This window comes from Schistocerca serialis, chromosome 2, assembly GCF_023864345.2.
Source record: "Schistocerca serialis cubense isolate TAMUIC-IGC-003099 chromosome 2, iqSchSeri2.2, whole genome shotgun sequence".
NCBI lineage: Eukaryota > Metazoa > Arthropoda > Insecta > Orthoptera > Acrididae > Schistocerca > Schistocerca serialis.
The window spans coordinates 453,509,060-453,632,385 of NC_064639.1; the positions used below are offsets into that span (position 1 = coordinate 453,509,060).

At 41.4% G+C, this 123,326-nt stretch overlaps 1 protein-coding gene and 1 long non-coding RNA gene across 3 annotated transcripts; one reads left to right on the forward strand and one right to left on the reverse strand.

The window, feature by feature from the left end:
- The first annotated feature begins 25,026 nt into the window (after positions 1–25,026).
- On the forward strand, positions 25,027–80,941 carry LOC126457336 (U6 snRNA-associated Sm-like protein LSm4). The gene is made up of 5 exons (XM_050093551.1): positions 25,027–25,139; positions 55,505–55,546; positions 55,647–55,745; positions 62,279–62,459; positions 80,522–80,941. Exons 1-5 carry the CDS (start codon positions 25,137–25,139, stop codon positions 80,596–80,598), a joined length of 402 nt encoding a protein of 133 aa, XP_049949508.1. The 5' UTR covers positions 25,027–25,136; the 3' UTR covers positions 80,599–80,941.
- On the reverse strand, positions 67,106–114,077 carry LOC126457337 (uncharacterized). Of its 2 annotated transcripts, none has more exons than XR_007585458.1 (4): positions 113,962–114,077; positions 113,262–113,439; positions 83,110–83,233; positions 67,106–67,234 (listed from the first exon to the last, which is right to left on the reverse strand). It is a non-coding gene; the product is annotated as an uncharacterized LOC126457337 (long non-coding RNA). The 2 variants fall into 2 exon arrangements; XR_007585459.1 differs by lacking the exon at positions 113,962–114,077 and adding an exon at positions 113,699–113,783.
- Positions 114,078–123,326: the final 9,249 nt, after the last annotated feature.

Consider the following 123,326-nt stretch of genomic DNA (forward strand, 5'->3'; position numbering starts at 1 on the left):
GTCGCATATGCCTTCAACCAGACAATCGTTGGAGATGTGTTTACAGGTAACCCGGTCAGGCTGAACGTCTTAGACACACTGTTCAGTGAGTGCAGCAAGGCGGAGGTTCCCTGCTAGTTTGGGGTGGCATTATGTGGGGCCAACGCAGGCCGCTGGTGGCCATGAAAGAAGCAGTAACGACTGTACGATACGCGAATGCCATCCTCCGAAAGATATTGCAACCACATTGGCAGCATATTGGCGAGGCATTCGTCTTCATGGACGACAATTCGCGCCTCCATCATGCACATCTTGTGAATGATTTCTTTCAGGATAACGACATTGCTCGACTAGAGTGGCCAGTCAGCATGTTCTCCAGACTTGAACCGTACCGAATATGCCTGGGATAGATTGAAAAGGGCTGTTTATTGTCGACGTGACCTACCAACCACTCTGAGCGATCTACGCCGAATCGCCGGTGAGGAGTGGGACAATCTGGACCAACAGTGCCTTGATGAACTTGTGGATAGTATGCCTCAACGAATACAGGCATGCATCAATGCAAGAGGACGTGCTACTGGGTATTAGAGGCACCGGTGTGTACAGTAATCTGGACCACCACCTCTGAAGGTCTCTCTGTGTGGTGGTACCACATACAATGTGTGGTTTTCATGAGAAATGAAAAGTGCAGAAATGATGTTTATGTTGATCTCTATTCCAATTTTCTGTACAGGTTCCGGAACTCTCGGAACAGAGGTGATGCAAATCTTTTTTTGATGTGTGTATGATGCACAAGAGTAGGTAGGCCTTCCACCAGTCCTGATAAGGTACATCCGAAGAATTGCTCATACTGTTACTGGCAAGAATGCCATCAATGAAATATGGACCAATGACGTGTTGTCCTTCAATACCACACCATAAGTTGACATTCAAAAGCGTTGATGTTCTACATGAGGAAGAAATGCGGGTTTTCCGGTGACCAGCGGTGCATATTGTGTAAACTGACATTTCCATGGTTTCTAAACATGCCTTCATCAGTGAACAGTACCATTACACGTGAAGTCATAGCCTTGCCACAGTACCCACTGACAACATTCAAGGCGAATTTCGAAAGTCACTGCTATGAAGCCCTTAGTGTAGTGAAACGTGTCTGGTAGTATTTGCACCTTTTAAGACTGCTCAGAACACTTGTTCGGGACCGATGACTATGTAGTTTGGTCCCTTTATACATCAAACCAACCAGCCAACCAACACTTCTTCGAGGGATTCCCACCAGTCTCTCCGTTTCACTAGTATTGGTATGAGGGTTTATTGCAGCTGCCGCCAGAGCAGCTACTTCGGTTGCTTCACTTCTCACCCTTTTGCTTCAGATCAACGTACATAGAGGCATGCGTCCAGTCATGCAAAACCATCTACCAATATTCGTGAAGGTGTGGGGGTGGGGGTCAGATGATATCTATTAGGGTAGCACTGGTCATGCAGTTGTGCCACTCATGTGGTATTTTAGTGAGATTCCCCATTAAGTAATAACAAATGGTTCAAATGGCTCTGAACACTATGGGACTTAACATCTGAGGTCAGTCCCCTAGATCTTAGAAGTACTTAAACCTAACTAACCTAAGGACATCACACACATCCATGCCCGAGGCAGGATACGAACCTGCGACCGTAAAAGTAATAACACGTCAGCCATTTTTTCATTTGTGAAAACCATATCAAATGCGAGGTAAATTAATATCACGTTTACAACATTGATACCAATTACAGTGTACAGTACAACAGTGCCATTTACCTGTACATACCTCAACACAGATCAACCTGCTTTGTAGCGAGCTGATCCCACACACAGCCGATTGCGGTCCGTCCCAGTACACAACAGCAGAGCCGAGAGGTTGTATTGGGTAGTGTAAGAATGAGTCAGCGTAAATGATCAGTATTATTCTGAAATGTGCATGTAGATAAATAAACCACGCAAGGGAGAAACCATTACGTACATATCAATGTTTGCGGCAGGAAATCCTGTAATTACTTTCGGCCCTCCTGATAACAGTGAAAATAAGGTTACGCACGCCAATCACATCGCAATTACGAGCAACGTGGGGTTCACGCTTGTATCTACGGATGTGCAATAGTGGCCGATATGGTTTATGTCAAGCATCAACTTCGCCTTGCAGTTTTCAGGGTGTAACTAACATATTGCGATGCAACTAACGCCATTCTTTTTTGTGAGTTTTCGTGTTATTGACTGTGTAAGAAATAACGTCAAGTGTCCATTTAAAAAAATTTTTGTTGAAACTAATATTTGCTTCCGTTTCAGAATGTTTACTTTCATGAGCCCCTGCCTTAACATTCATACCTGTGAAAGTCGCTCTTCAATGTTTATAGTTGTTCCAGAGATATGTAAGCTGAAATCTTTAAATGGACCATCCTGTACATATCTTGAGGGGCTAAAAAGACGACGTTAAAAAAATTACCTCTCCTTGTGCGGGAGTCACAAAGTGATAGCATAGACAATATGAACAACAGGGTTTCGATTGGTCTAGCGGGCGTGTATGGATAGCCAAAGTATTTAAGGTGAGTGGAAATCAAAGTTTGCATCCTAGTCTGGCACAAAATAATTGCTAATGTACCCAGATGGAGCTCATTTTGAACATATACATATTTTTTCAACACGTTATTCCAGCCCAAGTACTAGCTATTTCACTAGGTACTGTCAGGTACTGATGGTGTACCATACAAAATATTCACTGGAAGCAGCGATATTCCACTACGAGAAAGAGTAAAGCTGAATACTGTGTTTATTTTTGATGGTGTTGCAGAGCAAATCTGCATCAAATATGAAAATACTTCTGTTTCAGATGCCATAGGAGGATAGATTTTTTTTTTTTAGTCAGACTTGTTGTATGATTCAGGAACAGTTGGTAAGTGAAAACACAAACATTATTATCGCTTTTAAACAAGATGATATGATTTTATGAAACCTTTCAGAAGCGCATGTAGGAACTGATGTGACATTTAGTGACGTGGGCGTTTTTAAAAAGATGATGGACATATTTACACAAGTATTACATATATGTGAAAAGAGCTTAACATGAACAGCACATATACACATGCACACATATTGCCACAAGGCATAGTCCATACAGCGTAGTGCACTGGACAGCATCACTGACAGGCATGCTGCGGCTGCCAGTTAAAATCCAGACACCAGAAATTATTTCTTATTTAGTATTTATCATTACTGTGAGATTCTTGAAAGATCTGGTGTTTATAACCTTTGTATTTTCTGCAATGTTCGATGTCTGTATAAATAGTTGCACTCTCTGTTCATGAGATTAGTTCTTTTCTGGATGAATGTTGGTGTCAGTAATAAACACACTTTCAATACGATGGTTGAACCACTGACAATCCTGATTTCGGATTTAGTCTTGATTGTGGTTTAGATGTGATATTGCTTGATAGAGACAAACACGAACTTCGAAGCATTTTCATCACCATAGCTCTAATTAGGCAACACAAAGCTATCACTTGATTGTTGAGAAAAGTTTTCTTCACTTCAGCCTCTAATTTGTCCCACGTATTGAACTTCTTTTCATTGCTCTCGAACCACTAGACAAGAAACGGACTACAAGCAGTACATCATTTCTAAGATCTTTCCATACACGTATTAGGTGTATTCCAAAACAGCAGTAAGTCTGCTACACATCAGGCATCCATTGGTGTTTCCGGAGATGCTGGTCAGGTTCCAATGAAATGGCTGAGATCATTAGACCAAGTCGCCAAATATAACATGTGGAATGACACGATGTGTTTGGGGAATGTGACCTTCCATTTGGACAACACAGCCCACCAGTGGTTCGAGAACAATGAAAAGAAGTTCAATACTTGGGCCAAATTAGAGGCTGAAGTGAAGAAATCTTTTCTCGACAATCAAAAGTAAGTCTGCACAGTGGAAGAACGACTGAAGAACAGGGTCCAAAGTCATAGGGAAATTATGTAGTTGTACATACAGAATGTTTTGACCAAACACCATATCATACATAGGAATATGCGAGAAACTGACAAAATCTCACACTTGATGAAGGGAGTCACAAAAGAAATTTACAATGCTCTTCTGATAAAGGATGTCACACGACAGGGGAATTCACAAATTGGCGCCATCGGATTGAGGATATGCAACAGAAAACAGTTTGAAGAAAGAAGTACGACAAACTACTGAATGAGGTCCCTATGACAATTATGGAAGACCACCATGAGCTCCCTTCTCTCATATGCCAGATAGTAAGAAAAGAGATACAACAATGTATGGCAGCCAGAAATGTAAGTCCGAGTAGACAAGAGTTAGCAGCCTTTAATAACAACCTGATAAATCAGGAGGTATTAGAAAATATTGAAGAAGAGTACTAGTCTCCACCACCAGTCGACCGTGCCTTGCAGAATGGATTCAGCCAACTCGGACTCACGTCACCACTGCCGCCGTCAAACTACAACTCAGCATACAACCTACACAGATACAACCTACTCCTCCACCAAGTAGGAAGCTCTGCAGAAGAGCAGATATTTGGAGGAAGGAGGACAAATACCAGTCCGTTTTCACTGTGGGCGCCCTAGACACATTGTGCGTCCTGCAGACAGAGAAAACTGATTATTCGACGACTATGATCCCACTACACATTAACCACCACAACAGTCCTATTGGTGCCAGTCAGTTGCAGATGATTACAATCAACATGAATCACATCATGGTTCCCTCGTCGAGGTCACTTCCTAACATGCTGTAGCTATTCTCTATCACCATCAAAGGTGGTGGTGGAGGTAAGTCCCTATGGGCCCAAACTGCTGAGGTCATCATTCCCTAGGCTTATACACTTCTTAATCCTAAACTAACTTATGCTAAGGACAATACACACACCCCCATGCCCGAGGGAGGACTCGATCTTCCAAAATGGGTCGCCGTATGAATCTGTGGCAAGACACCTCAGACTATGCGGCTACCCTGCATGGCACCGTCAAAGGTACCAGCTAATCTTGCAGCTGCTGAAATCAGGAAAACTGTGTGCTGGCCGCAGTGGCCGTGCTGTTCTAGGCGCTGCAGTCCAGAACCGCGGGACTGCTACGGTCACAGGTTCGAATCCTGCCTCGGGCATGGATGTGTGTGATGTCCTTAGGTTAGTTAGGTTTAAGTAGTTCTAAGTTCTAGGGGACTGATGACCTTAGAAGTTAAGTTCCATAGTGCTCAGAGCCATTTGAACCATTTGAAAACTGTGTGAGGCGACCATCTATGTAGATGTAGCCTCCACAGATGAAAAGCCTTCATGGATGACAGTCACCAAGGTGATAGGAAATCTCATCAATGTCATCATCGATGGCCAACCAGTCTGCTGCCTACTCGACTCAGGGGCTTTTTTCTCTGCATTGTTGGATACTTATGGCTGCCAGGTGAAGAAAGGTATGTTTGGTGTTATGAAATGAATTGTGCTGGAGGTGACAAATGTGTAATACCTCCAGCTGACAGGAACATGTAATGCAACAATAACTGTCACTCACAGAAAACAGCCCTTCAAATTTGTCGTTGGGACTTCTTGCTGGTATCAGAAGTAATCGTGGATTATGGAAGATCAGAACTTCAGACTGATGGAGGTATTCCAACAAGAAGACATAACAAAGATTGCTCCGGACGTATGTCTGCCGTTGAAGACGTTGTTATCCAGCCATCATCAATGAAACGAGTTCCAGTCATCATTCGAACTGCTCGGTAAAACTGTGAGGCTCTTTTTTATCAAAAAAAGCTACACACAGTCACAAAATAAATTTACATACCTGCAACGATCAAAGCATTGTAGGTGGTCCAGGATTTCTCAAGAGCAGCCACAACTCATTCTTAAAGGTATGTGAATAGGGATGGCTGAACCAACTCAGAAAGGACAGCTTAATGTCTTCTACTAAGAATTGTGCTCCACAATCACTGTATGTAACACAGGCAATGGGAGGAATCAATTGTTGAACTGTCAATAGAATCTGAATTGACTGAGGAACAGTGTCAATGAGTAATAGCCATCCTGTATCAGTTTTCAGGTACTTTCAAATCTTGAGTGGAAGAAAACTGACCGAGCAACCCTTTATAAAACACTGTACCAACACCGAATATCATCCACTAATTGGTAAATATAGAGTGTCGCTGGCTGAACGACAGATAATCCAGGAGAAAATGGAGAAGATGTTGCAAGAAAACAGCCCAGAGAGGCCTTAGTTCTCTCCAGTGGTCTTGTCAGGAAGAAGTCCAGCACATGGCGTTTCTGTGTCGACTACAGGCGACTGAATGAAATCACGAAGAAACATATCTATCCATTTCCAAACACTGATGATACCTTTGACTGCTTGAAGAGAGCAAACTATTTCTCTCGCAAGCCAGTATAGGCCATGCAAAACAAATTTAGTCTTTTCTATTTTCGACTTTAATACATGTCTTCCTCCTTGTCGGCTGTATCCCTAGGAAGTTAGATGTAGCTCCACACCCCTTTGTTGGATCAAAGACATTTGAGTGGATGTCAAGATGGAGTCCATCCAGAACCCCTTTACTGCATTTCAGAAAATTTGTTCTGTATGACACTCAAGGTTAATGTCTGAAACCACTCAGCAATAAGAGCCCACTGTATCATATCATTATCCAGCCTATGAACAGTGATCATCTCTTCATCACCAGAGTTCTGTCTTGGAGGGTGCATAAGCTCACAGGATAATACTGCACTACGCTTAATGGTGGGACATCGCTCATCGCTAACGATTTTGGAAAGTTTTCTTTCCAAAACAGGTAATCACACGTCAGTCAAACGTTCAGGACATAGACAGTATTTCGGTACCATCCCAAATTATTGTCAATCCTACTGTACAAAATCCTGTTTCCAAATGCACTTCGAACTACAGAGTAATTTAAAGGTGACCTGTGGCTGACCTGATGAGCATCTACATTATCACTAGTAGGACGGGACAGGGAACTGATGTTAGTCAAAGATGAAGTGCTATCGTTGCTAGATGACAACGAAGATTGAGACCATCACCTCCACAGTGAACTGACCTTGCATGGCTGTCATCTTGGTCGGAGATGTGGAGCAACTGCATCTGTAACCCCCTGTTCAAATGCATCAGGCCAGAAGGAGCATCCAGGCTGCAAAAATTCGTCATGTGTGAGGTGACAAGGCGTGTCGGCCACAGCATCAGGTGCAACTCTGGAAACTACCAGCCTTGACGCAGTTGTCGGCGTCCTAATGACTGGGCATAGTGAACCAGGGGCGGAAGCCCACAGGCCATTTATCACCCACGTTTGCTAGTGCGATGGCGAAGGTGAGGCAGTGGTGGTGGATGTGGCGGGGACAACGGCGGACGTGGTGCAAGTGGCTGCCTATGCAGGACGAAGCCTTGCGGGCGAAACGTGCCTGATAAGGCCACATTTTGATGACGCCTTCATCGGTCGCGACACCCACGCTACTGCTTACTGTGGGGATGGTGGTGGTGGAGTAGGTGGGTATGTTGTGCCACTAGATCTCTTACAGATACTGTTGTCTCACTGACTGTAGAGAGACAGAAAGAATAAAGAAAATAAGTACTCCATTCCAGAAACAGACATATAAACTTGCCCACTGCAGAGAAAGAATAAGTAGGATCAGTATACAAACTACCTGAAGTAGGATCATTGATACCATAGTGCATCTACGATGACACTACGTACACAGGCTACTGGCAAATCAAAGCTGACAAGGTATAATGGGAAAAGACTACTTTTGTAACTCCTGATGTCCTCTATGAGTTCAGAGTTATGGCATATGATCTATGTAATGCTGTGGCCACCTTCGAATGTATGAAGGACAATCTGATTCCACACCTTTAATCGAAGACATGTCTTTCGTATCTGGATGACACTGTCGTTTTGTTCTAAGGCATTTGAAAAACATCTAAGCTGATTGACAACCGTCCTAAAGTGGGTTCAGATTGTGGTGTAGACATGAATCCGAAAAGGTGGCTCTTCATTGCCTAGGTAATAAAATTATTGGGATTCCATGTGCGCCCACTCCGCTGCAGAGTGAAAATCTCATTCTGTTAACATCCCCCAGGCTGTGGCTAAGCCATGTCTCCGCAATATCCTTTCTTTCAGGAGTACTAGTTCTCCAAGGTTCGCAGGAGAGTTTCTGTAAAGTTTGGAAAGTAGGAGACGAGGTACTGGCAGAAGTAAAGCCGTGAGGACGGGGCGTGAGTCGTGCTTGGGTAGCTCAGTTGGTAGAACACTTGCCCGCGAAAGGCAAAGGTCCCGAGTTCGAGTCTCGGTCGGGCACACCGTTTTAATCTGTCAGGAAGTTTCATATCAGCGCACACTCCGCTGCAGAGTGAAAATCTCATTCAAGCAGAGATACGTTATCTCCAACGGTGTCTCAGCTTAGGAATCGAGTTGGTTGAATGAAATCAAGTGCTCTCTAGCATTCAAGCAGTCACCCTGGGTGAAGGAGTATATTGATTTCAACACTGAAAAGAGGAGTTCCACGGTGAGTGATTTTGAAAAATATTTTTGTAAGTTAATGAATAATGCAATTTTTGGTAAGACAGTGGAAAATTTGAGAACACCACGAAATTCTTATTAGAACATAAAGCGATGGGAGATGAGTCGTAAGGAAATGTATCGCCAGACCAAATTTTAATGGATCACTGTCTTCAGTAAGTTTGTTTCTGTGGAGATGGTGAAGGTTGTAATAGAGTTCACAAAACCCGTCTATGTGGGGACGTGCGTATAGCTGTAAGACATGTCCGGACTCCACATATATCCATTTCATTATGAGTTTGCAAAAACTCATTTCGCAGATCCCAAGCTACTTTATATGGATACAGATAGTGATATCACAGTGAGAGCCATTAAGTAGTAAACCGCTACTGTTGATTAGCACACAGAAGGGCTGGGTTGCTCGAAAGTATTCGAATCATAGGATAGTGGCTGTTATTGGGTGGGGTACGGTGTATAAAATACTGTTGTCTATAGCAACGAACTGGGCTTCAATTATCGGTACAACCAGATCGCTGCAGAGGGGGGTCGCTTTCTCAGTGAGAAACAACGCGACTTCGCATGCTTTTTTATGGGTGCAAAGGATAGGTGCTGAAGACATGTCGTACTTCCCATGTTGGCAGCTTTGCAAGGCGCGCTCGGATAGGACAGAATGAGTTCAGCATTTCTTACTGATAACAAGGATTTCGCGGGTTTTCCACATAACGTGAACTTGTACAGTGGGGCAGTATACTGGAAAAACGTGGATGCGGTAGCTTTCAAATTCACTGTTAGCACAAGTGACTGGTAGATCAATCTTACTTTCCAAATAATCGCGGTCTCGAGTCATCTGGACACGGGCTGAACTGCAGTACAATGCAAGAGACAATGCAAGAGTTCCAGAATACTGGCAGAAGTAAAGCTGTAAGTACCGGGCGTGAGTCGTGCTTCGGTAGCTCAGATGGTAGAGCACTTGCCCGCGAAAGGCAAAGGTCCCGAGTTCGAGTCTCGGTCGGGCACACAGTTTTAATCTGCCAGGAAGTTTCATATCAGCGCACACTCCGCTGCAGAGTGAAAATCTCATTCTGGAAACATCCCCCAGGCTGTGGCTAAGCCATGTCTCCGCTATATCCTTTCTTTCAGGGGTGCTAGTTCTGCAAGGTTGGCAGGAGAGCTTCTGTAAAGTTTGGAAGGTAGGAGACGAGATACTGGCAGAAGTAAAGCTGTAAGCACCGGACGTGAGTCGTGCTTCGGTAGCTCAGATGGTAGAGCACTTGCCCGCGAAAGGCAAAGGTCCCGAGTTCGAGTCTCGGTCGGGCACACAGTTTTAATCTGCCAGGAAGTTTCAATGCAAGAGTTGCCTCTCGTATGGGATATACCATCTGTAGAGGGGCCGTTAGACAGGGTGAAATGTTGGTTAAGATTTGCAGAAAAAGTTCAGCTGGTAGTAGATGGGGACTTAGCTGATGTCCTAAACCGTTCAGAATGAAGTTATGTAGAGAGCTAACATGTACTCGGGTAGCCTGTGCATTATATAAAAGTATCTGCAAGGTCTTCATCACCTTGAGCATGGTGATTACGTTATTAAGTTCCTGATGGACCAAGGTGAGATCATGCTGAATCGAATTACGCATTTCCTCATATTGGTGGACTAACTTAGTAGCAGTTTCGCGTACTTGGCGGGTGGTTGCCAATATTTTAGCTTCTATATGGATGAGGCGAACTTCCTGACGTATTATGGCCTCGTGGTTGTTCTCTGCCTTATGTATGGCATCATTCCAACGTTTCGCATCTGACTGATCAGGAGCAACGAAAATTGTTTTCAAAATTGTACCACCACCATTAAACCACGCTCGCTTAGTGTGGCGCAAGGGTACGGCGTCGGATATGCTACGGAGGTGTCCCTGGCTGTGCATAATTACTCGTCTTAAATCGCGCAACGTGCGAAGAGTTTCTCCCTGGTCGGCACGTGTTAATAAGCTCTCACAGGTTAACAATCTGTTCACCACGTCTTGCAACGCAGCTTCTTCTTCCTTAAGCGCACCCGTGCGGTTCTAGGCACTTCAGTCCGGGACCGCGTGACTGCTATGGTCGCAGGTTCGAATCCTGCCTCGGGCATGGATGTGTGTGATGTCCTTAGGTTAGTTAGGTTTAAGTAGTTCTAAGTTCTAGGGGACTGATGACCTCAGATGTTGAGTCCCATAGTACTCAGTGCCATTTGAAACTTAAGTGCAGATAAATCCAAGTTGGAAGAAATTACTACCTGGTGCGGAGTATACAACAGGTTATTCAACAATTCGAACATAACTCCTAAGTTGGACAGGTGATTCCGAACTGGTGGAAGGCCGACAACAATAGCAACAAGAGCGAGCACCAAATAATATGTCATTGCGTTAACACACAGAGGAAGACGTTAAAACACTGATAGTGGGCGTCGTGTTGACAGGTGGTAGAACAGAGTGCACGTGTTCAGGCTTGAGTACCTATAAGCACGAATTAATCTTGTTAGCTCCAGCTGGTGGTTATGTTACAAAAGGGAAGTGTTCCAGTGGATGAAAAAGTAGTAAGTAATTAGCTGAGGTTGTAGTGGGGGTGAAAAGTCGCTGGTTAACTAAAATGTCAAATGTGTACTACGTCACTGAGCAATCTAAACTGGCAATTTCAAAGTATGGCAGTAGCAATGGGGTAGTGGGGGAAGGAGGGGGGGTATGGTCGTGCTGAAAAGAGGCTTACTCGTCATCTTGATCAGCATGAGTGCAAGAATGTGGGGTTGCAGTAATCAACACCTGCAATCGATGCATAGGTGGAATTCGCAGTATTTAGTGGTTCCGTAAGTGATTTGTTGAATCGGAAGCTTTAGTAATGGATGTTGTGGCTTAGGAGGAAAAGGGATTTGACTAATGGGAAAATCGTGTTGCGTTTAATGCAGAGTTTTTTCTGGGTATTGTTGTGGACAGCCGTCTGCGATCGCAACGTCGGGGCAGCCCAACATATTGGCCATTTATGCGGAGCAGCCCACCCACAGCAAACTGGAAGGGTGTTCATTTTGAAGAATAAGGAATGGGGTATAATCGGGATTAAGTTCAGGTAAAGGGTTGCAGAATAAGATTGATTCAGCGGTAATATATCCGCTAGTTGCAGGGTACAGAGATATGAGGTCAGACACGCATGGCTACTGGGTGATTGGATACTTGCTCGAGTAACTACCCAAAACACAGATTTTCCCCAACAGTAATACCTCAGAAAGCAGCTAATGGACCAGTGTAATCAATGGAGGAGCAATACCCCTATAAATAGCTGGAAAAGCTTGTCTAACATACAGTATTATATTAGCTCTTGTGGTACTGCCAGAAGGCATAGCTAAGCTACCCTTTCCTGACAGAAGAAAGGAAAAGACAGAATAGAGACGTTGACCCGGCAGCAGGGTAAGAGAAAAGAGGAGAATCTGCCACCTACCACCTACCACTGGCCTAGCAGGAGAGTAAGGAACCGAGTCAACGAAAATTGGCCTCTACTAAACTGAGTTTACCATGGGTCAAAACACGTCTGGTCTTAGTTATTCGGCAGTGAATCGACTATGTAGCACCTAGGGGGTGTGCAATGTCCTTAAAGAACAAGATAAATGGAAAGTCTCTGGGGCACAAGTGTGAGTCAGTTGTGACACAACCATCGTGTAGCAAATTCGCACATGAGAGCAGGTAATTACTAATACAATAAGAAGATGGGTGGTGGAATTTCGAGAAAACGTCTTGGGCAGCTTGGGGACCATACAGTAAGATCAGCCACAAACCATGTACTAGCTGGTTTGGAGGTGGGGCATCTCATTTCCTGGGACTATGAAAGTCACATAGCCTCGACAGTAGGAAGTGTTTGTGAAGGAGGACAGTGTCAAATATACGGAGCTAATAGTGTGTGAATGTATGTTTGTGTTGTCGGTTGCAAAACAGCTCTGCTTAACCCTCATGCCAGGGAAAAAGGAGAGGGAAGCAGTGTTGCTGCAGTTGTATCATCACTGAACAAGTCCGTAACAAATTTCCATACAAGGGCCTGGGCAAAAATGGGCGGATAGTTTAAGGGCATGCGGCTAGAGGAGCCCCGAAGGTCTGTAGGCTGGTGATTGGGGCAGACGACAACAGAGAATTTCTTGGCAGTGTGGGTGGACGTCATATCCTTCCCCCTCCCTCTGGGGGGAGGCGATATGTCCGAGTAGCATGGGCTACCAACCAGGGTGCAAACGAAGGCGAGCCTCGTCGTGAAGTGTCAATGAAGTATAGATGAAAGAGATAGGTCGGCGATCAGTTTATGAAGGCGAAAACTGAAAGAATAAACCTATCAGCTGGGCAATCTGCGGGCGCTAACCGCACCGTGTAAGGCACACAGCCCTGGAGGAGGGAGGTACAAAGTAATGGTTGAGGTTGGAACGAATAGACGAGCGACTCAGAGCAAGGGTAGTAACCTAGAGCAATGCATGGGCGAGGGAGGAACTGTGCTCTGTCTCCATAGGGTTGATTACGTCTCATGGGGGTTAACTACTACAAAATTCCCAGAATCCCTGAAGTAACAGGGTGAGTAGTTTTCGTGGGGGCGCGAACTACTGCGACAGTGTACAATAAAACTTTTATTCATTTGGGTGGAAGTCTCTTGCTAACTACATTTCCAACAAGATAATGCATAACTGCGCTTGGGAGATGACGTCACGTCATGGGTGCTAATCATCAACAATCTAGTCCTTATTTCAGTGGGTGCCTCAATTTATTACGTCATGGGTGTGATTGAATAAACAAATGGGTATCTCTAACTTCCTAAACATACGGCGGAGCACTGTATGCAAATACTAGCAGTGCCGATTTCCGTGCTCGCTCGTAACATCTTCACTTCATCATTAAATTACTTTGTAAGATGTAGCGTGAACAATAATGAAACTTGTGTTCGTCTGGGTGAACTCTTAAATGTGCAAAACGCACATGGGGTGCGAACTACAATTCTTCACTTACTTGAGTGAAAATTCTTTTGTTTTATCCGATCACAAAATCTATTTCGCTTACCACTCTACAGCGAAAGGGTAGCGCACTTCTTCTCAACTTCAGGAGCGCATTCGACTCTTCTCTATTGAGTAACTTATATAACTCAGGTGCTTCACTTTCTTCTAAACATACCAGTCCGGTTCTGGACACGAACATGGCACATACTGGGATTCCGGAATCGCTGACTCACAAAATCGTGTATCACGACTGAAGGGAAATCTTGCGTAATGGGAGTGTTGCTATAGAGCAACATATCTAGAATCCAGGACTGTGGTGGGCCTTTACATACTGCGGTCAGAAAGAAAATACAAGTACGTATTGTACAAAACAAATGGCATAAATTAAAAAAAAAATACATGCATGGTATAACATATAGGGTATAACAAGGGCTTTGCTGCGCAGAAAAATGATTGGGAAATGCTTAAACGTAATACAAAATCATAAGGGGAGAAAAATACAAGTTATTTGGCAATAATTATTAAACAGCTAGCACTGGCAACGCATAGTGAGTCGCACATCGCTCAACACCTCTAATCACACAAAATACGCGTAATACTGAGCCTTCCGGTATATCTCTGGGTAGGAAAAAGAGGTTTACTGGCGGGGTGTACTTGTTTTAGTGTTCTGGTGGTGTATCATGTTGTAGTTACTGGACAGACTTACCTGTAATTATTTTTTTCTGTCAGCTGTGGTCGAGGCTCGAAGCCTTGTTCTCTTAGGTCGTGTGCTCTCTCCTAATATCTCTAAAGCTATCAAGAGTGTAAAGGGGAGAATTCGATAGTCGATGTTCTTAAATCTTACGTTCGAGGTGCGGGGTATAGTGAATAGGTACATAATATTTAATACTTAAATTTGTCTGTTAGGGGGTTCTCTTATTGGTGGAGATGCACGTATGTTAAGAGTTTTTAGGGTGCCGCAAAAACTGGGTGGTAAGACAATTTATCAAACTCGTTAGATGGTGTAGCAAGTACCGTTATGAAAGTGGCGAGAGACACCGGCAGACCCGCTACGACGGATGCAGGTGTCACGTTAGTGCTGAGATAGTGGAGCAGCGGCGTAGCGCGTTAGCGCTGAAATAGAGCGGCAGCGGCGAGCGGCGCGACTCGTGTACTGAGTGAGCAACTCCTTCGGGCGTTTCAATTAACCATTTATAAAATGCATTTCACGTAAATTAATAATATTAGAGTGGGATTAGTGACTGTTGCGAGTAGTATCCTCAATCCTTTCTTGAACGAATTGTTTGTTGGGTAAAATTACTGTATCTCATGTATAAAGAAATTTTTTTAAATTTGTTTTTTCTTTTTTTCTCTCTCATGGTGGCAAAAGTGAATAGGCCGTGATGGGCATGTAATGGTGAAACCATTTAAGAATTTGGAAGAGGAGCAGGTAGTCGGTTCTTAAGATGTGTCAGACTAGGCACAAGGTGGTATGGTGGTGCTATACTTCGGAGGAGGTTCGAAAATGGAAAGTGCCACCAAACTAAATGGCGGTGCTCGGGAAGACACCCCATAACGGCCGACTTCGTTACTGTAATGCGTTTCCACTTCGCATTCCATCTGCTGAAGTTCGCTTGCTTCGGAACTCCACTCGGAATTATAGTCTGCTCAGCAGGCGTGTTAGGGGTGTAGGTGTGTAAGTAAATTTACGGGTGGGTTTTCAAGTTGTTGAAGTTACCCAGGTATTGAGACGGAAGGATGGAAGAAATCACGTTTGAAATAGGTACTACGTAAGAAGATGGTACCTTTCTCTATTAACTTGCTATTCATTGGTTGATAGCGAAGACAGTACATTCTAATATGTGTAAGGTCCCTTTAATAGTAGTCGTCAGGTGCATGGATGGCACTTTGAGAGAGGGGAAGGGGAGGGGAATCAGGCGGCGGCAGCCGCCGAGGCTGGACGGCGAGGGTTGGGGAGGAACGGGGAGGTAGCAGCAGTGTCAGGTGTTGGAAGTGACTTCGCCCTTCACATTATGGCCGCCGCACATGCGACTCCTTGTTGACGGGTCCACCTGATTCTGACAGGCAGAGCGCACGTTTATAACTTCACAGTACCGCCGAGAAGCTAAACTTACCTTCTGAGTTAACCTGAAAAAGAACAGGCGTCCGTGAGGGACAGTAGGGGAAATTTAGAGTGTCACTGTTGTGTGTAGGCCACACGGCCATGGTACAGGAATAATCACTGAGTTACGTAACATTTCTTTTGGTGTCAAAGCGACAGGTTATGTATCTTCATTAGGAGCAAGTTTCTCATTTAGTACTGTGTGTTATTAATTATCACTCTGGGTGTTCAAATGGGAAAATTACTTAATGAAACAAGGTGCCATTTCAGGGAGAAAGTCTTTGGAATAAAAAGGTAGAGACTTAATGCAGTCATTACTTAATACAATATCCTAATACTGATCCATAACTTCTCCATATGATACTCTTATTTAGAATTAAATGTATTAGTATTGGAAATAGAACTGTTGTCCGACCACTAGACATGTCATAACACATAAATAACATAATAAAAAGAGCATAATAAAAATTCTGGTTAAAATTAGGGATTACATTACTAGGCCAGCATTGCAGAACAGGCTGGGTGGGTAAAGATCTGATAACCTCTTTCAGAGAGGAAGGCTAGGGTGATATCTTCATTTGCAAAGGAAAGTAATAAGGTGGTTGCTTTAGCCTTGTTACTTTTCTTTGTTGGGTTGACATAACTGGGAATCCCCTAAGTAAGAATAAGTACCTTGGTGTTTAGTCCCTGGATTTAAGGGCATATGGGTGTTTAGATCTCTGAGTAAGTCTGGGGTGAGCTGGGAGGGGAGTGGGATGGAACTTTCCTTTTCCTCCACTTCACAGGGGGGCAGAAACTGCTGAAGGTCCGGCGCTTGTTTCAGAAGGCAGTGGGAGAGGCATAGTTCCTGAATATGGTTTTAGTCTATCAAAATGGACGACATCCTTGAGGTCAGGCAGCTGTAATGCTGCATTAACAGGGGAAGTGAGCTGAATGATTGAATATGGTCTATCACACAGAGGGGTAAGTTTCTTCACTCTTCCTTTCTTTAAACTAGGTTTTTTTTAGCAAAACCAAATCACCAGCTTTATAGGGGGGGGGGGGGAGGAGGATGGCATTTTTATTACTTCTTTCCATCTGTTTCCTGGTTGCTTTGCGGTTGTTCCCTTGTACCTTTTGCCAAATGGCTTTAAGGCAGCGGGCTAGCCCCTTAACAGCTGTGTGATCAATTCCTGGAGCTAGTTTGTCTATCTCAAAGAGAGATTCCATAGGGCGGCCAAACACTATCTCATAAGGGGTATGTTCAGTGGCTTCATGGAAATGGCTATTGTATGCACTTGCCCTGTACGGAATTTATCTTTGTCAGCCACTGTGGGTGAGTTGATGTAATAGGAAAGCATTTGTTTCACAGTGCAGTGGACACACTCAATTCGGCCATTTGCCTGGGGTGAAAAGGGGTGGTACTCCATTTCCTAATTCTCATCAATTTGTAAACTTGGACAAATAAGGCGGATATAAAATTGGTTCCTTGATTTGTTATAATGGCCTCAGGACTTCTGAAAGGAAGGACAAGATGATCCACAAAAGCTCGTGCTACTGTTTCAGCTGACATGTCCGCGATGGGTACCAAAATGAAGTATCGGGAAATGTGATCAATAATGAATAGAACATATTTACTTCCTTGTGTATTTATGGGAAGTGGCCCGACTACATTCAAAGCCACAAAATAAAAGGGTTTTGATGCCTCAGGAAGAGATTGTAAGGAAATTTTGATTCGCGGGGGTGGTGCTCTTTGGGCACATGGTAGGCAGTTTTTTATATACTTAGCATCATCTCGCCATCTTTTGTCACACTAGCACTTCATGAAAATGCGGGCGTTTGTGGCTCTTCGTTCACTATGGCACGCTTGAATGCTGCCATGACACTGGGCAATAATTCTGGATTGTAGGTTTTTAGATATTACTGCAGGTTTACCCTGGGGGGGGGGGGGGTCTTGCAGTATAGAATTCCACCTTCTGTAACAAAATCCAGATGGGAGCGATTTTAATTCGTCAATTGACATATCGTCTGTTTGAGCTACTCTCAGTTTTCTACTAAGGGCGTCAGCATTCTGGTGCAGTTTTCCAGCTTTGTGTTGCACTTGGTAATCATAACCACTCAACTTCAGGGCCCAGCGGGTGAGACGGCTGCTGGGGTCTTTTAAACTTAATAGCCACTGAAGTGCTGCATGATGTGTTACTAGTGTAAACTTTCTCCTATAAAGATAGCATCTAAAATAGTTGACACCAAACATTAATGCCAGCAATTCTTTCTCTGTAGTACTGTTATTAATTTCCGCCTGGTTCAGCTGACGGGATGCGTAACCATTTGGTCTTTCCTCACCGTCAATAATTTGACTCATAATAGCCCCCACTGCAAATTCGGACGCGTCACAAGAGAGAATGAATGGTTTTTCGAAATCAGGATAGATCAATAAGGAGGAACTAGTCAGAACATCTCTGACATGTTGCACAGCAGCTTCACACTCGGGGGTCCATTGATATCGTACATCTTTTTTCAACAGGTGGGAAGGGGTTTGGTTACTGTGGCATAGTCCTCTACAAAGCACCTGTAATAATTGCTATGTTCCAGAAAGCTTTGCAATTCTTTTACATCAATCCCGCGTCCGGCCATCCTGATTTAGGTTTTCTGTGATTTCCCTAAATCGCTCCAGGCAAATGCCAGGATGGTTCCTTTCAAAGGGCACGGCCGACATCCTGTCCCGTCCTTCCCTAATCCGATGACCTCGCTGTCTGGTCTCCTTCCCCAGAACAACCAACCAACCAACCAATTCTTTTACATTTTTAGGGGAAAGGAATGTTCTAACTGCTTCAGTTAGGTGGGGATCTGGCTTTACACCATCAGCACTAATAATATGCCCTAGATACTGTACTTGACTCTGAGCAAAGGAACATTTTTCTATTTTCAAACTTAAATTGGCACTTCTTAGTCTAGACAAAACATTTCTTAACCTGGTAACATGCTCATCTATGGTTCTGGAAAAGACAAAGATATCATCTGCATAAACTTGGCACATTGTAGATTTCAGCCCTCTTAACAGTAAGTCAGCGAAGTGCTGGAAAGTGGCTGGCACGTTGCGCAGCCCGAATGACATTCTCAAAAATTCATATAGACCAGAGGGGACTACAAACGCTGTTTTCGACCTGTCCTGTGGTGCAATCGGTGTTTGATGGTACCCACTCTTCATATCAAGGGTAGTGAAGTATTTGCAATTTCCTAACCTGTCCAGTGTTTCGTTGATGTGTGAGAGAGGGTAGGTATCAGGAGTGGTTACCTTATTTACTGCTCTCATATCGACGCAAAGAGGGTACGTCTTCTCTCCATTGATTGATTTCTTTGGGACGACTATGACTGGGAACGACCAGGGGCTGGTGGAGGGTTGTATTATCCCTGCCTATAGCCAATGTTGGATAGTTTCCTCCACAACAGGCTGGAGGTGATACGGAATTCTATATAGTTTCTGCGCAATGGGCCTTGAATCTCCGGTGTGAATTTCATGGTAAACAAGGTCAGTAGTCAGCAAATAATGCCTTTCCTCGAATAACCAGAAGTGTTCTTCCAAGATGGAGTACAATTTGTTTTGGTCAGCTGCAGGCAGATGAGCTAACTTATCTTTAAATTTGTCTCTGAGCACAGGAGCAATATGACATATGCTGCGTCCTGGAAGCTGATGTTTCCGGTTAGATGTTGGCTTCTCTTGCACAGGGTGGTTTTCTTCAATCTCGTGGACGCTAGCTATAATGGTGCCTCTAGGAATTACTACCTCTTTTGAAATACATGGAGAAGAAATAAAAATTTGAGGTTCGCCAATGTCATTGTAATTCTGTCAGAGACAGAAAAGGACTTGGAAGAGCAGTTGAACGGAATGGACAGTGTCTTGAAAGGAGGGTATAAGATGAACATCAACAAAAGCAAAACGAGGATAATGGAATGTAGTCAAATTAAGTCGGGTGATGCTGAGGGAATTAGATTAGGAAATGAGACACTTAAAGTAGTAAAGGAGTTTTGCTATTTGGGGAGCAAAATAACTGATGATGGTCGAAATAGAGAGGATATAAAATGTAGACTGGCAATGGCAAGGAAATCGTTTCTAAAGAAGAGAAATTTGTTAACATCGAGTATTTATTTAAGTGTCAGGAAGAGGTTTCTCAAAGTATTTATATGGAGTGTAGCCATGTATGGAAGTGAAACATGGACGATAAATAGTTTAGACAAGAAGAGAATAGTAGCTTTTGAAATGTGGTGCTACAGAAGAATGCTGAAGATTAGATGGGTAGATCACATAACTAATGAGGAAGTATTGAATAGGATTGGGGAGAAGAGAAGTTTGTGGCCCAACTTGACTAGAAGAAGGGATCGGTTGGTAGGACGTGTTCTGAGGCATCAAGGGATCACCAATTTAGTATTGGAGAGCAGCGTGGAGCGTAAAAATCGTAGAGGGAGACCAAGAGATGAATAAACTAAACAGATTCAGAGCTGCATCAAACCAGTCTCAGGTTCAAATGGTTCAAATGGCTCTGAGCACTATGGGACTTAACATCTGTGGTCATCAGTCCCCTAGAACTTAGAACTAATTAAACCTAACTAACCTAAGGACATCACACACATCCATGCCCGAGGCAGGATTCGAACCTGCGACCGTAGCAGTAGCGCGGTTCCGGACTGAGCGCCTAGAACCGCTAGACCACCGCGGCCGGCGCCCAGTCTCAGGACTGAAGGCCACAACAACAACACAACCTCTTTTGTTCCGAAATTGTCCAAACAGACGGGAACATAAAATTTCTTTCCCTGCACTTCCGCTATCGTTAAGCCACGTTTAACATGTATCTGTAATCTGTCGGGACATCGTTTCGATGGAGAGGGTCCTCATACGGCTGTTCTCGGCAATTCGCGGGATTTGACCCCAAGCCAGAGAATGCGTTCCGTGCCACCGCTGATTCTAACAGAGGTAGTTGTACGCAACGCCCACGTTTGCGCAGAAGGAACCTGTGGAAGCGGCCGCGTTTCACAAATAGTTTGCGGCGGAACGACGTGGGGGCCGCCGAAACGGTGGGTTTCCTCACCAAGACGGACAGTTTTCGTTCTGTAATCTACTACACTCTGATAGTGGTGGAGGAAATCATTTCCCGAGATCACGTCAAAATCTCGCCTTCGTTTTCGAATTACATCCATGTCAAATGGGTAGTGGCTGGCTCCGACTTTCAATTTAACTTGGCAGTACCCAGCGGGTATGATTATTTCGTCGCTCAGATCGTTAATGTGGTGACAGTGTGGTTTTAACACTCCTCTGTCCCCATGTCCCACGAATAATTCGCTGTTTTGTGCTCCCGTGTTGATAAGCACTCTTACATTTTTTCCTCGAACTTTGCGTTTGAGGAGGATTCTCGCCGTCTCATTTAAGACACGTGGAGAACTGGGCGCATGAATTTTACAGGGGGGCTCGGTCTGGTAGCGTGACTTGCCTCCCAACTATTTCTCGGCTGATGTTGGGGTCGTGGTGAAATATTAGCGACTTATTTCCTCTGCTGGTTGCGTGAGGGGCCCCCGTTTCCTGGGTTCTACAGGCAGTTTATACTCATGTGCCCTATGGTTCCATACCAAGAACAATAAGGTGCACGGCACTGCGTAGCATTGCACTGCGATGCATTGTCGGGTTCACTAGTTCGATGTTACGTGTATATTCCAAGCGAAATTTTAGGGTTATTCACATAGGAAACACAACAGCTGATAATAATCAATGTTCTTTCCTTGTGTATAATCCCATGTGAACCAACACATTTGCGGCGCAGCAGGGGGTTTTTCTGACGCACTTAGATCGGCAGACTAGGTTTGAGCCAATTTTTGGCAGTCTTCTATCAATTCTATCTTTCTCAACATTAACTTATCGATTTCTGCCTGAAGGGCAGCTACTGGGTCTGATTTTTCCGTAGGTGGGGAGTTCCCTTCGCCAGTGGCGGTACTACGGGTTTGAGGCATGGTTACAATATTAGGACACCTACTGCTCGCTGAAAAATTTACTATTACAGCATAAAAGGAGAAGGGCCTACAATTGACAAGATGATGGCGTAGCTGGCAGCAAGGAGGCGGCGGCGAGGAGAAATTGAGCGATGAACTTACATAAACTGCAGTTGCGGCGGTGGTGAGTCGTCGACGGCTGCATCCCATTGGGCGACAGCGGCAGGAAACAGCGGCGAAGATGATGTCGGCGGTGTCAATGGCTGTGCGACGTGCCTCAGCTAGCCGGCCGCAACATGTGCGTTTCCTGGATGTCGGCGCGCTGCCAGAACATGTCACCGTGCTACATCGGAGCGGTGTGGAGGATGGCTATCCATGGCGTGGCGTACCACCGGACTGCCTGGGAGTGGCAGCGGCGGCAGCTGGCTGTGTGGCGCGGCAAAGCACCAAGACCTGGTGTTCACTGCGGCAGCTGTTATGAGAGAACGCCGAAATGGCGGAAGACTGCGTGGTGAACCACGAAAGTGTGCGCTTGTTACTGCGCATCGCATCTGGTACGTCAAGCGCGAAATACTTCTGGCAGCTTCATAGGGTACAGAATGTTGTTCTTCAGTTGGGTCAATAAGATGGACCTAATGGTGAGCAATCCCACTTCTGACACTAGATGTTAAAATGTCAGGATTGGTAAGGAAGGGAAAGTAGTGGGTACCCGTTGAGGTGAAGAAGTTAAACATTTTATAAGGGCACGGTGATTTAATGCAGTAAAAAAGGCAGGCCTAGAGAAGCCGCTAAAACTGAATGGGCTGCCGCCCAAGAGAGCAGGACAGGAGGGCGTCTAGTCAGGTCGGAAGCTGCCAGCAGAAGAGAACAGACGGTGTGTCTGCTCCCGAAGGCTGGCCACGGCTCCACCCCTGCGTGACCACCTCCAACCCTCCCTGTGGGACAGCCAAATTGTAGACGTGGAGTTCAGTAGCGTTACATCGCCAGCAACACGAGTTTAGCTGCTGATGGTTCAACACTTGAGTTTCTAAGTGGTTCTGTCTGGTTTCATGCAACGTGACTTACACACTGAAAGTAGCTGCCAGGCAGAAGGCACTTTAATTCGACTACATTCCGTTATCCTCGTTTTGCTTTTGTTGATGTTCATCTTATATCCTCCTTTCAAGACACTATCCATTCCGTTCAACTGCTCTTCCAAGTCCTTTGCCGTCTCTGACAGAATTACAATGTCATCGTTGAACCTCAAACTTTTAATTTCTTCTCCATGGATTTTAATACCTACTCCGAATTTTTCTTTTGTTTCCTTTACTGCTTGCTCAATATACAGATTGAATAACATCGGGGATAGGCTACAACCCTGTCTCACTCCCTTCCCAACCACTGCATCCCTTTCATGCCCCTCGATTCTTATAACTGCCATCTGGTTTCTGTACAAATTGTAAATAGCCTTTCGCTCCCTGTATTTTACCCCTGCCACCTTCAGAATTTGAAGGAGAGTATTCCAGTCAACATTGTCAAAAGCTTTCTCTAAGTCTACAAATGCTAGAAACGTAGGTTTGCCTTTCCTTAATCTAGCTTCTAAGATAAGTCGTAGGGTCAGTATTGCCTCACGTGCTCCGATATTTCTACGGAATCCAAACTGATCTTCCCCGAGGTCGGCTTCTACTAGTTTTCCCATTCTTCTGTGAAGAATTCGCGTTAGTATTTTGCAGCTGTGACTTATTAAACTGATAGTTCGGTAATTTTCACATCTGTCAACACCTGCTTTCTTTGAGATTGGAATTATTATATTCTTCTTGAATCTGAGGGTATTTCGCCTGTTTCATACATCTTGCTCACCAGATGGTATAGTTTTGTCAGGACTGGCTCTCCCAAGGCTGTCAGTAGTTCCAATGGAATGTTATCTACTCCAGGGGCCTTGTTTCGACTCAGGTCTTTCAGTGCTCTGTCAAACTCTTCACGCAGTATCGTATCTCCCATTAGATCTTCATCTACATCCTCTTCCATTTTCATAATATTGTCCTCAAGTACATCGCCCTTGTATAGACCTTCTATACACTCCTTCCACCTTTCTGCTTTCTCTTCTTTGCTTAGAACTGGGTTTCCATTTGAGCTCTTGATGTTCATGTTATCTTATCTCCAAAGGTCTCTTTAATCTTCCTGTAGGCAGTATCTATCTTACCCCTAGTGAGATAAGCCTCTACATCCTTACATTTGTCCTCTAGCCATCCCTACTTAGCCATTTTGCATTTCCTGTCGATATCATTTTTGAGACGTTTGTATTCCTATTTGCCTGCTTCACTTACTGCATTTTTATATTTTCTCCTTTCATCAATTAAATTCAATATTTCTCCTGTTACCCAAGGATTTCTACTAGCCCTCGTCTTTTTACCTACTTGATCCTCTGCTGCCTTCACTACTTCATCCCTCAAAGCTACCCATTCTTCTTCTACTGTATTTCTTTCCCCCATTCCTGTCAATTGTTCGCGTATGCTCTCTCTGAAACTCTGTACAACCTCTGGTTCTTTCAGTTCATCCAGGTCCCATCTCCTTAAATTCCCACCTTTTTGCAGTAAACAATGACAATATGCTGTGGCGACGCGCGGCTTTAGATTTACGCTTTATTGTTCATCATTTTCTTTGTAAATAATTAAAATTTCGGCATTCTGGCGATAAGAGCAGACGCGCGGAGTGCCAAGGATATCAACTGAATGAAAATCCTAAAAATCGACACTTCGTCAGTTACGTGGTATTGTTCCTTCACTAACGATGTGGGAAATTATGTTCGATGTTTATATGTGGTTGTTCATGTAGCCAACAAATTTGCTGCCCGTTCTTTAAAGAGAGGTGGCATGAGAGGGTTGACAGATAGAAGTGGAAGGCGGAGATTAGGAGTACATCCAATTCCCATACATATGTAGGAACTGCGATGCATTGTCGGGTTCACTAGTTCGATGTTACGTGTATATTCCAAGCGAAATTTTAGGGTTATTCACATAGGAAACACAACAGCTGATAATAATCAATGTTCTTTCCTTGTGTATAATCCCATGTGAACCAACACTACAGGTCGGCCTTAACCACTATCATTTGGTACATTTGCGCCCGATTAATTGACGATTCTGCTACTGGCGCCATCAAAGGTCAAGCAAGCTGCAGTGCACACGACGGCGAAAAAAGTGTATTATCTTGCTGATAATTAGGTGGCGACAGAGTCTTAAATTATGTGTCGTATTCTTAAACATTGAATTTTCTTAATATTGTTGCCTTAACTTTCTTTTGTGTAAAAGGTCTCCACCAGTCGATGTTGCTTGTTCAACCTGTCACTCCGTAATGGAATATTGCAAACATTACTTTTGGTTGTCCTTTTGTCATAACTATTACTCGGAGGATTTACCTGTCCTTTCACTCCAAGCAGGGCCGCCTGTATTAGTCGGCCGTGCTCCAGGTGTTCTGTTAATTAGTAAGAAGTGTTTCGTTTTTCAGTTGTTCTTTGCTTGAGCAAGTAGTACGGTTTGCGATTGTGGCGCCAACAGTTGTTTGTTTGTTTGTTGATGGACGTTTAAAGGGAATTGAGTTTTTGCGCTGATTGTAAAATGGTGAGTTTTCGATTTACATTTGTATGGGGAGGGTTCGTTCGTTTGTTAAAAGGGCGTTATGTGGTAAAGCGCGTTACTCTTTGACCAAAAAATAATTGAGTTGTGGTAGGTCTCGTAAGTTATTGAGCAGATGACCATCTTTTGCGATTAATAACCGCATATTTCATAGTATAGCTATATTTTTCTAGTAGAATGTGGGAGTAAGTTAAACTGCGGAGAAGAATGATAAAGAGTGTGCAAATTGTCTTTCAAAGCCGCGAGTAATTGACTGATAAACATTTTTGCAGCTCCTTTAAAGTACGTGCTAAGGCATTATTTGTCAGGTGTGGACGTATTTCGGCGCTTACGAATGTATCTTTGTGAGGCAAAAGATGAAAACTGCGGAATGTATCTTCTGTCAGTTTACACGTTAATTTTTCGTTAACATTGTAATGTGTAGGCCTAAAGGTAAAGGCAGCGTTAGATATTTATTAAATGCTAGCACTGGGCGTCCATTCAGTTTTTCTCCCAGTGCAGTGTGATTGGAACTTTATTTTTCACTTTCTGTTAGCACTTTGATGCATGTTATGTATATACATCACACACAAACTGTTAATAATTTATGGGAAGATCAACGATTTAACATTAATGCAAAGCACTGTTTCAAACCCCCCCTCCCCCTCACCTCTTTTATTTAGAGGTCTTATTTCACACCGGAAGTGCAAGATTTTTGTGTGTGAGCTTCTTCAAAAGCTGTTCTCTGCAAGTAATTTGGACATTCTGAAGTTGTACCAGGCAAATAATGAGGATAATCTTAAGACCCCCAATTGAAAATTTTGTTGTAGGAGAAAATGGTTCATAAACAACATAAAAATTTACATTCATTCCACATAGCCTCATTTCTAAGCCACTAGTCCACAGCTTTTGTGCTAACATGTTCATTTTAGTGGCATTTGTATTGTTCAACTTCCTACTTTTTAACATTGGAATTCGTCTCAAATCCCCATTGAGTTTTCTGGATAACTCAAAAGTATCTTGTCAGAGGGGCAATAGACATGATAAGAGTATAGTGCTCTGTGTGCAAATGTCACACGAGTTCTGAAGTCCTAGTTGCAAACATGAACAGCCTCGTTGTCAGTGTGTCAAGTGGGCCAACATTACAGGTTGTAGTGTAGTTTCCAGTTACAAGCTGCTGCAACTTCTCCCTAGTGCATGTAAAGTATTGTCTATAAATTATGAAATATTCAAGGACATTATTTAAGACTAGCTTACTATAAGCAGATTAAAATTACTTTATGAATGACATTTGTATGATTCTCTAAAACTGTCAAAGATAAGTACTAAGCAGTTTTTTTGAAAAGGAATTTCATCCCTCTTCCTTCCTCAAGCTGAGTTATGCTTTGCTTGTAATAACATGCTCACATTGCTTTCCTTTCATTTAATTACCACTACTGGAAAACTTGTCAATGTTTGTAAGTACCTATTTCACACTTCAACCATGTTTGTTGAAGTAATAAACTTTCACTACCTGCCCCACCTTTCTCACTATTATAAGCAACCACAGGTATGATAACATCACACATTGTTGATTTCATTCTACCTATGTTACTTCTTTCTCGTAAGAGAAATTCGAGTAGGCCACGCATTACACATATTTACATACAGCTTTGTGTGTGTGTGTGACATAGTTCTGCCATTTGTTAATATATTACTTTCCAGTGTCGATTTTACATTGTACTCTTCTCATTGTTGTTTTCTTTTTTACACCAACCCAATGTGGCATTACTTGCGGCATTGCAATATCTTGAGTTTCTCGTATTTTTGGCACATAGCTGCCATGCACTATTCTCTCTGAATTTGTCTTGCCATTTTAGATATTTACAAATGTTGTTTTATATAGCAGGCAAAACTCCAATGTGTGTTTTGATGCATGTTGTGTACGTGTACTATGGTTGCACCGCAAACTTCTGGTTGTCAGAGGGGCAAGAGATATGCTAAGAGGATAGTGCTCAGTGCACAAATGTCACACAAGTTGTGAAGTCCTAGTTGCAAACATGAACAGGCTCATTGTCAGCATGGCAAGTGGGTCAGCGTTAGACAGGCTGTAGTGTAGTAGCCTGTTAAAAGTTGCTGCAGCTTCTCCCGGTGCATGTATAGTATGGTCTGTCAACTATGAAAAATTGTGTGACATTATCTAAGACTAACTTACTACACTCAGATTAAAATTACTTTGTGAATGACATTTCAGCAAATCAAGTGTTAGGTGTCTGCTGCTGTCCAATCATAAAGGGCACTCTATGTACACCATGTTGTCAATTTTTTTAGGAGCATGCAGTGCGTTATGAAGCTCTTTCACTCAGTCCAAAAAGTGACTGTCTATAACTTGCTGAAAATTATGTAATTACTACAGAATAGTTTGATATGAATTGAAAATGTTACTTGTAGAGACCAGTTTGCTACTTGTTTCCATTGTCTGTCACTGTAGTATAGTGTTTCCTTGCCACTTAAATTATCATTTTCTTTTTACTTATTTGTTCGATATCAACTGTTCCTCCATTCTGCTGTCATTTCTACACTTGTCAGGTACCTTTCAGTGTAGGTTAGGGGAGTGACTCATTGGTAGATTTCCTTGTAGGTGTAATGTAGTCTCCAAATATCCAAATCAGTTTGGAACTGAGACTTGGTTTATTATCAGCTAAATGGGGTGTGTTGAAGATTGACATGTTTTTGAGGTTCTTGTGACAAACTGGGCTATTCATTTGCATGTTGCTGAGGGCAGCATATATAAATTATGGGTCATTCCATGTCAAGTGGCAGAAGGGTCCCCACTGGACCCTCTCCAGTATTGATGAAATTTTTACAGGATGTACATAAAAAACTTACATGAAGCACTTCCAAATTACAGCTCCATAAGTATTGTGCTTGAGCCACTAGCCACCTTTTCATAGAGGCTAGTTTATTGACATCGTGAGGAATGAATCATCAACTTTGTTTCATCATTGCTGAGGATCTAAAAGTCCTGTTGTGCTGAAACTTTGTGATTCTGTTTAACGGCAATACCATTGCAGTCTTTTTGTGTTCTACCTCCGTAAGGCATAGGACACCACTTGGTACCATAAACTTTTACTTACCCCTGAATGGAGCTTTTGAAGCTCCCTACTTATTTTTATTTGTCAGTTTTTAACCCACCAGTTGTTTTGCATTAGAGCTGATCACACACTCGGCCTCTCTTCACTCTGTGGTATGTTGAATCCGAACACTTTTCAGCCTTCTAAATTTCCATTTGTTATTTTATTTGAGCTACCAGTATCGGTGCTATATTATGCCGTCTTCAGGCCCCTGACTGACACTGGCAAATGATGATAAAAGGGATCGCTGTGTCAAAAGTCTACGGACACTAGTCACTGAATGCTGGTCCCCATTTTGACTGGACCAGAGGTGGAATTCTTTCTACATGTCTGTCAGGGGGTCTGAACATGGTGTAATGTAGTGCTGAAACTAGTTGCTCAAATAAAATAACAATTGTAAATTTAGACAGCTGAAAGGCATTTTAATTTGATATTTTATTTGACAGTATACCTGATTCTCTATGAAAGTAGTTTTTATTGTGATATGTAATAGTGTTAAACTACTTTAGGACAAGAATAAGATGGTTAGGGCATCTACTGCCACATGCTTTGCCTAAGGTACCCCAACCCCACCTCCTTTGCCAGCTGACTTCGTCATCCCTCATTTACTCTTTCTTTGATGGCTTTTAGATGTGGTTAGCCCCTTTTTTTTCTGCCACACCATGTTTTCTGTTTTATAGGTAGCACACTGATTAATATTTGTTTTTGCCCCCCCCCCCCCCCCACACTATAACACTTCTGACTATAATGGATTGGGAATGGTGGGTGAGAGAGATAACTGCCATTGCGGGTAGAGCCCTGGGGCCCACCCATCAATTAGTCTCATTATTTCCTTTATTATTGTCGATCCAACTTATGTTCATTACATTTTTAGCCGTCTCACTTTTACTTTTAAGAATCTTCCAGCTAGATAGCATTCTCTACTCTGTAACATTAATTTTTCTTAATCAGGAAGGCAAGGAATGAGCTACAGGTGTGGTTCTCTCACTACAGAAGAGCCCTGTGGGAACTCTCATCTGCGCTCTTGATCTGTATAGCGACCCAACCTGTATACGTTTACTTCTCTTAAATTACTTCTGGGCAATTCCACAGTTATGGGTGTTGCATGTACACACCTTAAAATCAGCAAAAATAATATAAGAAAAAATATTTATTGAATTTAATATTGAAAACTTTTAAGGCTTACATTATATTTCATGTTAGAAATGTTGATACTGGAATTGTTTTATTGTTCTGGTTATTAATAAAAAAAAGTAGTGTTATGGGTGTTACCAAAAGTAGACCGGGCCCCTGTTATGAGTTAGGGAATTCTCTAATTTCTGCAAACTTGATGAAGCTTTTGTTCTTGTAAAACAACTGTTAAGAGGTATTGCTCCAAATTTTATTTTGAAGTATAAATTTTAATTTTTTTGGATGTCGTAACTTAGTATATATATATTTTTTGCTGTAATGGGTGTTACAGTAAATGTTACAGGTGTTACATAGATGCATCAGATTTGATTCTTGAAGGAATAAATTTTCCTCTTACAATTGCATAAAAAGAAAAGAAGTATTGTAGTTTATTTGGAATACAAGTATATACTTAAGAAAACATATTTGAAGGATAAAGCTATTTATTACACAAAAAATTTTGTTACAATTTTATAGTACAACTAGGCCAAGATATCGTTGCTTACTTAACATTTACCTCATTTTGTAGGCCTAATAAATTTATGACAAAAATGTTTTCTTATCATTGATTGGTTTAAAAACTTCATTTAATAATCCTTTTCAGCAACATCCAACTCAAAATTGAACTCTTACTACAAACGGTTACCTTGTTGTTTGATTTCTGGTGTTGTTACCTTAGATAAAGTGTTTTACTTTTTCCTACAGACTTCACAAACATTATTTTCACATCCTCCTCATCATCAACCTCACTCTGGCTGATTCCCAAGTAACGGTATTGAGTTTTGGATAGGGTTGGTTTCTTTTTGTTACTTGGAATGTCAACCAAGACAAATAACCCAAATTTTAAATCAGACTTTTCAGTTTTATTAGTTAGGCTTAACTCACAAGCACTTCCAATATTGTCTTGTGATTCAGATAGTGAAACAGTCTCCTGATCAGAATCATCAGAACTGCACACTTCATAGAAGTTCAAGCATCTTTTGCATGTAATGTTTTAACTTTGGCCTCCTCAGTAATAAATACTGACACCCTTGTCATTAATGACTCTGCTGATTTTGAAACCAGCAAATCAGTTGTGTTATATAAGGCCGAAAGTGATGGCAGCCCTGGATTTGAGGAATTGCTTGTAAATTTTTCCACCTTTCATCCAAAATAGGAATGTTATGCTCCACTGTTATCTTATCAACCCATAGTACCTTAATTTTAGATAAACTCGTCAGAGTGTAGTCATAAAAGTCAATTGTGTTGTTAATAATAACTTTCCTAGATCTAACAACTATCCACACGCTCCTCTTCAGTGTACCTCCAATGCCATCCATGGCTCCTTTACCATGTGAACTGGCAAAAAAATTCCACTCAACTGTCAATCCAAAGTCTCTCTCAAAATAACATAGATTGGACAAAGTATATTTATTTTTGAACTGGCCAGCACAGTTGTCAGAAAATATAAAAACTCTTTTTAACTTTAGGAAAAAAATATTTTGTGTGTGAAAGTTTGTTACTGATGACTGCATAGGACCTGACTTCATGGTTTGCAAACTGAATGCAGAAAGTGCAAATAGTTACTTATGAATGTGCCAATGTGCACTCTGTACCTCATCTTGTGAAATTAGAGCATAATTCTCTGCAAAGTCCATTTGAAGAACACATTCTTCAACGTCAATGCTGTTTTTCTTTCCTTGGAAGAAATCACTCTGCTTTATCTTCACGTAGCAATGTTTTTTAAACTGAGGCAATTTGTCAACCAGTGATGCTAAGGCATCATCGAAGCTCCCCGAATGTTCACTAAGACAAGGATGATGTTTTGCATCATCTTCCCATTGCTGCCAGACAATCTTTTTAGTTAAGTCAAAGCCTTCTGTGATAAATTTGCTCAATTTAATTTGACATTCCTGGCATGACCCAAAAACACAGTCTTTGTTCTGTGAATTACAACTTAATTCGTTCAATAATTCCTTGTGATTGCTTGGAACAGCTTTGCTCAAATACTCAAGTATGCTTATGAAATTGTAGGCTCTTATGAATGACTAGAATTTGCCTCAATAAGCAGTTTACTGGGCGTATATAAAATTTAAAACAGAGGTTAGCAATATTGTTGTTCTTGGAAAAGTTAGAATAGAAAACATAAACTATATGTAATCTAAAGAATTTTGGGCTTAATTAACTTTTTAGGAGAACGTCAGTTGAGTCAGGTTAACGCCCCAATTAACTTTTATAATGTAGGTGCAGTGCTTAAACAAGTGTATGCGGAGGAATAAAAATTTTTGTTTTCATGCTTAAAACTGTTTTCATATGTAATAAACATAGTTAAAAAAACTTTTTTCATTCATAATAATACCCTTTGGTTGTAATTTAAATGTAGGGCCTAGGCCTACTAAAGATGAAGGTGGCATTAAACCTTCCAATTCAAGTTACGGGTGTTACGCATGTGTTAAGTAACACCTGAAACAAAAATTAGTAACACCTGTAACAGCCCTAAGAGTGTTAAATAAGACTTCAAATTCCATGTAATGGTATGATATTGTAAATCATGTGCATAACCTCACTTTTACAGGAAGGTATTGTACAGAACAAATTTACTAGATTACAAATTAAGAAGAACGGGTAGCTCTGAGGGATGTAGTCGTGAAGGCAGCAGACGATCAAGTAGGTAAAAAGACGAGGGCTAATAGAACTCCTTGGGTAACAGAAGAAATAGTGAATTTAATTGACGAAAGGAGAAAATATAAAAATGCAGTAAATGAAGCAGGCAGAAAGGAATACAAACCTCTCAAAAATGAGATCGACAGGAAGTGCAAAATGGCCAAGCAGGGATGGCTAGAGGACAAATGTAAGGATGTAGAGGCTTGTCTCACTAGGGGTAAGATAGATACTGCCTACAGGAAAATTAAAGAGACCTTTGGAGAGAAGAGAACCACTTGTATGAATATCAAGAGCTCAGATGGAAACCCAGTTCTAAGCAAAGAAGGGAAGGCAGAAAGGTGGAAGGAGTATACAGAGGGTTTATACAAGGGCGATGTACTTGAGGACAATATTATGGAAATGGAAGAGGATGTAGATGAAGACGAAATGGGAGATAAGATACTGCTTGAAGAGTTTGACAGAGCACTGAAAGACCTGAGTCGAAAAAAGGCCCCGGGAGTAGACAACATTCCATTAGAACTACTGATGGCCTTGGGAGAACCAGTCATGACAAAACTCTACCATCTGGTGAGCAAGATGTATGAGACAGACGAAATACCCTCAGACTTCAAGAAGAATATAATAATTCCAATCCCAAAGAAAGCAGGTGTTGACAGATGTAAAAATTACCGAACTATCAGTTTAATAAGTCACGGATGCGAAATACTAACGCGAATTCTTTACAGATGAATGGAAAAACTGGTAGAAGCGGACCTCGGGGAAGATCAGTTTGGATTCCGTAGAAATGTTGGAACACGTGAGGCAATAACAACCTTACGACTAATCTTAGAAGAAAGATTAAGAAAAGGCAAACCTACGTTTCTAGCATTTGTAGACTTAGAGAAAGCTTTTGACAATGTTAACTGGAAAACTCTCTTTCAAATTCTGAAGGTGGCAGGGATAAAATACAGGGAGCGAAAGGCTATTTACAATTTGTACAGAAACCAGATGGCAGTTATAAGAGTCGAGGGGCATGAAAGGGAAGCAGTGGTTGGGAAAGGAGTGAGACAGGGTTGTAGCCTCTCCCCGATGTTATTCAATCTGTATATTGAGCAAGCAGTAAAGGAAACAAAAGAAAAATTCGGAGTAGGTGTTAAAATTCATGGAGAAGAAGTAAAAACTTTGAGGTTCGCCGATGACATTGTAATTCTGTCAGAGACAGCAAAGGACTTGGAAGAGCAGTTGAATGGAATGGACAGTGTCTTGAAAGGAGGATATAAGATGAACATCAACAAAAGCAAAACGAGGATAATGGAATGTAGTTGAATTAAGTCGGGTGATGCTGAGGGAATTAGATTAGGAAATGAGGCACTTAAAGTAGTAAAGGAGTTGTGCTATTTGGGGAGTAAAATAACTGATGATGGTCGAAGTAGAGAGGATATAAAATGTAGACTGGCAATGGGAAGGAAAGCGTTTCTGAAGAAGAGAAATTTGTTAACATCGAGTATAGATTTAAGTGTCAGGAAGTCGTTTCTGAAAGTATTTGTATGGAGTGTAGCCATGTATGGAAGTGAAACATGGACGATAACTAGTTTGGACAAGAAGAGAATAGAAGCTTTCGAAATGTGGTGCTACAGAAGAATGCTGAAGATAAGGTGCGTAGATCACGTAACTAATGAGGAAGTATTGAATAGGATTGGGGAGAAAAGAAGTTTGTGGCACAACTTGACTAGAAGAAGCGATCGGTTGGTAGGACATGTTCTGAGGCATCAAGGGATCACAAATTTAGCATTGGAGGGCAGCGTGGAGGGTAAAAATCGTAGAGGGAGACCAAGAGATGAATACACCAAGCAGATTCAGAAGGATGTAGGTTGCAGTAGGTACTGGGAGATGAAGAAGCTTGCACAGGATAGAGTAGCATGGAGAGCTGCATCAAACCAGTCTCAGGACTGAAGACAACAACAACAACAACAACATCTTTTTTGTTACGGGTGTTACAAGCTGCACATATATTATAAAACTAACAAAATAAAGAAAAGCAATTAGCTTAGCTCAACAAAACAAATTATTATGAGCTATAACAATGTTGACTTCAATATTCTTTGCAACAATAGAACAGTCAGCCATAGATAACACAACTAATACTCATCTGGAAGTAGCATAAAACATACCTCTCTGTGGCGCCATAGAGTAGTGCACTTTAACACTTAGTGAAGGTAGAAATTTAATTTTTTCATAGTCATGATTATTTTGCTATGAACAAATATACTTTTAACTTGGCATTTTTAAGGTTATATTTGTAATATTGTCATTTTAATTTTTTTGTCACAAAGTCTCTTTAACATGGAATGACCCATCTTGGCTCTTGTATCAGCATTGCTTTCAGTTCCTAAATTTCATAATTCATACTTAACTTTCATAATTCAATCAAATTCGTAGGTTTATGCACCATCTCCAGATGAACTATATGTTGACTGGGGGACTGATGACGTGAGCAAACAATCAATGAAAAATTATGAAAAAAGATTGTTTATATGGAACAGATGAAGCTGCCAGAAAAGTTCAGATAGGTTATATAATGGCAAGACAGATTATATATAGGCTACCAGGTTTTAAACTGCAAAACATTTCCACTAGTGGATTGGATTCTAACTCTAATTTGTTGCTTGTAGGCTGCAGATTAAAACAGAAAAAAATTCAGTAATGCAGGAAGATATGGAAATGAAAGCTGGATAAACCAAAGGAACTATAGTGTTTTGAGTTTTTAAGGGAGCATTAAGCAGTCATTGACCAATGGGAAAGGAATACAATCATGAATGGGTAGCTTTGAGATATGAAATAGTACAAGCACCAGAAGATCAAATAAGCAACTGATATGAAATTCCAGTAGAAATCCTTGGATGACATATGATATATTGAATTTAATTAATGAAAGGGGAAAATATGCAAATGAAATTGGCCAAAGGGAATACAGACGTCTAGAAGACGGGCCTGACAAAAAAAAGCAAAATAGCAAAGTGTAAATGGATAGAGGATAAGTGAGTGATTCCATGTCAGTTGAACCAATTTGAGAAAATTTCCAGCTGATAGACTTAGATTTGGCTGAAATTTAGCACACCAGTGCTACCAAGTGTGGAACACTCATGTACAAAATTTTAAGTTCCCCTGCAAAGGTGAAAGAAGGTGGCATGACCCGGAAATTGCAACCCGCATCTGGCAATCTATCCTCAGACCCAACTTCAGATCTTAACAACTTTGGAACTATTCCACACAGTCCAGTGAAATTTTTACAACCCAGTAACATCCACGTAGAGAACACTCTCTATGAATCAAAACACCAACAACGTATTTCTGAGGGACAATAAAAAATTCCAAATTGTGATTAAAAAAATGTAATACGTTAAAAGGTACATATTGTAGGTGCCCTCTATGCCAAATGTAATTCACTCAAAAAGGGTATAAATTTTTTTGTGGTAAGCTTAATGTGGCCTAAACACACACAGAACTCATCTTGTCCATATCAGTCACACAAACAGAGTTACATGCACACGAAAATACAAAAATTTGAAAAATTACCTGAAAAACATGGATTTTCGACGTGTGGTAGCACAAAAGGGACAAGTGATATCCAAGCCAAATTTCAAACACTGCATAAGTAGACCATAATATAATATGTGCCAAAATTTTGACTTGTTATTGCAAGGCATTTGTGTGCAATAAAAGTTGACTGAGATGTATTTGGTTACGTTTCTTTTAACACGATTTAGCAAGTAATAGTGATGATGCAGACAGCTTGTTTCAGATAAAGCTGCAGCAATTGTTGGGGACCATTTGGCAACAGAAAGTTAAACAATTGTAGTTTTCAGGGACAGAATGAGTCATTGTTAGGCAGGAACAACAAAGGAAACAAGCAACAATTACAGGTTACTCATATTTTTAAGATTCTAGTTCAGACTGGTCAGTACTGTTGTGGAAAGTCAGTACGGAGGTAGAAGAGTGTACTAGTGATGCTTTTGTTCAAACAAGTTGCAGTATTGGTAGAGCACAAGCATCTGAATGTTATAAAACAACATATGGAACAAAATATGGCATTCGCTTTGTACTGTAAGATCTGGATGAATCGGACCAAGGTTTGTTGCTATGGAGATCTGGGATACACCTTGTGGGCACAAGAAGTACAGTTCCAGGAAACTTTAGTGTTTATCATCCTATGAAAGTGTTTCTGGATAAGTATTCTTTCCTACAAAGAAGTTGTTTTGATACATTTCGGATTCATAAGAGGACAGTGAAGTGTAGCCTCAGAGAAATTGATATAAAATCAGTATTGAAAGTGAATCAGTGCATGGGACTAAACATGAAACCAGGACAAAAGTTATGTTCCAGGTGTGTTACACTGCTAAAAAATGAAGAATATTCTGATAATTTACATGACAGTAACGAAGAGCATCAGCCACCTACAACCACAGCGGATGAGCAATTAAATACTTCAGTGACTGCTCTTGGTTTGTCTCCCATGAAGACACACAAAGTTGGGAAAAGAGACAGGCCCAGCTATGGTAGAAAAAAACTACAAGAAGCTCAAATTGAATTAAAACACAAAATAGCTGACACATATATATGGTCCACCCCAAGAACCATGGACCTTGCCGTTAGTGGGGCGGCTTGCGTGCCTCAGCGATACATATAGCCGTACCGTGTGTGCAACCACAACGGAGGGGTATCTGTTGAGAGGCGAGACAAACGTGTGGTTCCTGAAGAGGGGCAGCAGCCTTTTCAGTAGTTGCAAGGGCAACAGTCTGGATGATTGACTGATCTGGCCTTGTAACAATAACCAAAACAGCCTTGCTGTGCTGGTACTGCGAACGACTGAAAGCAAGGGGAAACTACAGCCATAATTTTTCCCGAGGGCATGCTGCTTTACTGTATGGTTAAGTGATGATGGCGTCCTCTTGGGTAAAATATTCCGGAGGTAAAATAGTCCCCCATTCGGATCTCTGGGCGGGGACTACTCATGAGGACGTTGTTATCAGGAGAAAGAAAACTGGCGTTCTACAGATCGGAGCGTGGAATGTCAGGTCCCTTAATCGAGCAGGTAGGTTAGAAAATTTAAAAAGGGAAATGGATAGGTTAAAGTTAAATATAGTAGGAATTAGTGAAGTTCGCTGGCAGGAGGAACAAGACTTTTGGTCAGACGAATACAGGGTTATAAATACAAAATCAAATAGGCGTAATGCAGGAGTCGGTTTAATAATGAATAAACAAATAGGAGTGCGGGTAAGCTACTACAAACAGCATAGTGAACGCATTATTGTGGCCAAGATAGACACGAAGCCCGTGCCTACTACAGTAGTACAAGTTTACACACCAACTAGCTGTGCAGATGACGAAGAAGTTGAAGAAATGTATGATGAAATAAAAGAAATTATTCAGACAGTGAAGGAAGACGAAAATTTAATAGTCATGGGTGACTGGAATTCGGTAGTAGGAAAAGAGAGAGAAGGAAACATAGTAGGTGAATATGGATTGGGGCTAAGAAATGAAAGTAGAAGCCGCCTGATAGAATTTTGCACAGAGCACAACTTTGTTCAAGAATCATAAAAGAAGGTTGTATACATGGAAGAAGCCTGGAGGTACTAAAAGGTATCAGATAGATTATATAATGGTAAGACAGAGATTTAGGAACCAGGTTTTAAATTGTAAGACCTTTCAAGGGCAGAAGTGGACTCTGACCACAGTCTATTGGTTATGAACTGTAGATTAAAACTGAAGAAACTGCAAATAGGTGGGAATTTAAGGAGATGGGACCCGGATAAACTGAAAGAACCGGAGGTTGTACAGTTTCAGGGAGAGCATAAGGGAACAACTGACAGGAATGGGGGAAAGAAATACAGTAGAAGAAGAATGGGTAGCTTTGAGAGATGAAGTAGTGAAGGCAGCAGAGGATCTAGTAGGTAAAAAGACGAGGGCTAGTAGAAATCTTTGGGTAATAGAAGAAATATTGAATTTAATTGATGAAAGAAGGAAATACAAAAATGCAGTAAGTGAAGCAGGCAAAAAGGAATACAAACGTCTCAAAAATGAGATCAACAGGAAGTGCAAAATGGCTAAGCAGGGATGGCTAGAGGACAAATGTAAGGATGTAGAGGCTTATCTCACTAGGGGTAAGATAGATACTGCCTACAGGAAAATTAAAGAGCTCTTTGGAGAAAAGAGAACCACTTGTATGAATATCAAGAGCTCAGATGGAAACCCAGTTCTACGCAAAGAAGGGAAAGCAGAAAGGTGGGAAGAGTATATAGAGAGTCTATACAAGGGCAATGTACTTGAGGGTAATATTATGGAAAGGGAAGAGAACATAGATGAAGATGAAATGGGAGATAAGATACTGCGTGAAGAGTTTGACAGAGCACTGAAAGACCTGAGTCGAAACAAGGCCCCGGGAATAGACAGCATTCCATTAGAACTACTGACAGCCTTGGGAGAGCCAGTCCTGACAAAACTCTACCATCTGGTGAGTAAGATGTATGAGACAGGCGAAATACCCTCAGACTTCAAGAAGAATATAATAATTCCAATCCCAAAGAAAGCAGGTGTTGACAGATGTAAAAATTACCGAACTATCAGTTTAATAAGTCACAGATGCAAAATACTAATGCGAATTCTTTACAGATGAATGGAAAAACTGGTAGAAGCCGACCTCGGGGAAGATCAGGTTGGGTTCTGTAGAAATATTGGAACATGTGAAGCAATACTGACCCTACGACTTATCTTAGAAAATAAATTAAGGAAAGGCAAACCTACATCTAGCATTTGCAGACTTAGAGAAAGCTTTTGACAATGTTGACTGGAATATTCTCTTTCAAATTCTGAAGGTGGCAGGGGTAAGATACAGCGAGCGAAAGGCTATTTACAATTTGCACTCTGAAACGGTGGATGCAAGGGAAAGTCCTCTTGTTTACTACATGCCACCGTGAACCCTATAATGCCCCATTTGAAGAGTGGGAGCTCCTCAGCGCCCTTGCACATTACCCCGACTCAGGTCCTGGGCCAGATCGCATCCACAGTTGGATGATTAAAAATCTCTCGTCTGATATCTCTTCGTGATCTTCAATCGGATCTGGTGCGATGACATCTTTCCATCACACTGGCAGAAAAGCACCATCATACCAGTGCTCAAACCTGGCAAAAACCTGCTTGATGTGGATAGCTATCGGCCCATCATCCTCACCAACATTCTTTGTAAGCTGCTGGAACTTATGGTGTGTCGGTGGTTAGGTTGGGTCCTAGTCACGTGGCCTATTGGCTCTGTGCCAGGGCAGTGTCCTCCTGGGTCGCTGTACCACTGATAACCTTGTGTCCCTCGAGTCTGCTATTTGAACAGCCTTTTCCAGCCGCCAACACTTTGTTGCCGTCTTTTTTTTATTTACAAAAAGCATATGACAGGACCTGGCAACATCATATCCTTGCCACATTATATATGAGTGGGGTCTCAAAGACCACTCCCGATTTTTATCCAGAATTTCCTGTCACTTCATACTTTCCATATCCAAGTTGGTGCCTCCCGTAGCCCTCCCTCCTCCCTACCCCATACCCAGGAGACTGGGGTCGCACAGGGTTCTGTATTGGAGTGTGTCTCTATTTGTAGTGGCCATTAATGGTCTAGCAGCAGCTTTAGTGCTGTCTGTCTCACCCTCTCTGTATGCAGATGACTTCTGCTCCACCAGTACTGGTGTTGCTGAGAGGCGTGTACAGGGAGCCATCCACAAGGCGCAGTCATGGGCTCTAGCTCATGGCTTCCAGTTTTCGGCCGCAAAGTCATGTTATGCACTTCTGTCTGCATCATACCGGTTCGTCCAGATCCAGAACTTTACCATACTGATGATCCCCTCGCAGTAGTGGAGACATACCGATTTTTAGGATCAGGATATCGAGAATCACAAACTAACATAGTGACTGAGGTAAACATAGGAATGGCTGGGGAAATGCATGCCGACTATATAATAACTCCCATCTGCTTCAATATGCTTTACAGTATAATAATTGGAAGTAGGGAGCAGTGGGGGAAAAAACAGTTTGACACTGTATGGGGAACATTGTTTGGTTCACCGATGGGTGGAAATCAGACCAAGGCGTTGGGGTGAGGGATAGGGGGTTCAGCCAAGGCTGGAGGGCATCATCTCTCTAGGTAAACTGGCCTCTGTATTCCAAGCTGAAATTATTGCAATCAGGGCATGTGTGGAGGAGAATATGCATAGGTGCTAGGATGACCGTAGCATCTACATCTATTCAGACAGCCAGGCAGCCCTGAAATCACTGGCAGCTCCTGCAACAAGATCTAAGATTGTTGCAGAATGCCACAGGGTTCTGGTGGAGCTAGGGGGAAGCAATAGGGTAAACCTGGTGTGGGTCCCTGGCCATTCAGGGATCTGTGGCAATGAACAAGCTGACAGATTGGCCAGGATGGGGGCAACAACTCCATTTATTGGACTGAACATGTCCTGACAATCACCAAGGCTATGATCAAACTAGAACTACAGAACTGGCTCAGGAAACAGCATGTAGAATATTGGACCAAGGTCCATAAACAAAAACATGGTAAGGTAATGATGCCCAAGCCATGTTTTAAAAGAAGCTCTGTAATCCGGAGATTGATCAGGAAAGAGATCAAACTCATGACTGGACTGACGACCGGCCATGGGAATTTCAAAAAACACCTACACACAATGGGTATAATGGAAGAAGACCGTAAATGTAGGATCTGTGATGACAGTGAAGAAACTGCATCACACCTAATCTTCGAATGCGTGGAATTGGAGAGCAAAAGATACAGAATCTTCGGGACAACTAGACCTGAAGAAATTGTGTGTAACAAAAAACTGGTAAAGGGACTCCTTGCACTATTTAAGGGCATTGGTTGGCTTTACTAGATATACGGGGAGCGATACCACACAATAAACTTGGTTTCGGTGTAGGCAGTGGCAAGTTAGACGTAAGCTGTTTTAGCTTCCCTGTCAAAATCGAATCATCAAATCAAATCAGCGTCCTGGCAGAGGCTGGAGTCCCTCCATTGCAGGTCAGGTGTGTGCAACTGTGCGCCAGTTACCTTACACATGTTCTTAGTTCTCCTGCGCATCCGAATTACCATCTGCATTTCCCGCCCATGGCGGTTCATCTCCCACATTGGCGGCCCCGGTCAGGGCTTACAATTGCAGTTCGCATCTGAGCCCTTCTATCTGAACTGCCTTTACCACCTACATTCAAGGTCTATTTGCATACACCTCCATGGTGTACACCTAGGCTGTGGCTTCACCTGGGCCTTTCACATGGCCAAAGGGTTCACCCCGTGGCTCTCCACTGTCATTTCCTCTCGATTCTTGGCATGTACCAAGGCCATGAAGTGGTTTACACCGATGGCTTGATGGCTGATGGTCACGTCGCTTTGCGTATGTCCATGGAGGACATAACGAGCAGCATTCCTTGCCCGATGGCTGCAGTGTTTTCACTGCAGAGCTGGTGGCTATATCTCGTGCTCTTCACCACGTCTGTTCATGCCCAGGGGAGTCATTTCTTCTGTGTACTGACTCCTTGAGTAGCCTACAAGCTATCGACCAGTAATACACTTGTCATCATTTGGTAGCGACTATCCAGGAGTCCATCTATGCCCTGGAATGGTCCGGTCGTTCAGTGGTGTTTGTGTGGTCCCCAGGACACGACAGAATCCCAGCCAACGAACTTGCTGACAGGCTGGCCAAACAGGCTACACGGAAACTGCTTGTGGAGATCAGCATTCCAATAACTGACCTGCATTCGTTTTTACGCTGCCAGGTTTTTCAGCTTTGGGAGACGGAATGGCATAGTCTCGTTACGCACAACAAACTGTGTACTATTGAGGAGATTATGAATGTGTGGCAGTCCTCCATGCGAGCCTCTCGCAGGGACTCTGTGGTTCTCTGCCGGCTCTGCGTTGTCCACACTTTCGCGACCCACAGCTACATTTTGTGCCATTAAGACCTGTGACCTCAGTGTCGATGCAGCGCCCAGTTGACAGTGGCCCATATTCTGGTGCACTGCCCCACTTCGACTGCCGTGTGACGAAATTTTCGGTTATCGGACTCGTTGCCGCTAATTTTATGTGACAATGCCTCATTGGCTGATTTAGTTGTACGTTTATTCATGAGAGTGGGTTTTATCATTTGATATAAGTTTTAACGCATGTCCTTAGTCCCTCTGTGTCCTCCACCCTAGTGCTTTTAGGGTTGAGGTTTTAATGTATGGCAGAGTGGCTGGCTTCTCCTTTTTATACTCATGGTCTGCCAGCCATGGTACTCTGTTTTATTGTTTTAATCTCTTGTACCTATTTCTTGCGTTTCTGTAATTTTCTTCTCCCATTTTCTCCATTTAAGTGTTGCCCTTCCGTCGTTCTTGTGGTTTTTCCTTTATCTCCGTTTTGTGTTGTCAGTCTCGCTTATTTTAGTCCCACCCTTGTGGAATTGTTTTATTCAGCTCAAGGGACCAATGACCTAGCAGTTTGGTCCCTTCCCCCCTCTTTTAAACCAACCAACCAATTTCTCCCCTTTCTGTCAGATTGCATTGATGAGATTGTAAAAGACGTCTTCAATGTGATAACTGCCGGCAGGTGCCATGGTGGACCATAGATATTGCAATAGGTTTTCAGGATCATCAAAGTGCCCTTCAACAATTCAAGCAACATCCTCTGCAGCCCAACTTTTCAGTGACTTTGTTCTAAAGCTTGCTCTCCAAACAAACTCAGTAAGAAGGATGGGAACACTACGGCTCCTCCCTGGGAATGTATGCTTCTTCAGTTAGCCTTCTGCCGCCGAGCAGTGTGTCAGCAGTGCGCAAGTAGCAGCATTACTGCATTTACTAGGCAGTCTTGTATTTTAGTAACGGTTTAAATTTTATTTTGAATTGTTTGTGCTCTCTGTAGATTAGTTCAGACGTTCTTTGCACAACAATTTTTGGCATGGATAGGGACTGCGACTGCCGTTTTCGGATATAGGCTGAGTAGGCATCCCTTCGCTCCCAGCTTCAGGCAATGTTGGCTTCGGTCACACAGCTTGAGGCTGTTGCCAATGGGCATCACTGTCATCACTGTTAGGGATGGACAGCTCGTCCCACGCATCCCCCGATCGGACTACAGCTGTGGTTGCCCAGGATACTGCCCACATTGAGGCTGAGCCGTCACCTGTGGTAGAGGGGGGGGGTCATCTCGAGGTGTGGCAGGGGGCGAAAGACATTCCGGAGGTCTGAACGGAAGGCCTCTCCAGTTTGTCTGATGAACTGGTTTCAGGCTCTGTCTCCGGCTGTCACTGATCTTTGGCCAGACATGGCTGCTTGTCCTGTTGCATAGATTGCTCCTCAGTTTGCAAGACCCGGGCGGTTGCAGAGGGTGGGCTTCCTGGTAGTTGGGAGCTTCAATGTCAGGTGCGTAATGGGGCCCCTTAGGGATATGGCTGCAAGGGAGGGGGAAAAAAACCAATGTGCACTCCGTGTGCATACCAGGGGGAGTCATTCCATATGTGGAAAGGGTCCTTCCGGATGCCATGAAGGGTACAGGGTGCACCCATCTGCAGGTGGTCGCTTATGTTGGCACCAATGATGCGTGTCGCTATGGATGGGAGGAAATCCTCTCTGGCTTCCGGCGGCTATCTGATTTGGTGAAGACTGCAAGTCTCGCTAGCAGGATGAAAGCAGAGCTCACCATCTGCAGCATCATCGACAGGACTGACTGCGAAACCTTCGGTACAGAGCCGAGTGGAGGGTCTGAATCAGAGGCTGAGATGGTTTGCGACCGTGTGGATTGCAGATTCCTCGACTTGTGCCATAGGGTGGTGGGGTTTCGGGTTCCGCTGGATAGGTCAGGAGTCCACTACACACAGCATGTGGCTACATGGGTAGCAGGGGTTGTGTGGCGTGGACTGGGCGGTTTTTTAGGATAGATGGCCTTGGGTAAGTACAGAAAGGGCAACAGCTTCAAAGGGTGTGAGGCAGAGTAAGTACAACAGGGGACCAAGCAGTGGTCGGTATTGTAATTGTAGACTGTACTCTGTAGGGTGGACTCTGAGCTAAATATTTGTAGTATTGTTTCCAAAACCGATCGCGGTCCTCTGGTTTGGAGCTGAGTAGAAGGCTTAAACCAGAGGCTCAGACCTCCGCTATCGGGTGGAGAAATGTAGGGTCCCCCTGAATAGGTCAGGCATGCACTACACGCAGGAAGCGGCTACAAGGGTAGCGAAGTACGTTTGGAGTGCACATGTGGGTTTTTTAGGTTAGAGGATTCCCTCCCTAGGCCCGACAAGACGCCTCCTGAGATGCGGCAAGGTAGGAGTAGGCAAAATGTAACAGGGAATAACAATATTAATGTGCTAATAGTAAACTGCAGGAGCATCTATAGAAAGGTCCCAGAACTGCTCTCATTAATAAATAAATGGTCACAATGCCCACATAGTACTAGGGACAGAAAGTTGGCTGAAACCAGACATAAACAGTAATGAAATCCTAAACTCGGATTGGAATGTGTACCACAGAGACAGGCTGGACAGTGAAGGGGGAGACGTGTTTATAGCGATAAGAAGTGCAATAGTATCGAAGGAAATTGATGGAGATCCGAAATGTGAGATAATTTAGGTGAAGGTCACGGTTAAAGCAGGTTCAGACATGTTAATTGGATGTCTCTATAGACCCCCTGGCTCAGCAGCTGTTGTGGCTGAGCACCTGAAGGATAATTTGGAAAATATTTCGAGTAGATTTCCCCACCATGTTATAGTTCTGGGTGGAGATTTTAATTTGCCGGATATAGACTGGGAGACTCAAACGTTCATAACGGGTGGCAGGGACAAAGAATCCAGTGAAATTTTTTTAAGTGCATTATCTGAAAACTACCTTGACCAGTTAAACAGAGAACCGACTCGAGGCGATAACATATTAGACCTTCTGGTGACAAACAGTTAACGCAGAACAGGGAATCAGCAATCATAAAGCGGTTACTGCATCAATGATTTCAGCTGTAAATAGAAATATTTAAAAAGGTAGGAAGATTTTTCTGTTTAGCAAAAGTGACAAAAAGCAGATTTCAGAGTACCTGACGGCGCAACATTAAAGTTTTGTCTCAAGTACAGATAGTGTTGAGGACCAGTGGACAAAGTTTAAAACAATCGTACAATATGCATTAGATGAGTATGTGCCAAGCAAGATCGTAAGAGATGGAAAAGAGCCACTGTGGTACAACAATAGAGTTAGAAAACTGCTGCGGAAGCGAAGGGAACTTCACAACAAACATAAACATAGCCAAAGCCTTGCAGACAAACAAAAATTACGCAAAGCGAAATGTAGTGTGAGGAGGGCTATGCAAGAGGCATTCAATGAATTCGAAAGTAAAGTTCTATGTACTGACTTGGCAGAAAATCCTAAGAAATTTTGGTCTTATGTCAAAGCGGTAGGTGGATCAAAACAAAATGTCCAGACAGTCTGTGACCAAAATGGTACTGAAACGCGGGATGACAGACTAAAGCCCGAAATACTAAATGTCTTTTTCCAAAGCTGTTTCACAGAGGAAGACTCCACTGTAGTTCATTCTCTAGATTGTCGCACAGATGACAAAATGGTAGATATCGAAATAGCCGACAGAGGGATAGAGAAACAATTAAAATCGCTCAGAAGAGGAAAGGCCGCTGGACCTGATGGGATACCAGTTCGATTTTACACAGAGTACGCGAAGGAACCTGCCCCCCTTCTTGCAGCGGTGTACTGTAGGACTCTAAAAGAGCGTATCATTCCAAAGGATTGGAAAAGGGCACAGGTCATCCCCGTTTTCAAGAAGGGACGTCGAACAGATGTGCAGAACTATAGACCTATATCTCTAACTTCGATCAGTTGTAGAATTTTGGAACACGTATTGTGTTTGAGTATAATCACTTTTCTGGAGACTAGAAATCTACTCTGTAGGAATCAGCATGGGTTTCGAAAAAGACGGTCGTGTTAAACCCACCTCGCACTATTCGTTCACGAGACTCAGAGGGCCATAGACACGGGTTCACAGGTAGATGCCGTGTTTCTTGACTTCCGCAGGGCGATCGATACAGTTCCCCACAGTCGCTTAATGAACAAAGTAAGAGCATATGGACTATCAGACCAATTGTGTGATTGGATTGAAGAGTTCCTAGATAACAGAACGCAGCATGTCATTCTCAATAGAGAGAAGTCGTCCGAAGTAAGAGTGATTTCAGGTGTGCCGCAGGGGAGTGTCGTAGGACCGTTGCTATTCACAATATACATCAATGACCTTGTGGATGACATCGGAAGTTCACTGAGGCTTTTTGCGGATGATGCTGTGGTATATCGGGAGGTTGTAACAATGGAAAACTGTACTGAAATACAGGAGGATCTGCAGCGAATTGACGCATGGTTCAAGGAATGGCAATTGAATCTCAATGTAGACAAGTGTAATGTGCTGTGAATACATAGAAAGAAAGATCACTTATCATTTAGCTACAATATAGCAGGTCAGCAACTGGAAGCAGTAAATGCCATAAATTATCTGGGAGTACGCATTAGGAGTGATTTAAAATGGAATGATCATATAAAGTTGATCGTCGGTAAAGCAGATGCCAGACTACGATTCATTGGAAGAATCCTAAGGAAATGCAATCCAAAAACAAAGGAAGTAAGTTACAGTACGCTTGTTCGCCCGCTGCTTGAATACTGCTCAGCAGTGTGGGATCCGTACCAGATAGGGTTGATAGAGGAGATACAGAGGATCCAACGGAGAGCAGCGCGCTTCGTTACAGGATCATTTAGTAATCACGAAAGTGTTACGGGGATGATAGATAAACTCCAGTGGAAGACTCTGCAGGAGAGATGCTCAGTAGCTCGGTACGGGCTTTTGTTGAAGTTTCGAGAACATACCTTCACCGAAGAGTCAAGCAGTATATTGCTCCCTCCTACGTATATCTCGCGAAGAGACCATGAGGATAAAACCGGAGAGATTAGAGCCCACACAGAGACATACCGACAGTCCTTCTTTCCACGAACAATACGAGACTGGAATAGAAGGGAGAACCGATAGAGGTACTTAAGGTACCCTCCGCCACACACCGTCAGGCGGCTTGCGGAGTATGGATGTAGATGTAGATGTAGATGTAGACTGTCGAAGCTGCGTTGGTAAAGCATCTGAACTTCAAGCGCTGATAGAAAGCACCGAAGCTGAAATCATTATAGGTACGGAAAGCTGGCTGAAGCCAGAGATAAATTCTGCCAAAATTTTTACAAAGGCACAGACGGTGTTCAGAAAGGATAGATTGCGTGCAACCGTTGGTGGTGTGTTTGTCGCTGTTAGTAGTAGTTTATCCTGTAGTGAAATAGAAGTGGATAGTTCCTGTGAATTATTATGGGTGGAGGTTATACTCAACAACCGAGCTAGGTTAATAATTGGCTCCTTTTACTGACCTCTCGACTCAGCAGCATTAGTGGTAGAAAAACTGAGAGAAAATCAGGAATACATTTCACATAAATTGCCTCAGCATGTTATAGTCTAAGGTGGAGATTTCAATTTACCAGATACACACTGGGACACTCAGGTGTTTAGGACGGGTGGTAGGGACAGAGCATCGAGTGACATTATGCTGAGTGCACTATCCGAAAATTACCTTAGCAATTAAACAGAGAACCGACTCGTGGAGATAACATCTTGGACCTACAGATAGCAAACAGAACCAAACTTTTCGACTCTGTAAGTGCAGAACAGGGAATCAGTGATCATAAGGCTGTTGCAGCATCCCTAATATGGAAGTAAATAGGAGTATAGAAAAAGGGAGGAAGGTTTATCTGTTTAGCAAGAGTAATAGGAGGCAGATTTCAGACTACCTAACAGATCAAAATGAAAATTTCTGTTCCGACACTGACAATGTTGAGTGTTTATGGAAAAAGTTCAAGGCAATCGTAAAATGCGTTTTAGACAGGTACGTGCCGAGTAAAACTGTGAGGGATGGGAAAAACCCACCGTGGTTCAACAACAAAGTTAGGAAACTACTGCAAAAGCAAAGAGCTTCACTGCAAATTTATACGCAGCCAAAACCTCTCAGACAAACAGAAGCTAAACGATGTCAAAGTTAGCGTAAGGAGGGCTATGCGTGAAGCGTTCAGTGAATTCAAAAGTAAAATTCTATGTACTGACTTGACAGAAAATCCTAGGAAGTTCTGGTCTTACGTTAATTCAGTAAGTGGATCGAAACAGCATATCCAGGCACTCTGGGATGACAATGGCATTGAAACAGAGTATGACACGCTTAAAGCTGAAATACTAAACACCTTTTTCCAAAGCTGTTTCACAGAGGAAGACTGCACTGCAGTTCCTTCTCTAAATCCTTGCACGAACGAAAAAATGGCTGACATCGAAATAAGTGTCCAAGGAATAGAAAAGCAACTGAAATCACTCAACAGAGGAAAGTCCACTGGACCTGACAGGGTACTAATTCGATTCTACACAGAGTATGCGAAAGAACTTGCCCTCTTCTATCAGCTGTGTACCAAAAGTCTCTAGAGGGACAGAAGGTTCCAAATGATTGGAAAAGAGCACAGGTAGTTCCAGTTTTCAAGAAAGGTCGTCAAGCAGATGCGCAAAACTATCTCTGACATCGATCTGTTGTAGAATTTTAGAACAAGTTTTTTGCTCGCATATCATGTCATTTCTGGAAACCCAGAATCTACTCTGTAGGAATCAACATGGATTCTGGAAACAGCAATCGTGTGAGACCCAACTCGCTTTATTTGTTCATGAGACCCAGAAAATATTAAATACAGGCTCCCAGGTAGATGCCATTTTCCTTGACTTCCTGAAGGCGTTCGATACAGTTCTGCACTGTCACCTGATAAACAAAGTAAGAGCCCACAGAATATCAGACCAGCTGTGTGGCTGGATTGAAGAGTTTTTAGCAAACAGAACACAGTATGTTTTTCTCAATGGAGAGACGTCTACAGACATTAAAGTAACTTCGGGCATGCCACAGGGGAGTGTTATGGGACCATTGATTTTCACAATATATATTAATGACCTAGTAGATAGTGTCAGAAGTTCCATGCAGCTTTTCGCAGATGATGCTGTAGTATACAGAGAAGTTGCAGCATTAGAAAATTGCAGCGAAATGCAGGAAGATCTGCAACGGATAGGCACTTGGTGCAGGGAGTGCCAACTGACACTTAACATAGACAAATGTAATGTATTGCGAATACAGAGAAAGAAGGATCCTTTATTGTATGATTATATGATAGCTGAACAAACACTGGTAGCAGCTACTTCTGTAAAATATCTGGGAGTATGCGTACGGAACGATTTGAAGTGGAATGATCATATAAAATTAATTGTTGGTAAGGCGGGTGCCAGGTTGAGATTCATTGGGAGAGTCCTTAGAAAATGTAGTCCATCAACAAAGGAGGTGGCTTACAAAACACTCGTTCGACCTATACTTGAGTATTGCTCATCAGTGTGGGATCCGTACCAGGTCGGGTTGACAGAGGAGATAGAGAAGATGCAAAGAAGAGCGGCGCGTTTCATCACAGGGTTATTTGGTAAGCGTGATAGCGTTACGGAGATGTTTAGCAAACTCAAATGGCAGACTCTGCAAGAGAGGCGCTCTGCATCGCGGTGTAGCTTGCTGTCCAGGTTTCGAGAGGGTGCGTTTCTGGATGAGGTATCGAATATATTGCTTCCCGCTACTTATACCTCCCGAGGAGATCACGAATGTAAAATTAGAGAGTTTCGAGCATGCACGGAGGCTTTCCAGCAGTCGTTCTTCCTGCGAACCATACGCGACTGGAACAGGGAAGGGAGGTAATGACAGTGGCACGTAAAGTGCCCTCCGCCACACACTGTTGGGTGGCTTGCGGACTATAAAGGTAGATGTGGATGTAGATCCCAAGTTTGGACCAAGCTCCTTAGTATTCTGGGCTGCCAGTGACCAAAAAGTGTTTTGGGTCTTGTCCTTCGGGGTGGTTTTTGTACTGATGAGTCGGTTCTTGCTGAACACATTGCATAAACACACTCTTCTTACCCGCTACCTTTCTAATTCAGAAATAACAAGTTGAAGATGTCCCTCTGTGTACCTAGAGTTCGGGTCCAGCTGGATTACATCATGGTCAGACAGAGATTCGGAAAAAGATGTACCCAGGACCAAATATAGACTCAGATCACAATTTGTTAATGATGTTTGAAAACAATCAGGAAGAATTGGTGTGAAAGGGAGTGGGATACTGAAGTACTTCAGGAAAGATGAGAAGCGTCTGGAGTTCACTAAGGATGCAGATCCTGCGATAGGGAATGTCAGAACAGTCAGTTCAGTAGAAGAGGAGTGAACATCTTTAAAAAGGACAATCATGGAAGTTAGACAGCCAAACATAGTTTCAATAAGTAAATGAGAAAAAACTTTGGATAACTGAAGAAATACTTCAGTTTATTGACAAAAGAAGTAAGTACAAGAATATTCCGATGTTGATGCTATAACACATTACAAGAAATACTGCAAAATATTAAAGACTGTAATATGGACGTCAAAGCAAATATATTACAAGGAAAAGATAGTCATATCAGATAACAAAATAAAGACAATATGGGAAATAGTGAAGGAGGAGACCAGTAGAACCGGACATGAAGAGGAACAAATAGCATTAAGAGTAAATTATACATTGGTGACAGATGTGTATAGTGTTGCAGAACTTTTTGACAAACATTATATAACTGTTACTGAAAACATGGGGTTGTCAGGTTCGGTAGATGCTGCTATGGAATACCTCAGACCAGACATTTCAAGTAACTTCCATAATATGAATTTGACCCTCACTACCCCAGCAGAAATAATGTCCATCATAAAAATCTTTAAAATCAAAAACATCTAGTGGGTAATGAAATATCAACAAAGTTAATTAAAGAACGTGATTCTGAGCTAAGTAACTTATTAAGTTATCTGTGTAACCAGTCATTTCAGTGCAATATTTCCTGAGTGGTTGAAATATGCTGAAGTTTAAGAAGGGAGATAAAGAAATAGTATCAAATTTCCGTCCAATTTCACTGTTGCCAGCATTCTCAGAAATTTTAAAAAAAGTAATGTAAAATCGGCTTTATAACTATCTTATCTCAAATAACATACTGTCAAAGTCACAGTTTGGTTTTCTAAAGGGTTCATGTGGTGTCACCGCCAGACACCACACTTGCTAGGTGGTAGCCTTTAAATCAGCCGCGGTCCGGTAGTATACGTCGGACCCACGTGTCGCCACTATCAGTGATTGCAGACCGAGCGCCGCCACACGGCAGGTCTAGAGAGACTTCCTAGCACTCGCCCCAGTTGTACAGCCTACTTTGCTAGCGATGGTTCACTGACAAATTACGCTCTCATTTGCCGAGACGATAGTTAGCATAACCTTCAGCTACGTCATTTGCTACGACCTAGCAAGGCGCCATTATCAATTGCTATTTATCTTGTGATGCATGTACTGTCAGACCGATGTTCACCAATTATGGATTAAAGTTAAGTATTCCAACAGATACGTACTATTTTTGCTAGTCTCATATCCCTGACCTGTTCCAGACCTCACGCCATCCTGCGTGAGCTTAAACGCGTGCCTTTCGGCTATCCGTCACTGTGGATTGGCTGTCTTGCCAGTCCACAACAGTTCAGATATTGAGAAGGCTATCTACACTTACAGTGAAAATGTGCTTAATTCATTAGATAAAAAATTGCAGGCAACTGGTATATTTTGTGATCTGTCAAAGGCATTTGACTGTGTAAATCACAATATTCTTTTAAGTAAATTAGAATATTATAGTGTAACAGGAAATGCTGCAAAATGATTCAAATCTTATATCTCTGGCAGGAAACAAAGGGTGTTATTAGGAAAGAGACATGTATCAAGCATCATCCAACTGGGAACTAATTACATGTAGGGTCCCACAAGGTTCCATTTTGGGCCCTTACTTTTTCTTGCGTATATCAATGACCTTTCATCAGTAACATTACCAGATGCCAAGTTCGTTTTGTTTGCCAATGATACAAACATTGCAATAAATAGCAAATCAAGTGTAGTCTTAGAAAGATCAGCTAATAAAATATTAGTGGACATTAATCACTGGTTCCTAGCCAATTCTTTGTCACTAAACTTTGAAAAAACACACTACATGCAGTTCAGAACTTGTAAGGGGTGTCCCAGGAGTACATGTCTAACATACGATGACAAGAAGATAGAAGAAGTGGACAGTGTTAAATTCTTGGGATTATAGCTTGATAATAAATTCAACTGGGAGGAGCACACAACAACTGCTGAAGCGTCTTAACAAATCTCTATTTGCAATGCGAATTGTGTCAGACATAGGGGATATAAAAATGAAAAAGCTGGCATACTATGCTTACTTTCATTCCATAATGTCACATGGAATTATTTTTTGGGGTAATTCATCAAGCCAAGATAAAGTTTTCCAGGCACAAAAACATGCAGTAAGAGTTTATGTGGTGTGAACTCAAGAACATCCTGCAGAAGCCTGTTTAGGGAACTAGGGATACTAACTACTGCTTCCCAATATATTTATTCCTTAATAAAATTTGTCATTAAAAATATATCAATTTTTCAAACCAACAGCTCAATTCATGGAATCAGTACTAGAAATAAGAATAATCTTCCCAAGGATTTAAAGTCATTTAGTCTTGTACAAAAAGGTGTGCATTATTCAGCAACACACATTTTCAATAACTTGCCAGCAGCCATAAAAAGCTTAACAACCAATGAAATTTAGTTTAAGAGAAGCCTAAAGGATTTATTGGTAGCCAACTCCTTCTACTCCATTGATGAATTTCTCAGTAAAACCAACTAATTTGTGTGTGTGTGTGTGTGTGTGTGTGTGTGTGTGTGTCTATATATATATATATATATATATATATATATATAGACACACACACAAATATTCCTTATACACAAATATTCCGCACGTCCAGGGCCTCGCTGCGATGGAGCATTTCCTTTCACGCCGATCACCTGCCACCCTACCTAAAACCTCTTTCCTCATCACCTTAGCCAGCTTCATCCTGACCCACAACTTCTTCACTTTTGAAGGCCAGACATACCAACAATTAAAGGGAACAGCCATGGGTACCAGGATGGCTCCCTCGTACGCCAACCTATTCATGGGTCGCTTAGAGGAAGCCTTCTTGGTTACCCAGGCCTGCCAACCCAAAGTTTGGTACAGATTTATTGATGACGACATCTTCATGATCTGGACTCACAGTGAAGAAGAACTCCAGAATTTCCTCTCCAACCTCAACTCCGTTGGTTCCATCAGATTCACCTAGTCCTACTCCAAATCCCATGCCACTTTCCTTGACGTTGACCTCCACCTGTCCAATGGCCAGCTTCACATGTCCGTCCACATCAAACCCACCAACAAGCAACAGTACCTCCATTATGACAGCTGCCACCCATTCCACATCAAACGGTCCCTTCCCTACAGCCTAGGTCTTCGTGGCAAACGAATCTGCTCCAGTCCGGAATCCCTGAACCATTACACCAACAACCTGACAACAGCTTTCGCATCCCGCAACTACCCTCCCGACCTGGTACAGAAGCAAATAACCAGAGCCACTTCGTCATCCTCTCAAACCCAGAATCCCCCACAGAAGAACCACAAAAGTGCCCCACTTGTGACAGGATACTTTCCAGGACTGGACCAGACTCTGAATGTGGCTCTCCAGCAGGGATACGACTTCCTCAAATCCTGCCCTGAAATGAGATCCATCCTTCATGAAATCCTCCCCACTCCACCAAGAGTGTCTTTCCGCCGTCCACCTAACCTTCGTAACCTGTTAGTTCATCCCTGTGAAATCCCCAAACCACCTTCCCTACCCTCTGGCTCCTATCCTTGTAACCGCCCCCGGTGTAAAACCTATCCCATGCACCCTCCTACCACCACCTACTCCAGTCCTGTAACCCGGAAGGTGTACACGATCAAAGGCAGAGCCACGTGTGAAAGCACCCACGCGATTTACCAACTGATCTGCCTACACTGTGAAGCTTTCTATGTGGGAATGACCAGCAACAAACTTTCCATTCGCATGAATGGACACAGGCAGACAGTGTTTGTTGGTAATGAGGATCACCCTGTGGCTAAACATGCCTTGGTGCACGGCCAGCACATCTTGGCACAGTGTTACACCATCCGGGTTATCTGGATACTTCCCACTAACACCAACCTATCCGAACTCCGGAGATGGGAACTTGCTCTTCAATATATCCTGTCTTCCCATTATCCACCAGGCCTCAATCTCCGCTAATTTCAAGTTGCCGCCACTCATACCTCACCTGTCATTCAACATCTTTGCCTCTGCCTCGACTGACATATAGAGAAAGACAGATAATCTACAATATGTACAAGAAGCAAGGGGGAACAGTAAGGTTGGAAGATTGAGAACGAAGTGCTCGGGTGAAAAAGGTTTTAAGACAGGGATGCAGTTCTTCACACCTACTGTTCAGTCTATGCATGTAGAAGCAATGGCAGAAATAAATGAAAGATTAAAGAATGGGATTAAAGTTCAGGGTGAAAGGATATCAGTGATAAGATTTGCCAATGACATTGCTGTCTTCAATTAAAGTAAACAAGAGCTGTTGAATGGAATGAACAGTCCAATGAGTATAGAATACAGATTGATAATAAACTGGAAAAGACAAAAATAATGAGAATTGTGAAAAGCTTAACATCAAAATTGATCACAATGTAGATTAAGTTAAGGAATCATGCTATCTTGGAATCAAAATAACCTGTGATGGATGAAGCAAGAAGGACATAAAAAGCAGACTAACGCAGGCAAGAAAGGGAGACCTAGTCAAGAGAAGACCACTAGTATCAAACATAGGCCTTACTTTGAGGGAAAAATTTCGGAGACTGTATGTTTGGAGCATGGCATTGAATAGTAGTGAATCACAGCCAGTGGGAAAACAGATGCAGAGGAGAGTCACATGGTGCTACAGAAGAATGTAGAAAATTAGGTGGACTGGTAAGACGGGGTGAAGGAGAAGAGGACATGGCTTGAGACATCAGGGAATGACCTCGGGTGCTAGAGGGAGCTGCAAATGGTAAAAAAGGTAAGGGAAGACAGAGATTGCAATACATTCAACCAATAATTCAGGACAGAGGGCACAAGTGCTGTTCTGAGGTGAAAAGACTGACATAGTAGAGAAATTCACACTGGGCCGCATCAAACCAATCTGAAGACTGATGACTAAAACAAGTTATTTATTGTCAGGCATACTCCTGCCATTGACCTGATATAGTCATCGTAAACTCAGACGAGTTCAGAGTAATTTTAGTTGTTGCACAGCATTTTGTAATGGATAAAATCGTAATTATACTAAACGCAAAGTTAAGAAAATATCTGCAGTGAAAAGTTTAAATAAGTCACTTTTTTCTTTTTTCAGTTGCCACTGTCATTACTTCGGACAGCACAGAATCATCCCATGGTAAGTTAAAACTTGAAGGCTTGAAAATGGCAATAATGGTAATAATTACAAAAATGTATTAATCATGATGCTGTTACTGATTGACCTCTATTGCTTTTAGTTGGTGGAGCTGAAAAATGGTGAGACCTACAACGGCCACTTAGTTAGCTGTGACAACTGGATGAACATTAATTTAAGAGAAGTTATATGTACATCAAGGGTATGTAAGGACATTGTTAATATCTGATTTTAAAAGCTTTTATGAGAGTGGTGTCTGGTACTTATGCTGCTTTACAAGTGCTTTTCGTATCTGTGTTGTTTATATTTGTACAGGGTTTGGTCGTACACATGTAATAGTTCATTTATAATTGCAAGTTTGTTAACTTCTGTAAATGAGAGTATGTGACAATATTTTTGAACATGATTTATTGTATTCAGACTTTTGTCATCAGTCTACGGACTGGTTTGATGTGGCCCACCACGAATTCCTTTCCTGTGCTAACCTCTTCATCTCAGAGTAGCACTTGCAACCTACGTCCTCAATTATTTGCTTGACGTATTCCAATCTCTGTCTTCCTGTACAGTTTTTGCCCTCTACAGCTCCCTCTAGTACCATGGAAGTCATTCAGACCAGTGGCGGTTAATGCTGCTTCCTAGAGGATTACTTTTGAGATCATAACCACATTTATTGGACAGCTTTTTCCTCATAATCAGGGACACAATGACACTTCCATCTGCAGCTCGGTGTATCGTGTAATTTGCAACCCTACTGTGTGGCACAGGCATTTACAACTACAGTTGAGGTGCATAAGTTGACCCCTGACAGTTGCAGTGGGCTGGGTGTGGCAGCTTTGTTGTGGGCCTACCTAAACCAGTATACATCTCCATGGCAACATCTCAATTTTGCCACAGCTCTATAAATGGCAGCCGTTGTGCCAGCAGCCATTAATGCTTCACAGTTGAAAGTTGGCAACAGCTCTGCAAGCTGTTGTGGATCTTCTTACAGAATGTAGCCTGTAGTCATTGGATTGACAGAGAGAGAGAGAGAGAGAGAGAGAGAGAGAGAGAGAGAGAGAGAGAGAGACTGCAAATGCCTATGTTTGAAATACCTCCAGCATTAGCTGCTTCAAAACATAGCAAAAATCAATCTGTTGTGCTATGGGAGGCTAAAAAAGAGCTGCCTATTTTGGTACCTATTTTATCATACTTGATTACTTTCCATATTTGGCATCCACAACTGTTGTGATCAGTTTTGTTAGGGCACAACTCTAATTGTATACAAATATTTGCTGTCACATCTGCTTTTGGCTCCTAGCCATTATCAAGCACTGATCTGTAAGCTATCACAAGAGGAGTCATGTTGTAACTTATCATCTAATCAAATATTTTGTTAACTTTTCAGCAATGGGAGAAGTGCTAGTAAAACACAAAATGCCTTCCAGAGTGACAATGGAGGCACACTGTGTATATCAGGATCTGGTAATGAGCAGTATGTTCTCTTGAATGTTTGAAGACACATTGTCTTCACAACATATTAACAGTTCAGACATTTTAACTGTCTCTGGTTGACTTGATTTTTGTCTGTGGCTTAGATAAAATGCAAGCAATTGTGTCCACCACATGTGAAATGCAATAGTACTACCCTTTCTGCACTGCAAGTCTAACCTCAAAGTCCAGCAAATAGTGGCTGGGTGTGGGTCTGGCGAACTAGGACTATTTCCAAGCCTTGGGCTGGTAAGTACTATTAGTCATTTGCTGCTATAAACTCTGAGCATGTTGTGGAGACAACAATATGGTGTGATGGGAATATTGTGCATTTAAGAGAGAAGTGATATTGGTATAATTAACCACGTCATTTGAATGATTAAAGTGTCAAAAACCTCATATGTCCTGTCTGCCATGAATGGCTGTTGAAGCAAAATACTCGCTGGCAGGCACAACCCACTCCTAGAAGAATATCCAGACGAGTTAGGCCCTGTCTGGATGGACATTTACTTGTGTAGCTCCTGCTGTTAAAACTCTGGATGGAGTGGGTAAACCATCTGAGAGAGAGCACCAGTATACAGGCAACAGTGAGACCTTGGATGAAAAGATGTCTTAAGAAAACAACAAAATTGTAGGATTTTTGGTAAAGAGTATAACAAGGCACAAATTTTGCAAAATTATTCATTTATATGAATTAAGACAGATGAGTCCTTTTTAAAGATATCACTGTTCTCTATTTGCAAAGTTTTTAAATATCATACTTGATGTTGGAAAGCTAAAAAATGTAACAGCACTGTTCTAGTTTAGACAGCTACATCCAAACAGTTGTTTAAGCTTCTGGTGTCCAAAAAATTAGGTGATTGAAACTGAAATTCTTATGCCGAACACCCTTAACAGCAGCAGTGTATAATAACCTTCCACAGTATAATAGAAATTAATCCCAAGAAATAACAGAAAGACTGGGCAAATGTCTCACAGACATAAAGAAGACAATGAAGAAAGTAAATGGGCCACATGTTTTAGCATTAACCTTCCCCATATTGCTGGGGCATACTGCAGCGTGGTTTATCCGCATCAAAGTTACGCTTGACAAGGTGGTTTGAATGCCAAAATGTTGGAATTAACACTCCAGGTTGAAAGAGTGTGTGGTAGTTGCAGATGAAATGTACATGAAGCAGATTGATCATGTACCTCTCCACCAAAATGTGTAAACTGTTCAGATGAACATCCTATAAAACAGGGGTTGCTGTATTTGTGCCAAGGAGAGAAAAAAAATCAGAAACTGAAGATGAGGAGAGTTGACTATGGTGAGGTTTACAGAGCCCTAAAGGGTCATGCAACCTCCAACATTTCCCACACCCTTTGCAGCAGTTCATAGAAAACATAACATCAAAAGAAATGCTGTACACCAATTCAGGCATCTGAGTCAAGGCTGAGTACATGTGCTAGCAGATACAACCACCAGAGACTCCAAAGCCAATGGGTATTCCAAATCGAAACATTCAACCTCAAGAATCTAGAAAGGCATCATTGTGTGTGCAGCACACACAAACACCATCACCTCCATGTATAGAGAAACATCCTGCTACAAGCTGACCGAAGTCAAAGAAGAAAACTGTATTGTCAAGCACTGACATTGCGGAGTGGTCTAATCTATGTTATGGAGATGGAGGACCAAAAAGTTTAATTACATTGTCCCTTATCTGCAGTGCATCAATATGGCAAAGAAAAATATGTAAATAAAAGCATTACAGGTTGGCGCCTCTCATAATTAAGAGAAATATGAACAGATTCAGTCTGGGATTCCGTGGAAGAATCTTACAGGAATGTAATTCATCCATTAAAGAATTGGCTTACAAACACTTGTTTGACGCATTGATTAGTCTGGGACCTTTACCAAGTAGCATTGATAAGAGAGGAAGAGAAGGTCCAGCTAAGAATGGCACATTTAATTACGGGTTCTTGTAGTAAATGCAAGAGTGTTACAGAGAAGCTCAACAAACTCCAGTGGCAGTTGCTACAAGAAGTGCTATGTGTCGCAGAGAAGGTTTCTGTAGAAATTGAGAGCATTCATTCAAAGAATTAGGCAGAATGTTACTTCTTCCCACATTTTTTGCAGAATGACCCTGATGAAAAGATACAAAGAATTAGAACTTACACGGAAGTCCATTGACAGTCATTCTCCCCATGCATCATTAGCAAATGGAACAGAGGAGCTGGAAAATTATAGTGGTATCAGAGGTATCCCTACCACATATTGTAAAGTGGCCTGTGGAATGTAGATGTAGAACTCACAAGCAGCAGCTCCAGCTCCTTGTACCGAAAAAAGAATGTAGAAACACTTTAAATGTATGTGCAGGAGAGGCACTACAAAACTTCCAATGCCTAGTGGTAGAAGCTCTCTCTCCCCAAGAAAGTTGAGATTAGCAACAACAGGGCTAAGTGTGGGGTAGTGTCATTCATTAGTAACTTATAACACACCTCGTTTATTCCCACTGTTGTCAAATCTGTAAAGAATTGAATTTGCTATCTGCTCCTTTCTTCCTGAGGAACCACCTTTCATGACCTGATTGTATTATGACAGACCCTACAATTTGTTTCTTTCCCAGTGAGTGCAAGCTTGCAGACAGTAGCTGTTGTCATTGTTGAAAATTAGCACACGTGCTGGGTACTTACTGCCTCACAATCCATATGTTAAAGATGGTCTGTTAGACCTAGGTAAACAAGTTTCAGCCATTCCTGTTTGTTGAGGAATTTAATGTTTGCTGTGTGCTTTGAGGTTCCAACAACAACAACAACAGCTGCTGCAGTACTTGAGTTCTTGAGAGTTGTCTTATGAGAGAGACATATGTCTTATGAACAGAAGTTAAGTGATGCATTTCAGCTGAGCCACAGATTCATTCTTGGCCATTAGCCTTTCCTTTCTGTTCACTTGCGCTCTCAGTAGCCACTGACCTTTTGCAATTGTTCACCTACCCTCACAGATGTTGTGGAATGGGAAGTGGACATTGATCTTCACACAGACGACCACTTCCTTATCTACACACACTTTTGAGACAAGCAACCCAGACATGAAGCTACTGAAGTGGGTACTCTGCAGAATAAAGTACATATTTCATGGCCTGTTAACTAGGTTTGGACATGACAGCCTCCAGGACTGTGTGGGTCATATTCAGTGTGATCTGCCAAGCTGCTGAGACATCCACACTAAAACCACTCAAAGCACACTAAGAACCAGCCTTTTCTCTCAGGAAACAAGTGTTGCAGTGCAATCAAACTCAGGCTTGAGGCACTGCAGATTCAAAGATCACGTTGTCAGGACAGAATGGAACAGACTGTTGTTTGTGAGCCCAGGCACGAGGCACTGCAAATTTGAAGATCAAATTGTCAGGATAGAACCTAGCAGACTGTCATTTGTGAGGCCAAAAGCATGTCAGACAATTAAAGAGAGCAAAAAAAGTTCATGGATGAATTCCATTAGTTGTTCCAAATCAGCCACAAGAGTCAAAAGGCGGATTTCTGGTAAAGGCTGATAGACACTTGTGTCTTCCGTAGTGGTCATTTTAACTTCACTATTTTATGTGGCATAAGTAGTGACTAATTACTCTCATAACATAACATTATGGCAGCAAGACACCACATTCCTAGTCAGGAAGGAAACACTGTAGAGGACACACTTGGACCTAATTTCGGCCAATTGGTATTAAAGTTTTAACGATCGAACATTTGCTCAAACAGCTGTGACAATTGTAGATAAGCTGATCAACAGATGTAATAAGACATAGAAATCATTCAGTAGTCATGTTTATTGGCCAGTTGAAAAATAGAGTTAAGTCTTGATGGCTCCAAGGTTGCATGCAGGACTATTTTTCTGAAGGTCAGTGGGGTCAATTCCTGCTAATCTGAAGTGTCCCCCCCCACCCTCTTGTCGTCGTCGTCATCCCCACCCTTGTTTGGTGTCCACATTAAACCGTAGCTCCCCATATATCTGGACAGGTAAGCCTGATGAAAGGTCAAAGAAAGCAGTGGTACACTACCTCCAAAAGGACTGTGCCCAGTAAATAACTGTTGTGGCCAAACCAACTTTCAGGTAGAGGACAACTCTGAACTTGTGGACTATTGAAACTTTTGAGAAAACTGCTAAATCCATGACCAGTGATATGTAACATGTTTCCAGTATGTTCAGAAAACTTCCGAAAGTCTGATATGACACTATAGCCTTCTACAGTTTGTGTTCTAACTGACCTCGTCCCTAAACAACCTATGCTGGGTATCTGTGAATTATGAGCTGCCAAATGATATATTGTCTATAATGTTAGTTATTTAGTTAGTTGTGAAGATAATTATTAAGTACATAGCCAGAAAAATTTTCACTCTGTAGCAGTGTGTGCATTAAATTGAAATTTCTTGGCAGACTAAAACTGTGTGCTGGACGGTGACTGGAATATATGACCTTTTCCTTTTGTGAGCAAGTGCTCTACCGACTGATACATCAAAGCATGAGTCACTACCCACACAACACTTTCTGCAAGCAATCTTCTAGCCTGTGCCTAAGCAATTTCTCCGGATTATCCTTCATTCCTTCTTTCCGTAAGTTCTAATCCTGCAAGGTATGCGGGACATTCTGTGAAGTTTTGAAGATAGGATATTAGACACTGGAATAAGTGAAGCTGCACGCTTGGGTTGAGAGTTGTGCTTGGATAGCTCAGTAGGGAGAGCAAAAGTCCCAGGTTTGAGTCATAGTCTGGCACACAAATTTGTCCGGAAGTGTCATAACATTGTTTTGAAACCATGCTGCCTGAATATTCCACTTGCTGCTTCCCTGATGTTCTGGGTCACTGTGGTGGATGGTGTTCTATGCTAAAGAGTTTTAATTGCTGAGAATTATATTGTTCTTTTTCATTTACTTTTGGAAATTTCCTTGACTCATTTTCTTCCATCTTTACATCAAGAAACCCAAAATAATGAATACTGCATATCTATGATGTATGATCAGCATCAGTGGTTGAAACATGGTTAATATGTCGATAGCTAAATTTAAGTGTTGCCATGCATGTCTTGTTTAGTTTAGTTCAACACTTTTCTGAACATTGACTAAAACTGATCTGTAGTTGGCACTGTTTATGCAGTTGGCCCTCTATGTTACCCGATCGTCATATTTCGTCAGTGATCATCATCATCATCATCATCATCATGCGCATTCAAAGCTTTCATTATATTTATTGTAATGATGTTCTTATAGTTTCACTTTATTCAAACTATTTACAGGATGGTGACAAGTTCTGGAGAATGCCAGAATGCTATATCAGAGGCAGCACAATTAAATACTTGCGAATTCCAGATGAAGTAATTGACATGGTTAAGGAAGATACATTAGTGAAAGGTCGTGGCCGTGGAGAAATGAAAGGCAGAGGAGGCCAGGCTCAGAGAGGACGCGGTAGTGGAAGAGGTAAAGTACAATTTTCAACCATGTGAACATCCTGTATGTATAAGAGCAAGTAATCCCTCTCCCCACCCACGATTTCTTTAAAGGCTCAAATTTTCATGTATAAAATAGCTTCAAAGTCTCATAACTTTACAAATGAATTCATGCATTAAATATTTGGCATTAAGCATGTAAAACCTTTATGGTTGAAGACACAAAACCCTAATTATGTTGGTCCCATTAATTTTGGATTATCCATTCATAAACTAATGAGAAAATCAAAACCAAAAGTTTAATTCTATGCTTCAAGTTGTTTGGAAGTCACCATTGCTCTCATTACCAAACAGTGCATGAGTATAGTGTGGATAATATGCTCTCCGTTTTAAGAAAAACTAGTTTTTCACACATCTCAATATTTATGTGCATAATATCTCCTGAACTATATGCTGTACAATGGTATAATGTTGCAGGTGCATTCAGTGGTATACACTGAGGTGACAAGTCATGGGATGCCTCCTTTTGCCCAGCATGGTGCAACCATCCACAATTGTGAAAGTGTTTCCAGTCAGAGTTTTGTGCGCAAATTGATGTATCAATTATGTAACATAAATATTCGTTGGGTTTCATGTTGGGTGATTTGGGTGGCCAAACCATTCACTCAAATTATAGAGAATATTTCTTCAAATCATTCACAAAGAATTGTGGCCTGGTGACGTAGCATGTTGTCATCCATAAACATTCTGTCATTGTTTGGGAACATGAAGTCCATGAATGGCTGAAGGAGGTCTCCAAGTAGCCAGGAATAACCATTTCCAGTCAGTGATCAGTTCAGTTGAATCTGACGACCCAGTCCATTCCATGTAAATGTAGCCCACACCATTATGAAGCCACCAGCAGCTTGCACAGAGCCTTGACAACTTGGGTTGATGGCTACATAGGATCTGTGCGCCCTACTCAACCCTTACCACCAGCTTTTACCAACTGGAGTAAAAACTCATCTGTCCAGGCCACAATTTTCCAGCCATATACGGAACTTTTGTTAATTGTCTACCACAGCCCATTAACGCAAAACTTTGCTGCACTGTCCTAATAGATAAGTTAATCGTATGTTCCACATTTACTTTAGTGATTATTTCATGAAGTGTTGCTTATCTGTTAGCACTGACAACTCTATGCAGAGACTGTTGCTCTCAGTTGTTGGAATGAAGGCCATTGGCAGTGGTGTTATCCATAGTTAGAGGTAATGCTTGAAATTTGGTATTCTTGCCACACTTTTGGCACTGTGTGTCTTGGAATATTGAATTACCTAACGATTTCCAAAATGGAATATCCCATGAGTGTTCCTTTTACTACCATTCTGCATTCAGAGTCTGTTAATTTCCGTCATGTAGCCATAATCACTATTTCACGCGGATCCCCTGAGTACAAATGACAGCTCCGCCACGGCAATGCCCTTTTATGCCTTGTGTACACGATTCTACTGCCATCTGTATATGTGCGTATCACTATTCCATGAATTGTCTGTGTATGTGGATACTGTCTACAAAATGTGTTGTGAATAAAGTTAGTAGTAATTAAGTAATAAATTAAAACTTTGTACCTGATGCTGCTGTTTTACAGCATGAACAGTGAAAATTTTGTAAGTGATAAACTTCTTTTCTTTCACTGTTTCGTGAGGGTGTCAGAGAGAATAACTTTTAGAGAAGTTTAAAATTATATGCCATGTTTGTTGGAAATCACTTAAGTTCTTTTCCTCGAATACTGGATGAATATAGTCTGGGTAATTTGCACGCCATGAGTTATACTGTCTCAAGACATATACTAAGGAAAACTGGAAAGTAGTGCACAATAATTCTTTTACCAAACAGTTTAATAAGTGACAAAACAAAAAAATGACAAATGTACTTACATCTTGTATCTGCGTTCCCACATAGTTTCCAACATCCTCAGCACATTTTTGCCATCATGGTACCAGTTTCAGTTTGCCCTGTGCATACAAGTGCAGTTGGTTGGAGTGTAGCCATCTGCAGACTGCTGACTTCACTTCCACATGTCACAAAATGTTGGCTGACCAGGACTTTCTTCATGGGACCAAACAGTTGACAGTCCAATGGTGCAAGGTCTGGGCTGTATGGTGGATGTTCACCTGGCACCCAAATTTTTCAATTTTCTCACAAACCAGAATAGCAACATGGAGGCAAGCATTGTCATGAAGTTTGACTGTCAGCATTAATGTTGTGGCATTTGTCACAAAGGACACGATGCAGCGTAACCAAAGTTTTTACACAGTCTGCAGCCTTCACAGTGGTCTCATGTTCAGTAAAGTCCACCAGTAACATACCATACATATCCCAAAACACTGTCACAAGCACTTTCCTAGCAGACTGGGTCACTTAGAATGTTTTTTTGTGATGGAGAACCAGCATATTTCTGTTCCATAAAGGCTTGCTTGGCTTCGGGTGTGTATTGGTATGTCCACGACTCATCATCAGTGATGATACCTTTAAAAATTCATGCCATTCTGCAGCATAATGCATTAAATGATCCAAGTTTGTCATCATTCGCTGGTCCTTGTGGTTGTCTGTCAGGTTCTGAGGCACCCAGCATGAAATTTCAACTAGTCATGAACAATATTGTACACTGCACTATAGGAAATATTGAACTGCCATGATAAAGTTCACAGTTGTTAAAAATTGCTACCTCAATGACTCCAACATTCTGTGGGGTTGCAGCTTAATACTGGCCACCCACTGTGGTGAATCACTAAGGTTCACATGGCCCTCCTGGAAGAATGTACACCACCTGGAGACATTGCTATGATCGGTATGGTTGTCCTCACACAAGTCACACATTTCCCTGAGAATTTCACTCTGTTTAATACAGTTTGGTCCACAAATATCGAAACACTTCTCCGCTCTTCACAAGTTGATGACAGTATCATGCGTGCCTTGTTCGTTTTGTAGTTCCAGTTTCTCTCGCTAGAGCTGCATATGAAAACAAAATACCCTCCATAGTGCAAACTTCAAACTATATTGTCATGAAATTTCAACATCTATCTGCAATTTCAGGAGAGAAAAAAATTATTGTGTGTTACTAACTGAAGTGTGCTAAACTTTTAATATAAATTATACCTCTTAATGATCAGTTTATGACTACATTTAAATTTTTTTAAAATGCAGCCAGCAAAAGCCATTAAATAGGCAACCTGTAACTGGAACTGTGCACGAAGTTAGCCATTTAATAATATAGGTGATTGATATGCTGGTAGACCTTCTTGCAGAAGCTATTGTAATAACACAAGTACTCAGTTTACTTGATATAATCCTCAACTGCTGTTCAGATGTAAGCACCAAATTTTGTTTCAGTTGGACAGACAACTTTTATATAAAATATCATTCCATCATAAATAAAACAGTAGCTCTTATTGGTTAGAAAATGGGACACTGATTCATAAATGATTTAGCTGTGAAGCAGTTGCTGCAGACACTAACTGCCACAGTAGGGACATGGGTTATGGAAACCCTTCTCTTCTCACATGTAGTGTGTGCCAAGAGACATGGGAACTGTTCTGGTGTTTTTCACACTGAGCACCTTCCTTTGGTAAAACTGTAAAGAACAGTAAGCAAACAGTGAAATGAAATGTTTCATCTAATTGAAGTTGAAGTTGCTTCTCTAAGAGGAGGCACGTATAATCCTGTGACAGAAGGGAAATTGCGTCTTGTTTTGTGTTGTCACAAAAATAATCAGAATGCAGCAGAACAGTGGAATTTTCCACCTGATCAGTATTCTAACTAATACAAAGCAAATTTTACAGGAGAACAAAGAAACTTCTTTTATACTTACCTACGTAGGAGTTTTGGATGTGTGGTAGTACAGTCGAGGTGAAATGCCACTACATATTTCTGTGACAGTTATTGCACAATTGCTTAAATAATCCTTTCAAAAAGTACTAATTCAGTTTTCTTGGACTAATGAAATAGCAGTATTGTATTGCTGAAACAGGTTGATTTTTCTATATTAATCATTGCAGAAATATGAATCCAAATCTGCACAAGCAGCAGCACAAGACACTGAAAAATTTAACACCATTGCAGCTTAATTACTCTAAACATGTACATCCAGCATTAAATTTTGAGTCTTCGATACAAGCATTTTACCACATGGACATGCAAAACAGCTATTCATTTGGTAGTTGGTGATAGAAATATAGTTCTTCAGCTGGGATATGACACATGTCAAGTCAGTCTTCCTTCTCGAAGCTTTTCATTGGAAAAAGGTATCATACAAGACAGGGAAAACAAATGTTAGAGGGTGGCAGAGTTATTTTACCAGTACCTCTCAGTCGTTTTGCAATGCTTTGACAGGCGTAGGGTTGCAGAATGTGAAGACTCCCTCTTCTCCATAGTGTAGTAGGGTCATTGGATGAAACATGTAGAATCTTTTAGCAAGAAATGTCAATGCCGTCTTGTAAATCAGTTTATTCACAACCAGTTTCAGCCATAAGACCATTCACAGTGCTGTATTCATAAAACAAAATCAAGAAAAAATAGCGAACATTGAAATACAATTTACACAGAAAATTCTGATTGTAGATTTTAAATATTTACAAAAAATATCTTTTACAAAGGTAACATCACATGACATTCATGTTTTCAAACATGACATGAACAGCATAGAATGACTTGAAAAATGTAAATCCTCTTCCTTACAGCATCAGTTCAGACAACAAGTAGCCTACTGATAGTCTAGGTCACAACTGCGACCCAAGCTTGGCCAAAGATCGTATGGTCGAAGACGAACTGAGAATAAAGTGAAGTACAACACACATCATCAAAAAGAAACATACACTCTGTGGAAAAATGAACTATTAATGAAACTAGGATTGTAACTACACATATAAAGTCAAAAGAAGTATAGTAAAAATTTCTTACTGGCAATGTCTTACTCGAGCAAAAAGTTTGGAAAATGGTTAGTATCAGTCATAATCTAAAATTTGGTTCTGATTTCACACATGTGCATAGGTCTGTTAAAAGGGAAAATACTGGAACATGTAAATGAAAATCATATTCTATTAAAACATTAATAAATAATAAAAGCAATCACGTACATAGTGTAAAATCTAAATGATATAACAACAAAAATGTTAATGAGTCAGTCTTTCCTTCTCATCCTGTCCAGTAAGACTCCCCTGACCCGGCGTTGTGGTGACTTTTCCAAACTCTGCCTCTTTTCTTACACCTCTCCAGTCCTTTTCTTTCACCCCTCTTCCTTCCTCTTCAGTTCTTCTGCCATAAGAGCAAGCCTCTTTTTCCGAAAGCTTGCCTATTTAATACCTATTCTTTGTGTATGTTCTCCTCCTCCTGCTTCCAGTTACAAAATCTAAATGACAACATACTTGTATTATTATGTCCCAGTGAAGAACAGTTAGACTATACAGAAAGGATCAGGACACTCATGTAACAAAAACAGCTCAAATTTCAAGTCTTAAGTAAAAGGCTAAACGATAAATCTTGTGTACCAAAATAAAACTAGATTCAAATCATACATTGGTATGCTATAAACTAAATTATAACAAGAAAGCTACAAGAAGAGACCAAGAGCATCTGAACATAAATAACAATAATGTCATTGCTTACTTTATGCCATATGTGAATAAAGTGCCCAACAATACCAGTATATAAAATTACATTCACAGTACATATTCAGGGATCTACCACTAATTAATTCCATTCTCCTAAACTGTCAGTGATCCCAGCATACCACATTTATCAGTCAGGTTAACAGAGCTGAAAAAGTCATATATATAAATTTGATTCGTCAGAAGAAAACAATATTTTATTTCACACATTAAAGTCACATACAAAAAGATTATAAAACTAGGTGTATGGTAATCCAAGGCATAAAGAGAAAAAGATTATCAAAAAGAAACAGCAACATCTGGACATAAATAGTCTAATTATAAATTAATCCACTTGAACAGGAGATACTGACTACATAAAACTAAGCCCTATTATCTGATATTGTTGATAATGTGAATAAACTACCATAGAAGTATCAGTATAAAAAATTTATCTGCAGTTTCTGTCTGTCAGATATGGCCCCAGAGGGCACACAGCTCTTTTGTGAGTATGTGTATGGCATGCTCTGGTCCCAGAGTTATTTCAGACTTTATTCTTTTCCAGACTACTTTACCTTACCCTTCCTTCTCCCTCCATGCCCTTAATCCTTTCCCTTTGCCCCTTCTGTTCCCTCTCGTGGTGTTCTTATTAATATCAGCCCGGCTATTCTCTTCTGACTTTGTTTCGTATTGTGATTTTGGTTTGTTTGCTTTTCTTCCTCCTTTTTCAGCTTTTCTTTTTTGGTTCCCCTTAGGGATTTGACGTCCATCTCTAAATTTGACATTTGTTATGTGAGCCAGGACTTCATCCCTGCGTCTGTGGTGGGGGCTCCTCTCCCTATCTTCTTCCTCTCCCACTCCCTTTTCCCCCTTCCTCTCCCTACCTGCCATAGCCCTTTAGCTTTCTTGCTAGGTCACCTGCTCAGTAGCCAGTCCATGTGGTGAGGCCGTTATGTACCCACCTGGCCGAGCCCCTGACAACACAGGGGTCAAACTGCTGGTACCTGCACTGTGAATGCCTTGTGGAGGCCTAGGAGTGGTTGCCTATCTTTTCTGGGCATTGGAACTCCCGGCAGTGACCATAATGACAGGCGGCTGTTGCTGTGGCTGTGTGGCGCCAAGCCCAAGATCGGATTGGATGGTACCAGGGCAGACGTTTGGCACATGAAACAGTTTAAACTCTCTGGCCGCTCTTCCGCGGCTGTCTCTCTTCCTAGGAATAGTTCTGTCTCAGTTCTGTCACTACCTTCCTGGCTTTTCCTCTTGGCTATTCCCTGGTAGGAGGGCCAAGCCAACCGGCTTGGGGAGAACCCTTTCCACAGTTCCTGGTCTGTACGAGGACCGACGGGGTGATTTTTGCCACCACCAAGTGCACCCCTTTTTCTTAAAAAAGGTTGAGGACAAGTTCGGTGAAGTCGAGTCCTACAATTAGATGAGATTTGGCTCCCTCTTTATAAAGGCAAGTTCTGCCAGCCAGTCGGCCTCCCTCCATGCCTGTAACCATTTAGGAGACATCTCGGTGAATATCAGTGCTCAAAAGTTTCTCAATATTACAGGGTGTAATTTTCCATAGGGACCTTCTCCTCCATTCCAGTGATGAATTTGGGGCTAATCTGGGACGACATGGCGTTCAATTCGTCTAGGACTTCCAGAGATGTCCTACATTGGCACTTTCATCCTGGCCTTTGGGGGGCATACCCTGCCCAAGAAAGTCAAGGTCATGGTATACAGGTGTGACGCCAAACCATTCATTCCACCTCCCGTGCATTGCTTCTGTTGCTTGAAGTTCTGCCACATGTCCTCATGATGCCTTGCCACTCACACCTTTGGTGAATGTGGCCACCCTCCTCATGTGGGGAGCCCCCGCACTCCACTGTCTAACTATGCAAACTGCTCTGGTCTACATTCTCCCCACTCACTGGAGTGTCCAGTGTACACAAAGGAAAAAAGAATCCCCAAAATGAAGATCCTTGACCTTCTCCACTACTTTGAGGCCCAGAAGAGTTTGACCGACTTCACCCTGTGAATTTATCCTCTAACTGTGCCTCAGTTATGCATTCCCCTCCTCCTCACCCCAATTGTACTACCCTCCCCCACCCCACCCCAGCAGCTCCCATCCCTTTCCCTCAAGAAGCCATTCCTCCACCTCCACGTCCACCTCGACCTCCTCGGCCACCTCGACCTCCTCGGCCAGAGAAGAGATGTTCTCCCTTGGGTCAGACAAGGGACCTACACTCAGAGAGCTCAAAAGCTGCTTGTTATCTGTCCAACCCAGATGTCACTGCCAGCTATTCCCTTACTGATAACACCACACCACCACCTCCCTCCCACAGAAGTAATAGTCCAAGAACAAGGCCTTCCCAGCATCCCGGGGGGCGGGGGGGGGGGGGGGGGGGGGGGCAGTTGGCTTTGCCCCCTCGTACCCACTCTGAATCGGCGCCTTTATGGACGTCACCCCTCCTCATCGGTGACTACCACTGACCCAGTGACATGACTTCCCCTCTGCTTCTTTATGTCTAACCTGGACTCGTGCCACATGATAATCCAGTGGAATTGCAACGGATATTACAGTCACAATTTGTTTCTTCTTATTCTGCATTCTATAGTGATCTTCAAGAAATGCACATTGATGATGACCTCACTACAATGATTCGTGTTTATCTGCCATTCTGTCGGTACTGTGCCAGCTCCAAGATACCTTCTGGATGGGTCTGTACATTGGTTCAAACAAATGTCGTTAGTGACTGGCTCCCACATCATACCAACCCAGAAGCAATAGCGTTAAGATTACAAACTACCCCAACAATCACCATTTGCAATGTCTACCGTATTTATTCGAATCTAAGCCGCACTTTTTTTCCGGTTTTTGTAATCCAAAAAATCGCCTGCGGCTTAGAATCGAGTGCAAACTAAGCGGAAGTTCTGAAAAATGTAGGTAGGTGCCGCCACAACTAACTTCTGCCATCGAATATAAATAGCGCTACACAGGCTTCCTTTGTAGGCACAAAGATAAATACTGGCGCCAAAACCTCTGCGTCAGTAAATAAATTTTTTAAAAAAAGGTGGAAGACAAGCTTCTCCGCCCCAAGTTTCGACCACCACATATTCATACATTATCCAACGAAGTAAATATAAATTCCGTATTGTTCATCTTTGAATGTAGCAGCATTTCAATGTACTACGAAAATCCGACTGGCAAGACTGTTTGGGGTTTTTGTCAATATGGCCAACTCTACATTCTGAATTTTTTCCTACCTGTGAGAAGAAATGGTTGCTAATAGGAACTTTTATGAATTGTGAATCACATGCAATATTCTCTTCACCATAAGAATAATTCGAATATAAATATTTTGCCATGTATTCTTTCGTGTTTGCTGTTATCTCATTTAAATCCTGTCTGCCTAATAAACTACAAAACTAGAGTGAGATAACAGCAAAAGCGGAAGAATATACATATCATGTCATGTTTATATTTGTATTATTCTTATGCCTAATAGTGATACAGTCAGAAATGAAGCACGGCAGTTGACTAGATTTTTTAAATTTAAGATGACTAATTTCTGTGCAGAATGTAATGTACTAAAGAGGCGTCTGCAAAGATTTTCAGACGGAGAAAAATTTTCACTAAACTCTCGTTCAGAAGATCTTCTATCATACGCAGTCTATTATTTGGTTCTTGTTGATCATTATCAAAGAAAGCAGCAGTGTAAGTAACAACAAATAGCAGTCTCTTGCCTCTGTTTTGCTTTTGAGAACAATTCCTCTTTTTTTTAAAAAAAAAAAAAAGCCGCAGTAGCACGCACGAAAGCAAGCCATGCCGCGAGCGACGACAGGTAGTAAACACTCATTATCAGAATGCTACAAACAATGCATGACACAGTACAATAATGCATTTTCAGCTTAGAGTGACGTAAACAACTATAACATAGAGAACGTCACTTATGAGATCAGAGAAAAATAAGCAATCGATTGAAACCAGACGAAGCACATGAAAAAGGAAGGGTACCCGTATAAATATGGATGGAGTGCCTGACGCATAGCAATGGCTACCTGGTAAAGCTTAACTGCTAAGCTTACGACTCGAACCAAACTACTGTAGCTGTATAGTCATTCATTCGACATAAATTGTGTCTCATATTAAAGTGGACCAACTTTGTTTCGATTTGGAGGTGCGGCCTAAAGCTTTTCTCTCCCCTTGAATTTTGAGTCTCAAATTTCAGGTGCGGCTTAGATTCGGGAAATTTTTTTTTCCTTGATTTCGAGTCCCATTTTTCAGGTGCGGCTTAGATTCGAGTAAATACGGTACCTCCTCCAGGTAGGCCCTCTTCCTTATGTTGAACTGCCTATCTTAATACAGCAGCTCCGGCCCCTGTATCTCCTCCTCCATGACTTTAATGCAAACCGCCCCATGTGGGGGAGTGCCACTTTGACGGGTAGGGGTCTTCTAATTGACCAATGTATTACAGACTTCAATTTGTGTCTCTGCAATATTTGGTGCCCTATCCACTTCAGTGGCACACTCGTGGCACCTTCTCTGCTGTCAATCTCATGATCTCCTCTCCTGCTGCTCTCGTGGCTTCACTACATTGTTCACCCCCTCCCCACATGATAATCTCTGTGACAGTGACCACTTTCTGGTGATTGTATCATTCCCCCCACTGCTGCTAGGCAAGCAGGCCCCATGTTGGGCATTCTGTAGTGCCAGTCAGCCTTTATATACGTCTACTGTGCACTTAGAGACCTCTCTTGGATTGCATTGTTGCCATCATGCAAGTTGCCTCTGACACTGTTCTTCATGCCACTGGCACTGCTATTCCCCTATCACAGGCCCCCCTTGTCATCGACCGGTACCATAGGGGACGAAGAACGCAGCAGTTGCTATCAAGGACTGCTGACTGCCAACAGGTACTGCAACAATTTAAACAATACCCTTCACAGACCGACCTTATTGTTTTTAAACGTCTCCATGCTAAGGCTCGCTACCTTATTAAACTAAGTAAAAAGGAATGCTGGGAGCACTACGTTTTCTACCTGGAGACGTATGCCTCTTCATTGCAGGTTTGCTTCAAGCTCCGTAGCCTCTGGGCCACCAGCAACAATCGACTGTCCAGGGTCTTAGCCTACAGGGTGCTCTTTATAGTGATCCATTGGTCCTTGCAGAACACCTCACAACACACTTTGCAACAGCATCGGCATCCTCTTCCTATCCTGCTACCTTTCTCTGGCAGAAACGACGAGTTGAAGAAATCCCCTGTGTTTCAACCTCCACCAAGCTGAAGTCTACAATGAACCCTTCACTGAATGGGAATTCTTGCAAGCTCTTTCCTCTTCACATGACATGGCCCCAGGCCCAGATTCCATCCACAACCAGCTGATCCAATACTTGGATGTTACCCAAGGGCAACTCAGGGTCTTCAACCGCATTTGGCTCACAGGTGCCCTCCCCTTTCAATGGCAAGACGGCATAGTTATCCCTGTCCTTAAGCCTTGGAAGAACCCAACGTCTCTCGAGAAGCTACTGACTGATTAGCATGAGCAACATACTGTGTAAACTGCTCGAGAGGAAGATTAGCTTCCGATTATGTTAGGTACTCAAATCTCGTGCTTTTAGTCCCCATACCAGTGTGGATTCCAGGAAGTTCGATCTACAACTGACCATTTACTCAGATTGGAAACAGTAGTCTGACAGTCTTTTACTAACCACAACACCTTATTGCAGTCTTCATTGACCTACATAAAGCTTACAACATGGCTTGGCGCCATTGCATTTTAGTTACCCTCCATGACTGGGCCTCTAATGCCCTTCTGATTTTTATCCGCACATTTTTACCCCACCAGCTCTTCTGTGTTAGAGTTGGCACTTCACTCAGCACCCCTTGGATCCTGGAGAACGATGTCCCAGTGTTCTGTGTAAGTGTCACATTCTTTATCACCATCAATGGGTTTGTAACCTCTGTTGGGCCTCTGGTTACTCTGGCATTGCATGTCGATGATTTTTGCACCTGATACAGCTCCCACTCTAAGCCATCTGCTGAACACCAGTTCCAAAGCTCAATCTGATGGGTCTCTGCATGGGCCATGGGCTCTTTCCCATGGCTTGCAGTTTTACCCAGACTAGATTATGGTTGTCAAGTTTATGGCTCAGTGGCTCCTTCCACTCTGACGTTACTTGACCCTGTTCATCAGTATGGGGTACATCTGGCTATCAGTGCCTTTTGTACTAGTTGTCGACAGTCTCCTCGCAGAAGTAAGGATTCCCCCCTCTACAAATACGACAAAGCCAGCATCCCGGTTTCTTACGCAATCGCCATTCGACGATTCACTAGCCATCCCGTGTACCCTGTCCTCTTGGCAAACGAGGGATGCCTCACTCCTGATACCCACCCTTGGGTGGGATTGCCAGTTGGAATGCATCTCCACCTCCTCTCACTGGGAAGAGTCCTGTTTTCCTCCTGCACCCCTTCTTGGATGTTGCCACAACTGTGGATTAGGGCTGACCTATTCCATGGTCCTAAGGTCTCCATTGCCCCTATGATATTCCGGCATCTTGTATGTTCCATCCTTGTAGATTTCCGTAGTGCTATCATTTCCTATGCTGATTGTTCTGAAATGACATAAGGCGGGATACGCTTTTATGTCTCCTACTGGTATGGAACACCATGTACTGCCGGGATCATGTACTGTGTTCACAGCAGAGATGCTAGCCATTAACAGGGCCCTCCGTTTTGTTACTTAGGCCTCCCCCCACAATGTTTGAATATGTACTGACTCAATGAGCAACCTGCAGGTTATGGACCAATGCTTCTATCACCACTCTTTGGTCTCTGCTATCCATGACCTCCTTTCTGCCCTTGGCCATGTCGCCTGCTCAGTTGTCTTTATCTGGCTCCTAAGTTATGTCTGCACCCCAGGGAATGAACTGGCTGACTGTTTGGCTTGAGAGGTAGATACGTACGCCCCATTCCTTTTCGTGATTCCAGGTGCAGATATGTGGCTGTACGTCAGATCTCTCTTTATCCAAAAGTGGAATGACGTCTTATGCACTACCGCTCTTAGTAATAAACTTCCCACAATCAAGGAGAATACTGTAATTTGGCACTCTTCCTTCCACTCCTCTCTGAAGGAGTCTATGCTGTGTACACACCAGTGATATTAGGATCACCCATTGTTTTCTTTTGCTTAATGGGCCACCCCCACTATGTGGTTGTGGAGCCAGACTGACAGTATCCCATATGTTAGTGGAATGTCCTCTTCTTTTGGCCCTTCCTTGCCTTTAATATTGGCAGATAATTCACAGGTGATTGAACTGGTCCTTAGTTTTCCTACATGAAAGTGGCTTTTATTTTCAGTTATAAGGTTTTGCTTTACTCCTGGAGCAGGGGCAGTGTAGCTCTCATTAGGGCCTCTCTTGATGTTTTCTTGGTCAGGAACACATGATCACTCCCCGTGCAAAGACCGCACTTGTATCCCGGTGTTTTTCTACTTTTTAGATTTGGCTTACCCTTTTATACCTCCTCCTATGTGTGTTTTTAGCTTCCTTGATTTATAGTTGGACCCCTCTAGCCGGATCCACACACTTTCAGTGGACACCTCTATCTTACGCATGTAATTTTTCAATCACAGGATTGATGACCTCACTGTTTAGTCGTATAACCACCCTCCCTCAATGTGGCTACACGATTCCAGTATTACTCCGTATTGACATTAGAATGATGTGCTTGTATGTTGATCAGTGGTAATATAAAAGGTTAAATATGAAGTCCTGTTAGGGTATCACCTATCACATCCACTGTGTTGATTTGTGTAAGGACAAAACATCAAGGAACAGCAACCAAAATGGAGAGGGGCGGGGACGTAAGTGGGATCGAAGACATTTTTATTTTCGGCTGTAGCCACACTTCTGCAGGTCACTAATATACCGTATTTACTCAAATTTAAGCCACACTTTTTTCTGGTTTTTGTAGTCCAAAAAACCACCTGTGGCTTAGAATTGAGTGCAGAGTAAACGGAAGTTCTGAAAAATGTTGGTAGGTGCCGCCACAACTAACTTCTGCCGTCAAATATATGTAGTGCTACACAGGCATGCTTTGCAGGCACAGGCATGCTTGGCAGGCACAAAGATAAATACTGATGCCAAAACCTCTGAGTCAGTAAATGAATTAAAAGAAAAGGTAAAAGAATGTAAACATTATGCCATGTATTCTTTCGTGTTTGCTGCTATCTCATTTAAATCCTGTCTGCCTAATAAACTACGAAACTAGTGTGAGACAACAGCAAACGCGGAAGAATATACATATCATGTCATGTTTATATTCGTATTATTCTTATGCTGTATAGTGATCCAGTCAGAAATGAAGCATGGCAACTGACTAGATTTTTAAATCTAAGATGACTCTAATTTCTGTGCAGAATCCAATGTACTAAAGAGGCGTCTGCAAAGATTTTCAAACTGAGAAAAATTTTTGCCAAACTCTCGTTCAGAACATATTCTATAATATGTAGTTTATTATTTGGTTCTTGTTGATCATTATCAAAGAAAGCAGCAGTGTAAGTAACAACAAATAGCAGTCTCTTTGCCATTGTTTCACTTATGAGACAATTCCTCTCTTTTTTTTATTTTTTATTTATTTTTTTTTTTTTTTTTTATTGTAAGTGGCGGTAGCGCGGACAAAAGAAGCAAGCCATGCCACGAGCGGTGACAGGTCGTAAACACTAATTATCAGAACACGACAAACAATGCATGACACAATACTGTAATGCATTTTTAGCTTAGAGTGACGTAAACACCTATAACAAAGAGAACGGCACTCATCAGATCAAAGCAAAATAAGCAATCGATTCAAACCAGACGAAGCGCATGAAAACGGAAGGGTACTGGTATAAATACAGACACATAGCAATGGCTACTTGGTAAGCTTAAATGTTAAGCTTATGACTCGAACCAAATTACAGTAGCTGTATTTTCATCCATTCGACCTAAATTGTGTCTCATGTTACAATGGACCAACTTTGTTTCGATTTTGAGGTGCGGTCTAAAACTTTTCTCTCCCCTTGAATTTAGAGTCTCAAATTTCAGGTGCGGCTAAGATTCGGCAAAATTTTTTTTCCGTGCTTTCGAGTCTCAATTTTCAGGTGCGGCTTCGATTCGAGTAAATACGACACTTTTGATTACATGTGAAAGTTATTCAAATCATGTTTGTTATTCAAATAATGTTTAAGTCAGTCTGTTCGTAAAGAACTCTATCTGGGTGTGAAATAAGTTTGTGAAAATTTCAATCTCTTCTAGCAAATTCATATTAATATCTTTATGAACTTTCTGTAATAGTTCCACCAGATCTGAGATGAGATGTTGCCTAGTGTAAGATTATGTGCTTTCAACTTGGTGAATAAAGCATATGTATTGCTGTGATATGCATGTCATTTGAACCCTATTCTTAGTTTCGTACATGTCTGACTGATATTAATTTTGTCACATTGCTGACAACTGATTCTGTAAACTCCAGATTGATCATTTATAAACTCCCGACCAATGTCATGTTTTTTCCTCAACTTGCTATCAGTCTGAAATGATAAAAATGTTACTTCTCTTGAAAAACTGTTTAACATTCTCAGAAACATTCCCACAATAAGGCAGAACTGCATATTTGTAATTTTTTCTTAAAAGTATTTTCATAAGTACTTTATTCTCCTTCTCAATGGCTCCTCAATTGGTACATAAGTATATAAATTCACTACATCAAAAGAGCGTAAAGCAGTGTTATCACTCACATGGATCTCATTCAAAAATCTGACCAATTCAGCACTGTTCTTGATTATATATTTCTCACAGAAGATGTAATTATTATTAATGGTGCTGTTAAGCTTTTGACTAAGCAACTAACCTCAGCTGTTGATGTAATTGACAATCAGGCTAAATGGTATGCCACTTTTGTGTATCTTATGTTGGTTTAAACCTAGATGATTTTGAGTACATAATAAGTGTATTCTTTTTTAAATTCATTTAATACATATTGAATGTTACTTTTTTGTCGGGGATTTTTAGAAAGAATGTATGGGGGTCATTCTATAATATAGTAATGTTATTTGATTCAAAAAATAGTTTTCTTTTACTAATGTAATCATCGATTTATAAAACAACTAATAATTACCTTTATGTGCTCTGGCTATCAAGTTTTGTCCTCCAACAACCTCCTCGTTAACATTTTGTGATATTCAAGTTTATTAACTTTGTCTCTCTTATTTTCTTGTACATGTAAAATCCAGGATGGAATGAAACAATATAATGAAAAGGAGGAACTCACCATATAGTGGAGATGCTGATAGGCACAAATAAAGCATTCAGCCTGTAAGGCCTTCATCTGTGTGTGTGTGTGTGTGTGTGTGTGTGTGTGTGTGTGTGTGTGTGTGTGTTGTCTACTTTTGACAAAAGCATTGGGCTGGAAGTTTTATTTGTGACAGTCTTTTGTTGTGCCAATCTGCGACTCTGCATCTCCGCTGTATGGTGAGTAGCAACTTTCCTTTTCATAATATTGTTTCTTGTACATGTTGTTTAATAAATTTAGCTATCTTACAGGACATGTAATTTTCCTGTGCTAATGAACACTCAGCTTTCAAAGATTAATATTTTTGTACTTGCAACTGGTCTTTTAAAATTGTTGTTATTAACTGAAGGATGTAAGTTGTATTTTACCCCATTTTCTAACACTTTGAGCTCTTCATTTGAGAATGTAATGTTTGGTAGATTTACTACTCTGTCTTAAAATTGGAATTCTGCTGCAGGATTATTAGTATATGAACACTTTATGTCTGTCACTAAAAGATTGTCTTTCCAAATCAATATAACAGTCAGCTGTTTCACACATTGACCAGAGGTATCCCCAATTTAGCATTTTGCCCAGTAACAAGTGGGACACACACTTTCACCTTTTTAGTAAGAGTGAGCTCCTTATATTTCACTTTCAACTCTTCTTACAAACATATTTTTTCAGAACACTTTCATTTTCTAAGAAACATAATCTCATACCTTTATTTTTACGTGGCAAACATGGGTACAATATTTGTCAATAGGCATTTTTTGATGAATGTAATTGCAGCCCTACATTCATTAGTTTCCTTTTTGGTTACTGTTCCCTGATGATTTATCCTCGCATAAATCAGTAGAGTGAAATAGAATGTGATAAGTGACAATCTTTCAAGATTTCATATCTATGTTTTTATATTACTATCAATTAACATAATAGTGTATCATATTAATGTCAGTATGGATGTAATACTGGAATCGTGTAGGCTCATTGTCTAAATGGCATGTGGTGTGTGCTGTAGTACAGCCACAGCTTACATGGAAGGTCCTGTTATAGTAATCGTCATTTAGATTTTACACTACATGAGTGATTGCTTGTAGTATTTGACAAGGTTGAAATACAATATGATATGATGTTGGTTTACATTCCCCACTATTTTTCCTTTTAATAGACCTATGCATAGGTATGGAATTGGAACCAAATTTAAGATTACTACTAATACTAACAATTTTGCAGACATTTTACTTCAGTAAGACATTATTAGTAGTCTGCTTCTTCTTGTTTGAGTCAGTGCTGCAATGCTTAACACTTATATTTCTTTCTGTTAAACCTTTTTTAATTCCTTCGGCGTTATTGGCACTAACCATCTACATGAAGAGTTTGCCACAATATGAATGTGCATACATTTGACACACTAGATTTTAATTTAAAATCACTTCTAAAAATATCTCTGTACATATTTTCACTGATATTTAGTTCCGGGCACTACTCCAGGAAAAAGACTTAACATTTTGTGCACTCTCAGATCTGAGCTTAAATAGCAACTGATTCCTTCAAAAGTAGTGGCTTTCTAACTTAGCAAGATGATTCAACGTGTGCCAGTACATCTGCTGATGCTTCTCGAAATCAGTTTCGAGCAAAATCGAAAAACCATTACTGTGCTAAAGGGAAGTTTTCAGACTTTCTGCCCCAGTCAAAAGGACATAAAGATGTTAACTACTACATAAATCATGAAAAATCTTCAGCAGGTTGAAAAGTTGTTTTTAGAAATAACTTGAATGTGTGCCTCATTAGACGCGATTTCTATGCGCATGAGAAGTGAAAAAGTAAACTTTTAACATGTTGGAAAGGTTCATCCTGTTTTTTGTGTGCTCAGCCATCCATATATAGAAAGAATTTCCAGTGAGGCTGTATATCATTTGAATAAGACCATACAGTGATGAATAAAGTGCCTTCTTCAAATATTACATAGCCTCAACAGAATCAAGTCTTCTTCAAATCAATGTTTTGTGGCTATGGACCCAAAGACAAGGGAAAAAATCCATCACCATGCTGTTAGCATATTATTCAAACCTTGAACCCCCAACCACTAACAGTACCTTTAAAGCTAACTACACATAGTGTATGTGAAAGTTTCTGATTAAGCTTGTTTCTCATCTGTTTCATAGGCACATTTGGAGGACGTGGTGGGAGACCAGGACAGCTAGGTCGAGGAGGCAGAAATCCCAAGCAAGTGAAGAAGTGAATGGGCATGTGACTCACTGACATTTCTGCAATGAGTGCTGTTTTAAAAAGAACTGTTATTTTTGTACTGGAACCACTGTGATGTAAATGTTCTGCAGATGCTTTAAGTGAATTGTAGAGGTTAATGATGTACTTCATTATCATTATTATTGTTATGTGCTGTGTAAAATGTGTCAGACAGATTCCTTGAGTTTTATGCCCTGAGAGGAGAGAAAGATTTGTTGTTATCCTTTTTTTACTAGTCAGAATGGACATACAAAATAAATTTATGAACTACATACTGTGGATACTTGCAGTGTAAGACTATTAATGCCTTCAGTTTCTAATAAAATGACTAAACAATTTGCAGTAGCAATTTTCTGGGGCGTGTTGTGATTTCCCTAGCAGTCGGCACTTGTAGAATCTGAGTGCAGGTTTTCTGATTTTTACTTCACAATGTAGTGTATTATTTCCAAGGAGTGACTGCTTGACGTCAGTCATCTGCTCTTGTAGGAGAGCTGCTAGATAACATTACCTGCTTTCACAAGGCATCATGTGACTTGAGGAACGTATTAAAAGTGTGATTAGTTCCTGCACTTTCATTGTTGCAATGTTGTTCTGTTGTTGTCTTGATTGCAAAAGTGTGTCATGAAATGGAGGATGGTTTGACCGAAAAGAAATTGGGACTACTCGAAGAATCTAAATGAACAATTGACAATGACAGTTTTAAAATTGACAACAGTATTTTTTGAAACAAACTGTAAATATATCAGCCAGTTGCATTCACGGTAGTTTTACTGACTCTTGTATTTTGAAGATAACTAATGACCTGAAAATGAAAATGAGATATCAGATAAACTGGAATAGTGTGAAGCTCTCATTCAACATGGCAAAACACAACAGCAGGAGTCTCAAACCAGCGTCATTGCCTGGGTTAATGAATACGCATGTAAGTAATGTTTTTGCACCATTGGACACTGAAAGCACCAAATTTGTTTACTGTCAAGAATGTGCAGAGGCAGGAAAATGACCCCCAAGTAGCTTTGGACCAATTGGTCTGCTGTGGAGCTGCATGAGGTGCATCAGTTTTGTGCTGTAAGTATTCACATATGCCTTGTGCACAAACCAAATATCACAGACTGTTGGAGCAATGAGCTAATGTTCTAACATCTTTACCTTTGAAAATCGTGAAGAGAGATTTGTGTCTGTTTACTTTTTGCTTCATCTGAACAACATTGACAATTTCGTAGACTGGGGCCAACCGAAACATTTTCCTTCACACAAGATCCAGCCTGTGGTAACTTTATATTGAGAAGCAAGAGCAGCTTTTATCTTGGCAAGAATCTAATGGTTGATGGAGGCTTATGTCCTTGAAGTGGAAGAATTTGATTTAGGTTATATATCAAGGACAAGGCACACAGTTGTGGTATAATGTTTTCATTCTTAATGATTGTGCAACAGGGTATGTTTTAAACTGTGAAGTGTATACTGGTGCAGGGGGAAAAGATAATACTGCAGATTCACTAGTCCTTCATGTGTACAACAGTTATCTACGTAAGGGTCATACATTGTACATGGACCAGTTTTATTTCAGTGTAAGCTTATTTGAAAGATTGTTTCATAAGGGCATGTGTGCCCGTGGTACAGGAATGAGGAATAGAAGAGGAGTGCCACAGGAATTTAAAAAAACTAAGAAGAGGTCAAACCAAATCTAGGGTTAGTTCCTACAAGAAACTTCAGGCTTGTCTCTCTCAAACGATCAACTTGTTTACATTTATGGTGAAACTAAGAAAACAAATTCTCGAGACAGTTTGTAGAGATTTTATTGTAAATGGAAAGTAGTGCTCTACACCAAAACAGGCTACCTCCAAAAGGATGTTCTCACTCGTGTACCATAGACAGCAAGCAAGAAGTTTGCTTCAAGATACTGCCAGATGGTGGTGGGAAGAATGTCAAGTAGGGTTGCTTACCAGACTGTTCCAAACAATATCACATAAAGCTGAATTTTTCACAGTGAAAAGTGTCATACAAATTCTTATGTATATCATTTACACAGATTTCTACGTCCAAATCTTCTAATTTTGAAAATATAATTTTAGTGTAAATGGCAGGTGAATTTCAAAACACCTTGAATATAGGCGTAGGTAAAAGATGATGGTCAATGTTTCAATAAAAAGTTTAGCTTTTCTCCTTTATCTTGTAAGCAGGAGCCATACCAAGAAGTTGAAAAAGTATATGGCTTCTGGAGGATTGCTAAGGTCACTGGGCCAGCTGGAATGTGTTAAACTACACCTTTACATTGAACTGATACTTCCCAAATAATATTGGTCAAATTCTTCATTTATTTTTTGTGTTACATCCCTGCTGAAGTTATTGTAGTAAAACTTGAATTCTTAGGATCTTAGACACTTTTTACAGAGAGAAAATTCACCCAGAAATTGCCTGTTTTTGAATTGTAATAGTTTATACAGAAATGCCAGCATAATACTTTACTTCCCTAAATGTTTAAAATTTTCTGCCCTAGCTTACTCACCCATGATTTATTTCCTTAGCCTCATAAGAATTATCTGTCTCTTCTTGTAGTTCTGGAAGCAAAGGAAATAGTCTCATTGACTGATGATTCACCACTTACTGAAATAAACTTTTCTCTTCAAATGCTAAAAACAGAACAGCAAAACACCATGAATATAAATATCTACCAAACTGATGAAAGAATACTAGAGCTTCAATGATGAACAGTGAAACAGAAAAAGACTTGACAGTGATGTCCACTGAAAAGGCAATATTTTTCAAGTGGACATTATCACTGACCATAGGCAGCTTCAGGGTGGAGGGGAGTGAGAGAATGACTTTTTTTCCCACGCCACAGCTCACCCTTCACAGGCATTTTTTGTGAGCTGCCTGTGGTATATGACCTCCACCCCACCTCTATCATATTAACTACTCATAATAAATCTCTTGTCGTATTTTATTATTAGGTTTCCTTTACATCTTTCTCTAATCCCTCTCAACTTCACTTGCACAATTTCATATTTTTCATTAGAACTACTTACCAAAATGTAGAAGTTTCATCAATGTCCAGATTTGCATTTTCGTGAGTAGCCATTTTAATTTATCTCATCATAATTTAAAAGAACTACAATGAAAATGAATATTATGATAGATGTATGTAAGAAACAATTTTGAAATAAAAGTAATTTAGCTTTTATAACTTTCTAACTTTCATAAGTTATTCAGAATGTGTGTCCAGGTCCAGCAGTTGCTTTTTTCATATATGTACAGAGATCATGGATGGTTTTGCATTGAGTTTAAATTGTAGTTCTGTGTCATCCTCAGTGAAGTTGTAAGGTTTCTGCTTTCTCTATACACAAAATTTTCCTTTCATATCACTGCTCAGAACTTTTGTTGCAATACATGGTTGTGTGTCACACTTCCGTAGGGATGAAAACATATAAAGATACAAACCACATTTATGTACTTCATTGTAATTTCTTGCTAATACTGTTATGAGAATTCCTGCGTTACGAACTTCTGTCTTAATGTGGGATCTTAAGTTATACAAGAGAATAGGGGTTGTAAAAGTGAAATAATGAATCTTAAACACTGCAGCTATTAATAAAATCGTTTGCAGTTATTTTTTTAAAGTTGTGCTTGATTTCCCCCCCCCCCCCCCCCCCCACTCGTTAAACATGAAAGTTAACTGAATGAAGTTCTAATGTGCATGTGTTTTCGTATCACATAAAAAAACTAGTCTCAATTGCAGTAAGCATATCATTGTTGAAATAGTTTTATTTGACATAGAAGTTCCATAACCATATAAAAGATTTTGATGAAAAAATTAAACACTTTTGTACAACATGTGGATGATGCAGAAGCAGACATGGAACAGATAGTGTTTTATAGAATATTACAGTAATATTCTTGGCTGTTTTACTGGATAAATAGGGAATTTTGTGACTGTTCAATGTGAAGGAAGAAATCATTGTGTTTCTGATGCTACAGCTTCTCTAGTTTTATAGTTCAAATAGCATTGTCTAGGATCAAATATTTCATTTATATTTCACAACAGCATGTTCTGTGTATTGAGCACTTAAGTTCATCAGAGTGAGTATATTTTTGATTGGTTGTAAAATGTGCTAAAACCTAATGAATTTAAAAATAGAGATTTGTAATTTACTTTAAATATATGCAGTATATAACAGTGTAATTAGATTGAAATTTATTCACTTTAGAAGCTATAAGATATCTTTATAGTAACAAGTAGCTCAATAAGGAGAAAGTAAGAATAATTGTAAAACTGGTAGTGACAAATTAATGACTAGGTTGTCCAATAAGTATACAGAGTAAACATTAAATGAAGACAAAAGGCAGAATAATGCTAAATGCTTATAAGATTTCATTTACTGAGCAGAATACAGGAAAAACTACTTGCACAACATGTTAAATATTGGACAGTATATTGTGTAAGCACGGTCTCAACATACTAATCAGCAAAAATGAAATACCTGTGCCACTTAAATGTGAAAACTGTAATTTTATTAATGCCACAAGCTTTTAGTAATATCTGCTTGTGTACGAACCTCAAAGCCTCCAAAACAGTTACAACTTGAGTGGGCCTAAAAGGCGCAGATTTTTAATTGCCTGGTAGAACCTTAACATTTCGAAAATAAGGTGTTTCATGCTGTCAAAGAGTACTGTGATGGATATTCTGCCTTCTGGTAATAGTAATACTATTGTATACTCTTTCACCTCACAGTGATTTTATCGTGAAAAGGCAGTCTGTGCTCATTGCCCTTGCATATTATTGTACCAGTCTGTCAAGTATATTGGAAAGGTGAATTACCTTTTCTTGAACTTTCAGTTACATCATCACAAGATGAATATTTTGCTGCTACACCACTTAGATTTTACAGATTGCATAAAGTGAACAAGAATGACAAGTCATTTCATTATCAGTAACACATAGGCAACTGCATACCTATTATCATAGCAGAAAGAACTTTTAACAACTTCAGACTGTTGTTGTCAGGAAATTACTTCACAGGTTGTTTCCAATCACAAATGAAATTTGTAATATTTGTAGTTGGCGCAGGATTCTAGTGGAATTAAAATTGCCTGCATGTTGATGAACACAAGTGTATGGCAGGAAAAACATTTACATGTCTTAACTCTTCTCCACGCGTTTCGTAGCCAAGGAGTCATTGAAAATGTCACTAAGAGAATAACTGTTGATAAAATTAAAACTTTCATACATTCAGTGTGCCTCCCGTTTCTGAGAAATTAGTTTCGACAAAAAGATGATGATGCAAGATAACCAGACCTGTGTTATTTGTCAGACATACTTGTTGATAGGTGTCACTATCAATCGATGTGTTGTTATTCATGAAACATCAGCAGGTGTCATCATCATATATTCCTTGCTGTAAACCTTTGCAGTGATTGCCTCCACTGAAGACATATCTTGAAATAATGCAGAAGCATTATAGCTGTTCTACAGTGTGCTAAGATTATATGTGACTTTTGACATTTGGCTCACCAGAGGATATGTTACACCGCTGCCCAGGTAACACAAATGGTGAGCTGGATGTGAAAATTATCATACACTGGGATCAGTGTTTTTTACAGTCAAGTGAATCTATGGCAGTGTAATCTGCACATTTTAGCAGGCTATTTGACTCATAAAATTACATATAAGGAATGGTGTAACATGATGACACACCATTCCCTGTTCATGTACAGTGTGCACTCATTGGGATGCTGTCAAGAAACAATTTCTAGATATTTTAAAGTATGTGGACAACATCGAAGAACAATCGAATTAGAGGATAACAGTCGCTATGGAAAATGAGATGTTGCAAGCATTCTTGCAATACAAAGGCAGGCTGAAGTGGCACAAGGCCAGAGGGGAATGGAATAAATGATACTGGGATGACTGCTGTGGTCCACCCAAAAGAGAACAATGCTAGAATGAAGTGTTGGACCACAGGCACTGTGTAAATTGCATTTAAGCATTATATAATAAGAAAGAATGTATAGTTGTGTGTGCACTGTGCTGACCTCACGAAAGGCAGAGGTGTGTGAGACCGCAGAAGTAAAAGACCGAAGATAGTCGGGTCTTTCAGTAAATGCCTTATCAGAAAAGGGGCATTGCATATGCAAAGTGTTGTATTGGTGATCAGAAGTGGAGGACAATATAGATCAATATTGTGATAACCCAGAAATGCTGCAATCGGTGTCCCTTCCAGTGAGATAACTGTGGAAGGAGTTGAGACTAGGGTGTGCCTGCATTCTGTTTCACAAATAATGACACTTTCGGTATCTTTTTACTCTAAACTGGTGGAGAGTGACACTAAACTAGCAGAGACCCCTGTTAAAGGAAGGACACTGATTTCCATGTTGGGGCAAAAAAGCAGCACTTAAGGAAACAAGTCTTGGTGTCCCTAAGTGACAGAAGAAGCAACTTTAAGGAAAACACTATTGTTATTGATGGTTTGTCATTTAATTTTGTAATCAGCAATGATTTACTCCCTGGCAGAATCACAGTCATGTACTGGACCCCAGAAACAGTGATTGATTTGTTTAAAGTAATTTAGTAACATGTAAGGAGGGCAAAGGAATTTCTATAGATGGGCTACAGGACCTTAAAGGCAATTAATTAGATGGAACAGCGGTCTAGGTAAGTTCAGTTTACTGACTGTGGGCTGTGGTGATTGTTCCATCCACCTAGCTGATTAAGGGAAATACACTCCTGGAAATGGAAAAAAGAACACATTGACACCGGTGTGTCAGACCCACCATACTTGCTCCGGACACTGCGAGAGGGCTGTACAAGCAGTGATCACACGCACGGCACAGCGGACACACCAGGAACCGCGGTGTTGGCCGTCGAATGGCGCTAGCTGCGCAGCATTTGTGCACCGCCGCCGTCAGTGTCAGCCAGTTTGCCATGGCATACGGAGCTCCATCGCAGTCTTTAACACTGGTAGCATGCCGCGACAGCGTGGACGTGAACCGTATGTGCAGTTGACGGACTTTGAGCGAGGGCGTATAGTGGGCATGCGGGAGGCCGGGTGGACGTACCGCCAAATTGCTCAACACGTGGGGCGTGAGGTCTCCACAGTACATCGATGTTGTCGCCAGTGGTTGGCGGAAGGTGCACGTGCCCGTCGACCTGGGACCGGACCGCAGCGACGCACGGATGCACGCCAAGACCGTAGGATCCTACGCAGTGCCGTAGGGGACCGCACCGCCACTTCCCAGCAAATTAGGGACACTGTTGCTCCTGGGGTATCGGCGAGGACCATTCGCAACCGTCTCCATGAAGCTGGGCTACGATCCCGCACACCGTTAGGCCGTCTTCCGCTCACGCCCCAACATCGTGCAGCCCGCCTCCAGTGGTGTCGCGACAGGCGTGAATGGAGGGACGAATGGAGACATGTCGTCTTCAGCAATGAGAGTCGCTTCTGCCTTGGTGCCAATGATGGTCGTATGCGTGTTTGGCGCCGTGCAGGTGAGCGCCACAATCAGGACTGCATACGACCGAGGCACACAGGGCCAACACCCGGCGTCATGGTGTGGGGAGCGATCTCCTACACTGGCCATACACCACTGGTGATTGTCGAGGGGACACTGAATAGTGCACGGTACATCCAAACCGTCATCGAACCCATCGTTCTACCATTCCTAGACCGGCAAGGGAACTTGCTGTTCCAACAGGACAATGCACGTCCGCATGTATCCCGTGCCACCCAACGTGCTCTAGAAGATGTAAGTCAACTACCCTGGCCAGCAATATCTCCGGATCTGTCCCCCATTGAGCATGTTTGGGACTGGATGAAGCGTCGTTTCACGCGGTCTGCACGTCCAGCACGAACACTGGTCCAACTGAGGCGCCAGGTGGAAATGGCATGGCAAGCCGTTCCACAGGACTACATCCAGCATCTCTACGATCGTCTCCATGGGAGAATAGCAGCCTGCATTGCTGCGAAAGGTGGATATACACTGTACTAGTGCCGACATTGTGCATGCTGTGTTGCCTGTGTCTATGTGCCTGTGGTTCTGTCAGTGTGATCATGTGATGTATCTGACCCCAGGAATGTGTCAATAAAGTTTCCCCTTCCTGGGACAATGAATTCACGGTGTTCTTATTTCAATTTCCAGGAGTGTATATACTGGTACCATATTTAATATTTTACAGTGATATGGATTGCAACATGGCTGCAACTTGAAGTAAAAAAAGTACCGTGGATAGAATCAGATTGATTAGTAAGTGGAATTTGTTTTCAAATGTTTTTATTCCAGTCTTTGATCACAACATCAATTCCTTTGATGATGACCAGTTTCAGTCATTAATGACGACCTTCAAATCTACAATCTAAAATATATACACCTATTGGGCAGTCTGTCTTTCAACACAATATAGCATTACATATCACAATATACTTTCATACAACCAGGGAAATGTACAGATAAAATATGATAAAGTGTATCCTACACCATGTCCTAATGTGATAAGGCCATAATGGCATCATCAAACCATATAAATATACTCAGCACAGCATCGTCACATAGATCTAAAATATGGTGTAAAATAGGCCACATCGTCCACACAGTCATTTTGCGATGGGCTACTGAAGTGCAGTTGCTACCAAAAATCTGTTTGCCTATATCCTTCATAGATGTCGCTACTGTGGGCTTAGATGTAGTCATCATTTACGTTAGAAACATAATCTGATAAAAACATATTAGGTAAAATACATGTAGCGGATTTGTAAGTATTGATAACTACTCATATTATAGAAACCAATTGTGATACAGTAAAAGAATACAGTTACCCATATAAAATTATTAAAAGGAAATAAGCCCACAGTAGCGACATCTATGAAGGATGTAGGCAAACAGATTTTTGGTGCCTACTGCACTTCAATAGCAGTTGCAAAATGACTGTGTGGACGATGTGGCCTACTTTACACTATATTTTAGATCCATGTGACGATGCTGTGCTGAGCTTATTTATATGTTTTGGCGATGTCATTACAGCCTTATCACATTAGGACATGGTGTATAACAGGTACACTGTACTGTATTTTATCTGTACATTTCTCTGGTTGAATGATAATATATTGTGATAAGTAATGCTGTATTGTGTTGAAAGACGTACTCCCACTAGGTGTATATATTTTATGTTGTAGATCTGAAGATGGTCATTATTGACTGAAATAGATCGTCGTCAAAGGAATTGATATTGTGATCAAAGACTGGAATAAAAAAAAATTTGACAGTATTGGATCACTGTTCACATTCGCGACTATGTCGCAGCTGGTGGAATTTGTTTTCATGTTGCCGGCAATTTTAATGTTTCATGAGAAAATTGGCTGGAACGTTCAGACACTGCGAGTTGTTTGTTTAAATGCGTGTTTGTAGCAAGCTTATTTATTGTTAAGTAGCTATCTGGATTGTGGGTGAAACATTTTTGCAAGTATCAGACGACAAACGACGAACGTGGCAGTGAAAACTTAGACGATGAATGAAGAATATGGCTTTAAATGAATGCAGTAAAAAATGAAACGATAATCCATTTACTGTCGCTTTCAACAATGTTATGAAAGAATTAGTAGATTGAGTTACCTCAGTCAGCAGCGACAGCCTCAGTGATGCTAATGCCACTGACAAGGGGAGGCCACAAAGTCTGGAACACGGATTTACTGCAAACTTCGTACAATCGTAGTACTCCATGAGGACAACAACATGTGTAAGCAGTAGCGCGTACTTTTCAAACGTTACTGAGAAAATCGCAAGATAATTTCGGTCGTCGAATATATAGCTGTGCGTGGCCATTTCAACCATGAAGCGTCTGCAGCCGAGCGGTGCCGGCAAGGTAGCTCAGCGTGTTCGGTCACAACGTTAGCTAACCTTTATAATAAAAGAACAAACTGAACGGGTGTCATCGGACGTCCACCCTGACAAATTCAACGAATAATATGCAGCAAAATGTTTTTTTTATATATTTTTTAAAATTTTTTTGTAAGTGTTTGGCGTTCAGGCCGCTCGATCGCGCGAGTTCCGTTCGTCAGTTTTTTTGAACGCCAACCACTTTTGTTCTATATTGTTCGCTGAATTTGTTCAGGGCGGACGTCCGATGATATCCGTTAGTTTGTTCGTTCATCCGTTCGCTCAGTTTTTTTTACTATAAACGGAAGCTAACGCTCTGACCGAACACGCTGAGCTACCGTGCCGTCAGCACTCGGCCGCAGCCGCTTTATGGTTAAAAGGCCACGCGCAAATATATATTCGACGACCGAAATTATCTTGCGATTTTCTCAGTAACGCTTGAGAAGTACGCGCTACTGCTTACATATTTTGTTGTCCTCGTGGAGTACTACGAGTGTACGAAGTTTACCGTAAATCCGCATTCCAAACGTCGTGGCCTCCCCTTGTGCGGCACTGAGCAATGTTTGGCAAGATGGCCGCCGAGAGAGATGACAGGTATTTTCTTCGTCCACTAAAAGAGCGTATTTAAGAGGAAATAGTGTCAAACTTAAATTTTCTACGTATTTTCTTCGTCCGCTAAAAGAACTTATTTAAGAGGAAATAGTGTCAAATTTAAATTTTCTCTCTTTCATATACTTCCTGTAGCATCCGTTCTTGTCAAACAACTGAATATTAACATCCCAGCTGAGCTTGTTCTTGAAAAAGTTCGTGTTATCTGAAGTTCCCATAATCGCGACGTAATAAACGGAAAAAATTCTATTCAAGTTTTCTGGACAGTGAAAAATTCTTTAAAAAAAGACAGCTACTAGTTTCGTCAATGTCAACCGTCGCAATAAAAGTGTAATTAAACATTTCCAAAACGTATTTAAGTAACACATTCCATATTGTTTACTGGTTGATAGACGCGATTTAGGCCTAAATTTCCCGAGTTATAAACGTTTAAAAATATGACCAAACACGGTTGATAACGTAAATTCTCTAATTAATTATTCTGCCACTGTATCTTTAAATCAGTACAAAAACAACAACTGCCCATGAGGCCTGTGTCGTTTTTTCGTTTATGTAAAGAAAATCTCACATCCCTGACAAATTTAAAACATTCTTTAAACTTAATTATTCTTTAGAAACTGCCCATGAGTGAGAAATGTGGGAGCTGTTGTAGGGTAGTTGTTGTTGTTGTGGTCTTCAGTCCTGAGACTGGTTTGATGCAGCTCTCCATGCTACTCTATCCTGTGCAAGCTTCTTCATCTCCCAACACCTACTGCAACCTACATCCTTCTGAATCTGCTTAGTGTATTCATCTCTTGGTCTCCTTCTACGATTTTTACCCTCAACGCTGCCCTCCAATACTAAATTGGTGATCCCTTGATGCCTCAGAACATGTCCTACCAACCGATCCCTTCTTCCGAACAAATTGTGCCACAAACTTCTCTTCTCCCCAATCCTATTCAATACTTCCTCACTAGTTATGTAATCTACCCATCTAATCTTCAGCATTCTTCTGTAGCACCACATTTCAAATGTTTCTATGCTCTTCTTGTCCCAACTATTTATTGTCCATGTTTCACTTCCATACATGGCTACGCTCCATACAAATACTTTCAGAAATGACTTCCTGACACTTAAATCTATACTCGATGTTAACAAATTTCTCTTCTTCCGAAACACTTTCCTTGCCATTGCCAGTCTACATTTTATATCCTCTCTACTTCGACCATCATCAGTTATTTTGTTCCCCAAATAGCAAAACTCCTTTACTACTTTAAGTGTCTCATTTCCTAATCTGATTCCTTCAGCATCACCCGACTTAATTCGACTACATTCCATTATCTTCGTTTTGCTTTTGTTGATGTTCATCTTATATCCTCCTTTCAAGACACTGTCCATTCCATTCAACTGCTCTTCCAAGTCCTTTGCTGTCTCTGACAGAATTACGATGTCATCGGCGAACCTCAAAGTTTTTATTTCTTCTCCATGGATTTTAATACCTACTCCGAATTTTTCTTTTGTTTCCTTTACTGCTTGCTCAATATACAGATTGAATAACATCAGGGAGAGGCTACAGCCCTGTCTTACTCCCTTCCCAACCACTGCTTCCCCTTCATGTCCCTCGAGTTTTATAACTGCCATCTGGTTTCTGTACAAATTGTAAATAGCCTTTCGCTCCCTGTATTTTACCCCTGCCACCTTTAGAATTTGAAAGAGAGTATTCCAGTTAACATTGTCAAAAGCTTTCTCTAAATCTACAAATGCTAGAAATGTAGGTTTGCCTTTTCTTAATCTAGCTTCTAAGATAAGTCGTAAGGTCAGTATTGCCTCAAGTGTTCCAGTATTTCTATGGAATCCAAACTGATCTTCCCTGAGGTCGGCTTCTACCAGTTTTTCCATTCGTCTGTAAAGAATTTGTGTTAGTGTTTTGCAGCTGTGGCTTATTAAACTGATTGTTCGGTAATTTTCACATCTGTCAACACCTGCTTTCATTGGGATTGGAATTATTATATTCTTCTTGAAGTCTGAGGGTATTTCGCCTGTTTCATATATCTTGCTCAGCAAATGGTAGAGTTTTGTCAGGACTGGCTCTCCCAAGGCCGTCAGTAGTTCCAATGGAATGTTGTCTACTCCGGGGGCCTTGTTTCGACTCAGGTCTTTCAGTGCTCTGTCAAACTCTTTTACACAGTATTGTATCTCTCATTTCATCTTCATCGTCTTCCACTTCCATAATATCAAGAAGATCGCCCCTGTATAGATCCTCTATATACTCCGTCCACCTTTCTGCTTTCCCTTCTTTGCTTAGAACTGGGTTTCCATCTGAGCTCTTGATATTCATGCAAGTGGTTCTCTTTTCTCCAAAGGTCTCTTTAATTTTCCTGTAGGCAGTATCTATCTTACCCCTAGTGAGATAAGCCTCTACATCCTTACATTTGTCCTCTAGCCATCCCTGCTTAGCCATTTTGCACTTCCTGTCGATCTCATTTTTGAGACGTTTGTATTCCTTTTTGCCTGCTTCATTTACTGCATTTTTATATTTTCTCCTTTCATCAATTAAATTCAATATTTCTTCTGTTACCCAAGGATAGGGTAGTGAGTAGAGGGATTTGTTCTCGTAGGAAATATTTTCATTGGGGGGGGGGGGGGGGGGAGATACAGTGGAGAGAATATTGGGAGAACAGAAGAGGCTCTCTTCTGGAACTACAGAGTATGCAGTAGGGACATTTCGACTGGGGAAGGGGACAGGAAAATCTGTGTCCTTCAGTCACAGTTGTTGGAAGCAAGGAAGGAACTGATAAGGATCAAGGGAGATAGGGGGGAGGAGGGTGGTTAGGAAGTGGCAGCTGGTAGGAGAATAGGATGAAAGAGATCGCGATCTGGCAGTTTTATCTACCACTGTCAGTGGAGGAAAAAAATGGCTCTGAGCACTATGGGACTCAACTGCTGAGGTCATTAGTCCCTAGAACTTAGAACTAGTTAAACCTAACTAACCTGAGGACATCACAAACATCCATGCCCGAGGCAGGATTCGAACCTGCGACCGTAGCGGTCTTGCGGTTCCAGACTGCAGCGCCTTTAACCGCATGGCCACTTCGGCCGGCTGTCAGCGGAGGAGTCCCTCAGGTATAACGAAGAGCAGGAAATGTGGAGCACACTTCAGCCAAGGCCAAGAAGCCCATGAATGCACAAAGTGTTAGGAAGAAGAAAGTGCTGCTGCTAGGTAATAGCCATGGGCGAGATGTAGGCCCTCAGTTACAGAAAGTTTAGGGGCAGCGTACCAGTCCACCAGTATCTTCAAGACAAATTCAGGGCTAAGTCATGTGATAGAGGACTTAGCGTCTTTATGTAAGGACCTTAAGAAGAGGACCATGTAGTGACATAGGGTGGGGTGGGAAAAACTTTAGACAAGGATGGGGCATACGACGTAAGTGGTGACCTGGACAAGATAGCTTTCCTGACTCATGGCACCCATGTACACTTGGTTGAGCTGTTCCGACGTCATGATCGACCACACCTTGATGGAGCTGTGAGGGTGGGAGGGTGGGGTTAGGGATGGCTCCGAGGGCAGCCAACTTTGCTCATGTTTCTCTGGTGCCTGTCGGGACTGTCAACAGATGGAGTTTCACAAGACATGGCCTACAGCTAAACAGGACTGGGAAGGGAAGATTGGTACAGATGATTCATGAAAGTATAGGGGGTGGATCTTGGGCCACACATGGTCAAATACCTGTTATCATGGGTAGTAAAAGTAAGTCTTTTTTAGGATAAATCCAGACAACAGGTTTCCCTGCCTAAAGAATACCTCCAGTAGTTTAAAAAAATACTGAAACAAACACTCACAAGACAGATTTTAACACTCCAAATATCATACATACCATATGTCCAAGGAAAACAAACGATTGGAAAGAGTAAAATGGGGCATTTCACAGACTTAACAATCCTCCATCAAAGCATGCAATCAATAAAAAATAAAATACAACTGTTAGAAGTTGAGCTCCAATCTGCATTGTAGTTTGTGTTACTGAGCAGTGGTGTAGAGACACAGAAATCCAACATGTAGTATTATCATTGCATGAAAGGGCAAAATATTACTGCAGAAATGCTTGAAGGGGTGCAGGATGATGCATTTATATCAGGAAAGGAACACAGTTCAAATCAAGACATGACCTCAATACAGTAAGTGAAGACAAACGCTTTGAAATATTAGCTGTTGAAGGAACAAGGCTTGATATCACCAAGAAATTAATCATTTTGTGCATGTATAGCTTTCCCAGTGGTATGTGGACACTTTTTTCAATAACCTGACAGAAGTTCTAGATAAAGTCTCAAGTACAAAGGTCAACATAATTCTGTGTGGGGACATTAACATCGACACTAATATCATAAATGATTCCAGCAGAACCCTCATAAATATACTTCAAAGTTTTGGCATGTCCCTATTGGTCAATAGTGCAACAAGGGTTACTAAAATGACTGCATCAGTAATTGACCACGTGGCCACAAATATGGAGAGGGAAAAACGCAATGTAGCTGTAAAAGATGTCGGACTATCAGACCATCTCTGTCAAATAACAACAGTACAATCAGGCATCAAATCATTCCCTAGACTACAGGTCTACAAACGACATCTAACAGAAATCAAAATAAAAGATTTTTCAAAATAAGTGTATAAGGAAACCAATGTGAATATGAAATTCTCTAAATTCTCCACATTATTTAAATTGAACTTTAAAAAGGCATTTCCAGAAGTATGCATGTCTGTATCAACGTATCACAAAAAAGATGGATAACAGCAGGTATTAAGAAGTCCTCCCAAACAATTAAATACCTCAGTTCCATGAAAAAGAGTTGCAGTGATCCAGAAATCTTAAATTTCTAACACACATACAAAAAGATCCATAGGAACGTCCCAATTGCTACAAAATAATATATAATGCAGAGAATAAAAGCAAAGCCATCTGGGATGTTATAAAAAAGGAAATGGGGAGAGGGATAACACTAAGCAGATTCAGAAGGATGTAGGCTGCAGTAGGTACTGGGAGATGAAGAAGCTTGCACAGGATAGAGTAGCATGGAAAGCTGCATCAAACCAGTCTCAGGACTGAAGACCACAACAACAACAACAACAACAAATGATGTTGCACTAAATACAACGATGTTACTTCCAACCACAGAGAATGAAGTCAATGAAACTGTTCAAAAACTAAAAAATAAAAAGTCAGTGGGCTTAGATGAAGTGTCAATGTGTGAACTGAAACAAAGTGTAGAGACTATACAAAGCCCCTTAACAAAAATAATAAATGAACCCTTCACATTAGGGACATTGCCAGAGGAGTTAAAACAGGCAAAAGTTGTACCTTTGCTTAAGAAAGGTAATGCAGACAACATAGAAAATTACTGGGCCATTTCCCTGCCGTCAGCATTCTCAAAAATAATAGAAGCAATTATGAAAAACAGGTTAATGAATTACCTGGATAAATATAATCTTTTAAGCGAATCACAGTTTGGTTTCTGAAGTCGCAAAAATACGGAATCAGCCATATTAGAATTCACAAAAGTTGTACTTGGTGCTCTTAGCAAAGAAGAGTGTGTCACAGGCATATTTTTGTATCTTTCGACAGCCTTTGATACAGTCGACCACAATAATTGTACTCAATAAATTAGAAGCATTAGGAATAAGAGGGGTAGATAATGACTGATTTCGATCATACCTAGCAGATAGGGTACAAAGAGTGGAGATAACACATACTTCAAATAGATCTTAACATTTAGTAAAACATTTATCAGAACCAAAATACACTCCTGGAAATGGAAAAAAGAACATATTGACACCGGTGTGTCAGACCCACCATACTTGCTCCGGACACTGCGAGAGGGCTGTACAAGCAATGATCACACGCACGGCACAGCGGACACACCAGGAACCGCGGTGTTGGCCGTCGAATGGCGCTAGCTGCGCAGCATTTGTGCACCGCCGCCGTCAGTGTCAGCCAGTTTGCCGTGGTATACGGAGCTCCATCGCAGTCTTTAACACTGGTAGCATGCCGCGACAGCGTGGACGTGAACCGTATGTGCAGTTGACAGACTTTGAGCGAGGGCGTATAGTGGGCATGCGGGAGGCCGGGTGGACGTAGCGCCGAATTGCTCAACACGTGGGGCGTGAGGTCTCCACAGTACATCGATGTTGTCGCCAGTGGTCGGCGGAAGGTGCACGTGCCTGTCGACCTGGGACCGGACCGCAGCGACACACGGATGCACGCCAAGACAAGTTTCCCCTTCCTGGGACAATGATTTCACGGTGTTCTTATTTCAATTTCCAGGAGTGTACATTAATATAGGGTTTCTGCAAGGTAGCATATTAGGACCAATACTATTCCTGATACACACTAATGGCTTTCCCAGTAGTGATATGGTGAAAAAATTCTCTTCACTGATGACAACAATATTATAGTCACTGAGAAAACGAGAACTCCTTGCAGAGAAAGCAAATGAAACTCTCGAGGAAGTTTATGATTGGTCAATAAGCAATGAAGTGACGTTGAGCATAACGAAAACTAATGCCATGAATTTCAGTATGAAGAGGTAAAATTACAACGTTAAATTAAATGTAGATGGCACCTCTATAGACTTTGCAACAAATGTAAAATTTCTAAGAATGAATACTGATTCTCAGCTGAAGTGATGTAAACACACAAAGGCACTTGCAAACATAATGTCATCAGCATGTTATACCTTTAGAATCCTATCATTAGTGTGTAACATGCAGTGTCTTTTAGCTACATACTACTCATAAGTATACTCAGTTCTTAGCTACGGCATTCTTGTTTGGGGAACAAATGTACAAAATGTGAACACAGTTTTCAAACTCCAGAAAAGGGCCATAAGAATAATAACCAAATATAGTAGTCGAGCTCACTGTAAAGATCTGTTCAAAATACTGGGGCTTTCAACTGCTCCATATGAATACATTTACCAGTCAGTTGTACTCATCAAAAATAACATTGGTAATTACTGCACAAACTAGAGCTAGACTAGACTTACATTTATCAAGAAAAATGAACATAAAACTCAAAAGAGCATTCTATACCAAGGAATAAAACAGTACATTAAATTATCAAAGGGGAGTACAGAAATCGCAAAAATACACTTATTTAAAAAGGCAGCTAAAAAGTACAGTACGTGTTTGGTAAAAAAGAAATGTTATACATATAAATAATAATAATGATTATAAAAGATCCAACATTCCACATAACACCTTCACACTAAGTGTTTTTTTCCTTCTTTTTTCCTTTTCTAGAAAAACTTACCCCCAAGCTATGCATAGCACAATACTAACAGCTCTTCCTTTTTCTGAGCTCAACATCTCACTCATTATAGAGGGATGCTGACTCAGTTTTTCAGGATAGCAAATGGGAAATTGCAGTACAGAAAATGGCCCAGAGATCGCCAGTGTGTGTGTGTGCTGGTGTGTGTAGTGAGTTAAGTGTTATGAATGTTATGAAACAATGTGTGTATAGTGTGTGCAGTGACTGATAGTGAGATATGAGTGAACAATGTGGCATTACATTATTTAATAAGTTATTTGTAAAAGAAGTATTGTATACTAGGAGTAATTCTAATGATTGTCTTTAACTATGAGTCTGTAAATGTATGTGTATAGGAATTAGCTTATTTTAAATTAGTATAAACTTGTAAATACTTTGAAATGTCCTATATCCATGTAAAAAGAGATATATGGATGAATAAAGCTACTACTACTCCTAGTACTAGATGTACGCAGCTGGGAACATACCTTTCTTTCCACATCCACGGTAAATTAGTCTTTGAGAAATACTGAGAGTATCACACAGATGAGATTTTCCTGAGAGTCGTAAATTGTGGAAATAAAGGTATTGGAAAAGGTATACTTCGTCTCTCTATCCCCAGTCAGCCTTCTCTCTCAACGGATGATTTTAGTGACTTCCGCAATCGCTCATTGTTTTAGGTGTGCACAGATGGATCGTCTGAAGGTACAAACTCTATTGAATCATTCACAAACCCGTGATCGAAACCCTCATTCTTAATTTTTTTATACGATTTGAAGTCGTCAGTTACCGCTTTTCTACCTGGAAGAATGAAATGTTTTATAAGTGACATTAAAGTTGTCTTATCCCGAGAGTAAATATGAAGTATAAAACACTTTCTGGATTCCCTTTCGATCCCAACGAACACCCAAATATGTTCTACCTCGTTCTTAAGTAGACGTACTCTCCCGTATTTGCGAGTAACGATGTGTGACTCGTCAACCACTGCAATCTTGTAGACGCCACCGATGGAAACACTTTCGTTAGCTGCAGTTGCATAGTACACTTCCTGAAAAAATCCATAATAGTCACAGACGGTATTCACAGATTGTTCACCTTCTGAAGCAGTCGCCTGTAATGTACAATCTCGTCTCCAGCACGAAACGACAGTTACGCTTTTCTGAGTGCTGAACTTCGAGTTTTTGAACCAAGTATTTCTTTTAATCAAGGTCCTTTTTTCTCATCGTACAGTACAACTTGTACGGGAAGTCTAAATCAGATGGCTTTTTGTTAAGTTTCGAACATGATTTGCCGCTGACAATCCGCGCAATTTCTCTGATCTTAGCTCGACATTAAACTAAATTGCCAACAGAATTGTAAGCATTTATCTACTGTTCACATGCGTGGAATTAAATTTTGCCACGTAAGGGTATTAGAACTCGCTGTTACATGAGATTCGCTCATGGCTATTCACAATGTTAAACAACATTCCCTTGTCAATCCACAAAACAATTTTCAAACCTGCCGCCTCGACAATCGAGTGTTCGATATATATCGCGGGTGCAATTTCGATACCTAACGCCACGAGCCCGCGACTTCGATACGCCAAATTTCTTGGAAACTACCGTGAATATTCCGTGAATGGCTCGATAAAGTGGAAACGTTTAAAGACCAGAGGTGATTAACGTTGCAAAAATTGGATCTGTTTTGAAGGCAGTGTAGTTTGGTGAGATAAAAGTCAGTATGTCAACAGAACGGTAGTGCCAATTGAGATTAAATATTTTATTTGTTCCTGGACTAGACCACAACTTACTGTCAGTGCAAAGACGGGAGACAAGTGGTTTCAAAGTCACGTTTGAAAACGAAAGGGCAACTATTCAAAGAGGAAACGGTATTGCGAGGAAAAATGAGGCGAAAATGGTCCGCTCTGAAATTCACCAGAAACTCGTGCATGGCATTTCTTACAGGACCATTCAAAAGTGGAATCAAAGATCAGGAGACTTGAACCATACCGATCTAAAAGTGCTACCAAAATATGTGGAAGGAATCAACATTGAAAATATGAAGACACCAGAGTCGTGCACAATGTGCATGGAAACCAAGCAAACAAGACTTCCACACAGTTCGAAGAGAACATGAGCAAAACGCCTACGGTGCTAGTACACAATGACAATGGGTCCTGTTACTGCCACGTCTTGCGGTGAAAAGAGGCACGCCGTTACATTTACGTATGGCTGCACCCATTTTACAGCCGTATATGTGACACAAAATAACCCCTTAACAAAGAGTTAAGTTTTACTTACGGCAGCGGCGGCATAGTGTGCTGATGTCGGCAATGACCGTTGAATGCTCTGAATTACTTGACGTTCATAGTAAGCTGACGTTTTGTTATGAAACATTCGCTTTACGAGAATAATTCATTTATCGAGTGACAACAGTACATACAACAACCTGTCACAACAGAGCGGGGACAGCATTAATTATTTTCTTTTTCTTTTTTTATTTGGTCTTTGAGTGTGTACTCAATTTAGCAATCGGCAACACAGTGACAATGTACACATAATTGAATAAACAAATACAGAAATGCATATTTACAAGAATAAAAAGCTTAACTGTTACAGTTTTGTACTTGATGTTTTAAAAATTGAATTGAATTGAAAAATAATTAAAAGTGTCTTGGCTTACAATTCACACCAATTCTGAAATATCTTCATCAGCAAGACATATTTATAATTGATGTACACCATTAAAACCTACAGATTGTGACCAGTACTCTTGATGAAGTTAACGATCACTTTATAAATTATTTTCTTCATGGGCTGTCGTTGCCAATATCAGCACAATACGCCGCCACTGCCATAAGTAAAACTGTACCATGTGAAGTACCGGTACTGGAATGTATTAAACAGGCGGTACTGGAATAGGTATGACAACTGCTCATTTCACTCTGAGAATCAGTAGATTCCGCTGTGGTAACTATAAAAAATAGAACCAAAACCCCAGCGCGGCAACAACCCAAAAATCGGATCTCGCTACACCAATTAAAACACAATCAACTTATAGATACACAGAAACGTACAATTACTACAGAATAAAACCAAAAACAAAAATTACTTACCAACAACAGAATCTGGTGATACGGTCTAGATTGACCATCCCAAACACGTGCGCGCCCACCCACACATATGCTAGAGCATATGCTCACACACACACACAAAACCTCCTAAACCATCCAAAACTTACAAACCACCCACATCACCCCCCCCCCCAAAAAAAACCACTAACAAATAAAAAACACAAAATAAACCAAAATCAATCATTTCCCCCCCCCCCCCAACAACCCGCCCAATTAAATCCACAACCAATAACTCCCGCCCTTCACCCCCCCCCCCCCCCACACACACACACAGAAATTGCAGGTTGGAAGAGCGCCTCTTCCCCTTCCCTATAACTTATTTATCCTCCCCCCCCCCCAAAATACTCCTGTGAACGGCGACATGTTATGCAGATCTTGGCGCCACTCACGTCCATCTAGAAAGGTAAGGCCTTATCATAAGGCTTTAGCAAAATGATTGCATTTCTGAGTGTCAGATCACTGGTGAATTCTCTTATCTATTTTTATTATTTTATATCCATTCTCCCAAGTACTTGACTGCAGGAACTTTACAGATAGTATTATTTCCTAGTGGGATTGTATAAGAAGCCTACTTGATATTGGTGATGAACTCAGTCTTCTGTCTGTTGACCCTCAAGGCGGTTTTTGCCGCAACACTGCAGAGGCTCTGTCGTTGATGAGTAGCCTCCTCCATGCTGTTGGCCAATAGGGTGAGATCATCAGCAAAGGCTAGACAGGATACATTTAGGTTGTCTTTCTTGTACTCCAGCTTCAGTCCTGCTTCTGGTGACAATGTGGAAGTCCATTCTCTGACAATCTTCTCCAGAACACAGTTGAAGAGGATACAAGAGAGGCCATCCCCCTGCTTGACTCTTGCGTCTGGATGGGAAAGCTCATGGAGAGTTCATCCCCTGAACTTGACATTGGAGGTCGTGCTCTTTAGGGTAGCTTGGACCAGTCTAGTAGTCTTCCCATCTAGGCCTAGTTCCCACAGGGTAGAGAAGAGTGTCTGTCGATCTAGTGAGTCATATGCCTTTTGGAAGTCTACCGTAATGGCTACACAGGGGTGTTCCCCTCGTCTCCTGTATGAGAAGATGGTCTTGAGGTTTTGAATCTGTTCTGAGCAGGACCTACTGGTATTCACCTAGTTGGGAGTCTAGCTATTTGGTGTCTCTATTTTGCAGGGCTTTAGAGAAGATCTTGTAGGTTTTACGCAAAAAGGGGGATGCCTCTGTAGTTGTTGAGGTCGGTCTTACTTCCTTTCTTGTGTAGTGGATGGATCACGGCTGAGATCCATCCCTCTGGCAAGACCTCTGTTCTTCAAATGTCCTGAATGATCTGGGTGATATTCTACAGGGACTGGTCATCTACATACTTTCAGATTTCTGCAACTATACCTTCTTCACCTGGGGCCTTGTTGTTCTTAAGATTTTTGATGATATTCTCTATTTCTTCCCTGTTGGGTGGTAAAGAGTCCTGGTGCCTGACTGTGGGCTCAGCAAAAGCAAGTCTCTCTTTAAGTTGTTCTGCATTGAGGAGTTTCTGGAAGTATTCTGCAAAGGTTTTTGTGCAGTCCCTGTTATTCATTTTGAGTTTCCCATCTGGCCCTCTGAGATGTAGGGCTGGGGCCGTGTATGAAGTAGTCTGTTTCTTGAGTTGCTTGTAGAGATCTCTTGAATTATTGTTTTTCTTGAAGTCTTCTTCTGCCTGTAGTATTTGAGAACTGTGGTAGTTCCTCTTGGTTTTGCGGATGATGCTTGCTGTTGTTTTTCTTTTCACCATGAAAGCCTGATGGTTGGGCTCATCTTTGCACTGATTCCACTTGATCCAGGCTCTATACTTTCCTCTATAGCTTGATCACATTCTGTGGTCCACCAAGGATGCTTGCCTTTGTTCGATGAAGCAGGTATAGTTTCATGAGCGGCATCCAGTACAGCCTTTTGAAGAGTTGGCCACCCTTGTTTCTGTGTGTTCTTCTCAAGCATGGTCTGGAAGTTGCAATCCTTATTGCTCAGCCAGAGGGTGTTAAACTTTGGTATTCTCGAAATCTTTTGGGTGTTGTGAGCTCTTCTCAAAGGTTGTAGGTTGGTGTTAACTAGGCAGATAGTGGCCAGAGTCAAGGTTTGCTCCCCTCATTACCTTGATGTTTTGTATTTCCTTGTGGCATCTCCAGTCAATAGCCATATGGTCTATCTGAAATTCACCCAGTGTGTGGTCATGGCCTTTCTTGGTAGTCGCTTGAACGCAGTTGATTTTAGGACCAGGTTGTAGTTGTCACAAAGGTCTATGAGCATAACATTTGGAGGCTGAGGTCAGATAAAGAAAATGCTGGAAGACTGAAGCATCTGACTCAAGAAAGTCCATTTCGCATCGTATGAAAAATGGGTACATCTGAAGGTGATGACAGACATTGTTATGAATGCCCAAATCTGACTCAAAGTGTGAAAACTGAGTCGAAAATAGGTTGATATGCTTCCAGAACAAGACGTTAGAACATTTTGTATGCAGCAGCATGAAAAATTATTTCTTCTCTGGCATTTCTGAGTACTCATCTCACTTAACACTCATTCATTATCTTCACTCACTGACTGACCTCTCTCTTCTCTACCTCTTATTCATCTCAGTAGTTTTCTCCCTGGTCTCTCACTGTCCTCCATGGCACTTAATTTTTTCCATTGTATCATCACTGATGAATCTAATTTGCAATCTCAATCTCATGCAATGAATGATCAATACTATGTAATCATGCCTCAAAGTCTTTGTGAATAAAAAATAAACCTGGGCAGCATCTGGCGTGTAACATGCGAACTCCCACATTGTTCTCACACTATCTCCTTGATGTGGCACCTCTCAGTCCTGGCTGTGGGATCCCGTGTAGAATTCATGTTGGATTTTCTCACGGACATGGCTAAGAATTACTTACACTGTTTGTCTGCTTTCCTGAATCGTCAAGAAGGCAGCAACCCAACAACAAACCTGTTTGTCTGTAAAGGAAATGAGCCTATGTTGCTATGCAATTGGGACTTGATTGCATCCCTCTGCTACCAGTTTACCTTTAAATAGGGCAACTCTTTCCGAGCAAAGCAAACATTTCAATTAAACCTTACCTGTATGGCTTTCAGGAAACTGTCTAGTGCGAGTGTGGCCTAAATGGAGCCCAGTTGTCCTGAGCATCTAAAATCAGAGTATTACATAGCTCCTTGGCATGACTCTCATGCTTTTGGTACAAAAGGTTGAGAGTCATGGCAACATGGCTCATCTACACTCACTGGTCCTGCCACTCACACTTCCTATTCATTAAAAAAAAATCTGCACTTATAATTTAAAAAAATAAATAAATATTATACTCATTCGCAAGCTGAGAGGCTTTTGTGAGGACGTGACATTGTTTTCAGTTGACCCAAATTCTGTCAACTGCAACCAACAGTTAACCCAACTAATGCCCATAACACTTCGAGACCAGCGATTTCTATCTGAAACCACCACACTGTTATTTTATTTTTTGAAGTATCAGTGCCTTTAGCATGAAACCACCAATGCTGCTGCAAGACACATATCTAGTGGTAGACTGAGGTACTGTTATGAATATAATGCTTTGTCGCAGTCATTTTTAGCGTTCAAAGCAATAGTTGGCGTGGAGACTGTGCTACATGATTGTAGGAGATTGTGACACGTGGTTTTCTTTATAGTGGGTACGTTGATGAGATCACTGACAGCAGAAATACATATATTTAAAATTATTGCAATGTGAATTTAGTGTGTACTACTGCTTTTGTGAGTAGTTTCACAATGAAACCACTGGGGCAGTACATAGTTTTGACACAAAATTTATTAAATTTTAGGCCCATTTTTGCTTGTTATTTAGGACTATGATTTGTTTTAGGCATTAGGAGTTCACTGAGGTTTCAAGATGTGGGATTGTGTCTAGGAGAAATGTGAATTTGTTTTCAAACGTATCATATGAAATGATGGGTGGCTGAAAACTCTATGTCCTAATGGTTCCAAGGTGAAACCACATCCTCAAAACAATTGAATGTTCACTTTTTGCTAATTTCTTCTTGTATTCATTGCTTACTATGCTAATTAAGGTTAACTGTGTGAAAAATTTTAACGTTATATATTTTTTTATCATATTGGTTGGCCTCAAAGACATAGTAAGTCATTACCAACCAAGATATGACTTATGTAGACAACACTCAACAACTTATAAATAACACTCTAAGAACATAAATTACATTGAACATACTCAAAATGTCAGAAATAAAAAATATGACAAACAGACTCAAGATACAGAGAACTGGGTCACATGGAACTTTTATAAAACAAAAAACCACAAACAATGACAGTATTCATCAAATAAAAAAATTACAAAGTGGTTGCCCGCCCAATTCACTGGTTACACAAATCAATAAATAGTCATGATGTAATCTTAGACTAACATAGGCCAGTTATGATTATGTGGAATGGGTAAAACACAATAATATTAACAGCAGTGTACCATGTACCAAAACTGACCTTACGACTTATCTTAGAAGAAAGATTAAGGGAAGGCAAACCTACATTTCTAGCATTTGTAGACTTAGAGAAAGCTTTTGACAATGTTGACTGGAACACACTCTTTCAAATTCTGAAGGTGGTAGGGGTAAAATACAGGGAGCGAAAGGCTATTTAAAATTTGTACAGAAACCAGATGGCAGTCATAAGAGTCGAGAGGCATGAAAGGGAAGCAGTGGTTGGGAAGGGAGTGAGGCAGGGTTGTAGCCTCTCCCCGATGTTATTCAATCTGTATATTGAGCAAGCAGTAAAGGAAACAAAAGAAAAATTCAGATTAGGTACTAAAATACATGGAGAAGAAATAAAAACTTTGAGGTTCGCCGATGACATTGTAATTCTGTCAGAGACAGTAAAGGACTTGGAAGAGCAGTTGAATGGAATGGACAGTGTCTTGAAAGGAGGATGTAAGATGAACATCAACAAAAGCAAAACGAGGATAATGGAATGTACGGTAGTCGAATTAAGTCGGGTGATGCTGAGGGAATTAGATTAGGAAATGAGATACTTAAAGTAGTAAAGGAGTTTTGCTATTTGGGGAGCAAAATAACTAATGATGGTTGAAGTAGAGAGGATATAAAATGTAGACTGGCAATGGCAAGGAAAGCGTTTCTGAAGAAGAGAAATTTGTTAACATCGAGTATAGATTTCAGTGTCAGGAAGTCGTTGCTGAAAGTATTTGTATGGAGTGTAGCCATGTATGGAAGTGAAACATGGACGATAAATAGTTTGGACAAGAAGAGCATAGAAGCATTTGAAATGTGGTGCTACAGAAGAATGCTGAAGATTAGATGGGTAGATCACATAAGTAATGAGGAGGTATTGAATAGACTTGGGGAGAAGAGGAGTTTGTGGCACAACCTGACAAGAAGAAGGGACCAGTTGGTAGGACATGTTCTGAGGCATTAAGGGATCACAAATTTAGCATTGGAGGGCAGCGTAGAGGATAAAAATTGTAGAGGGAGACCAAGAGATGAATACACTAAGCAGATTCAGAAGGATGTAGGTTGCAGTAAGTACTGGGAGATGAAGAAGCTTGCACAGGATAGAGTAGCATGGAGAGCTGCATCTCAACACTGAAGACCACAACCACCACAACAGCAACAACAACAACAACAACAACCACCATGTACTTCATCTATGTATTTGTTTCCCACAATAACAATAAATACAAGAAAAATGTCAGCGCTTTCAATTATACCACACCACTTGTGATTATCAGATGTGTGTGTGCATTGCTCATCTTCCGAGGCATCCTGTGCCTTCACTTAGTGTTATTGTGGGCAGGTCCTGTGAACTCTGATGTCAACAAGAGAGAGGAGAGATAAAAACCTGTGCATAATTACTAAGTACTTAAGCTCTTCTACATACCCAATCTTCTAACATAGTATACTAATCTTAACATGCCTAAATCTACTTTCTAAGCACAACTTTGCAAGATAATAACGTCTCCACCAATTGCATGGTGCTCCTGGCGTGTCTTCACAAAGTGCAAAATGGAACTTACAAAATCATATGTAAGGTTAGTTCTTAACATCCACACCTGCACCATCAACTTCTACACATCCTATGAAAACACACAACAAAACATGGGCAAATCAGATTAGAATTAAGCACACACAACAAGCAAAAACACAAACTAAATACCAGTAGATTACAGTGAACTGTGTTGTAATATTGCGCAATGAAAATATCCCCCCCCCTTCCCATGTCTATACCAATACCCTACAAAAACAAAAACACACACACACACACACACACACACACATACACACGGCTGTCTAACCACAATAAATAACATGCTAACCAAAAAATATTGAGTGTTTGTAACCCTCACAATTTATTATCCGCAACAAGTAAGTCATTCCTAGTCTCTCTTGCCACTTGGCTATGTAGAGAAACTCATGCTCCTATGACAATTGTCAGACTATTGCACCTCTTTCTTCTGTAGATGACATAACATTGTCTTCTACCACTACTGGAGGGTGGGGTATCACATACTTCCACAGTGCTCCTCTAAGTGTGTCTATGCCGCACTGCTATCTCTGCTGCGTTCTCCACCCATCATGAGCCTTTGTTACAATGGGAGGTCCATGTCTAACCTTTAGTACTGTCTTGGAGGGCTTATTGTTGGTTTTGACAGCTCATCATTTCATTACAGCCACACTGCATATTAGTGTGTTGTTTTCAGTGCACAACTTCCTTATTCACACGGGCAACGGAGTATCTTGAGAGCATGCTCATAAAAGCCCCTGGCACTCTAAACCCTATAAGCATATATGCAAAGCTCTCTAACCCACAAGCAGTTGCACCATGTCTGATATACACTCCTGGAAATTGAAATAAGAACACCATGAAATCATTGTCCCAGGAAGGGGAAACTTTATTGACACATTCCTGGGGTCAGATACATCACATGATCACACTGACAGAACCACAGACACATAGACACAGGCAACACAGCATGCACAATGTCGGCACTAGTACAGTGTATATCCACCTTTCGCAGCAATGCAGGCTGCTATTCTCCCATGGAGACGATCGTAGAGATGCTGGATGTAGTCCTGTGGAACGGCTTGCCATGCCATTTCCACCTGGCGCCTCAGTTGGACCAGCGTTCGTGCTGGACGTGCAGACCGCGTGAGACGACGCTTCATCCAGTCCCAAACATACTCAATGGGGGACAGATCCGGAGATCTTGCTGGCCAGGGTAGTTGACTTACACCTTCTAGAGCACGTTGGGTGGCACGGGATACATGCGGACGTGCATTGTCCTGTTGGAACAGCAAGTTCCCTTGCCGGTCTAGGAATGGTAGAACGATGGGTTCGATGACGGTTTGGATGTACCGTGCACTATTCAGTGTCCCCTCGACGATCACCAGTGGTGTACGGCCAGTGTAGGAGATCGCTCCCCACACCATGATGCCGGGTGTTGGCCCTGTGTGCCTCGGTCGTATGCAGTCCTGATTGTGGCGCTCACCTGCACGGCGCCAAACACGCATACGACCATCATTGGCACCAAGGCAGAAGCGACTCTCATCGCTGAAGACGACACGTCTCCATTCGTCCCTCCATTCACGCCTGTCGCGACACCACTGGAGGCGGGCTGCACGATGTTGGGGCGTGAGCGGAAGACGGCCTAACGGTGTGCGGGACCGTAGCCCAGCTTCATGGAGACTGTTGCGAATGGTCCTCGCGGATACCCCAGGAGCAACAGTGTCCCCAATTTGCTGGGAAGTGGCGGAGCGGTCCCCTACGGCACTGCGTAGGATCCTACGGTCTTGGCGTGCATCCGTGCGTCACTGCGGTCCGGTCCCAGGTCGACAGGCACGTGCACCTTCCGCCGACCACTGGCGACAACATCGATGTACTGTGGAGACCTCACGCCCCACGTGTTGAGCAATTCGGCGGTACGTCCACCCGGCCTCCCGCATGCCCACTATACGCCCTCGCTCAAAGTCCGTCAACTGCACATACGGTTCACGTCCACGCTGTCGCGGCATGCTACCAGTGTTAAAGACTGCGATGGAGCTCCGTATACCACGGCAAACTGGCTGACACTGACGGCGGCGGTGCACAAATGCTGCGCAGCTAGCGCCATTCGACGGCCAACACCGCGGTTCCTGGTGTGTCCGCTGTGCCATGCGTGTGATCATTGCTTGTACAGCCCTCTCGCAGTGTCCGGAGCAAGTATGGTGGGTCTGACACACCGGTGTCAATGTGTTCTTTTTTCCATTTCCAGGAGTGTATAAAAATCCACTTTGTGATTGTAGTAGAAAACAAGTAATTTAGTACGCTCATGTTGTACAATTCAGACTACTACTTCAGTGCTCCAATTGATCTTTCATCATTTATTATAAATTTTAGCAAAAGAAATAACGAGACAAAACAATTTATAGCAAATAATGAACAACAGACAACTGATATAAACCACGGAAATCACAGAAAAGCGAAATATGAAGATCTGTGCATGGCTGTGTATCGGGAGAAAGTGAGCTTGGCAATTGTGATCAATGGATGGATGGTGTCAACCATCCAAACTTTCTACCCAAGAAACCTTGACAATGCTGTGACGTGATGTGATGGGATGGGATTGGACAGCCAATGTAGATGCCGCCATTTGAAATGCATTGCAGAATATTTGGACAGGATGGGACATGATGTGACGTGATGCCTAGTGTGAATTTTCCTTAAAAGTGCATACATTCAGAGTACAACAAGTCAAAGCTCTTTATCATCAAAAAGATTAATATGTGTCAAAGGGATCATAAGGGTCTCGATACAGAATCGCTATTTCTTCAAATGCTGAAAGGGTATCAAGATCCTACAGAGTGATAGAAGACAAAGTAAAGCAGTAGCTCATTATGTCTTCAATTGGCCGTTTCATTGCTGTTTTAGAAGCTATTTCGGTTTTTTGTACTTCACTACTGAGAATGTGCCAATTTCATCTTTGCAACTTGCATGATCTGTATAGAAATAAATAAGTACACTACTAGTATAGTGTATATGTATCCTTAGCTGATAGATTCCTACCAGATCTTGTGGCTTGGTTGTAAATGTTAGACTACTAGTGTAGAAGTATGAGGTTCAATGTCACATAGGTTCTGTGATTCTTTTTTTCATTTATCACTTGTGTCACATCTGGCAATAATTTGTTAATGTGAATAATGCCAAGTTCCATCAAGGTACAGAAATCATTTTAAATTGTATAAGCCAATTCTAAGAAAATTCTGATGACAGTGGGCAGAGCTATGCAGTACTCTTGGCTGTTACCAGCATTCAGCTGTGAAGCATGCATGGCTGCTGGCAGCAGTCATATTCTTCGGCCAACACAGAGATGTTGTCATAGTGACATGTTCAAAATTGATTCGATATTACAGTGCCTGTCTTTTTCTGAATTACGATGCAAAGATACTTTGGACATGAATGCATGTCCAAAAGAACTTTGCATTGTAATTTAGAGTAACACAGGCACTGCAATACCTTATTTATCTGCCGACGCCGGTCAAGCAACTTTCAAGTAAAATGTCATGGTTCTGTCTGTGAGTCATGCATGGATAGCCAAATGGTAAGGCGATCACTAGCACTGAGCAGGAAATCTGGGTTTGAGTCATAGTCCAACACAAATTTTCATTGTCATCATTCCTTTCTACAGCTTATAGTTGTCCATATCACAATTACGAATACATTTAATGTATCCAGAATCGCGTAATGTGGCTGGATGTGGCAGAAGCACGAAGCAAGCCTGCCATTTTTGACTATCACAGTCCTTGGAAAACTGAGAACATATGCCTTTAGGCAAGTTACTGTATTCTAAAACGTATTTTCTTTAGCGATAAGACTGGAGATAATATTATTTGGCAACCAGCGACCCATATACCAGTTTTAGCTATTTATTTCCATTTCAAAACAAAGCACTTCAGTGATTATTTCTGAGACTGTAAAATACTTAAAGAGCATTCTTAGCGATTATGTGCAAGCTTGTGATTATGGGTGGCTTAGTTCGCTTTCATACATCATTTTTTATTTAATTTTATCCATAAAATTCACATAAATATATTACAGATTAACATCCTCACACTCGGCAAATTCAGAATCTCCATACACCCTAAAAATGACTTCAGTGGAGGTCATGTTTTCCAAATTTACATTGTCAACGTCTTTCATTTCAGTTCCTAGTGGGTTGTTAAGGAGCTCTTCCTGTGATATCTTTTTCAGTTTTTCAGACATCAAGTTCCTCACTTTTTGTGCTGTAAAGTCACCAAAGCGCAACTCTTCATCCACAGTTTTCACATGCACTATTAATTAATTTGTAGACTAAAATTTTCTGTTTACCTGCTCTAAGACTTATCATATTCTTTACGGTAGACAGAAGACTTTTGTTTTAATTTTAGTTCCCACTAAGTCAAGTCCATACTTGGCATTCAAAGTATCACATCTCAAATTTTTGTTCAAATAATCATTAGAAATGGAGTTCCACCAGTGAGCTCAATGGATTCCATATGACTGCTCATTTTCTGTAAATCATATATGAATTTGAGCATACTTTCTTTGGAATCAACAGAAGTCATTCCTTATAAAGTGACTGAAATCATAACCACAACTCATTACACAGCGAAACACATGTGGATGTCTGTCTTTCATCTGCCAAACAATGCAAAGAATTCATACCAGACATAAGAAGCAATATGCTATGATGTTTGCTTTCATTTTGAACAAATGCACATGAGTGTGTGCTTGTGATTTTACAAATGCAAAGCAAATGCGCAAAACTGAAGGAACTAACAACAATAAAGTTTCTTAATGGCCAAAGGAAACTTCACAATGTATGTTTTTGATCAATTTTGTGTGGCAAAGTGCTGAAAAATGAAACAACATTTCAAAACATTGTCATTATTTTGCCAGCGAAAATATATACATATAAACACATCAAACAATATTTATAAGAGGATAAATAGAGCCTATCTACTTTATCCACTACTATAAAATTAGGGAGTGCAGCAATAATAGGTTAACTTTCGGTGTCAGCAGATGATGACAGCGTCAAAAGTTTCTTCCTGAGAAACCTTGGCTTGATGTGATGTGACATTTCGTGATGTTTTGATGTCATGTAATGTGACAGCCAGTGTGTATTGGGCTTTACACAATTTGCTTTGCAGTCTCAATACGTCTGTCAAAATGTTGTCTATAAGTGCACAGTTGATTACCATTACTCTTTTTGTAAATTGTGTGAGAGAGAGTCAGCTTATATGAAATGATAAGCGACTTGAATATAACTGTGTAACATATTTGACTTAAACATGTAATGGGTAAAGGGCAACATGCAAATTCCATATTCCTGGATTTCCATAAAACATTTGACACAGTGCCTATTGCCGACCACTAATGAAGGTACAAGCATGCAGAATAGGTTATCAGGTACGTGAGTGGCTCAAAGAGTTCTTGAGCAGCAGAAGCCAGTATGTTGTACTAGATGGAGAGTTTTCATCAGAGACAAGGGTTTCATCAGGAGTTCCCAAGGAAGTGTGATAGAACTGCTGTTATTTTGTAAATATATAAATGATCTGGCTGACAGGGTAAGCGATGGTCTGCAGCTGTCTGCTGATGATGCTGTGGTGTCTGGGAATGTGTTGCCATTGAGTGACTGCAGGAGGATACTAGGTGACTTAGACAAATATTCTAGTTGGTATTATGAATGACAACTAGCTCTAAATATAGAAAAATATAAGTTAATGCAAATGAGTAGCGAAAACATACCCATAAATATTCGAGTACATCATTAGTACTGCACTGCTTGACACAACCGCACTGATGAAATATCTAGGTGTAACGTTTCCAAGCGATATCAAATGGAATGAGCTTGTAGAGATTGTAGTAGGGAAGGCGAATTGTCGACTTCGGTTTATTCGGAGAATTATACGAAAGTGTAATTCATCTGTAAAGGAGACTACATATAGAAACAGGTATAGTACGGTAAGACAAAATTTCACGAGTTTCAAAAGATTCCAAACCAGCTCTCCCTGCACTGTTACATGCAACAAAAGCAACAGTTATCCATCCATTACCAAGGCTATAAGAAGTGGAACTTTTCATTAAAGAAAAATTGAATCTCGCGCCACAAAACAATGTAGGCCCATTTAAAAGAACAAATTGAGCAGTTTTACCTACTCCCCTAACTACATTCTTCCCCTTACCTGTAGATGCAGCAGCACCAAGTGTGCCGTCCACATTTACAAGTGATTTGTATACGAGCAATCGTCGGCGACGACGATAACAACGTCTACGAACCATTGTAAGAAGCAGTGCCTCAGTGGCTATTCACTCACACAAGAGTGAATGCGCTAGACAGGACAGTGTGCTCCTTATATAGCATCAGCGCCACAAAACAATGTAGGCCCATTTAAAAGAACAAATTGAGCAGTTTTACCTACTCCCCTAACTACATTCTTCCCCTTACCTGTAGATGCAGCAGCACCAAGTGTGCCGTCCACATTTACAAGTGATTTGTATACGAGCAATCGTCGGCGACGACGATAACAACGTCTACGAACTCGCAGCTCCATGCGCTCTCTCTCGCACACTCAAGGTCACGCGCTACTAGGTCACGTGACTCACTGTGCTGCCATCTATTGAGCACCCAGAGAACCCAGAGAGCATCCCAGGGTGCCCCAGAGAGCTACAACACCAAGAAGAATCGCTTCTCGGCTTTTGGCAAGATCAATGTGTAGTATTGTGGCCCTTAAAAGGGCCTTTTTTTGAGGACTGCTTCAATGGTTATATGGAGTACAGTCACCCACAATGCGACAATCTTCCAAAGAGGAAGACCCATGAGCCTTAACCCATAAGTGAATATTACAATCAGAATTAACCTTAACACGTCTACGACAAGTCAAAGATAAACTCCCATGTGGCATAAGATAAGAACCCTCACCAGAGATAATAACCTCAGAAACAGGTATAGTACGGTAAGACAAAATTTCACGAGTTTCAAAAGATTCCAAACCAGCTCTCCCTGCACTGTTACATGCAACAAAAGCAACAGTTATCCATCCATTACCAAGGCTGGAAGAAGTGGAACTTTTCATTAAAGAAAAATTGAATCTCGCGCCACAAAACAATGTAGGCCCTTTTAAGGGCCACAATACTACACATTGATCTTGCCAAAAGCCGAGAAGCGATTCTTCTTGGTGTTGTAGCTCTCTGGGGCACCCTGGGATGCTCTCTGGGTTCTCTGGGTGCTCAATAGATGGCAGCACAGTGAGTCACGTGACTTAGTAGCGCGTGACCTTGAGTGTGCGAGAGAGAGCGCATGGAGCTGCGAGCCCTAGTATTACTAGGCTCGCAGCGGGCAAAAATCAAGTTGGCGATTGCGCAACTGCAGGTGATAAGGCGCTTTATCAATGGGCGCCCAGCAGTCCACATACGCTGCGTGCGCCAGGACTGATGCTATATAAGGAGCACACTGTCCTGTCTAGCGCATTCACTCTTGTGTGAGTGAATAGCCACTGAGGCACTGCTTCTTACAATGGTTCGTAGACGTTGTTATCGTCGTCGCCGACGATTGCGCGTTTACAAAACACTTGTAAATGTGGACGGCACACTTGGTGCTGCTGCATCTACAGGTAAGGGGAAGAATGTTGAGTAATGTTCGAGTGTTTGGGATGTGCACCAGATCGGATTAAAGGAAGAGATCGAAGCAATTCAGAGGCGAACCACTAGATTTGTTACTGGTAGGTGGGAACAACTTGCAAGTATTGCGAAGATGTTTTGGGAACTCACATGGGAATCACAGGAGAGCGATGTTCTTTTGATGGAGCACTATTGAGAAAATTTAGAGAACCGGCATTTGAGGCTGACTGCAGAACAAGTCTGTGTACTACCATCAATGTACATTTTGCATAAGGACCGTGAAGATAAGGTTTGAGAGATTAGGACTTATACAGATTCATGCAGACATTCGCTTTCCCTCACTCTGTTAGCGAGTGGAACAGGAAAGGAAACGACTAGCAGTGGTACATGGTACCCTCCTCCACACACCGTTCAGTGGCTTCTGTAGTACGTATGTAGATGTCGTTGAAATTAAAATATCCACTTAATGTAATGGTACACCATTATGCTTAAGAGTTAAAAACCTCATTACTGCGTTTAGTTTCATTAATTACACAAGATCATCTTACAGAGCCTAGTTTGTCGTGACTGTTACTATGAATTTCTCATCAATTCTACTTCTACAGCACAAGTTTCAGAGGAAGTTACTGTTCTGCATATTTGAATTACTACGTTACTTAATATAAATGGCATCTCCACCCAGAACATCACTTCTGAGGGTGGTTCGTGTACCCTGAATAACTATAAATTGTACCTTAAAGTTCTCACTCAATGTAGGCAAAGCGAATGAAGCAAAAGTATACAACAACAGTAACTAAACAAACGAGTCATGGCCAGGCAGCCATATTGCCACGCATCACATGTGATTCATCATATTTAGTGAAGATTCCAAGCTATCAACGATCGATCGCTGCAGTCTGCAATTTCTCAAAAGACATGGGATCTCCAGGCAGACTCTGTCCTGGTGACAGTTTATTTGCAACCTGTCATTTGCATTTGGGTATCTTAATCTACATCTACATCTCTCTACTTCGATACTCCGCAATCCACCTTAAGGCGCATGGCGAAGGGTACCCCACACTACTTCTCCTTGTAATTTTCTCTCCTGATCCACTCGCAAGTAGAACGAGAGAAAAACGAGTGTCTGTCTGCCTCTGTATGAGCCTTAATTTCTCACATCCTACATTCGTGGTCCTTACGCGCTATGTATGTTGGAGGCAACAGAATCATTCTGTAGTCAGCTTCAAATGCCGGTTTCCTAAACTTTCTAAATGGTGTTCCTCGAAAAGAATGTCGCCTTCCCTCCAGGGATTCCCATTTGTGTTCCCAAAGCACCTTCATAAAACTTGCCAGTTGTTCAAACCTACCAATAAGAAATCTAGCACCCCGCCTCTGAGTAACTTCGATGTCTTCCTTTAATCCGACGTGGTACGGATCACAAACACTCGAGAAGTACACAATAAGAAGCCGCACTAGCGTCCTATATGTGGTCTCCTTTACGGATGAACTACACTTCCGTAGAATTCTTCCAATAAACCGAAGTCGACCATTCACCTTTCCTACTACAATCCTCACATGCTCGTTCCATTTCACATCGCTTTGCAATGACCAGATATTTAAACGATGTGACTGTGTCAAGCAGGACACTACTAATGCTGTACCTGAACATTATGGATTTGTTTTTCCTACTCATCTGCATTAACTTATATTTTTCTACATTCAGGGCATGCTACCATTCATTACACAAACTAAAAATTTTGTCTAAGTCATCTTATATCTCCTACAGTCACACAACGACGACACCTTCCAAACACCACAGCATCATCAGCAAACAACCGCAGATTGCTGCTCACCCTGTCCACCAAATCATCCACGTATATAGAGAATAACAGTGGTTCTAACAAATTTCCCTAGGGCACTCCTGAGGATACCCTTGTGTCTGATTAACATTCGCCTTCGAGGACAATATACTGGGCACTATAGTTTAAGAAGTGTTCGATCCCTCATATATCTGTGAACCTATTTTTTTATTCTCGTACCTTTTGTAACAACCTGCAATGGGGCTCTGTGTTAGACACTTTCTGGAAATCTTCATCCATAGTTCGCAGTATATCATCCGCACGAGCGATGCTTCCTAAAAACAAGCTGGTTCGTGGACATATGCTTCTCGGTCTCAAGATTTCTTTTTTTTTTTTTTGCGGTATTAATCTGTAATTTTGTGGGTCCGTTCTTCTGCTCTTCTTATACACAGGAGTAGCTTTTTCCAGTCGCTTGGAAGTTTGCGCTGGGCGAGAGATTCGCAATAAATGCAAGCCATGCAGAGGGCCAGTGCCATAGAGTACTCTTTGAAAAACCGATTTGGGATTCCCTCTGGATCTGGAGACTTATTTGTTTTGAACTCCTTCAATTGTTTCTCTACACCAGGGATTCTTATTGCTATGTAGTCCAATGGAAAATCTTTTGGATGGTCAAACAATGATATGTTCGTACGAGTCTCCTTCGTGAACGATTTCTTGATTGGGAAATTTAAAACTACAGCTTTCTATTTGCCATCTTCAGCTGCCAAACCAGACTGGTCAACAAGTTACTGGATGGAAGACTTCGGCCCAATAGCGATTTTACATAGGATCAGAATTATCTCCGCATATACAGGGTGTTACAAAAAGGTACAGCCAAACTTTCAGGAAACGTTCCTCACACACAAATAAAGAAAATATGTTATGTGGACATGTGTCCGGAAAAATGTTAGAGCTCATTTTAGTTTTGTCAGTATGTACTGTACTTCCTCGATTCACCGCCAGTTGGCCCAATTGAAGGAAGGTAATGTTGACTTCGGTGCTTGTGCTGACATGCGACTCATTGCTCTACAGTACTAGCATCAAGCACATCAGTACGTAGCATCAACAGGTTAGTGTTCATCACGAACGTGGCTTTGCAGTCAGTGCAATGTTTACAAATGCCGAGTTGGCAGATGCCCATTTGATGTATGGATTAGCACGGGGCAATAGCCGTGGCGCGGTACGTTTGTATCGAGACAGATTTCCAGAACGAAGGTGTCCCGACAAGAAGACTTTCGAAGCAATTTATCGGCGTCTTAGGGAGCACGCAACATTCCAGCCTATGACTCGCGACTGGGGAAGATCTAGAACGTCAAGGACACCTGCAATGGAGGAGGCAGTTCTTCGTGCTGTTGACGATAACCCTAATGTCAGCGTCAGAGAAGTTGCTGCTGTACAAGGTAACGTTGACCACGTCACTGTATGGAGAATGCTATGGGAGAACCAGTTGTTTTCGTACCATGCACAGCGTGTGCAGGCACTATCAGCAGCTGATTGGCCTCCACGGGTACACTTCTGCGAATGGTTCATCCAACAATATGTCAATCCTCATTTCAGTACAAATGTTCTCTTTACGGATGAGGCTTCATTCCAACGTGATCAAATTGTAAATTTTCACAATCAAAATGTGTGGGCTGACGAGAATCCGCACGCAATTGTGCAATCACGTCATCAACACAGGTTTTCTGTGAACGTTTGGGCAGGCATTGTTGGTGATGTCTTGATTGGACCCCATGTTCTTCCACCTACGCTCAATGGAGCACGTTATCATGATTTCATACGGGATACTCTACATGTGTTGCTAGAACATGTGCCTTTACAAGTACGACACAACATGTGGTTCATGCACGATGGAGCTCCTGCACATTTCAGTCGAAGTGTTCGTACGCTTCTCAACAACAGATTCGGTGACCAATGGATTGGTAGAGGCGGACCAATTCCATGGCCTCCACGCTCTCCTCACCTCAACCCTCTTGACTTTCATTTATGGGGGCATTTGAAAGCTCTTGTCTACGCAACCGCGGTACCAAATGTAGAGACTCTTCGTGCTCGTATTGTGGACGGCTGTGATACAATACACCATTCTCCAGGGCTGCATCAGCGCATCAGGGATTCCATGCGCCGGAGGGTGGATGCATGTATCCTCGCTAACGGAGGACATTTTGAACATTTCCTGTAACATAGTGTTTGAAGTCACGCTAGTACGTTCTGTTGCTGTGTGTTTCCATTCCATGATTAATGTGATTTGAAGAGAAGTAATAAAATGAGCTCCAACATGGAAAGTAAGCGTTTCTGGACACATGTCCACATAACATATTTTCTTTCTTTGTGTGTGAGGAATGTTTCCTGAAAGTTTGGCAGTATCTTTTGGTAATACCCTGTAGATCTGTTCATAGACGAACGAATCTCCCCAGCCTTTGCTTGCCATCATTTGCGCATTCTCTTTTGAACAGAGTGTGCGACGACCTCTGTTTCCTCAGATGTTTCCGAATCTCATTATTAAACCGTGGTGGGTCTATTCCATCCTTAATCTACTTACTAGACACGTAATTCTGTAGATTACAATCTCCTCAAACTTTGCCCATAATTCCTCTACATCTAACTTACAGGAACTAAGAAGTGTCAGTAATGTCTATCTAAGTGAGATGCTGACAACCTCTTATCTGTTCTTTCTAGCAGAAATATTCTTCTAGACTTCTCGACTGATTTATTAACTTGCATAACTATAGTTGCTGTAATGATGTCATGACCGCTGATCCCCATTTCCACACTGATGTTGTTGGTAAGGTTCAGCCTGTTTCTAGGTACAAGGTCCTAGGTATTTCCATTAATCAGTCTCCTGGAAGAACGCTCCTGACACTTTGTACACATGGCGCACATTGTGTGCACAGGCCCTCTAGCACTAATCTGAGCTCTAGAATTTGTGAATATTGCCATGTTGACAGTTCCACCCATATTGCCACCTCTACAACTCAAGGTCAAAATGGTAAACCAGTGAACGACCAACCTGGTGTAACAGCAAATAGCAGCATAGTGGCATTGGCAACATAGCTGCTGGCTGTCATGGACATTCTTTCAGTGGGTTGACTATAAAAACAACTTCCTTGGTGTGGACCATAGAGTAAGAGATATTTCTGCTCTATGACATGGACACAGCTTGAAGGCTCACACATTGACTGATAGGAGGAGCTGTTTCGATAAAGGTGGAATGGCATCGGTCTATGTCAGACACTTTGCCTCATTGTGTCCAAAGGGTGTTACAGTCTATGGAGGAGCCCTAATGACATAAATGTGAAGAGAGCGACTTATGCACTCCGCCATTTTTTGGAGACCAAAATAGTACAAGTAGCATGTGTGTGTGTTCCTGTGTTATTCATCGAAATAATGACATAAATCTGTGAAAAAATTATTTTTGTTGTTTACAGATGTACAAAAAGAAATGGGAAGTCAGCTGTTAATTTCTTCAGGTAAATGCTTCAACTAAATCAATCCATTTGCTTTAAATGTGGATTATCCGTTTCGATGTTTTAATTCACTGGCTTTAAATTCATATGTCTACATTACATAGTTCCACAAAGTACAGCATAGGTCTGTCGATCAGGTCACTGTGATGAAATGTAGCATAGCCATCAAATATAGTAGAATATGTTTAGATATTCTCTATGAAGTTGACTAACATCGACTTTGACTTCAAATATTCCCACTGGAGATGGTGCAGTATCTTGCACTTTTCATTCTTCTTGTCATTCATACAGATTTTAAGATGCACTAGATGTTTCATAAATAGTGTAATGTATCACTGTATGATATGTGTTTGACGAATTTTGCTGTTGGCGAATGGTTTCACAGCAGCAAAACCACCAAAAATACTTTTACTTCAATGCTTACATTTGAGATCATTCAGAGAGTGAATGTTATGACCAGACAACAAACCATTCATTTACAATTTGAATCATATGAATTCGATTTTTTGCATATATGATTATTATGCTGTGAAGTAATTGTTATGTTGGAAGCTTTTTCCACATTTTGTTATGTTCACAGATGTTCTCCTAAACTGTCACACAACGTATTTCAGAATATTATATGCTCATCCCCTTGATCAATGTAGTCATTTTCCTCTGCTGCTTTTTATTTACAAGCTATAACTGGTACCACCAATGACTATCCTGTTTCTGCTCTTCACTTCTCTTTTATTACAGTGAGGGAGTTCAGAATTGAGAGCCTACAAGCTGGCTGGCACAAGATAAGAGTGTTCTTAAAAGGAATGATCAAGGTTGTGATCTTGTTAGTGGAAGACTGAGTCTCAGCGTCAGGTAGTCGCCACAGCATTCACATCCTCCCATCCCAAGCACATTGCATGATGCACAGGAACAGCTACCTGTCAGAGAAAATTCAGCATTGTTCAAAAAATCCTTTTAGAAAGATAAAAAAAAAATCTAGCCAAGTGTCACTTCCTAAAGACTAACGTGAGAACCGCTGTAGCCTCAGTAGCCACAGAATAACGTTCTCGTGTAATTTCTAAGATAAGCGTTTCCATTGGTTCATAGGTTTATATTCAGTTGAGTGTGTGTTTTTCATGTATGTCTGTGTGGGAACTCTCTTATTTGTCAGCCTCAGAATCGTATAAGGGATTTGGAGAAATCTCCTGGCTTCTTCCTCATACTACAAAATTGGTTAATAATAACAAAATCTACAAGAGTAGTATTTTGTTTAACAGTATTACTAAAATCTTAATGCATGGAACTTGCAATGTCTGCTTCTATTGGCTAGTGAGATTCCTGCTCTGATGGTGGATAGCCAAGTTTCAGAGCGTTAAGATAGAAACACTTGCTGCTAAGGGATGGAGAAGAAAAGATTTGCTTCTGGGCTGCTAGGCTACTGATGAGATAAGTGTTGCTGTTGTATAGAAGGATCTGTGCACTTGAGCACTGAGTACAGAGAGAGAGAGACAGAGAGATAGCTGAACTGAGAGCGTCCAGCCAGCGTTGCAAAGATCAAAGTGGTAGGAATGGGAAGCTGGTTCACTCCCTTCAGGAGCCAGGTGTACAGTTTTTCAGAGACAGCTAGTTGCTCTCATTATGGAATTTGGTGAGCTTTCTGGTGTTCATATCTATTTTTATGTGCGCTTTCTTTGATCAACTAACCACTCGTTCAGTCAATGGTCATATTCACGAATTACTCTTGTAACTATGTTTTTATCATTCCCACCCACTGTGCCAAGGTTAGGTATTAGGATTATAATCCCTTGTCAGCTTACTAAATGTTCATTCAGTTGTATTATTGTGTAACTCATATGCTGGTGTTTATGACTGTGAACCTGATTGAAATAGTGACCACTTGTTCCTGTTATCAATAGATGATATCTCCTATCGCTGTGGATGGTGTGGTAACTACATTTTAATGCTTAATTGGGCCATGACTATTTATTATCATTTTACACAGACATTTCTGTTTGCATGCCATTATCACTTCCTGAAAATTAATTTGCATGATGATGTAGGGTGCTTCCCTTCTCTGTAGGTCATCAGAGATTGGTCAGACTACAGCATTTGTGGGTATACAAACAGCATAATCGACATCCCACATACGATTTTGTCTATCCATTGCCAGGATTTCCGAAGCCTGGAACCATCTGAGTTTTGTAGTTAATTTTCTTTCAACAGGTCGAAATTTCAAGCTGAAAACTAAGCACAAACACTTAAAAATAAATGAACACCAAAAATTTAAAAGCTGTCGTAAGATACAGGTGATTTTATTAATTTGTACACCTGCCTAGGAAAGGTTGGTGGGTAAAATTCCAACATTCTCCTAAATCTTCGTCGTCGCAATTTTGGGGGAAATATTTTTATGTGTTTGTGTTTTGTTAGGATTTTATTGTGCTTAATGACGTGCAGATTAGGAACTTGTCTATCTGGGGGAAGGTATGTAAATGTTTGGTCAGTATTTGGTAATGCCAAGATTAACCAGTCCTCATGCATCTACTTTAGAGAGAGCGAGTGAGTATGGTGGATAAGGTAGAAATGAGTCAACCTGTAAACTGCCAACTTAACATGACGATAGAACACCATAGGTCACACAGTTCTGAGATGAGGGAAAGTTAGGAAAGTAATACAGATGAGTCAGTAATATAGATGGGTCATTAGCGACAAATAGAGAAACAGATTACTCACAGAATAATATGGAACAATCAAAAGCAGAGTTCTTAAGGAAGAGAGAGTGACAATGTTGTGGGAAACGGAAGATTCTGTAGCTTTTGGCCACGAAAATGTGACATGAAGTTTTGCCAGTCACCCTCCAACATCATCTTCACCAACACCTAATGACGTTTTGTCATAATTATTTGCAAGAATGGTAGAAAATTGCAAAAAGGCAG

Bases quoted from the DNA above. Each gene is read 5' to 3' on its own strand.
- LOC126457336 (XM_050093551.1), top strand. The intron at 55,547-55,646 runs GTAAGTTAAAAC...TATTGCTTTTAG, and splicing joins CAGCACAGAATCATCCCATG to TTGGTGGAGCTGAAAAATGG. The intron at 55,746-62,278 runs GTATGTAAGGAC...AACTATTTACAG, and splicing joins AAGTTATATGTACATCAAGG to GATGGTGACAAGTTCTGGAG.